General features: G+C 45.4%; 11 protein-coding genes across 19 annotated transcripts; 5 read left to right on the top strand and 6 right to left on the bottom strand.

The window, feature by feature from the left end:
* Positions 1–665: 665 nt before the first annotated feature.
* On the bottom strand, positions 666–14,406 carry LOC307233178 (phosphatidylinositol 3-kinase regulatory subunit alpha-like). 2 transcript variants are annotated; one of them, XR_013844257.1, is made up of 16 exons: positions 14,091–14,406; positions 11,305–11,434; positions 10,455–10,547; positions 10,223–10,297; positions 8,381–8,497; positions 6,959–7,142; positions 6,740–6,822; positions 5,418–5,520; positions 5,149–5,247; positions 4,857–5,037; positions 4,535–4,660; positions 4,164–4,306; positions 3,488–3,739; positions 3,043–3,213; positions 1,152–2,894; positions 666–915 (listed from the first exon to the last, which is right to left on the bottom strand). XR_013844257.1 is itself a non-coding variant. In XM_080004407.1 (15 exons), exons 1-15 carry the CDS (start codon positions 14,280–14,282, stop codon positions 2,705–2,707), a joined length of 2,139 nt encoding a protein of 712 aa, XP_079860533.1. In that variant the 5' UTR covers positions 14,283–14,406; the 3' UTR covers positions 666–2,704. The 2 variants fall into 2 exon arrangements, 1 of the variants encoding a protein (XP_079860533.1); XM_080004407.1 differs by having other exon boundaries at positions 666–2,894.
* A 14,029-nt stretch (positions 14,407–28,435) lies between these two features.
* Positions 28,436–36,098, bottom strand: shld3 (shieldin complex subunit 3). 3 transcript variants are annotated; one of them, XM_080004422.1, is made up of 9 exons: positions 35,847–36,098; positions 35,280–35,339; positions 34,808–34,924; positions 33,944–34,151; positions 33,054–33,158; positions 32,264–32,489; positions 31,613–32,001; positions 31,078–31,269; positions 28,436–30,287 (listed from the first exon to the last, which is right to left on the bottom strand). In XM_080004422.1, the coding sequence occupies exons 6-9, from the start codon at positions 32,451–32,453 to the stop codon at positions 30,084–30,086; spliced, it is 975 nt and encodes a 324-aa protein (XP_079860548.1). In that variant the 5' UTR covers positions 32,454–32,489; positions 33,054–33,158; positions 33,944–34,151; positions 34,808–34,924; positions 35,280–35,339; positions 35,847–36,098; the 3' UTR covers positions 28,436–30,083. The 3 variants fall into 3 exon arrangements, with proteins under 3 accessions (XP_079860548.1, XP_079860549.1, XP_079860550.1); XM_080004423.1 differs by lacking the exon at positions 34,808–34,924; XM_080004424.1 differs by lacking the exons at positions 34,808–34,924; positions 35,280–35,339; positions 35,847–36,098 and adding an exon at positions 34,237–34,301.
* Positions 36,099–37,956: 1,858 nt separating this feature from the next.
* On the bottom strand, positions 37,957–44,351 carry LOC307233187 (serine/threonine-protein phosphatase 2A catalytic subunit beta isoform-like). Its single transcript, XM_080004426.1, has 8 exons — positions 43,969–44,351; positions 42,874–42,912; positions 42,376–42,546; positions 41,844–42,017; positions 41,055–41,144; positions 39,004–39,165; positions 38,725–38,843; positions 37,957–38,583 (listed from the first exon to the last, which is right to left on the bottom strand). The coding sequence occupies exons 1-8, from the start codon at positions 44,068–44,070 to the stop codon at positions 38,511–38,513; spliced, it is 930 nt and encodes a 309-aa protein (XP_079860552.1). The 5' UTR covers positions 44,071–44,351; the 3' UTR covers positions 37,957–38,510.
* A 2,069-nt stretch (positions 44,352–46,420) lies between these two features.
* Positions 46,421–51,132, top strand: srp19 (signal recognition particle 19). The gene is made up of 5 exons (XM_080004438.1): positions 46,421–46,580; positions 46,743–46,819; positions 49,761–49,831; positions 50,025–50,133; positions 50,525–51,132. Exons 1-5 carry the CDS (start codon positions 46,543–46,545, stop codon positions 50,653–50,655), a joined length of 426 nt encoding a protein of 141 aa, XP_079860564.1. The 5' UTR covers positions 46,421–46,542; the 3' UTR covers positions 50,656–51,132.
* A 1,133-nt stretch (positions 51,133–52,265) lies between these two features.
* On the bottom strand, positions 52,266–62,555 carry LOC307233195 (uncharacterized protein). 2 transcript variants are annotated; one of them, XM_080004436.1, is made up of 3 exons: positions 62,364–62,555; positions 58,843–59,045; positions 52,266–52,852 (listed from the first exon to the last, which is right to left on the bottom strand). In XM_080004436.1, exons 2-3 carry the CDS (start codon positions 59,043–59,045, stop codon positions 52,627–52,629), a joined length of 429 nt encoding a protein of 142 aa, XP_079860562.1. In that variant the 5' UTR covers positions 62,364–62,555; the 3' UTR covers positions 52,266–52,626. The 2 variants fall into 2 exon arrangements, with proteins under 2 accessions (XP_079860562.1, XP_079860563.1); XM_080004437.1 differs by having other exon boundaries at positions 58,924–59,045.
* Positions 62,556–65,100: 2,545 nt separating this feature from the next.
* Positions 65,101–72,519, top strand: lrrc2 (leucine rich repeat containing 2). Of its 4 annotated transcripts, none has more exons than XR_013844258.1 (11): positions 65,101–65,232; positions 65,373–65,511; positions 66,195–66,355; positions 66,495–66,553; positions 66,652–66,808; positions 66,920–67,053; positions 67,459–67,604; positions 68,116–68,268; positions 68,444–68,610; positions 68,814–69,046; positions 71,104–72,519. XR_013844258.1 is itself a non-coding variant. In XM_080004419.1 (11 exons), the coding sequence occupies exons 2-10, from the start codon at positions 65,378–65,380 to the stop codon at positions 68,861–68,863; spliced, it is 1,161 nt and encodes a 386-aa protein (XP_079860545.1). In that variant the 5' UTR covers positions 65,101–65,232; positions 65,373–65,377; the 3' UTR covers positions 68,864–68,880; positions 68,953–69,506. The 4 variants fall into 4 exon arrangements, 3 of the variants coding, with proteins under 3 accessions (XP_079860545.1, XP_079860543.1, XP_079860544.1); XM_080004419.1 differs by lacking the exon at positions 71,104–72,519 and having other exon boundaries at positions 68,814–68,880; positions 68,953–69,506; XM_080004417.1 differs by lacking the exon at positions 71,104–72,519 and having other exon boundaries at positions 68,814–69,506.
* mfsd14bb (major facilitator superfamily domain containing 14Bb) lies at positions 69,786–87,885 on the bottom strand. Its single transcript, XM_080004416.1, has 12 exons — positions 87,656–87,885; positions 83,218–83,307; positions 82,371–82,433; positions 81,843–81,970; positions 81,066–81,180; positions 76,886–77,104; positions 75,970–76,083; positions 75,806–75,877; positions 75,455–75,567; positions 75,283–75,380; positions 74,664–74,803; positions 69,786–72,788 (listed from the first exon to the last, which is right to left on the bottom strand). The coding sequence occupies exons 1-12, from the start codon at positions 87,710–87,712 to the stop codon at positions 72,552–72,554; spliced, it is 1,446 nt and encodes a 481-aa protein (XP_079860542.1). The 5' UTR covers positions 87,713–87,885; the 3' UTR covers positions 69,786–72,551.
* Positions 87,886–89,321: 1,436 nt separating this feature from the next.
* Positions 89,322–103,005, top strand: spinb (spindlin b). Of its 2 annotated transcripts, XM_080004432.1 has the most exons (8): positions 89,322–89,502; positions 93,741–93,813; positions 94,184–94,528; positions 95,697–95,745; positions 96,585–96,679; positions 97,396–97,551; positions 98,414–98,647; positions 99,567–103,005. In XM_080004432.1, exons 3-8 carry the CDS (start codon positions 94,477–94,479, stop codon positions 99,764–99,766), a joined length of 786 nt encoding a protein of 261 aa, XP_079860558.1. In that variant the 5' UTR covers positions 89,322–89,502; positions 93,741–93,813; positions 94,184–94,476; the 3' UTR covers positions 99,767–103,005. The 2 variants fall into 2 exon arrangements, with proteins under 2 accessions (XP_079860558.1, XP_079860557.1); XM_080004431.1 differs by lacking the exon at positions 93,741–93,813 and having other exon boundaries at positions 89,451–89,502.
* Positions 103,006–108,110: 5,105 nt separating this feature from the next.
* On the top strand, positions 108,111–111,717 carry mak16 (MAK16 homolog). Its single transcript, XM_080004427.1, has 10 exons — positions 108,111–108,259; positions 108,719–108,768; positions 109,017–109,126; positions 109,656–109,720; positions 109,811–109,962; positions 110,043–110,097; positions 110,570–110,644; positions 110,725–110,826; positions 110,913–110,975; positions 111,326–111,717. The coding sequence occupies exons 1-10, from the start codon at positions 108,245–108,247 to the stop codon at positions 111,524–111,526; spliced, it is 888 nt and encodes a 295-aa protein (XP_079860553.1). The 5' UTR covers positions 108,111–108,244; the 3' UTR covers positions 111,527–111,717.
* An 80-nt stretch (positions 111,718–111,797) lies between these two features.
* Positions 111,798–121,354, bottom strand: LOC307233193 (ras-related protein Rab-14-like). Its single transcript, XM_080004434.1, has 8 exons — positions 121,166–121,354; positions 120,616–120,674; positions 119,814–119,867; positions 115,097–115,274; positions 114,753–114,819; positions 113,216–113,303; positions 113,102–113,132; positions 111,798–112,856 (listed from the first exon to the last, which is right to left on the bottom strand). The coding sequence occupies exons 2-8, from the start codon at positions 120,665–120,667 to the stop codon at positions 112,679–112,681; spliced, it is 648 nt and encodes a 215-aa protein (XP_079860560.1). The 5' UTR covers positions 120,668–120,674; positions 121,166–121,354; the 3' UTR covers positions 111,798–112,678.
* Positions 121,355–136,613: 15,259 nt separating this feature from the next.
* LOC307233192 (uncharacterized protein) lies at positions 136,614–139,010 on the top strand. The gene is made up of 2 exons (XM_080004433.1): positions 136,614–136,668; positions 136,920–139,010. Exon 2 carries the CDS (start codon positions 136,941–136,943, stop codon positions 137,706–137,708), a length of 768 nt encoding a protein of 255 aa, XP_079860559.1. The 5' UTR covers positions 136,614–136,668; positions 136,920–136,940; the 3' UTR covers positions 137,709–139,010.
* Positions 139,011–142,495: the final 3,485 nt, after the last annotated feature.

Raw genomic sequence — 142,495 nt, 5'->3', positions numbered from 1 at the left:
TTATATACACTATACTGTATATACTATATACACTATACATAGGATATATACTATATTTATTATATATACTATATATACCAGCCACGCCCCCTTACCGTGAAATAACACTATATATACTATGTACACTATATATACTCTAAATACTATATATAATATATACACTATATATACTATATACACTATATATACAATATATACTATATTTATTATATACACTATACTGTATATACTATATACACTATACATAGGATATATACTATATTTATTATATATACTATATATAGCAGCCACGCCCCCTTACCGTGAAATAACACTGGTCGTCGCTTAACGACCTGGTCGTAGTAACAGAACTCGGTTATGTGAAGTACCTGTATATACATCTATATTGATATATATACAGTCAGTCAGTCAGTCAGTCAGGTAGGCGGTCGGTCAGGCAGGCAGGCAGTCGGTCAGGCAGGCAGGCGGTCGGTCGGTCGGTCAGGCAGGCAGTCAGTCAGGCAGTCGGTCGGTCGGTCAGGCAGTCGGTCAGGCAGGCAGGCGGTCGGTCGGTCAGGCAGGCAGGCAGGCAGTCAGTCAGGCAGGCAGGCAGTCAGTCAGGCAGGCAAGCGGTCGGTCCTTGATGGGAGTCAGAGGTCGACACGGGGCTGGAAGAATCTGCTTTATTATCATTGTTTAAATCTCCTTGGTTTTACAGCGTGAATGAAAAGCCACACACACACACACACACACACACACACACACACACACACACACACACACACACACACACACACACACACACACACACACACACACACACACACACACACACACACAGGATTTCTGATACAGAAAATGTTTGAATGGAATGGAAACGTGAGGCAGTAGCTGCATCGCGGCGCCGCCCGGTGGCCGCAGGGAGAAAAACAACATCTGCAAACAAACAATATTATATCACTGAGATCAGTCGCTGCTGCGTATGTTTCTGTTGTCATTATTAAAAAAAATCAAACCTGGGAATTATCCAGAAATATTTTAGGAACGTAACTGATAAATAGTTTAAAGAAATGTTTTAAAGAATAAAAACGTCATCATTCAAGGAGCTCAAACTAAATTCTACTCAGGAATTGATTTTATTAGTTTGTTGTTTTAAGTAAAAGAAGAACGACCTGGATCCAGACGTCGTCCAGGAAGTGGAAATGAAGGAGAAAAGCTCCGTCACAGCGAGAGGAGGAGGGTGCAGTAACACCAGCGTCTCCACCTCTTTCAATATTCTAGTTCAGTATCTAATATAAAGCTGTTTTCTCCGACACTTGCTGTGGAATTAAGAAATCACATCCTGATTCACACTCGTCGCTCAAACGATGAAATGTGACGTCGTTGTCGTCGTCCAGCGAGTAGGGCGCTAGCTTTCGTTTCCACGGCAACCGGGGGATCCGCCCCGTGCAAGGGATCCGAACCAGAAGAATAAAAATGTTTTAAAAAACACGAGCGGAGCTCCGAGGGCGGAGCACCGGGGGCGGAGCGGATGTTTCCGTGTTGTTCGTGGAGTCGGGGCGCCGGGCGACTCCTCCGCTCTGTGGAAGAAGCCTCAGAGGAAGCAGAACGGGAGGAACAGGAAGTGGTGCCTCGTGGCTCCGTCTCTGTTAAAACGTCCACCGCTGGTTGTGAGAGCCACGCCCACCTGGCGCCCAAATTTGGGAAAAATACAGGAAACTGACTCCGACAAACAGGAGTTTCAGACTTTGGAGCCATGTTGTGGAAGGTCGGTTGTCATGGCGATCGAACTGGGGGGGGGGGGGGGGGTCACAGTGTCGGAATGGAACGTCTCTCTCTCGTCCATCATCATCACCGTCATCCTCACCAACATCATCATCATCACCATCATCATCATCATCATCACCGTCATCCTCACCATCATCACCATCATCATCACCATCGTCGTCGTCATCCTGAGAGAAAGGGTGGTGCTGGTGGTGCTGAGCTCTGCTGCGTGGGTCACTGAACGATACCAGAAGCAGAAACTGATTCCAACTCAGTTCTTCACCCAAAAAACTTTTGTTTCCACGACGCGTCACGTGAAGGAAACATTCAGTTTAGACGCCACCGTCCTGCATCCAAAGCACCTCTAACCCGACATTTTGAAAGGGTTCAAACAACTGAAATATGATTTCAATAACTGTACAAAACTGTACAACAAAGTATTTGGGCGGTGTCATTTTGAACACACCTGTTTAATACAAACTGATACTTTAATAATATCAACTGATACTTTAATAATATCAACTGATACTTTAATAATATCAACTGATACTTTAATAAACGGTTGTTTGAGCCGATCACATGTCGTGTTCAACCACAAACTCTGTGAGAAAAATCCTACAGTATTAATACTCTAGGATGGTACAGTATCCTAGAGTATTAATTTATTTAACTAGATCTGGTAAAAAAATAAACAAAAAGGATGCAGTGCAGGTACGGTGCGACTGGAGAAGCTTCCGTTCAACATAGAATTGATACCTTAAAGGTATTGATTACCAATACCCAGCCCTATTGATTATGGATTATCTGAGATGGTCCAGTGGCTTCTTGGAAGGTTCTGGGTCAAGGACGAAGTGACGTGGCAGGGTGGTGGGGGTGGTGGGGGTGGTGCCGGCGGTGGGGGTGGTGCCGGTGGTGGGGGTGGGGGTGGTGGCGGTGGTGACGGTGGTGGTGGTGGGGGTCACCGCCTCTGGGGGGCGTAGACGGGGAAGGCCAGCGTGACGTTGAGCGAGTCGTTGTGCTGCACCAGCGACGTGTGCTGGTAGTGCAGCACCAGCTCCTTCAGCGACGCGTACAGGTTGTACGGCTCCGCAAAACCAAAACCGCTCTGAGTCTTATTGATGACACAGTGCTTCACCTCCCCCTCCACCCTGAGGAGAGACAGACAGGAAGACAGTCAAACACAAGTACCGCCAGACAGGGGCTCGGACAGACAGTCAAACAGACGGACGGACGGTCGGACAGACAGACAAGGCAGACGGCCGGAGGGACTAGAGGGTCAGACAGACAGGCGCTTACACCACGGAGCAGGCATAGCAGCCTGTCTTGCTGCTGTCCCGGATCAGGAAGGTCCCGTCTCTCTTCCCGCGCAGCAGAGCCTCGGCCTGGAGACGGTTCAGGTTCCCCAGACGCCACAGACGCTCGTCCTGGTGCGGGAGCTCCTCCTCGTCCTCCGCCACGCTGTACTCACTGCACACACACACACACACACACACACACACACACACACACACAGGCACCACCCACACACAGTTACACAACCAGCACCACACACACACACACACACACACACACACACACACACACACACAGTTACACAACCAGCACCACACACACACACACACACACACACACACACACACACACACACACACACACACACACACACACACACACACACAACCAGCACCCAACACACAGACACACAGACGGACAGACAGACAGACAGACAGGTTGAACTCACTCCTCCGTGGTGTCGTTCTTCAGGCCCAGCCACTCGTTGAGTTTTCGCTGTCTCACCCCCTTCTGCGTCAGCCACATCAGGTACTGGTCTCGTGTTTTGCGCAGCTGGATCAGGTCGGGTTTGATGCTGTTCATCTTCTTGTCGATCTCTCTGTAATCCGCCGCCTGCTGCTTCAGATCCACCTCCAGGTGCCGCTTGCTGTCCACGATCTCACTGATGCGAGACTTGAGCTTGTCGTAGTTTCCCATGATCCTTTGGGGCGGACACCATTTGTTTTGAGACTCAGGATTTGTGCTGCCGCCTTGTCTGCGGCGTCAGGGAGTTCAACTCCGTTTCGAAGTTAAAATTTGGCGTTTTGCACAAATCGCCTCGAGTCTCAGGTCCCACGGGAGCTTTAGCTTCCAGAACCTCAGAAATGTGAACTCGACTCATTTTGACAAGAAAATAAATATCGAGATCAATAAAAACAGAAATGTCAATGAGATGAAGACTGAGCTGAGTGTTTCACAGCAAACGACATCAAATACATTTTAAACTGTGTTGGGACGCAGCCAACGCTACATTGATCATAATAATAAACAGACTGAATACCAATTCAACCTTTTCTCCAGCGATATGGATTGAGGAGAGAAGACAGCTGTCTGTGTAAACAACAGGCGTCGTCATGGCGACCCACCTCTGGATCTCCTTGTCGTTGCCCTCGCGGCGGAACCTCTCGATGTACTCCTTACTGAAACGCTCCTGAGTCTGACACTGCTCCTCAAAGATCTTTATGGTCTCATTGAACGCCTCGATGGCCGTCCTCTTCATCTGGATCTCCTGTGAGAGGAAGAGGAGGAGGGGGAGGAGTTAGTGAAAAAGCAGAATGTTCAAATCTGTGTGCAGCATCTGGAGGGAAACTGTGTGTGTGTGTGTGTGTGTGTGTGTGTGTGTGTGTGTGTGTGTGTGTGTGTGTGTGTGTGTGTGTGTGTGTGTGTGTGTGTGTGTGTGTGTGTGTGTGTGTGTGTGTGTGTGTGTGTGTGTGTGTGTGTGTGTGTGTGTGTACACCTGTGAGGTTCTGGTGTACTCCTCGTACAGTCGGTCGTACTCGCGGTTCTTCTCCTGGTACTGGAGATGGTACTCGTGGAGCTTCTTCCCCACAGCCTCGATGCTGTCCTCCTTCACCACCTGGTCCTGGAGCACAACAACATCATCAACAACATCATCATCTAGAACAACAACATCAACAACATCATCATCAGCAACATCAACAACATCAACATCAAGATCAACAAGATTAACATCATCAACAACAAGATCAATATCAACAACAACAACATCAACAACATCAACATCTAGGTCATTAAGCTGCAGGTGCTTGGACACTGACCTGCTGGTGCTTGGACACAGGGTACAGCAGTTTGACGTCCAGCTTGGGGTTGTACTGTGCCAGCGACTCGTGGCGGTAGTGGTTGATGAGCTCCACCACCGAACTGAAGGTGAGCGGGTCAGAGAAGCCGTACTTCCCATCCCGGTGGAAGATCTTTATCAGCTTGTTGTTGCCGCCTTTCCTAAGGGGGAACAAGCAGGCATCGTCATAGCAACGTCAAACAGAAAATACAAATCCCTGTTTGTCACGAGCCAAAGGATAAGGGTTGGGTGGTGCCCGCGTCATGTTGTACCTCAGCGTTAAGGTGTAGTCTCCGTGCATCTTGGTGGAGGCGTCTCGGACCAGAAATGTACCGTCTGCTGTGTCTCTTAACTTCTCATTAACCTCCTCCCTGTGACACACACACACACACACACACACGTTTACAACTAACACAGCGCCCCTTGTGGCCATCAGTGGCTCTGTACAACGCTCTGAGACGGAGGGAAAGGAAGTGAAACTGAAGGAGACTGTCTGGAGAGAAATGCAGTAAATATGTGTGTGTGTGTATGTCTGTGTTACCTAGATATGTCTCCCCAGTACCACTCAGAGTCATGCAGCGCTGTGCTGTTGTTGAAGCTGCTGGGAACTGGAGGAGATGGTTTGACTGGTTTAGGAGGCAGAGCTGAGAGAGAGAGAGAAAAGAAACCAGGACAGAAATAAGCCAAGAGCCTCTAATAATTGGTATTGAAAAAAAGAGCCTTTCAATCTTTCAATCTTTCAATCTTTCAATTGTGGAAACATCGACAAAGCAGCGACAGACGAGCAAAGAGAATCCAGCCAAACAAAAAATACAATCAACTTAAAAACCAGCCAAGCCACCGCCTTCATTTTTGGAAAAAGCAGAATGTTCAACTGTAGAGGCTGAGTCCAGCAAATTCCTGTCAGCAAACAAACAAACAAACAAACAAACAAACAAACAAACAAACAAAAAGAAGGAGACAAGGAGGCTCCTTCAGTTAACATCATTTTGTGATGGAAAAGCTGCAAATTTGCCGCAGCATCTTCTATTTTGCAAAGTTACCACGACTTTCATGAAGGAAAGTGCAAACCCACAGACCTTAAAAAGGCTGCTCAGCCAGGAGGCGGCGCTGGGCAGCATCAACTTGTTATGGGATGCCAAGAAAAAGCTCTGAGCACACGGAGCTTCACGGTCGGAAATTTAAAAAATACTAAAATATTGCGAGTTGTTTGTGTAATATTCAGGATGTGTATGATGACAGGACGTGTCGTCCTTCATTGCTTTTCACCAATTCACAAACTTTTGCAGCCAAACAATAATAAATAAACATCAGATGTTGTCAACGGCAACAAGTCCATCGTCCTGTTGCATCCTGTCGCCCCCCCCGCCTCGCCATGTCCTGTCCTTTGACCCCCCCCCCCCCACCCCACAGGGCTGCAGGTCAGAGACAGGTCGCCGTGGTAACGGAGACAGGTCGCCGTGGTAACGGAGACAGGTGATGTGCAGCTCTCTCTGTTAAAGTCCATCTGCTCTGCACATCACAGCGTCCTCTTCTTCCTTCTTCACATTCTGATCCATCCAGGTACTCCCCCCTCCCCCACCTCCTCCACCTCCTCCTCCTCCTCATCCCCTCCACCTCCTCCACCCCCCTTCCTCCACCTCCTTCTCCTCCCCCACCCCCTCCTCCTCCTCCCTCCTCCATCCACCCCCCCCCCCACTTTCAACCAATAACGTTCAGGGAGTGATGTCACTCAGACTACCCCACCCCCCAAATGCTGCATCTTCAACACTGAAGAACGATGATGTCATCAGCTGGACGACTGAATGAGTGACTAAAAGAAGACAGACAGAGTGATGGACAGACAGGTGCTAGGCGTCTCACCCGGTGCTGCCTGGTTCATGTTGAGTTCGCTGGTGATCAGAACTTCTAGCACCTGCACCAGGGAATCTGGAGCGAGCTCAGACCTACACACACACACACAGACACACACACACACACACACACACACACACACACACACACACACACTTAATTCAGAATCAAACAGAATGTATTTTCTCGCTGCTGTGTTTGTTGTTGTTTCCACCGTCTTGTACTCACACAGTCCTGGTCTTGAACAGCAGGGGGCAGAAGCCCTCAGCCAGGCCGCGGGGGCTGAGCTGGATGCTGAGCCGGGCCAGGTGGCGCACCAGGCTGAGGAAGGTGAGGCCGAACTGGGCGGGAACCCCGGGAGAAGCGGAGATCCCCCGCAGGACCTGGGCGCAGTCCTCCGCCTCCCGCACCTCTGCACATTCAAAACATTCAACTGACATGAGTGACGTCGAAGCCACAATCACAATGTTAATAGAAATCCCCATTCCTGTGTTTTGTGGCGCTCTTTCTTCAGAAGATTCTGTTTCTCTGTTTGTTGTCTTTGTTTAATATTAATTTTTCTTTACAGTACATATCCATTCTGAATATTTGAACGGTTTCAATCCTCATTTTTCGCACTATGTATATACCGCTACCAGCTGCACTTCCTCACTCGCTTCTCTCTCCAACAGTCACACCCCGCCGCAGCGCCCACATAGCCCCGCCTCCTCACTCGCTGTACGCCAGGGCTACGTGTCAGGCTTTCATCACAAAGTGCAGGTTTGTGGCGCAGCAAAGTTTTTTCCCGGCTCCGTAACTTGTTCTCCAGCTCCATTCACATGGAATTATTTTTTATTTTTATTTATTTAAATATTGAAATACATTTCAAATGTTTATTAAATGTATTATATTACGATAATCAGGAACGGGGGCAGCAAAGCGTTTAAAAGCATTTATATTGAAATTATAAGAAAGAATATACCGTGATATATATCGTTACCGTCCGTGCTTCAAATTATACATGATACAAACCTTCGGCCATGCCGCCAGCGACGTGGCTGTTTGCCGTTGTACTTATTTAGTGTATAATGCTACGTGTCCACTGGAGGGCAGTGTCATTGTAGTGAACCACAATGTTCACAAAACACAAGATTTTGTTTTTTTCCCCAAACTTTATTTGAAAACGATTGAACTCCAAAATATGGATCTGCAAATAGAAATCTGCATTCGAACCTCATCCGCTAGTCACGCTTCTATCAGATACATTTCCTTTTCTGTTTGGGCCCCACCCACCTCCCGACAGGAAGTTTGACAATTCAACCAATTATTGGGTTTTACGCAACGCAGATTTGGGAGGTGTGGGCGTCGGCTCCTCTACCAGCTATGGTTACCCATAACCCCCTTCGCTGTGTGGCTCTGGAGACCTTTACTGGCTTTACCGTCAACAGAGCCTGCAAGAAGATCGACTACCCACAATGCACCTCAATGTCCTCCGACGCTCTCCTACCTTTCCAACCAGGCCATCAATCATTCAAAACATCCCATAATGTGATATGGCTTCGTAGTAATTACAACATGGACTTTGAAACAGCAGTTGATTGTTCAGTTTGTACTATTTCATCCTGGTAGACTGTTCTGGCAGCAGGTGAAATGCATTGTGGGTGGACTCACCGCGCACTGCCGTCGTCATGTCAACCTGCAGCGCCACGGGGACCACGGGCCCCGGGAGGTCCTGCAGGAAGCGGACCACGCCCTCACACAGCGAGGGGGCGTCCAGCTGGTCCAGGTCTGCAGGACAAGACACGTCACACACATACAGAGTGACACACACACACACACACACACACACACACACACACACACACACACACACACACACACACACACACACACAGTGACACACACACACAGTGACACACACACACACATAGTGACACACACACACACACACAGACAAACACACAGACACGCACACACACACACACACACATACTGACACACACACAAACACACATATACAGTGACACACACAAACACACACACACACATACATACTGACACACACACACGGACAAACACACATATACAGTGACACACACACATACACAGGGACACACACATACTGACACACACATATATACAGTGACACGCACACACACACAGTGACACACACACAGACACACACACACACACACATACAGACGCACACACACACATATACACAGTGACACACACACACACACATGCGCGCGCACACACACAGTGACACACACACACACATATATACAGTGACACGCACACACACACAGTGACACACACACACACACACACACACACACAGACGCACACACACACACACAAATACAGACGCACACACACACACACACACACACACATATATACAGTGACGCGCACACACACACACAGTGACACACACACACACACACAGACACACACACACAGACACACACACATATATACAGTGACACACACACACACACACACACACACATACACACACACACACACACACACACACACACACACACACACAGACACACACATACACACACACACACACATATACAGTGACACACACACACAGACACACACACATATATACAGTGACACACACACACACACACACACACACACATACACACACACACACACACACACACACACACACACACACATACACACACACACAGACACACACATACACACACACACACATATACAGTGACACACACACACACACACACACACAGACACACACATATATACAGTGAAACACACACGCGCGCGCACGCACACACAGTGAGACACACACACACACACATACAGTGACACACACACACACACAGACACACACATATATACAGTGACACACACACACACACACACACACAGACACACACATATATACAGTGACACACACACGCGCGCGCGAGCACACACAGTGAGACACACACACACACACACACATATACAGTGACACACACACACACACAGACACACACATATATACAGTGACACACACGCGCGCGCACACACAGTGAGACACACACACACACACATATATACAGTGACACACACACACACACACACACACACATATATACAGTGACACACACACAGACACACACACACACACACACACACACACACACACACACACACACATATATACAGTGACACACACACACACACACACACACACATATATACAGTGACACACACACACACACACACACACACACACACATATATACAGTGACACACACACACACACACACACACACATATATACAGTGACACACACACAGACACACACACACACACACACACACACACACACACACACACACACACATATATACAGTGACACACACACACACAGACACACACACACACACACACACACACACACACACACACACATATATACAGTGACACACACACACACACACACACACACATATATACAGTGACACACACACAGACACTCACCGGCCTCAGAAAGTTGCCTGGTGTCCAGAACTCCTCCACTGAAGCTGCGGTACACACTGCTGCTGTCCACAGCAGCTACACACACACACACACACACACACACACACACACACACACACACACACACAGTTTAAAGTTTGATCCAAAACATCTCTTCCTCCTGTTTCCTAAATGTTATTATACTTTAGTTTTTTTGGCACGGGAACTGAACCCTCAACCCTGGGGCGCTCACCTCGGGCCTCCACCGCCTCCATCAGGCGGCTGAGCAGCGGAGGAGCCGTCTCCGGAGGAACAAACATCTCTGGAAGCTCTGCCAACACACAGCCTGGAACACAAGCACATCATTCATCTCATAACAATATATTCATATGTCTCACGATCATGGTTTTAAAATTCCTAGAAATTAACCTTGAAATGTTTCCATGTTTCTGTCCAGTGAATTATTATCAAGATGTGATTCCTCCGATTGGTAAATGCCCCATAATATGCATGACATATGGAGCTTCGTCGAATCAAAATGGCGTCCTATCGGCTCCAAGCAGCAGGGAAACCCGATTGGCCGAGAGCGGCGTCCCCACGCACGGCGACGGTTACCGTGGCTGTTATAAGAATTGTATATGTCTATGTTTTGCTGTACTTTTCACATGGAGTTTTGTACAAGGTATGTGTACTTTGCTTTTCTTATCAAAGCTAAATAGAGTTGATGTCTTCATGTAAGACATGAACTCGTCACTTTCTGTGCCTTAATGTGAAGAGAAAGGCAACATGTCTCCACCATCAGATAAGAGAACCTCAACAGATGATCTGTCTCAACCACACTGTCCCATCAGCAAAACTGTCTCATCAGCAGGACCCCTGCGGAGACGTCAGCGTCGCCGCTCCTAGAAAACTGTATAAAAAACCCAGATCTCACCTCCTCTGTGGCGCTCTGTTGTGCTGCGACACTCAAACTGCTCCTCTTGTACCAGATCAAATACTTTATTAACTGTATTTGACTCCGATTTCCTCTGTAACGATTAGTCCGTCCACGAACAAAGTTTATAACAATTGAACTTTGAGAGTGGCAACGCCGCTCCGCTTACCCTCGGACTCGGAGTCGGCTCGGCTGGACGCGGCGGATGACGGGCGCGGAGGGCGGGGCTTAGGGGTGGGCGGGGCAATCCTCTTCCTGCCGACAAACTCCACGTAGGTGCCCGGGAAGTCGCCCTTCTCCTGGTGGTCAGAGCCAGGACACAGATCAATACATCCACTGGTTGATTGATTGATTGGTTTTGTCGTTTGAATTAATAACGATGAGAAAATATGACACAAAGTTTCTCACGACAGGTTGTGAAACATTAAAAACTGATGAAGCTCCAGACTCTCAATGAGACGTTTGGATTTCAGATTTGAAATACTTGATCACGATTATAATCAATATATTCCACACAACGCAACAGTCATTACTTTTGTTTATTGATAAATAATTCAGTTCTGAAGCAAACACAGCCTCTGAACAAGATGAAGAACATTCTCCATTATTATTCATATTCTCAAACTAATATGAACATATGACTTTCTGCTGCTGAACAACACGCTCAACAACAAATATCAAAATACAATCTTACAAGTGCAGGATTCAAAATGGAGAGTAATGAATGACTCATACGTTAAACATGCGTTAAAGTCTGTTCAAAATATGATGGTTAATTATTGACATAAAAAATAAATAAAGAGTAAAATAAAACATCATCATTTTGAGAATAAATTTCCTTTGTTGATTCTTATATTTAATTAATGTCTTTAATTTGTTTTCTCATCGTATGAGTCCATCACGAGGGACATACAGCGACACCTAAGAAGAAGAAGGAGGAGGAGCAGGGGCAGGAGGAGGAGCAGCAGTGGGAGGAGGAAGAGGAGGAGGAGCAGTGGGGGAGGAGGAAGAGGAGGAGCAGCAGGGGGAGGAGGAAGAGGAGGAGGAGCAGTGGGAGGAGGAAGAGGAGGAGGAGCAGTGGGGGAGGAGGAAGAGGAGGAGCAGCAGGGGGAGGAGGAAGAGGAGGAGGAGCAGCAGGAGGAGGAGGAGGAGGAGCAGGGGGAGGAGGAAGAGGAGGAGCAGCAGGGGGAGGAGGAAGAGGAGGAGGAGCAGCAGGGGGAGGAGGAAGAGGTGGAGGAGCAGCAGGGGGAGGAGGAAGAGGAGGAGGAGCAGCAGGGGGAGGAGGAAGAGGTGGAGGAGCAGCAGGGGGAGGAGGAAGAGGAGGAGAAGCAGTGGGAGGAGGAAGAGGAGGAGGAGCAGCAGGGGGAGGAGGAAGAGGTGGAGGAGCAGCAGGGGGAGGAGGAAGAGGAGGAGGAGCAGCAGGGGGAGGAGGAAGAGGTGGAGGAGCAGCAGGGGGAGGAGGAAGAGGAGGAGAAGCAGTGGGAGGAGGAAGAGGAGGAGGAGCAGCAGGGGGAGGAGGAAGAGGAGGAGGAGCAGTGGGGGAGGAGGAAGAGGAGGAGCAGCAGGGGGAGGAGGAAGAGGAGGAGGAGCAGTGGGAGGAGGAAGAGGAGGAGGAGCAGTGGGGGAGGAGGAAGAGGAGGAGCAGCAGGGGGAGGAGGAAGAGGAGGAGGAGCAGCAGGAGGAGGAGGAGGAGGAGCAGGGGGAGGAGGAAGAGGAGGAGCAGCAGGGGGAGGAGGAAGAGGAGGAGGAGCAGCAGGGGGAGGAGGAAGAGGTGGAGGAGCAGCAGGGGGAGGAGGAAGAGGAGGAGGAGCAGCAGGGGGAGGAGGAAGAGGTGTAGGAGCAGCAGGGGGAGGAGGAGAAGCAGCAGGGGGAGGAGGAAGAGGAGGAGGAGCAGCAAGAGAAGGAGGAAGAGGAGGAGGAGCAGCGGGGGAGGAGCAGGAGGAGCAGGACTTTATTGACAGCCTCCATCAGAAGACACTGGACAGGAAGGAGGCAGCAACACGCTGCCTCACGGTTGCACCACGTCTATAAAAACTGTTTCCAGACGTCAGCCAGTCTCCAGGTTGCTATGGAAACGGATGCTTGTGTTTGTTCCACACAGGTTATTAAAACACAGTTTTAAAGGAGTATTTCTCAGTTTCCATCTTTTCTGACTTGATACACCACAACTACTACTACTACTAGAGTACTTTTCACATTGCTAACGTCAGTGAACCCTGACGGGGGTTTGGGGCAGAGCGGTAAGTTTCACTTAGAAACACGTCGTCATCATTTAGTTGAAGCAACTGATGCAAACAACGCTTGTTAAAGGAACAATCAAATATCCATCAATGACCAGGTGTCTGCAGGTATTCACAGACAAATGGCCTAAGCATCATAGTTATTTTGACAAATAGAAATATGAATTAATCGATCAATCAAAATGTTTATGTTGAAATGAAGGCGTCGTGAATTAAAGTGTTAGAGCATTTAAAGGACTTTTAAGACCTAATATTGGTAAAACTGAAATCAAGGGCAAATGCAGAGAACTCATCCTCCCAGATGCATGAATGAAGTCGTACAGACACTGATGGATCTAGAAGCAGAAGCACATCTACGTGATGATACGTGATACAACATAGATATTAGATATTAAATCGATTTTAAATGATGGATATTAGGATACGATAACATGATGTGATATTATGTGATATGATGATGAAATGACCATGTGATGTATCTTGATTTGATTGTATATTATATTATATTTTGGTATGACGATATTATGAAATTTTGTGATATAATATTATTGTATGTTATATTATGATATATTATAATATTATATTCTGAGATGATATTATGATATGATGTAACAGTGTGATATTATGTGATATTATGGTACGATATTATGTGATATAATGTGAAATTATGATACAATTTTATAATGTTATCTGTTGCTGTGGTTGCCGTGGTTACCTGCGTGGTCTCGTTGAAGCCCGGCAGCCAGCCGATCTCAGCGGGCCGCTCCTCGGCTCCTGCCGGGCAGCACAGTGCCTGCAGCGCCGCCCTGCTGACCAGGAGGACGTCGCCCACGTGCAGGTCGATGTCCTCCTCGCGCTCCTTGGTGTAGTCGTACAATGCACGATACTGGAAGCCGTCAGAACCCATCCTGGTCCCGGTCCAGGTCCCGGTCCCGGTCCCGGTTCAGTTCTTAAGTAAGTGTGCTGTCTGGGTGAGGGTGTGGAAGGTTCTATGTGGTGGCGTGAGGGCTGGTCTCTCCCGTCTCCATGCTGCTTCCTGTCATCCCTCCAGGCCGGGGGGGAGGGGGGGGTGAGGCCTGAGGGGGAGCATCTGGGGGGAGGAGGGGACCTGGTGGGGGGGGCAGATCACAATCTAATCAATATGTGATCAATGGGGAGAGATAACGCCGTTCGTGGCAAGACACAGAGCTGTCACAATTATTTGAGCAGATCGTGATATTTCGGTCAAATAATCAGATTCATGCACAAAACCTAATTTCCCCAGAGAGTTGAATATTAAAGTTTAGAGAAAATGTTTTTCCAAACAGAGCGTCTGGGTGGAGGAAAATGAACAAAGGTCAAAGGTTGGATTGTCCAATATTCAATGGATGTGCATTAGTACACGATCATAGCAGCATGACATGAACATACAATTCAAATAGTGTTCATCAAAATTATTCACATGACAATTCATTTTAAATACAATCATTTGGTTTTTGAAACATTTCTAAAAGTAACTGTTATTGTTATTAACAGATATAAATAGTTTTAACCAGTATAAACAGATAACTAGTATAGACCAGTATAAACGGATATAACTAGTATAAACCAATACAAACAGAATAACTAGTACAAACCGATATAACTAGTATAGACCAGTATAAACGTATAATTAGTATTAACAGACATAACGAGTATAAACCAGTATAAACAGAATAACTAGTATAAACCAGTATAAACAGATAACTAGTATAGACCAGTATAAACTGATATAACTAGTATAAACAAAATACAAACAGAATAACTCGTACAAACCGATATAACTAGTATAGACCAGTATAAACGGATAACTAGTATAAACAGATATAACGAGTATAAACCAGTATAAACAGAATAACTAGTATAAACCAGTATAAACAGATAACAAGTATAAACAAATATAACTAGTATAAACCAGTAGCAACAGAATAACTAGTATAAACCAGTATAAACAGATATTACTAGTTTAAACAGATAACTAGTATAAACAGATATAATTAGTACAAACAAGTATAAAAAGATAACAAGTATAAGAAGATATAACTAGTATAAACCGGTATAAACAGAATAACTAGTACAAACCGATATAACTAGTATAGACCAGTATAAATGGATATAACTAGTATAAACCAATATAAACAGAATAACTAGTACAAACCGATATAACTAGTATAGACCAGTATAAATGGATATAACTAGTAAAAACCAATATAAAGAGAATAACTAGTACAAACCAATATAACTAGTATAGACCAGTATAAATGGATATAACTAGTATAAACCAATATAAACAGAATAACTAGTACAAACCAATATAACTAGTATAGACCAGTATAAATGGATATAACTAGTATAAACCGGTATAAACAGAATAACTAGTACAAACCGATATAACTAGTATAGACCAGTATAAATGGATATAACTAGTATAAACCGGTATAAACAGAATAACTAGTACAAACCGATATAACTAGTATAGACCAGTATAAATGGATATAACTAGTATAAACCAATATAAACAGAATAACTAGTACAAACCGATATAACTAGTATAGACCAGTATAAATGGATATAACTAGTAAAAACCAATATAAAGAGAATAACTAGTACAAACCAATATAACTAGTATAGACCAGTATAAATGGATATAACTAGTATAAACCAATATAAACAGAATAACTAGTACAAACCAATATAACTAGTATAGACCAGTATAAACAGATAACGATTATAAACAGATATAACTAGTATAAACCAGTATAAACAGATAACTAGCATAAACAGATATAACTAGTATAAACCAGTACAAACAGATAACTAGTATAAACAGATATAACTAGTATAAACCAGTATAAACAGATATAATTAGAATAGACCAGTATAAATGGATATAACTAGTATAAACCATTATAAACAGAATAACTAGTACAACCGATATAACTAGTATAGACTAGTACAAACTGATATAACTAGTATAAACTAGTATAAACAGATAAATAGTATAAAGAGATATAACTAGTATAAAACAGTATGAACAGAATAACTAGTATAAACAGATATAACTAGTATAAACCAGTATTAACAGATATAACTAGTACAAACCAGTATAAACAGATAACTAGTATAAACAGATATAACTAGTATAAACCAGTATAAACAGATATAACTAGAATAGACCAGTATAAACTGATGTAACTAGTATAAACCAATATAAACAGAATAACAAGTACAACTGATATAACTAGTATAGACCAGTACAAACTGATATAATTAGTATAAACCAATATAAACAGATATAACTAGTACAAACCAGTATAAGCAGATAACTAGTATAAACAGATATAACTAGTATAAACCAGTATAAACAGATATAACTAGAATAGACCAGTATAAACTGATGTAACTAGTATAATCCAATATAAACCGAATAACAAGTACAACCGATATAACTAGTATAAACCAGTATAAACAGAATAACTAGTATAAACAGATATAACTAGTATTAACCAGTATAAACAGATATAACTAGTATGAACCAGTATTAATAGATATAACTAGTATAAACCAGTATAAACAGATAACTAATATAAATGGATATAACTAGTATAAACCAGTATTAGCAGATATGACTAGTATAAACCAGTATAAATAGAATAGCTAGTATAAACAGATATAACTAGTACAAACCAGTATAAACAGTGAGAAAAACCAGTATAAACCAGTATAAACAGATATAACTAGTATAACCAGGATAAACAGATATATTGAGTATAAACAGAGAATAACCAGAAAAAATGGATAGTTACCACTGTGTTAGTACTGTGCAGTACTAGTCAGTACCTTATAACATGTTATTCATATTTTACACTGTTATATCACACAGTATTTCACAGCTGATATATATATATATATATATATATATATATATATATATATATATATATATATATATATATATATATATATATATAACATTTCTACATATTATTATATATGTTATTATATATTTCTAATAATATATCTAATAACTATATATAGGTTAGCCCCTAACCCCGATGAATCAGGCCGATATTTGCGCATTTTGAGATAATCGGCATCGGCCGATAAACAAAAAGTAGTATTTGAAAGTGTTTCAATACTCATTGTCTGTACTATGGATATTTCAGTAGCAGCTGCTTCCTGTCTCTTCTCTCTGACAGCGAGTCACCGCCGCTGCAGCGCCCACAGCCTCCTCCTTCCTTGCTTGTGCTGCTCCTCGTGAAAGACGTGAAAGAAGTTCCTCTTAAATAAATGTTCATTTATCTTTGTGTCTCGTTCGTTGTTATTATGGAATTGTTGTATTTTATCAGACGCAAAAAATCAACGTGATACCGTTGAAACGGTGTTTAAAGTCATCATCATCATCATCATCATCTTCTTAAAGTGCTTCTCTGCACTTGGTGCCGTGTGAACGGAGGCTTCTCGTCCTGGAAACGTTGTTTGAAGCATCAACGGAACAAGGAACATTAATATTAATGCTAATGTTAATATTAATATTAATATTAACATTAGCATTAATATTAATATTAATGCTAATATTAACATTAATATTAACATTAATATTAATATTAATGTTAATATTAATATTAACATTAATATTAATATTAACAATATTAATACTTCTAAAGCACGTCCAACAAGGCTGCTTTTATTGTCACTATTATCATTATTATCATCGATGATGATGATGATGGTGATGATGATGATGATGACGTTGGTGATGATGATGATGGTGATAATGATGGTGATGATGGTGATGGTGATGATGGTGGTGATGATGACGATGGTGATGATGATGGTGGTGATGATGGTGATGGTGATGATGGTGGTGATGATGACGATGGTGATGATGATGGTGGTGATGATGGTGATGATAATGATGATGATGGTGGTGATGGTGATGATGATGATGATGGTGATGATGATGACGTTGGTGATGATGATGACGAATGTTGATGATGGTGATAATGATGGTGATGATGGTGATGGTGATGATGGTGGTGATGATGACGATGGTGATGATGATGGTGGTGATGATGGTGATGATAATGATGATGATGGTGGTGATGGTGATGGTGATGATGGTGGTGATGATGACGATGGTGATGATGATGGTGATAGAGATGGTGATGATGGTGATGGTGATGATGGTGGTGATGATGACGATGGTGATGATGATGGTGGTGATGATGGTGATGATGATGATGATGTTGGTGATGGTGATGATGATGGTGGTGATGATGGTGATGATGATGATGGTGATGATGATGGTGGTGATGATGGTGAGGATGATGATGGTGGTGATGGTGATGATGACGAATGTTGATGATGATGGTGGTGATGGTGATGATGACGAATGTTGATGATGATGATGGTGATAGAGATGGTGATGATGGTGATGGTGATGATGGTGATGATGATGGTGGGGATGATGGTGATGATGATGATGATGGTGGTGATGGTGATGATGATGATGGTGATGATGATGACGTTGGTGATGATGATGACGTTGGTGATGATGATGACGAATGTTGATGATGATGATGGAGATGGTGATGATGGTGATGATGGTGATAGAGATGGTGATGGTGGTGATGATGGTGATGATGATGATGATGATGATGGGGATGATGGTGATGGTGATGATGGTTATTGACTCTTCTCACGTGACTCTTTCAACTCATCTCATTTTAATAAAATTATTTAAATCTTCATCCGCGCGGGCGAGCACAGGAGCGCGCGCGCGTGTAACGGCCCCAGGAAACGGAAGCCCCCCCCCCCCCCAGCGCGTGCGGGTCTCACCTCGACGTTGGGGATTGAAACCCTCGACCTGCGGACGCGCGGATCGATCGGGGCTCGGTGCGGGCTCCCCTGGCCGCGGATCGGCCGCGGATCGGCTCCGGTTCGGTCGCTGTTCGGCGGCGGCGGCGTCGTCTCGCGCTGAGCGGCTTCCAGGATCACACGGGGCTGCGGGGCTGCGGGTTGCCAGGTCCCGCTCGGCTCTTCCAGCGGGAAGGAGCGTCAAAAGCGGCTGCACACGTCACAGTTTGAACAGAGATTATCTGAAATCACTTTCCTGCTCCACTTTAATATTATTATATTATTATTATTATATTCTGATTATTGTGTATATTATTATGTATATTATGTATATTATTATGTATATTATTATGTATATTATTATTATTATGTTTCATTCATCATGTTATGTCGTATTTTATACCATCCTGCTGATTTTACTATAGTATTATACCTCTACAGCAATGCACCAACCAAGACAAATTCCTTATATATGAAAATGTAATTGGCCGAATAAATATATTATGATTCTGGATCATATTATATAATGTGATATTATATTATATTATATTATATTATATTATATTATATTCGGAATCGGAACCAGAATCGTTTTATTCGGTTAGGCACATCAACAAAGCAGCGTGTTTTAAAGTTTCCACATTAAGCATGAAAACCGAAATGCTGGCAACCCTGCGTGGGCAGGCAGGCTTGGCCGTGACGTAACATCCGGTAACCTAGTTTTTTAATTCACTGGAGGAGAGAGAATGATTTGTTTATTTGTTTGTTTTTTATCTACTTTCATTCATGTCGACTTCATGTATTTTTATTGAGAGTATTATTATTTTTATTTTTATTATTATTATTATTATTATTATTATTATTATTATTATTATTATTGTCTTCATGTTGATATGATTTAACCATTTACTTAATAATTTCATAACTGTCTAAATGTCTTTACTTCATAATATGTACTTATGTAATATAATTATTATTATGCTTTGGCAATGTAAGAATTCCTGTCATGACAAAACAATTAGAATTGAGGGAGAGAGACAGGAAGAGAGAGACAGAACATATATACATAGACAAGAAAAATAAAATGTATGAAAAATAATTAACAATTGTAAGAATAAGTATAAATAAATAGATAATAAAATCAAATGTATGAAAGGGATAAACTGGAGAACTAAAGAAAAACAAATAAATAAATACATGTATAATTATTTAATGATGATAATCAGAAGTGCAGCTGTAGCACATCGTCTTGTGCGGAACATAGGACCTGTCCAATCCCCCGGGTGGACTTGAAGGCCTCCACCTGCTGGTGAAGGTGTAAAAGGCAAATTCCACCCAAAGGCGAGCTTCCAGGAGGCCGGTCAGCATGAGAACCGGATCCAGAGAGACCTGCTCCTGGATCTGGCTCTTCCTAGTCTTCCATATTGACAGTTTGGCAACGCCAAACAAAAAATGAATCACAACGTGGACCTGCTTTCTGTTTGCTGCGTTCCTGGGGCCCAAAATAAAAAACTGCCGTGAAAAAAACAAACCTAGCCCCTGACACCATCCCTGCAGAAACTGAACATCTCTGCTAGCCTAGCACACTGCAAGAAAAGTAACTCTGCAGTCCAACCATCCTGGCAGAACGGACAGCCCTCCCCTCTACCTGGATCCAGGTGCGCCACGTGCCTGTTAGTGGCTATTATGCCATGCACCACCCTCCACTTAAGCGTTTATCGATGGAGGGTTGTATGTGGTACACCAGCTGCCCCTGGGGGAAGAGTCCGGGCCAAAGGAGTCGTTCCACCTGGAGGCCCTCACCCCTCTGAGAGAGCGCAGGTGTAGCACCTTGGTGCAGGTGTGGGAAGCTGCTCTCTTCCCCACTGTCTCCAAGCCCAGCTGTGGAGTTGTGAAGGACAGAAGTTGCCCCCTCTTCTCTGTCCACCCCTCCACAGCAGGCGAGACCGGCAAAGAGGGGAAGATGTACTCATATTCATCACCCCAGCGGTCAGATATGGTACAGTCCTCAACCACCACTCACATTGGTCTGGTCAGGGCCGCTCGCACCACCTTCACCACCTCCACCAGTCTCCTCAACACCCTCACAGAGCGGATCCCCGTTAGCCCTCCCAACCTCCTCGTCGGTGTTCTGAGGAGGTGAACCAGTTTGACCCCCCCCCCGGCCTCCCGCAGGCCGGCGTTGAAGAACAGTTGCTCCTCCAAGATGCCCATTCCTGGTGTAGGGCCGGCCTCGCTCTGGGCCTTGAACACAGATTTGAAGATTGGTGTCAACCCGGTCATGTCCATTTCTTGATGCCAGAGGAGGAACAGGGGTTTGCTGTAGTCCAGCCAACCGGCCCTCCTCAGCAGTAGCCTGGCGGTGTCCAGCCAGCTCAATCCTGGGGTGTATAGGAGCCTTTGTGCCGCCTGGAGCTGGAAGGCTGCGACCAGGACCTCAATGTCTATGAGGCCCTTTCCTCCCTCCTGCACTGGAAGGTACAGTACACAAGCCCGTAGCCAATGCTGCCCGACCAGAAAAAATGGACGGTGGTGCTCTGGATCCGCTCTATCAGGCCTCTTGTTCGATTTAGGACCCTCAGCTTATGCCACATGGTCGAGGCCACCATATTGTTGGCCACTAGAACTTTCCCCCTGTAGGACAGCTGGGGCAGCACCCATTTCCACCTGGAGAGTCGGGTTGTCACCTTCTCCAGCAGACCCTCCTAGTTCTTCTCCTGAAACTGCTCTGAGCCTAGATGTACGTCAGCACTTTCATCACTGCCATCCCCACCTGAGGGGGCTGCCCCTTCCCTCCATTTCCCCACCTGCAGGACCCCACTCTTCTCCCAGTTTACTTCTGCAGAAGAGGGGACATTTCCCTAGCTCTCGATGAAGGCGTTGGTGTCGTCGGCATAGGCTGAGACTGTGATGGCCCGCTTCTGTGGAAGTCCTGGTGGTGAGAGCCCCGTTAGTCTGTCCCTGATCCTGCACAGTAGGGGTTCTATGGCCAGGCAGTGGAGCTGGCCTGACATGGGGCAGCCCTGTCTCATCAGCCTCCCTACCGGTGTGGGATGGCTCAGAGGCTCTACCAGTGAAATAAAACCCTCAGTATATAAAATAAATAGCGGTGATCAACCCGATCGAAAGCCTTATCCTGATCCGGTAAAAGTGAACCCAGAGTGAGATCATATAAATTACATGTTTCAAAAATGTCCCTTATTAAAAATAAATAGTCCATGATGCTCCTGTCAGGGATGCCTGACAGGAGCATGACTTGCAGGCCCTGACTCGCTCCCCGGTGTCCTGGGAGACGCACAGACAGACAGACAGAGAGACAGACAGACAGCAAGGGTGTAATGTAAGTTCCTCAAATATCATGTGATTTTCATGTTAGTAGCATTGACATCACACAGCGCTGAAGGATAGACAGACAGACAGACAGACAGAATGTTAACTAGATAGAACGACAGACAGACAGACAGACAGACAGACAGACAGACAGACAGACAGAATGTTAACTAGATAGAACGACAGACAGACACACAGACAGACAGACAGAATGTTAACTAGAGAGCAAGACAGATAGAACTATAACTAGACAAAATGATAACTCAGAAGAAGAAAACAGAAGTGAAGAGTGAGAACAATTCATTTCATGTTTTGTATTTCTGATCAAACTATCATCACACACAGAAGACAATAATCAATAATCAATAACAGCATTAAAAGCCCTTTGCTGCTGAAATCATTTTGTATTTTTATTACATTAGGGCAGCATATTGTCAGTCACATAAGAGACAAAAAAAGGAGAACTCAGTTAATTTATTCACACACACACACTACACTGTGACGTGATTTTACTTTCAATATGACAGGGAGTGACGGTTAAATACTGACCATCAAGAAAATATATATGTATATATATATATATATATATATATATATATATATATATATATATATATATATATATATATATACACACATATATATGTATTTTTTCTATAATTCATTGTAAAAAAAAGTCACTGAACCCGTAGTGTCTGCACATAACAGGCTGCAGTGCATTATGGGTAATTCCCAATCTCAGACCAGGAGTTCGTCCAGAGTCGAGCCCCGTTCCCACATGGAATGTGTCACGTCGCTGCATCATAAACATCCTGTAAAGTCACGATGACATCATTCCCATATTGTTGTGTATGGAGTCTGTTCCCACATGGATGACTGTTACCATGCATGACGTAGTCCTCCACCAGAGGTGTCTGATATCACGTGAGACTAGACAACACAACACTTTTTACACCAGCACTTCACTCCCGTGGCCCCGTCCCACGGACTCCTCCCTTCGCTGACGGAGCGGGGACAGAGCCACCGTCCCCGGACGCCATCACCCCCACCCCATGTTATTAAATGAGTGTGATCCTCTTCAACCTGTCCTCCACCCTCTGCCTCCGGAGAAGGAACCTTCTCCACCCGTTCTGTCCCTCCCTGTCCGCTCACTTCACCCCCCACTGTGAAGGACACGCCTACTGTCTGAGCAGCATTTTTCAGAAGAAGAAGAATAAAATGTAAGAACATAAACACCTGTCTCCGTAGCGACCGGACGTCTTTCAGTTTCTTGTCTTTGCAGCCGAGCTCCACGGTTCTGATGGACTCGCTTTTTTTTTTCTCCCCGAAAAATAAATCATTTTTGAAATATTTCTACAAAGTCAATATTTGTAAAAACCCACTATTTGTGCTTTATCTGGATTCAGCTCCACCCTCCTTTCTTTACAGAAATGTTACTGCTCCATTCCCACTCACCTCATTCACAGCCCTTCAGGCCCTGCGCCGGAAATGATACGAGGTGGAGAGACAGGAGAGCCCACACGACGCCGATACAGAACATTACCAGGACATTTACGGCTTTCAGTGCAAGTGGGAAAGAGGCTGAAGAGGAAGATGGAGGAGTTTGTTGGAGGATCATTGGATTGACTTGAAAAACTTTAATTTGTGCTTCTGCGTTCCTCAGTTTCAAGTAGAGGTCACCTGTGGCACTGATTCCATCTGGCACCTTCTGTTCACACCTGTGTAGCGTTATATATACACACAGTTACTCCTCACACCTGTGTAGGGTTATATATACACAGATACTCCTCACACCTGTGTAGGGTTATATATACACAGTTACTCCTCACACCTGTGTAGGGTTATATATACACAGGTACTCCTCACACCTGTGTAGCGTAATATATACACAGGTACTCCTCACACCTGTGTAGCGTTATATATACACAGGTACTCCTCACACCTGTGTAGCATTATATATACACAGGTACTCCTCACACCTGTGTAGCGTTATATATACAGGTAATCCTAACTTAATGACCTGTTTAACGAAGGACTTATGACCAGCTCTCTGACCAGTCTGTATTGTACAATACTGCAGCGTCTCAACGTCAAGCATCTCATCGCGCATCACCCTTTATATACTGTCTACTATATACACTATATACACTGTATACAGTATATGATGTATGCTATATACACTGTATATACTATATATACTATATACACTATATATACTATATACACTATATATACTATATACACTACATACACTGTATATACTATATACACACTACATACACTATATATATACTATATACACCAGGGGTGCCCACACTTTTTCTGCTTGCGAGCTACTTTTAAAATGACCAGGTCAAAACGATCTGCCTGCCTTAAGAAATGCTAAATACATTTATTTATTTATATACTGAGTATACTTTATATATACAGTATATGTTGGTGTACCTTGCATCACTGCATGAACCCTTAGTGCACAATACAATAAAATACATTCATGGTCACTACCTCACTCTGATGACTTGCACTGGATGGAGTCGTCAGGGTTACATCGTCCGGACAGTAGCTGCTGGTAGCCTCAAGCAGCTTCCAGAGCATCATCAGTCATGTGGTCATCAGTCATGTGGTCATGCATCATGTGATCATGCGTCATGTGATCATACATCATGTGATCATGCGTCATGGTGGAATGCTACTTGGACTTGATAATGTAGGAACAGGCTGATTGGTATAAACAAGTAGAGCTGGATGATGCAGTACACGTCCTCATGTTTGCTACTTTCCTCCGTGAGTAAGTTCTAAAAGTGTCCTTGAGCCCTGGACCTGAGCTGAAGGTCAAGCCTGTGGTGTCAACACCTCATCCTCCACCGCAGAGCAGTTCAGGTGGAGCAGTGTTGGAGTGAATCAACCTCAACATCTTCCCTGAATGGGCAGCACATCGATGCAGCAGAGTCTTGGAAGCGTCTGTCAGCGTCAGACACAGTTTTCAGTCTGCTCTGTGACGCTGTCACGTTGTGCACACACCTTCCCCTCTAACTGTACCTCTTCAGAACTGAAGAGCTTTGATTGAAGACCACATTTCCCGTTTACTTTTAAAGTCCCGAAACAACGAGTCAGCCGCCTCAACGAAGGCCTCTTCTACCAGCTCTCATCTTGGAAGGACTTCTTACGCCCAACGATGGCGTGACTCACCCGGAACGATGCGTCGGCGGCTGCCTTTGCTTCAGGATTCAGCTGAGTGAAAAACGACTGCTGTCCATTCACTGCGGTTTCAGTTTCTCAGCTCGCTCTTCGGGGGGAAATCAGTGTCGTATTTTTTATGAACAGTTTGAAAGGGCCTTTCCACATTTCCCTTTTTCGGAATAGCAGCGGTAGATTGACGGATCAGACAAACGCACTTTGAGTGTGACATGGTGAAAAAAAGTCCTCCTCCCATTCCGCATGGAAGTGCTTTTGGTTTCTGACTTGGTGCGGCTCCCCCACTCTTTTTTCATATCCCTTCTTCAGTAGATATAAATCAGAAGGCTAACAAGCTCACTAAGTTCGCTAAAGTGTTGCAGTAGCTCAGGTGTTTTCTACGTGGTGACCCGTGTGTTGGAAGAGAGGAGATCTAAGTCGTTGTGATTGTAACCCAATGAACGACCTTTTAAGCATCATCAGACCGGCCGCCCTGTACGTCATCAAGTGGCAAATGTCCAAATGGAGGATAGATGATGAGGCTAACATCTAAAAAGAATTCTTTGATTGGCACGCAATCCACCCGCACTACCTCCGCGATTGACCTCGTGGGCGTGGCTGCTATATATAGTGTATAATATATACTATATATAGCAGCCACGCCCACGAGGCCCCCTTACCGTGCAATAAGACTGGTCATCGCTTATCGACCAATTAGCTTAACGACCTGGTCGTAGGAACAGAACTCGGTCGTTAAGTGAGTAGTACCTGTATGTACTTTAGAAATTAAAATGCACTCACTTAATACAGGTATAAATTTATGTAGCGTTATATTGTTTATTAACTATTAAATGATCGTATTAAATGACTTTTAAAAACGGGCACCACTTCCAATTTAGGAAGAAAGGAAATAAACCAAATTTACTATAAATGATCAGTCTCATGAGGATTGGAGTTCATTTTTGATACATTGACCTCTGTCTTGAATTTTTACAGAAAACAACTTTCTTTATTTAAATTTATTTTGTCATATTTAAATGATCAAAAGAGTGAAATAATAGTAAAATATATGATAAACAAAATAATGATAAAATAAATGATAAATAAATGAATACAGGATTTCAAAATGGTGACAAAACTTTAACTCAGGGATAATAGTGAGGTAGGTTGTTGTGTATATTTAATCAAAATAATGAAAGCAAGACACGTTAAGTAGGGCTGGGTATTTAAAAAAAAAAAATCGTACCAGAAGCATTTAAGTGATATCGATACCAATATAGTACTTCATTCCATACCTTTTTTTTCTACTACACCCACCATGCGAATGGAAACATTCAGTTGTGTAAATTGCCACCACTCCTGCCCATCCAAATGATTTTTACACTAATACATTTTGAAAGTGTTCAAATGATTGAAATATTAATTCAATATCTGTACAAAACTGTACAACAAAGTATTTGGGCGGTGTCATTTTAAACAAACAGCCTGTACAGGAGGAATGAATACAGCGAGGAAAGCCTTTCACTGTTCATATGGAACCTGACTGTTGTTTTAATAGACTTGAAAAATTGTACTGTTGTCGCTGCTGCTGCAGTAGTGAGCCAATCACATGCCGCATTAAATCAAAAACCCTTGCGGTGATTGGCTCACTACTGCAGCAGCTACAAGCCACCCAACCACACATTGCATTAAATAGAAAAACGCTTGCAGCGCTTGTCTGCGAGCGAAACCATAGTCTTTTTTTTTCTCGATCTGGTACAAAAAGGATTGAATGCAGGCATTGTTTGGCTGGAGAAGTTTTCATACTACTTATATGTATTATATTTGGTTATTTTGGTCGATATTTTGGTCGTGGGGATGGTATCTCAGGAGGTAGAGCTGGTCGTCTAGTCATCTAAAGGTTGCTGGTTGGATCCCAGGCTCCTCCTGCTAGCATGCTGTAGTGTCCTTGAGCAAGACACTTAACCCCTAATTGCTCCTGATGGCTGCGTCCGTCGGTGTTTGAATAATTGTAAGTGGCTTTGGATAAAAGCGTCTGATCAATGACTAAATGTAATGTAATGTAATGATATCTTAAAATGTATTGAGTACCAATACCAGCCTTAACGCCAAGGGCAGTTAACTTCTCTGAAAGGGAAATTTATTATACGTCAACTCGTATAATGGAGCAGGTTAGAAGCCTTTATCTTACTGGTCACCAAGTTAGAGGCAGAGAGTTTCATCTGGTTTCCCCAAAGTGTGAAGGGCAAGGTTGTGTCAAGTCACAGAATTACCGGTTCATCTACCTGTGGTTTGGGCTACGGCGTGTGCGAGTCCTGCTGCCGGGGTGGTTAACCGAGCCAACCACGTTCTGACTGTGGCCTGCCGCGAGGTGCGGTAATTTCACTTTGAAGGGGCCGGATCGGCCGGCAAGCAGCTGACTCTGTTCTCTGCCTGGGAACAGCTCCCGGGTTCTTCTGAGGTTCTTCTGAGGTTGTGGCTGAATGTCTAATCAAATTAATCTTGTTGCACTCACTTTAATCACTTAGGCCTGTCTTTCATGGATCGGTTGAAAACAAGAAGGAAATAACAAAACATTGCCAAAAAAAAACAACCCCACAGTTTAGGAAAGAAAGAACACAATTATTCAGTTAAATGGCTGAAGCAGACTTTATAATAAAATTTAATTGCATGCGCAGACTTTGGCAAAAACAAAAATGACATCAAAACTTAAAATAAGAGTTACTGAGCTCAGGTGAGGTCCAGCCTGATGACACAATGGACATCGTGCTCTTTTGAACCCTGGCCAGAGGTGGGGTTTTGGCGTGTTCTCTTTTAAACTGGATGCTAATTCTTTAACTAGTGAATGTCATTTACTTTAAGCATAAGCCCCATAACTTCATACATTACGAGGCTCAAACCAATTAATGGTTTAAACAGTCTTGTGATAATATTCAAGACACACAAACATAAAATAAAACAATGATTCAAACATCCGTCATCCTTCAAAACCATTCTACCAGGAACACTAATTTGTGACTAATGAACTGTTAAGACGATTTCTAATTACTAACAAACATAATTTCTAACCTTACTAATGGCGAGTTATCTGAAGACTTGAAGTTAAATCAATGAATCAATATTCTACTGTGATTGAAGGTTTTTCTTTTTACAATTCAATAGTTAAATAAAGATATGTTATTCATATCAATTCATCTAATTTCATCATAACACGTAGGTGTGGCCGACAGGAAAGAGCAGTTTATATGTTGTATCCAATGTCGTGTTGGTCATACTATAGAATGATTTATTGCTTGCGTTTGTCGCAATATGGGTCTTAAAAAAATAATATAAAAATAAAAGTCGCAATTCGATTACTACTAGATGGCAGTGTGGCCATATGAAAGTTAATACATTTAAATGGTATTATTCTAACTTTGTCATTTTGCATCATACAGTGATGGGAGTTAGATCATTTTTGATAGAAACATCTGCAGAAATAATGTTACTTCAATTATTGACTGATTTGACATTGTTTCATTTTATTTCAGACTTCTTAACATGAGAAGATCCTGGTGGGGTTTTTCCTCAAAACTGTGTCCTGCGGACCAGATCCTCAGCGGGTTTGAAGGAAAGGATGTCGGTGGACGTGTGAGATATACGTTAATGGCAACCGTACAAGGGGCATACCAGCTCAGTCTCTGAAATAACAAACAGGGTAATTTGGTTATCATCACCTTTGTTGAGTCCTCCTGGGGTGAAGGTCCAAGTCTTTGTCTGGTGAGTCCCAATTGACACCTGTACCATTTGGCGATGAAGACAAGAGCTTTTACCCCCCAGGGGATCTCTCTGTAAGGGGGATTACAGAGGAGACAGTCTGGCTGTATCCAAATGTCTGTGGATATCTCATTGAATGCACCCAGGAACCAAATAGGGTAGTACTTGCTACACTTGTCATTAGAATACTTCTCCACATGCAAATCCATTATGCCTGTTGTTGTGGCTTCTTCTTCTTTCGCACTTTAATATGATGCTGCTTGCGCGCAAGTGAGTATGTACTTCCACTTACAAAGAGGATGTCAGTTGAGTAGGCGGTCCTTCAATACGGCCCAGACCACCTCCGAATGTGGTCTGAGCCGAGTGGATCTCAATGTGTCCTCAATGCATCTTGGGTGAGTTCACACCAGTACTTAGAGCTGTCCACTTGTGATCTGATCACCCAAGTCGCATTTTAATGGCAGGTGTATACAGGACCTAGGAAATATGGATTTTATAAAGTAATAATTTCCAATGACCAATGTTTTTTCCAGTGTTGCTCCTGTTGGGGTCAGGCCCCATCCTGTGGGGGTCAGAGGCTCAGGATGCTCCCCAGCCTCCCCACCGTCAGGCTGATCTCACCGTGGAGCTGCAGCTTTTCCTTCAGGTTCCTCCCGACGTGCTCAGCGTAGAGCAGGTCGCAGAACACCCAGATCTGCTGCTGCTCCCTGTGCACTGTGGCGTTGCACGTGGGCAGCGCACCACGCCCACCAACGTGCCGCAGCTCTCGCCAGACCTAGCGGTGAGAGACAAAAGGATTCAGTGTAAAGGGAAACAATTAGCAAGTGGAATAAATCTAACCAGTACTTCTCCCTCCACAGCTCAGAATTTTCATGGATTTGGTTTCATAACATCAGAAATGTTGATGCAAAAGGACTCATTCGACTCAAGGAAATATACTCAGCGTGCACTTTATTAAGTTCACCTGTACAATCCAATGTGATCCAATACACCAGCTCTGCCATAAATGTTGCTTTATGACGCCTATAATGTTCAGAGTTTTGTAGGCTGTCATAGAAGAGGTGTTAATTCAATGATATGTTTTAGCACGGAGGTCATGGGTGGTGGTGGTGGTGGTGGTGTTGTACTGAGCTGCATTATATTTAGAGGTATTTCTTATATTCTGTCCCCCTCATGTATGTCAATAGGGAGGATAAAAATAGCTACAGCAGAGCTGGTGTTTTGGATAACATTGGATTGTACAGGTGTACCTAATAAAGTGCACACTGAGTGTATCTCCTTTTGTCTGAATTATTAGAGTCCTTCTGCGTCAACATTTGTGATGATTACAGATGAATAAAATCGAACAAAATATTCATGTTGAAAATAAGACTTGGCTAAGAAAGTAAAACTGCACTCCAGGATTTGGAGCCAACCATGTCGATTTACTAATCAGCATCAACCCAGGACGTCCCACAGATGGATCAGCACAGGGCTAGAGGGAAAACATGCAAACCGGAATTCTACTTTCTGAACCTGGACTTCTCAAGCTCTTTCAGAATAAAAGCGGCTTCCTGTCTAGCAACCTGCTCCAAGCCGCCCGGCAACACCCAGTTGCTCTGTCCCATCACCCAGCGAGCTCTCTGATGGAGGTGGAGCCGGTGCCTCCAGACCAGCTTCTGGAGAAGCCTGGACAGAGACGGAGGACGCTGCAGCCTGACGCCATGCTGGACCAAGACACTCCACGACCTCCTGACCTCCCTGGGGGGCGGTGCCACCTGGAGGAGCAAGATGGAGCACGGTGCAGTGAAATGGTAAAATAACTCTGAAGGCTGCAAAACTGAGTAGGAAGGAAAAAACAGTAACAATCTAAATCAGAATTAAAATAGGTCCATTTATTTATTTATTATTATTATAAGACAGACATAAACTATGTATATAACACAATATAACACTTCAGTTCAGCAAAGAAATTGGGAGTGAAAAAAGCAGAAACTGTATGGGAACCAGAACAAATTCAAGGTATGGCGTTGAAAATGTTGCAGTGATGCACGGTCCTGGTCGTTACTCATTTGATGGTGATTTGTGTTAATACTGAGGATCCTGAACCATCGGCCTCACCTCCCCTTCTGCTTCCTGCTCCACGTTGTCATGGTGACGTTGCTGGGGTGGATTTTCGGGCGACAGCCAGGGAGCGTCTGCTCGAGCGTTTGGTTTTTCCGGGTGAAGGTCGCTGGAAGGTTCCGCCGAGCGGGGGACATGTTTGGGTTCCTGAGGTCTAGTCCTTTCTGTTTGCGTGTGAGGACGACCATCTTTAACATCCCGGGATCCAACTCCCACCGGCCTGCGCTGGGTCCCCTCTGCTCTGCTGGGGTTCCGAGGAGGTTCTGCAGGTTCTTCACATCCTGCGTTAGACGTCCATCGCTGGAGGACGGGGGTGGAGGTTTTGCCGTCTCTGTGTGCAGAGGCCTGCAGAGCGTGGCTTTCCTCCTGGAGCCGGTGATGGACAGCTGTGATGCCACAACAACAGCGTTATTCAAAGAGTTTGGATATGTTCTGAAGAAAGACAGCACAGTTCACTGCGATGAAGCTCCACTGCATGGTTAGACATTTTGAACAGACAAGACACTGTAAGATGATACAACACACACTGTGTTAAATGGTGAAGCTCCACCTGAGCTCCTCCACCACCACAGATCTCCATCCTCCATAATCCGATGACGGTCTCATGGAGACGGTACACCGGTACACCCCCTGTAACAGCCCCCTTACCTGGGCTGAGCATCGGGGCTGGTCTGGAGGGTCGGATGGGGAGCCAGCGGTCCCTGGAGGAGGGGAACCAGGGGCTGAAGGCTGGTGGAACCCGGGTGGGGAAGGTCTCCAGGACCCGCTCCGTCTGCCTCAGCAGAGCTCTGAGCTGCCCAGTGGGCGGCGGCTGGTGATGGAGAACCACCCTGTCCATGGAGAGCTGCTCAGAGTCTGCTCCGCAGGACGAGACCTGACGGAGTAAAGAAAGGATGAAGATCAGCAAATGGAGGCTTTTGACTTTGTTGGGTGATTCTCACAAAATGTTGGTTTCAAATATTCTAAACATGAAATCTTTAACCTAATAACCTCAATCTACCAGCGAATATTTTTGATATTTCATTGAAAGCAGACATGTTTCAAAATGATGTGGCAAACCTGAAAGAAAATAACGAATAGATTCTGCACATGCATTTAAAATCAAGCTACTATTTTTCCATCATATTAAATAAACACCTGTTGTGGTAATGATACACTGATTTCAAAAATGAGGTTGATGATTTCAGTATTGATAATACTGAAAGTACCGGGTTAGGGCAAGACTGAGGTACGGTTACAAACATAAAATTTAACTGTCGAAAATAAATGAGATAATATTGGCACAATCAGGGATTCAAGTTTAATTTAATTTTGCAGTTCAGATGTGTAGAATTTGCGCACAGCTAAAATATCAACAAATATCAACAAATATCAAGGTAGCTGTGGTAGGAGCAGGATAATCTACTGGTAGAAAACCAGTAAACAGCAGCTGATCTACCTGCTGTTCCGTTCTCTTGGGGCGGCTGCGTCGTCTTGAATATTTCCAATAACTTCTTCATATTTCAACAATGACAAACGCTGGTTCACAGCCAAAGTCAGGCGGCTGAGGTTGGAGAAGGAAGAGGTGTTCAGGAGTGGGGACAGAGACAGCTTTAAAGAGGCTGGGTAGAGGTGGAGCGAGGCAGTGAAAGAAGCTCAACAACTGGACCTGAAACCATCTTCACACCTAAGTTGGTGTGTATATGCAGGTGTTTTTAAACGCAGGTAAACCTGCTAAAATTGGCGGTTGACTCCATTCCCATTGCCAGTAGACGAGTAGACCTTTCTTTTTTTTTTTTTATCTGGTGTGCCATGAAAAGGGGCGTGTCATGCTGCCAGTGTGATTGGGAAAAAAAGCATCATGGAGTATCCACGCCCGCACCGGCAGCGCCCGAGCACGGGAGGAGCACGATTCGATTTTTTCAGATTTCAAACTGTAATTGTGACACGCCTGCTGCAGAGTCACTTGTCCCGAGAATTAATGCAGATTGTAACCTTTCCCACTAAAGACAAAAGCCAGATGTACGCAGGTGTAAAAAAGAGGTCTGAGAAGCTACGACGACTCTGCTGGTGCCTGGAAGGAGCTCACGCAGCTCAAACTGCAAACCAAGAGCCCGGTCCACGAACCACGCCCACCAGCCCTGACACCACGCCCCGCAACAGCTTCCACCTGCTCCACCTCCCCCACCACAGCGGGGAACTGGGCCTCTCAACAACTGCGCCGCCCCCCACCACCATGACGACTCTCACCATTCTTCAAAAGACACAAACCTTATCGTTCTATTTGAAATGTATGTTTCTTGCTACTGCACCGACACAAAGACAAACTCCTTGTACGTGTCCACTTACTTGGCGATAAAGGTGATTCTGATTTGCTTCTTGAATATGTTGAAGTGGATCATCTTCCTCGATTGATGATGGCATGTCTCCTTTTACCTGTTTCTTTCTTCTGTAATACCTTTTTGAGTTTTCCCGCCATTGTTTTTTCTTCTTTTCATGTTGCTTCTTTGTCAGATCTTGAGTTTTGATTTGACCATTTTGCTTTCGTTTTTGATATCTAGAAATGGAAAGGAGGCATGACATGAAATGTGTCTCAAAACATGGGAAGAATCTCAATGTTATCCTGTACAGGTACTACTCACTCAACTACCGAGTTCTGTTCCAACGACCAGGTCGTTAAGCTAATTAGTCCATAAACGAGGACCAGTGTTATTTCATGGTAAGGGGGCGTGGCTGCTATATATAGTATACACTGTATAGTGTATATAGTATATATGGTGTATATAGTATGTGTGTGTATATATATATATATAATATATATATATATATATATATATATATATATATATATATATATATACACACACACACACATACATATACACACACACACACACACACACACACACAGTAGTATATATGGTGTATATAGTAGATATATAGTGTTTATAGTGTATGTAGTGTATAAAGGGTGATGAGATGCTTGGTATTGTACACAGCGCACAATACAGACTGGTGGTCGTCTGAAACGCTCTTTAAACAGGTTGTTAAGGGAGGAGTTCCTGTATTATGGACTGCATGGCCTACAGAATGTGTGTATGACTTCCTACAAACACCGTATGAGGGCATAGGTTTCCTATAGACCATATATATATATATATATATATATATATATATATATATATGAATGAGTCCTGCTGTAACCTCTCCAACCTCTCTCTCTCCTTCCTTCTGTATTCTTCCAGCAGTTCTGGGTTGGTGTAAACTTTTTCTCTGAATTTTGACAATCTAGCCTTCGCTAAAGCTTTCTCTCTGTCACTTGCTGACTGCCTGCAATGAAACAGGACAAAAAGCAAAATATCAACAGTTAGTAAATAATATTTAAATAAATAATTCATTATGTATATTTATAAATATAGTCTGTATGATTAAATTCTTATTAGTGAAACAGAAGTTTTCTCTAACACACCTGGTCTTAAATTGAGGCAAAACAAATGAGCAGATTTGTACTCAATGAACATAATTACACATGAATTAAGTATAGTTTCATAATAAATATTAAATCAAACACGTTTCTAAATGTGGAAAACTACCTGTATCGGTAATGATGATCAATAGTGTGGTGTACGCAGTCTGATAAAATAAAGTTTAACTCTTAACTGGAAAAATACTGAGACCTTCTTACCCGGGTGCCATCTTGAAGGTAGAACAGCCATTTATTTTTCTCAGAATATTCCACTTTAGTCTGTTTAAATACAACATAATAACATAAACACAAACACAAACATAATAACATACATTCAGACAGGGCAGGGCACGATGCGCGAATGAGGACTTCAGCAGAAAATGAAATCAAATACAAAATAATTCATTACTATGATGAAATTACACTTTGTGCAAGGTAGAGAGCACTACTATCTTTATTAGGATATTTTAGTTTTATAAATCAATTGCATGTTTTATATTTAAAATTATTACACTAGGATATATTTTAGTAGCTGCACGTTACTCTTGTCTTACTCCACCAGTTAAATTATTTGACAGTTGAAGTAAACAACAAGACTGAAGCAGGTAATTCCCACCTCTCCCGTGGGACTTGAACGCAGCATTATACACGAACCAAATGCTAACGGTAGCTAGCCGAGTGGGAAATAACCGCACGTTTGCGCGCTAATGCTCATAATCCACCTTGACAATTTATTAACCGAGTAAATGTGTGAGGTGAATGATCGGCGTCTACAATAACACAAACCTTTACACGGGGATTTATTCCAAAATGAGCCCGTCACTCAGGAGAGACATGCTAACGAGCTAGCGAGCTAACGTGGGTTGGCGCGGCTCTGGGGCCGTTCGGCGAAGTCCCGTGAAATCTCGCGATGCTTAGAGCGAGGGCGAAGGGGCTCGATCCTCACAAGCTGCTCGTTTGGTGTCGATCCCCTTGAAAACGATAATATTGTTTTTGATCATATTATTATGGATGATAAAACGATGAGATCGAACCCAGAACGTGGGCGGCTGCGTCACTTCCAAACGCGTTCCTCGGCTGTCACGTGACCGCGCAAGCCTACGTGACGTAAGAAGCGAGCGCACGGTCCGCGCAGGCGCACTGCCGCACACTTCCGCGTCCTCCAGCGTGGGAATGAAAAGGTAAACAAATAAAATGGCGACGTCCTCGTGTTTTGGTTTCTGAGCTGACGTGCGCGTCGTGTTCTGGTCAGTTGATAAGCAAATCTTTCACAAAATGTATCATATTTATGTTGTCATTATTATTATGATTATTTAATCATAGTATTTCTGAAAACACTGGACTATTTGTACAGCACAAACATTTTGATTGAATTGTACTCATTTACTTTTGTGATAAATGTGTTATTAATGGTTCTCATGTGTCATATGATTTGCTATTAAGTGTAATGTTTTGTTTTTCTTTCGAAAGATGAACATGCTTTACTGAAAATCACATTAGGAAATGATAGGTTGGTAATGATAATTGGTATGGGGAAGTAAACAATGTAGTTTTCAGTATATGTTATAATATAGTTTTACTACATCAGTCCTACAGATTTACGAAGTCTATACCTGCAATAGTTATCCAAATTGTCTGGCTTCTTAATTTGTCATTTAGGAATAGAAAAGTAATTTTACATAATAAAAGTCAAGCTCACCAGAACAAGTTCATATTAAATACATAAAACTAATAAAACTGATTCTGATATTGATGTTGTTAAAAAAACAAAACTATAAGTTTTATTTAATTTAGATTTATGAACTCTGATAAAATTGCCAAATATGTCCAATACATGACAACATCAAACCCTCTTTCACATTTCTTGGTATTGACTGCCCCGGTTAAAGTTCCAGGTCCAGCCTGGCGGCCATTCTCCAGTTGAAAGAGTCTGGTGCTCGAAACCGTCAAACCCACCGACACAAATGAATGACAATTATATTGGGGGCAGTCCCCACACACTGTGTTTCAAGTTTGAACCGCGGACCATATCTGTAAGGAGGCATTAGTAAAGGGGTTTTTTTCTGAAGGAAGGAGCCAGAGCAACAGAGTGAAGGGGCCTGAAGTGATGGAGCAGAGCGCTTTGTGACATCATCACATATGGTGTAAAAACGTTTGTGCAGAGTATGACTCTGAAGGAGCTTCACATAGGACACAGTGCGCGCTGTGCTCTAAACTCCATTGGTTGTTCTGTGCAGATCTGTGGCACAGCTCAAAAGTCTGTTTACAGAAGTGTGCTCTTTCCCACACAATCAGCAGTTAAGAAAGCGCTCCAAGTTTGTATTGGGTCGAGATGAGACAGCACAAAGTATGCTGTGTACCATGGGAACTCGGAAAACTAATTTGTCGGTGGGAAGTGATGCTGTTTCAAATGATTGCAAGAAAGGCAACACATTTGAAGTTAACGGAGTTCCCAGGTCATGTTGTAGTGGTAGTAGTACCTTAGTTATGTCTTGACGTTCTGGACTATTATCCGTCAACATTGCACATACTGTAAGACTTTATATTGAACATGTGCACATTCCTGCACACTGCACAGCTTTATTTTACATATTCTTATATTTTACTCATTGTTTTACATTTCATGGATGCATCGAGTACCAAGACATTCGTTGTACGTGTAAACTTAGTTGGCAAAGATGATTCTGATCGTTTCCGTTTTTTGGCTTTCACATTTGTGCAATTGCTGCGACGCACCCCGTGCATTGCTGCCTGCAGCTTTATTTAATAAATGAATACAGTCTGCTTATTTACATAAATCATAAGGCAGTCCATATTATTTATCAAACCGTTTCCATGATCAGTCAGTACAAAGCATTTCTCGCACATTCCCTGAGAGAGCACGCAGAGTCGGGTGGTTCGTCAACAGTTCGTGTTTATTCCTTTGTCTTTATTCAAATTACAGTAATATACTTGCTGAGATGACCAGCGGCTGCCCTGACAGCTGTACTACTTTAAGCAATCATTTTTTAAAGGATTTTTTTTGAAGATTTTTTTCTTTTATCATCTTGCAATGGTAAAGCACATGGAGATGTGTGTGGGGTGTCAGGTCGGTAGGGTTATATTTCTGGTCTAAAAACAAAAAATAAAATGAAAAAAAAAAAAAAAAAAAGATAAACCTTGCGTCGTAAATGTTAAGGACTAGAATATGGCACGTTTGGTCCACGGTGAATTTCAACATTTTCTAACATGTAAAACAAAATGAGACTGGTTTTATCAGCTGATTGTGAGTGACGTGGTTTGTCAGAAGCACAGCGTTATGACAGCGAGGGGGGGGGGGGCTTAGCTCCGCCCACACACCATCCATTCAGCCAATCACAGGGCTCTATTCACTCCCTGGTGAAGTTTACTTTAGTTTTTTATCTATAGGGGCGGAGCTTTGTGGATGATGACAGGGATGGCTTTGGACATTCACAGGAAGTAGTCAGGAGTGCGTCTGGTCACATGGGGCTCTCCACGGCGAGGGGCGGGGTCAAACTGCAGGCTGGGGGGGGATAAGTTACAATAAGCGCTCAATGGGATGCAGATTACCATGGCAACCGCTGGTTTCCACCAATCGGAGGCCCGGTTCACCATTCCCAAAACTTGTATTTAAAGCTCCGGTTTGTGAGTGGTTTCTACTTACAAAGAGTATTTGAGGGTGTCGTCCAGTTCCATGATGGCCGCCTGGTTTCCACAGCGATAGCAGTAGTTGGGAGCACTGAAGATGGTCACCACGTTCTTATCGTGGCCCCAGTTGTAACCCTGCGGGGGGTGAGGTCGTGTCACTGAACGGCATCAACTCAGGTCTGATCTGAGATCAGTTCAGGCCGATTCTCTGGTCTGGATTTCAATCACATGCGTTACACGTACGACACATTTCAAATTCAACATGTGCAGCGGCTGCGAGCCAGACGGGCCGTACCTCCATGACCAGCTGGTGGGCTCGAGACACCAGGGTGAGGCCGTTGGCGTGGTTGAAGGTCTCGGAGATGTCCTGGCCGAAGGTGTAGCCGGCTCCGCGGGGGGAGATGCCCCAGCCTCCACGGTCGTCAGGGTCCGACCAGAGCAGGTCGCACATGGGACCCTGCGCACGCACAGTGACGTTGACAAGTTGGATTTAATAAATAACTATGAATAAAAATAACTACTGATCATGTGACAACACCGTGGACTCATCTCAACCAGGGAACAGAACTTCAACGTTTGATATCAACAGAAAAACAGATCATTGACCTGATGATGTGGATGACATTGACTTTAGTTCAGCATCAGAGGAAAAGACATTTTAACAGCTCCACTACATATCACTGTGTCCAGAGAGAGAAGTCTTGGGGAAACTTTGGTCTATTTTCATGACTTCATGAAGCGCGTGGCAACAAAAAGCAGAAAAATATGAAAAATTATGTTTAAAAACAAAATAATTCACGACCCAATCCATGCACACAGTTTGTGTAAATGACTGGAAAAAGGTTTAGGTATTTAATTTTAATGACAAACATGGTCTTCAACATTCAAATGAACAATGTGATGAATATTCATATTTAACAAGTTTGCTGTAATGTTTGGAATCTGAGCAGCACATTCCACATGAAGAAGCAGGGTTTATGAATCTAACTGATTATCGCAGAACTATCAAACCATTCCTGTTTGGCAGCTCAGTGTCGTAAAACTCGGTCACGTGTCCAAAAACAATTTATTTTACTGGACAAATTTGAACCTCGGATTGTAGCAGTGGTCGACCGATATGACTTTAATAATGACAGACATTTAGATAACAGGGCGGCCCACGACCAGTATATAATGCGGAGTTGTTTCGTTTTTTTTTTTGCATCTGATAAAATACAACTTAATAACAAATGAGACAAGATTGCTGAAGTTAAATAAACATTTATTTAACACGAATGTTATTGTCTCCATTGTCTCTGCAGTGCACTTATTTAAAATAAAATAATGTATTAACTAAATAAATATCTACAAGTAATCAAAGAACTAAGCTTTATAAAAAACAACTTATGAATGAAAAATAAATTAAACGATAAAAATGAATAAATATATATAAACAGCGTCTGGTTTCCCCGTTCCAGAAGTGCAGGATTTATTATTTACAAGTTTAGTATTTACACAAAAACATCCAGTTTCGTCCCCACTGTCAGCACAGCGGGGCCAGAGTTTTTGTTTTGTTATTTAAACCGTGAAGGGGCATCAAGCAGTGGGTTTGTGACCAGAACGCATCAGAACGCCCACGACGCTGCGCTCCGTTCCCTTATTGACTCAAGACCAGAAGGAACCGTGGTGTGTTTAAAATGCGTTTCATACAAGTTATGAAACACACAAATATATAGATCTATAATAGATAATAAAAGACAGTGAAAACTCCACAGGAATGCACACACGGTGCAGCGCTGCTTGGACGAGAAAAATCTAACTCCACCCAAATTCTGAGTTAGGTTTACGTTTTGCCTCCATTGTGAAGTATTTCCAAAGTGCCCTCCTGCTGTTTCCTCTGACACCACAACAAATGAACGAGACAGTGGTGAGAGGAGGCTGTGGGCGCTGCAGCGGCTGTGACTCGCTGTCAGAGAGAAGAGAGAGACAGGAAGCAGCTGCTACTGAAATATCCATAGTACAGCAAATGAAACTCAAATATTCAGTGCCCCTGCTAACGATATAGGTACCAGATGTGCTCAGCCTGGCAGATCGGCTCGTGTGGGTGATCCGAGGGAAACAAATCCTGCAGCGCAATGAACACGAGGACCGACACGGCTATGTTTTGTAACACACGCACGTCAGTGAACCATCAACCCGACTTTACACTGTTATTTTTTAATTGTATATAGTGTTGCTTCAAATTCACTTTCAAGTCCCAGAACTGAAATTCTGATTCTTGTTCATGTAGACGACAAGTCGAGCTGGAGACAAAGAGCCTGGGGGTGAGCAGCTGACACCAGCTGACTGCTGTACAGTATGTCCTACCTCGTGTGGAACCTCCTGCAGACGATCCAGAGCTCGTATGTGATCCAGAGTGTCGATGGACGGAGACAAACCTCCATGAAGACAGAAGATCTGGAGATAGAGACAGGAAGTTAAGGCGGAGCTACAAGTGTCTCTCTGTCCGTCTCTTCAATTCAATACACTTATCAGGATGTCGGTTTACTCAATATTTGGTGTTTCTAAAGTGCTAGCAGCTGAAAACATGCAGGTTTTTCCACCCCCCTTGAAGTTCTGCAGTTTGGTGTGGAGGTTATCAAATGTTTCATAGAGAGATGAACATTAAAAGGCGGGGGCATACTTAAAAAGTACAACTTTTTGACCAAAAAGACGTGTTCAGAACAAGAGAGGAAAATGACGACACTGTAATTTGGGTTCTGTGTTTTGGGTGCAAGCCCCCAAGGTGAACTTTGTCTTTACTCGCTCTAAGCACCCCCCCTCCCCCACGGGACAGACTTCAACCTCCTTTTTGTTTTAATGTTTCTCATCTTTACATAAACCAAGTCACTCCCTTTCACTGCCGCCAGCTTTTTTGTTTTCTTTTCTATTCCCGGTAACTCGCGCTGGAAGTAGGTGCCATAGAACGCACTGTGCGCCCCCTAGTGGCAAAGCATGATATATAAAGAAGTAAACAGTTGTTGAGCATTCTGACACCGTGTTCTGGGACATGTTCTCTGGTAGTTCTTATATCTTTTAAAATATGCTCCCACCTTTAAAATTCACCTGCTGGAGACCCCCCTCCCTCACCGCCCCCTCCTTCCTCTCCCTCCCTACCTGTCCGTCTACGAGGGCGGTGAGCGGCAGGTAGTCGAACAGGTCTGTGAAGTACTTCCACACGTTGGCGTTCCCGTACTTCCTGAGACACTCGTCATAGAATCCATAGACCTGCGTGATCTGTCGCGATTCGTGGTTCCCTCGCAAGATGGTGATTCTCTCCTGGAAACGCACCTGAAAACACCAACGAAGCGTCACAAAAACACAACCACCTCCCCACAGTCAAACTGCAGTACAAGAAAACATCAAACCATGTGACAAGTGGCACAAACACAACTTCAGAATTATTCTCAGCGCTGCGCACGGGGTTGCCGCTGGAAGGATCTCACTGTTTCATCTCCATACAACGGATCATGATTCAATATCGATTACATTTGATATTGATGAGACCCCGATATGATTAGCGTATTTAAACATTTTACACATCAGAATTACTTCCATCTGACATGGATTATAAAAATATCTCTGTAGAAAATTCAGTCTGATACAGAAATGTAATATGATAATTCCTTAGTGAGAAGCGGCAGGTTACCTTTAGTGTGACGAGCAGCGTGACCGTCTCCACAGAGTAGTAGCCTCTGTCAACGTAGTCACCCATGAACAGGTAGTTGGTGTCGGGCGACTTCCCCCCGATCTTGAACAGCTCCATCAGGTCGTGGAACTGACCGTGCACGTCGCCACACACCGTCACAGGGCATCGCACCTGAGACGCAAACAGACGCACGTTACAACCGCTGCACGCACCAGCCCGAGTGCCACAGGGACCGTTTTCAGACCGGTACCACATTCCATAAAAATAACGACATTTTCACAAATACTGACATGTCATAATAAATGTAACAGTCAATTACTTTTGAAGACCCTGTGTTTATTATTTTTCAGTAACTGACTAACTGTGATGTAGGAATACCCAAATAAGCTCATTATTAGTGGCATATTTGTTCCCAGTGCCAACCAACAACATCCTATGCTGTATTTAGGTCACCCCTGTTGACCCCACCCCATTGCAGTGCATTATGGGACGTCTCACCTCCTGAACGTTCGACTCCTTGGTGAGAATCTCCTTAGCCTGGGGAACACACGTACAAAAGGGTTAAGCAGGTCGAGATAAAGCTTATTTACAGGCAATAATCGCTGGGATGCATCAAAGTGGAAAGACACTGTGTGATTTCATATTTACATCCTCCATCTTTTCCAAACGCTGTTTCGTTTTATTAAGTGAGTTGTATCTGCCCTGTGTTTCAACCCAGTTCCATCGGTCAGATTATTATTAACTTCCATCTAATATTTTCTGAATTCAGATCAATAACTATGAGCATCTGGTGCCCCACACGCCACACCTATTGATAATATCGATGATCAGTGCTGTCATGTGCTCAGTTTGACGATACAATCGTGCTGTAAGCTCCACTACCAGGGGAGCTGGACATGGACCATAGCGCTTTGTGTTCTGTCGGTGCTGCATCCAGGAGGAGCAGGACACAGGTCCAAGTTCAGGGATCTGCTCATCAACAGCTGAGACAACACGACGAGGAGAGGGCCGAGGCTTCACGTCCCACCGCCCGCCCTGTCCGAGCCACAGCACCGGGCGGGACGTGTTCGAGCCTCGGGTTCAAACTCTAACGTGTGGAGTTCAGCTGATTAAAAGCTATTTCACGGTGGTTGTCCCCGAAGCCGCCGAACCGGTTTGTCGTTGGGCAACGCGGGGTCGTGGTTGATCGATATCGGCAGACCCATTTCGATTCGGTTGAACTGATCCGATCGGAACCTGGTTGTGATCACTGATCATTACAAACCCTATTAACACAAACGCAGAAAAGCGGGCCCGTCTATTTCCTGGATAATACCGACTGGTTGCAAACGAAAACAGAAAACCGCCAAATGCGACACCTCCCAAAGCTCTTAAAGTGTTCTTTTTCGTTATATCGACTTTATTCACATAATTTGAGGCGTACTTCTGGTCGAAAACAACACCAAGTTACCGGCACATATTCGCTGAATCTGGGGCAGCGGCCTCCTCGTCGCCGCTCCCAGGAATTAGTCACGGCCCATTTCGCAATCTAGGCCGCGACATAATTCATCCAAATGATAAAAACATGACGCGCACACGGGACCGGGGTCTCACCTTCTCACACAGCGTCCGGACCTGGTTCTCCGTCAGCTGCTTGCACTCGTTAAGCTGCTCGATCCACTGGTCCAGCTCTTTAGTGAAACACTTGTCGTCCATGGCGGCGGTCGCCTGCTAAGCTAAGCTAAACTGAGCTAGCTGGTTAGCCTCTTTTCCGTTAGCCTTAGCTCGCCGTATTGTTAGCCCCGCGAAAACCGCGTCCCAATTCTACGATAAGACGGATATTTAAATGGCGACTTGTTACCCTTCTATCATCATAAATACTTATTCGACGGCGGCTGGTGTTTGAAACGCGTGCTGGGTTACATTGGGGGTTCGGCGGATCGAAAGTCCCCGATGCGGCAGAACGTCCGGCGGGATGAGGCAGCGTCACAAGGCTAGCCCGGTGCTAAAGGAGCTAGCCACCATAACATACGGGGACTTTTTGAGCGGTCGGTGGGCCGGGTGGTGCGCCCCCAGTGGAGGGAGAGGGAACGGCCCGAAGCACAGCCCGCTGTTCATACATAGAATTAGAAGAAAAGATGTCGAAATGAAAACTCACTCTGTGGTTTAATTTGTGTTCAGGTGTCTTTTTAATTTATCAAATATCATATTCGTATATATATATATACATATCTCCTTTATTTAACCAGGTAAAAAGTCTCATTGAGATTAAAATCTTTTTCCAGAGTGACGCGGCCCAAGGGAGCGGCATAAACATTGTTACAGCAATAAACACAGATAATACAAACAGACAAATACATCTAGTGAACACAACATCCAGTTCAAATGCAATACAAGGTCAAGGACGAGAATCCAGGTATGATGCATAAACAGGTACACATTTTCTAAAGTGATTTCAGTGAAAATTGAGGAGCAATCACATTGACCAACAATATTATTTAAACAATCCTTTAAAATTGATTGGAATTCTTCCGCAGTGATGAGTTGAGACAATTTCAGGCCATTCTGTACACTATTCCAGGAAGAAGCGGCAGCAAATCTTTAAAAGCATTTTTTGCCTAATTCAGTTCTGACTCTGAATATGGTGCGAGCGCACGCCATATTCATTTAGGTTTTTACACATGTATGTGCATACAGTACACAGAGTACAGTGGTGCACCACGCTACCACAGACAGTAATAAAAGGTGAAGCACAGTGATAGTGACATCTGTAGGCACCGGTCAAGTTAACGAGCCGTAATCTAATAAAGGGGGGGAAAAAAGTTGCCAAAATCAAGTGTTTCCTGGCCTGGAGGGAGGAACAGGATTTATTCCTAAAAAAGAATCCTAATTTATGTTTCAGCATGGAAACAAGATTTTCAATGTGAAAATCAAAATGACAACTTCTTCTTCATCAATAATAATATGTAAATACTTGTATTTTGTAACCATTTCAATTTCAAGCTCCTGAGCAGTTGAGATCTTCAGCAGATTAGACGTTAACTCTTTTCCATTTGAAAATAGCATGCGTTTGGATACGTCTGCATTTAACACCAACTGAAGCAAAATGGGACCGAACAACATGAGAGGCAGACTGCAGGAATTCAAAGGTTTGTGCTGAAGGGAGGAGCAGCAGATAACTGTCATCTGCATACGAATGGAACGCAGCGTTTGATAAATGATCACAAAGATTATTCATGTACATGGAGAACAGCAGTGGTCCTCGTATGGAGCCCTGGGGCATGCCCGCTGATAGAGAGAGGAAGAACTTTAGGACTCCACATAAACACCCATAGAAACGTGACGTATCTTAACGTAGCGTAACGTAACTTTTATTCTTTAACTTCACAAAAACTTTACAACGACCCTGTTGATAAAATCACAAAACGATAAAATCACACAACCTGAATGAGCCGTTTGCATGCACTATTTTGTCTCTGCGTCAAAAAGTAATTGATAGACAATTTTGGCCAACATGTCAAAAAAACAACAACAGCAAAACGATGATGGGTCTGCAACCACAGCAAAACGATGGTGGTCTGCAAGGGCCACAGCAGGGACCCCTGGTGGTCTGCAGGGGCCACAGCAGGGACCCCTGGTGGTCTGCAGGGGCCACAGCAGGGACCCCTGGTGGTCTGCAGGGGCCACAGCAGGGACCCCTGGTGGTCTGCAGGGGCCACAGCAGGGTCGCCACATTTTAAAATCCTGTCCTTTAACAGATGGAGAGCAGCCCGGAGACATTTAATTCAATTATAAAAAATGGGAGGAGTGGGGCGGGGACTGTTTTTTATTAAGGGTTGATTCATTTCAAACACCAGGGCAAGAGAAATAAGATAAGATAAGATAAACCTTTATTAGTCCCACAATAACTTAAATCGTGCAAAATAATAGTATAATAACATAAATGATAGAAAATATCAAATTAATAAATTTAAAAAGAATAAATCTGCACTCCTCCATGGGGGGGGGGCTTTCAGACCCCAAGAGCCACTTCCGGTCCGGTATGACGTCACAGTCACGTGGTAACTGTACTTCAGCTGCAGCCCCGACGCTGCGCTGAGAACCAGACACCGGGCACCGAGCACCGAGCACCGAGCACCGTCCACCGTCGTCCCGTCCCCACAACGAGCAGGGAGGACCCCGGAGAAGATGGCACATCTGAGCCAGAACCCCGCGGACAAGGAGAGGTTTGTGGGGAGCCGCGTGTTAGCACCGAGGCTAATGAAACGTTGCAAAGTGTAGGGGGAGGGCTAATGCTAACAAGAAGGAGACGTGTCACTGACCGGGTCCGGTCTTCCCGTCCGGGGTGAGTTTAATCCCCGCAATGTGTCGCCTCGTTCCGGCTGTAGGTTCCTGTGCCTGTACCCGATCTACATCAACAGTAAGAAGAGTCTGGCGGAGGGGAGGAGGATCCCCGCTGGGAAGGGAAGGTGCGTTTATCTCCAGCTCCAGGAAATAAAACATGTACACGATGGCTATCAACGTAGTTCCACACAGCGTGGGGGTCAGTGGGGGTCTGAATAATAATAATAATAATAATAATAATAATAATAATAATAATAATAAGAAGAAGAAGAAGGTACAGTTCCTGTCGTCACCAGAAGTCGCCGAAAGTGTGTCCTCCAACCCCCCCCCCCCCCCCCCCCTCTTGGCAGATCAGATCACAATGTGGTGCTTCTCACCCCCACCTCCACACCCATTGTTCAGCAGCAACCTGGGACCACAAGGACTGTGAGGAGGTCGCAGGAAGCAGATGAGACTCTTCAGGGCGTTTTGAGGCCCCAGACGGGGACGTACTGTGCGAGTCGCACGGTGATGACATCAGCTCCACGACCGACTGTATCACAGAGCACATCCACTTCTGTCCCCGCCGCGACTCCGCCATGTTTCCACAGTAACAAGCCCTGGCTCAGCAGCCGCCTGAAGGAGCCGCTGCACAGGGAGAGGAGCCTTCAGGGACGGGGAGTCACTGAGGAGTGTGCAGAAGGAGCTGGAAGTGAGACTGAGGCAGAGCACGGAGGCAAACAGGCAGAAGCTGCAGAGCAAGCTCCAGCAAAACAAGGTGCGGGACGTGTGGTCAGGAATGACCTGCCTCTTCACCAGCTGCCTCTTCACCTTGCCTGTCGTCAGGTGAAGAGGCAGCTGGAGAGACCGCACAAGAACAAGGCTGCGGATCTGGATGGTATCAGCCCCAGGATCCTCAAGGTTTGCACGGAGCAGCTTTGTGGGATTCTACAGCACACTTTAACCTCAGCCTGAGCCAGGGGAAGGTTCCAGTGCTGTGGAAAACATCCTGCCTTGTTCCGGTGCCTAAGATGTCCTCTCCACCTGCCCTCAATGACAACAGAGCGGTGACCTTAACATCATACATGGTGAAAGTCCTGGAGAGACTGATATTGGCCTGTCTCACACCTCAGGTGAGCACCTCTCTGGACCCACTGCAGTTTACCTCCCGCCCCAAGGTTGGAGTTGAAGACGCCATCATCGACCTGCTTCAGCGAGCCCACGCTCACCTGAACAAAGCAGGCAGCGCTGTGAGGGTCATGATTTTCATTTTTCCAGTTTTTTCAAAACAATCCGGCCTGCACTGCCGCTGCGAGTAGAGCTCCAAGAGATGAAGGTGGAGGCCTCCACCACCTCCTGGATGATCGACGACCTGACGGACAGACCACCGTTTGTGCGGCTGAGGGAACGTGTGTCTGAGCTGGTGCTTAACAACACAGGAGCACCGCAGGGGACTGTACCCTCACCTTTCCTCTTCACCCTGTGTACCCCAGACTTCTAATACAACTCAGAGTCCTGTCATCTGCAGACATTTTGGGATGACTCTGCAGGTGTGGGATGTATCGCTGGTGGACGGTAGACTGAGCACAGGGAACTGGTGGAGCACTTTGTGGCATGATGTGGAAACAACCACCACCTCTTAAATGCGACCAAGACGAAGGAGATGGGTGTGGATTTCAGGAGGACCGGGACGAAGCCGAACACTGTTTCCATCCCGGGAGAGAGGTGGAGGTGGGGGAGGGTGACAGGTACCTTGGCGTTCACCTGGACAACAGACTGGACTGGAAATGCAGCACTGAGGCTTCTACAGGAAGGGACAGAGCAGACTGTACGTCTTGAGGAAGCTCAGCTCCTTCAGTGTGTGCAGCAGCATGTTGCAGATCTTCTACCAGTCTGTTGTGGCTCCTGCAGTTTTCTTTGCCGTCGTCTGTTGATGCAGCAGCTTTAGAGCCAGAGACTCCAAGAAACTGAACAAAGTCATGAAGAAGGGTGTGCGGGGGGCCGCTCTGGGGCCCCTAGAGCTGCGTGTGGAGAGAAGGATGTTGCACAAGCTGCTCAGCGTCATGACAACACTGCACAGCCCCTACACAACCTGCTGCTCAGTGTCATGACAACACTGCACAGCCCCTACACAACCTGCTGCTCAGTGTCATGACAACACTGCACAGCCCCTACACAACCTGCTGCTCAGCGCCATGACAACACTGCACAGCCCCTACACAACCTGCTGCTCAGCGCCATGACAACACTGCAAAGCCCCTACACAACCTGCTGCTCAATGTCATGACAACACTGCACAGCCCCTACACAACCTGCTGCTCAGCGCCATGACAACACTGCACAGCCCCTACACAACCTGCTGCTCAGCGCCATGACAACACTGCACAGCCCCTACACAACCTGCTGCTCAGCGTCATGACAACACTGCACAGCCCCTACACAACCTGCTGCTCAGCGCCATGACAACACTGCACAGCCCCTACACAACCTGCTGCTCAGCGTCATGACAACACTGCACAGCCCCTACACAACCTGCTGCTCAGCGTCATGACAACACTGCACAGCCCCTACACAACCTGCTGCTCAGCGTCATGACAACACTGCACAGCCCCTACACAACCTGCTGCTCAGCGTCATGACAACACTGCACAGCCCCTACACAACCTGCTGCTCACACAACACAGTGCGTTCAGCCAGAGGCTCCTTCCTGCAGCGCAGCAGCAGCTACGATGACTCCGCCCTGTTCCAGGAGAGGAAACTCCTCCTCTGATGCCCAAGCACAAGACACATGTTTACTTTACATTTAACTCCCACTTTTAAGCTTTACCTTTCACTCAGTTAGATTCTATTTTATTTTATTTATTTTGATACGGTACAGTAGTTATTTTATATGTATATACACATTATGTTGTGTGTGTGTGTGTGTGTGTGTGTGTGTGTGTGTGTGTGTGTATATTTAGATTAAAAATGTGTGTTTTTGTACATTATGTGTGTTTTGTCATGTATATCATTGCTGCTGCAACTCTGGAATTTCGCTTTGTGTTTAATAAAGTATCTTCATTTTATGACTTATGTTTTCCAGGCGGTGGAGAACCCCTCGTGTTCTGAGATCAGAGACGTGTTGACGGCTGCTGGGATGAACGTCTACGTGGAGGTAGAACACACAGCTGGTTCCAAGATGTCTGACTACACCTGGACTGTTGTCATGGTCCATCAGATGGGATTTTAGTGTGTGTGTGTGTGTGTGTGTGTGTGTGTGTGTGTGTGTGTGTGTGTGTGTGTGTGTGTGTGTGTGTGTGTGTGTGTGTGTGTGTGTGTGTGTGTGTGTGTGTGTGTGTGTGTGTCAGAACAAGGTGCACCCCAGGGAGTGGAACAGAGACGTACAGTTCAGAGGTCGCGTCAGGGTTCAGCTCAAGCAGGAAGACGGAAGCTTGTGCTTGGAGAAGTTCACCTCCCGTGAGTCATGACGAACAACAAACAAGACGCAGGTCCAGTCCCCACAATGTGAAATAAAGAAGAAAAAAAAAATGCATTTTTGCAAATTGCTGTTTTCGCTGGAGGTGTATTTTCCATATAGAGCAGCGGGTTAAGATGTGTGACGCATGTAGAAGCCACTTTAAGCACTAGAGCATCTCCATTCAGACCAAAGAGAACGAGGCCACTCTGAACCTGAAGGAGGCTTCTGTCTGTCTGTCTGTCTGTCTGTCTGTCTGTCTGTCTGTCTGTCTGTCTGTGTGTGTGTGTGTGTGTGTGTGTGTGTGTGTGTGTGTGTGTGTGTGTGTGTGTGTGTGTGTGTGTGTGTGTGTGTGTGTGTGTGTGTGTGTGTGTGTGTGTGTGTGTGTGTCAGGTAAAGACGTGATGTTCTACGTGGCGGAGATGATCCCCAAGCTGAAGACTCGCACGCAGAAGGGCGGAGGAGGGGACTCCAGCTCGCAGCAGGGAGAAGGAGGGAAGAAAAGCAAGAAGAAGAAGAAATAGTTTTGGCCATGTTGGGGACACACACACACACACACACACACACACACACACACACACACACACACACACACACACACACACACACACACACACACACACAGGGCTGTAAAGGTATTTCAGTTTTATTCAAAACATCTGAAACATGGGATCCGTTTCTTGAGTAGTAGTTTCTCCTGAGTAGAAAAAAAACAAATATATATATATATATATATATATATATATATATATATATATAATTTTTTTAATTTTATTTTTTTTCCCACTAAGTTCTATTTGGTGCTCAGCCTTTTGGTACAGTACATAGAACTATGTTAAATTTCCACACCTTGTGAAGAACCTCTCAGTGGAGACTTTTTAGTTGAAGTCTTCTTGGACAAATTGGACGTTTCTGAAATGTCTATTTCTACTTGATGTTGTTCTGACCCTGAGTTACAAAACAGAAATAAAAGAGGTGTCAGGCCGTGAGCTTTGTGTCTACCTGCTGGTCCTACCGCTGCTGTTTGTGATATTTAAAGTTTGCGTCAGTTACGTTTTCCATTCCCTCCACCACAAACAGACCATCATGTTTGGAGGTTTTAAAGCTGTCCTGGGTGACCCTCCTCTGGCTGCCGCTAGGTGGCGCTGTTCAGTTAAATCTTACTGACAAGCTTTTTAAGTGGTACGGTCCTCAACACTCTGGTTGCTGTTACACCTGCTGAGACCCATTAACTGCTGCAGAGGGGAAGGTCACGTTGTAGCTCCATAGTAAGGAAGGTCTTCTCATACAGAGGGCGCAGCAGCAGCAGCAGCATGGAGAATGACATATGGGTGGAGATGTTAATGCCACAGGGTGTGGACAGGAGAGCACGATGGAGCAAGATGAGGTGGAAAAATGTGAAACAGGAGGCGACCAGAGACCACGGCCAAGCCCGAACCCCACAGGGTGGTGGGCCCTCAGGAGGAAGAGGAATACATGGATGTGGTTCGAGACATGATTGGTGGCCAGAATTTCCCGTTCCCACAGGAGACCAAATGCTCCACAGGGAGGCGCGTCCCAGCGAGGGGCCCCGCTCGTCCTTACCCCTGTGGACCCTCAGCTGCCTCCATGTTACAGCTCTCTGCATCAGAGGGAGCTGAGCCCACCCTGCTTCAGCAAACCCACGCCAGACTTGGGATTCAGCTCAACGCAAGCTCTGCCTCCAAATCAAGAGGGGCCTTGAATTTGTTTTGTTGCTGTATTAGGTTTTTTTTATTTTTAATCAGATTGATCATTTATCATTTGTTAAAAAAAAAAAGTATTTACGTCTGAATTAATGGCTCTGAATGTCTATAATGTCTGTTTCCTCTACATTGTTCTTTACATCCAGTAGATGGAGCGTTGAGGCTTGAACCAGTGATCAGGACCTGGTCATGTTTCAAAGTCTGGATCCGGATCGGGGTGATCCTAGATCCTACATCCTAGATGGGGCTGGGTCTCCACAGCGGCAGAAAACTCCTTTCGAGGGATTTAGTGGATAATTAAAGAATGTAAAATCTTTGTGACGAGGCAGAATCACACGCTGGTTTGAAGCTTTAGGTTCTATTGACTTTGTGGATGTTCAGACCAATCACAGACACAGTCGTGAGCTTTTCTATTATTTCTTTATTCTTAGCAGATTTTTCTTAATTATTCCCAGAGTTGCACCAGTATCAGATGTACGGTGCATCCAGATGAAGTGACATGTTTACAGCTGGGCTGAATGTAAGGCTGCCATCCTGGCACCTGAACACCTGGACCCAAGGTAAAGGAGCCGCAACAAACAAACATCTGTCACATGGACGCTCATCTATGTTGAAACTGGATCCAGAGACTGATCAGGGACCAGTTTAGCAGCGAATATTCAAGGAATAAACAACCCAACATGTTAAACTAACGGCTGGGGGGGCAATGCTCTTCTGAGTAGGACGGTGAAGCGAAGGGAAGCTGCTCCTGGATCGGTGTGGATCGTGTCCTCATTCCTGGCTGTACTCCGCCCCTTCGCTCTGCTCCGCCCCGTCGCTCTCCTCCGCCCCGTCGCTCTGCTCCGCCCCGTCGCTCTGCTCCGCCCCGTCACTCTGCTCCGCCCCGCCGCTCGGCTCGGCCGCTGTGGGCTGCTTGGCCTTGCGGACGTAGTTGTCATTGATGTTCTTCAGGTGTTTGTTTCGGTTCTCTAGCCGGACGACCCATTCTTCTCTCAGCCTGACGACATGAGAGGTTCTGTTACTGTTCTGATTCTAGTGGGATGCAAAGGGTTAAGAAGTGTTGTTTTTTTAATGTGCTGGCAGCATCACAACGCCCGGGGAGCAGTCAGGGGTTAAGTGTCTTGCTCAAGGGCACTACGGCACGCCCCCAGGAGGGTCGCCTCGTAGTGGGAAGGTTCCGATGACTAGATGACCCACTCCACCCACTGAGCCGCTCACCCTCCACCTCTTGCACATTTTATTATTACTGTATGCAAATTGTGCCGCGCCACTCCTCCCAGAGTTCCTGAGCCACATACACAACAAATCGAGCGGTTTGATCCCAACAGGTTTGGTCTAACGTTGTAGAGGGATTCAGGGAGCGCTTCACTAAATATTCCAATTTTTGACAAGAGTTACAATGAGGAAAGAAATACAATGGGGCAAAGAAATCAACATGTAAACATTTGAGTGGAGTTCACCACAAAGCCTCATACATACACACATGTACACACATACATCAGTCAGGCAGACAGACAGGAAGACAGACAGATCAGTGACAGCTGGTTCTTAACGCTCATATCAACTTCACTTTTACAACCTTTTATTAATCCATCAATCAACTGCAGCCTATCAGTTTCAGCACGGTGTGTGTGTGTGTGTGTGTGTGTGTGTGTGTGTGTGTGTGTGTGTGTGTGTGTGTGTAACCGCTCCCGTAATGTGATAGGTTTTATCCTTTATATTTGTAGTTTGTACCTTGTTTGTGAGTGTGTACCTCTACTAATACTGCAGTACTCATACTGTAGAACGTCAGATGTCAACTTTATCAGCAACATTCAGAGCAGGTTATCAGAGGCCCAGTCGCCATGGCAACGCTGTGCTGCCATGTGAAGCTTGTGAATGTTTGGAGCTAAGCAGACTCGGCGCTGCACCGTGAGCTCGCTGCTTTCCACTCACACATTTCTCTTGTTGTTGTTGTTTCCGAGTCACGGTTCTTCTACTTGTGTACACATTTTTACTGATCTGTCCACCTGTCACGTGCACGTTGGGGCGTGCACGTGTGAATCTTTGTTGGAAGACAAAAGGAGACAGAGAATGTGTGAGTGTAAATACGGTGCGTGTGTCTCCAGTGTGTTTAAACTAGATGCTGTGAATTCCAGGGCTACTTTTAGGTGTGTGTGTGTGTGTGTGTGTGTGAGAGAGAGTGTGCCAGAGGGATTATTCCATTTGGTTGGTCAGCAGTAATGACGCCACTGATAATCTCACTGACCATACCAGAGCGCGCGCACACACACACACACACACACACACACACACACAGATCTGGTTGTACACAGTAATTAGAGCTTTGATTGCTTGGAGCTGATCAAAGCTGCAAACTTTCCACGGCGTCCTGCAGGAAGGTAAAACAGGAAGGAAATGAAATATGAACGTTTTATTTCTCAAAGGACACGACACACTCTCTCAACACCGCTCCACTGGGATGGAGACACAGTGGATCATGAACAGGTTTAATCAGGTTTTTAGCTTCAGGTGCTTGATGACTTTCCCTCAGATAAAGCCTGAAAATGAGAGAGACCACACGACACCGACGCACCCAACAAAACAACCGCGTCAGCGTCAGCGTCCACGCCCACGACAACGACCACGTCCACGTCCACGACCACGACAATGTCCAAGACCACGACAACGTCCACGACCACGACAACGTCCACGACCACGACTACGTCCACGACCACGACCACGTCCACGACCACGACTACGACAACGACTATGACTACGACCACGTCCACAACAACGTAAACGTCCACGACCACGTCCACGACCATGTCCATGACAGCAACTACGACCACGTCCACGACAACGAATACGACCACGTCCACGACAACGACTACAACCACGACAACGTCCACGACCACGTCAACGACTACGACCACGACCACGACAACGACTACGACCACATCCACGAAAACGACTACGACCACGACAACATCCACGTCCACGACCACGTCCATGACAACGACTATGACCACGATCACGACAACGTCCACGTCCACTACCACGTCCACGACAACGACTACAACCACGACAACGACCACGACCACGTCCACGACCACGTCCACGACTACGACCACGACCACGACCACAACCATGTCCACGACAACGACTACGGCCACGTCCATGACAACGACCACGACAACGTCCACTACCACATCCACGAAAACGACTACGACCACGACAACATCCACATCCACGACCACACCCATGACAACGACTACGACCACGACAACGTCCACGTCCACTACCACGACAACGACTACAACCACGACAACGACCACGACCACGTCAGCGACAACGACTACAACCACGACAACGACCACGACCACGTCCATGACAACGACCACGACAACGTCCACTACCACATCCACGAAAACGACTACGACCACGACAACATCCACATCCACGACCACGACCACACCCATGACAACGACTACGACCACGACAACGTCCACGTCCACTACCACGACAACGACTACAACCACGACCACGACCACGACCACGACTACAACCACGACAACGACCACGACCACGTCCACGACAACGACTACGACCACGTCCACGTCTATGACCATGTCCACGACAATGACTACGACAACGCCACGACCATGACAACGTCAACGTCCGCGACAACGACCACGACCACGACAACGACCACGTCCACGTCCACGACAATGTCCACGACCCCGTCCATGACAACGACTACGACCACGACAACGACCACGTCCACGACCACGTCCACGACAACGACTACGACTACGAACACGACCACGACAATGTCCATGACCACGTCCACGACAACGACTATGACCACGACCACAACCATGACAACGTCCACATCCATGCCTACGACGACGTCCATGACAACGACTACGACCACGACCATGTCCACGTCCACGACCACAACAACGACCGTGACCACGACAACGTCCATGTCCACGACCACCTCCACGTCCATGTCCAGAACCACATCCACGACCACGACAACGGCCACGACCATGACAACAACAATGACTACAACCACGACCACGACCACGACAACGTCCACGTCTACGACCACGTCCACGACCACGTCCACGACAACGACCACGACCACGTACACGTCCATGTCCAGGTCCACGACAACGTCCACGTCCACGACCACTTCCACGTCCACGTCCACATCCACGACAACATCCACGTCCATGTCCACGTCAACGACTACGACCACAACCAGACACGACTCAAAACCACAAATCTGGCAAATCCCTGGAGCTCAACGGAGTAAAGCAACATGGAGGACGATGCAGCCACTGCCAGGTGGACTGAGGTGTGTGGGACACGACACGTCACAAAAACACTCCCTAGATGAGTGTTGTCGCCACAAATCAACAAGATGACGTTCCTTCCTGAGCTGCGCGTCCCCTGAGGGGTCACAGTGTCAAGGCCGCCGTTCCGTCTCGGCCCCCCCCTTCAGAATATCCTTAATATTGAACATGTTTCATATTTGCGATTTGGTGGATTTGGGATTTCCGGTCTGGATGGACTCTGAGCAGATGGGGCGAAGTAAAAACCACTGGAAACATCCTTCACAGCAGGGGGACGTGACACACCAGAAGCATCCAAACACTGTCGAGAGGGTGAATCCGACCCAAAATGGGCTCCATCATCTTGTGGTGTTTACACCACCTTAAAAACCAAAGACAGACGCACACATTTAAAGACGTGTTTTCCATCCCATCAGAGGACACGCCATAGGAGCAGGTCAAAGGTCAAACGGAGCGGACATCCTCAACACAAGAGATTCCCTGAAGATCCTGAAGATCTTTCTGGCAAACAGACAGAGAGACAGACAGGCAGACGCACAGACAGGTGGACAGAGAGACAGGCAGACAGACAGAGAGAGAGACCGACAGGCGGACAGACAGGCAGATGAACATCCAAGACGAAGCCCAGTTGATACGAAAGGACCTCAGACGTGAATGGTGAGGAAAGCTCTGGTCTTAATAAGGGAGCTGCCCCCGCAGGGACCCCGACCCCAGGTTGAGAACCCTCCTCCATCCGTCCTCACACCCGCTGGTCATGTGACCGCACCAGACGGCAGCCGGCATCTGAGATGATAATCCTAGCACGATGACAGACACACAGACACAGACAGAGAGACAGACAGGCCAACAAACAGAGAGACAGACAGAGAGACAGGTGGACAGGCGGACAGACAGAGAGACAGAGACAGTTGGACAGGCGGACAAACAGAGGGGCAGACAGGCAGACAGAGAGACAGACAGACAGAGAGACAGACAGGCAGGCAGGCAAAGAGACAGACAGACAGGTGACCAGGCCAACAAACAGAGGGGCAGACAGGCAGACAGAGAGACAGACAGACGGAGAGACAGACAGGCAGGCAGGCAAAGAGACAGACAGAGAGACAGTTGGACAGGCGGACAACCCGAGACAGAGAGACAGACAGGCAGACAGAGAGGTGGACAGGCCGACAAACAGAGGGGCAGACAGGTGGACAGAGAGACAGACAGGCGGACAGACAGAGAGAGACAGGCATACAAACAGAGACAGACAGGCAGATGGAGAGACAGACAGGCAGACAGACAGAGAAACAGACAGACAGGCGGACAGGCCGATAAACAGGAGGGCAGACAGGCGGACAGGCGGACAGGCAGACAGACAGAGAGACAGACAAGCAGCCAGGCAGCCAGACAGGCGGACAGACAGACAGAGAGAGACAGGCATACAAACAGAGACAGACAGGCAGATGGAGAGACAGACAGGCGGGCGCACAAGATTAATGTTTTCAACTGTTTTCCTTTTGCATGATAACAATAATAATAATAACAATAACAATAATGACAATAATAATACTACTACTACCAATACTACTACTACTACTACTAATAATAATAAAAACAATAATGACAATAATAATAATACTACTAATACAACTACTAATAATAATAACAACAATAATGACAATAATAATAATACTACTACTACAACTACTACTAATAATAATAACAATAATGACAATAATACTACTACTACTACCAGTACTACTACTACTACTAATAATAATAACAATAATGACAATAATGACAATACTACTACTACTACTACTACTACTACTACTACTACTAATAATAATAATAATAAGGTACAGTTCCTGTCGTCACCAGAAGTCGCAGAAAGTACCAGAACATGGGCGTGTGCATGTGTCCTGAAGCGTCCCTGCAGTGTGCTAATGAGTGGTTCTGTTTTTAGGACCCCGACGTGCTGGAGCGTCATGTTTACGATGGAACATGTGACATGGATTAGCATCGCTACAAGGTTAGCGTCGTTAACAAACACTGAAGGGAATAAAGATCGGAGCACGGTGTCACGCTGAGCTTCATCCGGTGGCACGCACGCGTTACATTAATAACACAGCACTTTATTCCAATGTGGACGTTAGAGCGGCTCAAACCGGCTTTACACTCAACGCGAAAACGCATCTGACGGTGGGACGCTGCCCCTAGTGGCCGTCGGATGAAGTGTGTGGAGATTTTCGATTGGGCATCGAGCTGCTCCCCTGTCGCATCAAGCAGCTGAAATGAATCCATTGTATTGTTGGTGAATGTGGCAGCTTCACATGTTCTACATACATCCAGTACCTAAACCTCATAACAGAATAAACTACGGCCTTTCTGTTCCCTAGAGCAAGGCACTAACACTGCAGGCTGTGAGTTATATTCCCCAGAGCAAGGCACTAACACTGCAGGCTGTGGGTTCTACTCCCTCGCGTAAGGTACTAGAACTGCAGGTTATGGGCTCTATTCCCTAGAGCAAGGCACTTACACTGCAGGCTGTGGGCTGTATGACTGAGAGTAAGGCACTAGCACTGTAGGTTATGGGTTCTATACCCCAGAGCAAGGCACTTACACTACAGGCTGTGGACTCTACTGCCTAGAGCAAGGCACTAACTCTGCAGGGCAGGCTGTGGGTTCTATTCCCGAGAGCAAGTCACTAGCCCGGCAGGTTGTGGGTGGCACTCCCTGCCCTGACCTGTGGAGGGCGCTCCTGGACCTCCTGGCGCTCTCCCTGTCGCAGTGCTGGGCGCTGTCACAGATCCTCTTCTCCCAGAGCGCTGCGATGCAGCGCCGGTCGTGGATAAGCGCCACATTCATCTGCAGGGAGCACACAGCACTAAGGGCTGGTTTTACTGGTTAGACTGGTTCTGCTGTTTTGACCGGTTCTACTGGTTGGACTGGTGAGACTGGTTCTACTGGTTAGACTTGCTCTACTGGTCCTACTGGTTCTATAAGTTCTATTAGTTCTACTGGTTCTACTGGTTTTACTGGTTATTGTGGTGGACCAAGGGGCGTGGGGCTGCAGAGAAGCAGCATGGCTTCGCTGATTGGTTCAATCCGAGGCGGGGAACTTTTCAATATTTGTCTGTCTTGCAGAGGGGAATCGGCGCACCTCCTGGTGTTGTGGTTAATTAGTAACCCCGCGTGAAAAAAAAATGATTATATGTTATACTCAAGGTATACGTATCAAAAAAAAAAAGTAAAAATGTGTGCTATAAACCAAAAAAGGGAAGTAATTAAATAACAAAAAATAACTCAAGTCTTCTACAAAAATGTATAATTTTTACAAAAAAACAGGCCCAAATACTGCTGAGACAAAGAGAAAGAGCATACACTTATATATGGCATAAGAATTCTAAGGACCTTGGAAGTAACCTTCTCCAAAAAAATGTAAAAACCCTGGTAAGAGGGCTGTGATTGTTTCACCCCCACAAAGGCTGTGATTGGTTATTTTGAAGACCACCCTGAAAAAAAGAGAAAAACCCTGGTAACAGGGCTGAAACCGGTTTCTGGCGCTGAACTGGGCAGAGCATGTAATGGGAGGAGAGAATTTTGTGGGTTTACAAGGAAGTCAAAGGGATCAGTTTGTAAGTTAGACTTTGGAGTCCCTCTCAATGTTTATTGCTCAGACACTCAGATACATAATAAACTTTTTCACATCAGACTTTGTCCGGTTCCAGTGTTTTTCCTTCCAAATTTTTGAGGCCAGAATAGATAGAAACATCGTCCAGAGATCCAGACTTTTCACTGGCCCAGGTCTGGACCTTTTTTAGCCACGATACTGGGCCCAAACATATAAATGATTAGTATTTATCCTTTTGGCCAGCGAACCTTTCTGTTAAATAGTTACAATAAAAACTCTCGCCATGTCGGCAACCCACAGCCAGAAAGACTCCATCCTCCTCCCTAAACCCTACCAGTGGGCAGAGACACTTGTGGCACTTGTGGGAACAAGTGCCACCTTAACTGTGACACAAGAGGGGCAGGGCGCCAAGTGAACGGCGCCCGGAGCCGATCCATTGGTTACGGAAGCGCCTCGTGGATCTGGAGGAGGAGTGGGACTTCCTCTGCTGTCACCAGCGTGAGCTCCTTGGAGGATGACACCACTAACCACTGGCCACTGGCCCACCACCACCAACCAGGAGCCGGCAAGAGAAACCGGTCTGCGTACGGCCCCAGGTCCGGCGTGGGCTTCACACAGTCCCTAGCCCGTCCCGAGGGCTAGGGACTGTGTGAAGCCCCCAAGAATGCCCCCAAGACATTCTCCTACATTCTCCTCTCCCGGAGGAGAATGTCTTGGGGGCCGCTGCGTCCAACCCCACTGGGTCCTGGTGAGTGGGCTGTTCGCAACGATGATCCAGCAACACCTGGTTCGACCCGGGCCTTTGGTGGAAGCGTCATGGGGGAAAAATTGTTGCGTGCATGGGGATGTTCACACGTATCCGATGGTCTGGCTCGAAATTATTTACAAGGGGAAACAGCTTAGGGTACAGGCTGCAGTTAGTTCCCGCCTGTCGCATTTCCTGATTTTGGGTACGGATCTGCCAGTGTTTGACGCTTTTATGAGACAGGCTGGGGGAGTGCGTTTACGGTCGGTAGGGAGATGTGAGTGTTGCGTGGCACACGATGACACTGAGGGGTCGGCGACAGACGGGTGCAAGGGCGACGGAATCCCAAGTGGGATCTTTCTTGACCCTTGACCCTCCCTATGGATGATTTTCCGTTGGAGCAGTCACGGGACGATACCCTATGAAGTGGGCACAGGCGATGTTTCAGGTCGTGTTCCGGGTCGGGATTCCGATGGAAATCCTGACTGACCGGGGTACTACCTTCATGTCACATACACTTCGGGAAAATTACAAGTTTCTGGGTGTCCGCTAAATTGGGACCAGCGTTTACCATTCCCAGACCGACGGCCTGGTGGAGCGCTTTAATAAAACGCTGGGGGATGTTCTCCCTTTCAGCCCCTTTTTCGGCAGGAGACCCAGGGTGTGCTAGACCTAATGAAAGAAAACTGGGAGCAGTCGCAGGCCAATGCCCTAGGTGGGACCTTTGAGGGGGAAATTAAAATCAGTGGCGTATTGATACACCCAAGTCCTAGCACCAGTAAGAGCGAGATACAGTAAGTTATGGACCTGAGAGTAAAGTTACACGCACTGATTCAGCCGACTCGGGGGAGCCGGGCAGCTGCGGGAAGGAAGCCATGCTGCCATCTGCAGCTGCGGCTTAACCACGCCCTTGGTCCGCCACAGTTAGATTGGTTAGACTGATTCTACTGGTACTATTTGTTGGACTGGTTCTACTGGTTAGACTGGCTAGACTCGCTAGACTCCCTAGACTGGTCCTACAGGTTCTACAGACACCCTGTTGATGGTTTTACTACAGTAAAAGCAGAAAAGCACTGGCTCTTACACTTAACAGAGTAAAAGTATGTGTCATCTACATAACAGAGGCGATAATAATACTTCATAAAGTACTTCTGCAGATCCTGATTATCATTGACAATATATATTACTGATCAGCAGTTTGATCATATAAGTTAAATTTGTACTTTATTAACAGATTCAGTTCCTGAAAACCGAATATAATGAAGTACAGATACTTGGAAAATGTATTTTGTTATTTCACAGCATAATCATTATTATAGTGTGGTTTTTTTTATTATTATTGTTGTTATTAAGTAAAGTAACTAAGTTTTTGTACTCAGTTACTTTCTACAACAGTTTTACTGACCGCAACAAAATATTAAAGAAACATTCTGCTCTCATGTTCAACCAAATGTGATTAAATATGAATAAATATGATTAAATATGACTAAATATGACTAAATATGACTATATTATTTACCATCTATATCTATATTTATCAGCAGAACATGGAACCTCACAACACAAACAGCACCGTATCAGTGAGAACAGTAATAATAATCACAACAATAATAAAATAATCAGAAATACTAATAATAATGACAATGCATTTATCTATTTCCAAACAGAACTGTAGTTGTAACTGCAAAGTGTTTACATTCAACTCTTATGATGTCATCAATATAACATGTCATAGCAGAAATAACAAATATTAATGTAACCAAAATATATAAAACATGAAATATTAAAGATTTCAGTCTGAACGAACCTTCAGCAGATCAGAAGAACCAACACCGTCAAGCTCTGACACAACCTGTCTGTCTGCCCGTCTCACCTCCCCACAGCCTGTCGCTTGCAGCTCACAGCCCGTCTCACCTCCTCACAGCCTATCTCATCTCCTCACAGCCTGTCTGTCTGCCTGTCTCACCTCTTCACAGCCTGTCTCATCTCCTCACAGCCTGTCTGCCTGTCTCACCTCTTCACAGCCTGTCTCACCTTCTAGCGGCTTGTCTCACCTCCCCACTACCTGTCTCTCTGCACACTGGATCAGAGCCCTCATCACGTCACAGCAAGTTATGTGGCAGTTTCCTCCTTCTCTCCTCCTCACATCATCGTCCTTTGATAAAAAAAGAACCAGTATCTTCTTCATTACAATACTACTCACTCAACCACACACACCCTTCAGCAGAATGTGTCAGAAATACACACACACACACACACACACACACATAGCTGTGAAATGTACATGACATCATTACAAGTAGGTGTGAGTTGCTTGGGTCAAATGGCCGGTGTGTGTGTGTGTGTGTGCTTTTGTGTGTATACACACACACACACACACACACATGCACACACACGCACATACATACACACACACACACACACACACACACACACACACACACACACACACACATACCTGACACACTGACCTCTGACCTTTGGAGAAGGGGAAGGTGTTTTTCAAACTTCTCCTGACGAACGTTTGAGTTTTGACTGAAACGCTCTAAATATTATATTACGATCAGTGATGAAATAAAAACTACACAGTGGTGATGGAGAGGATCTGAGGACAGAGCGCCCTCTGGTGGAGGACAGCCCTCCAGCAAGTTTTCAAAGTTCCCAGGTTTTCCAGATGGAATATCTGAAAATAATGTATCACTAGTCTGAACTAAAAAGGAGATGATGTGTGACATGAAGCGTTAGCGAACTTCACCACACGATCAGCAGAAGCTGTTTTCTCTCCAACATCGCACTTAAATGGCTTAAATAAAAATGGTGGATTGATATAAAAGTGTTTTTTATCTATTTATTAATTACATGGAGGCAGCAGATGGAGGTTTGGACACGGTGGTCTCGCGTGACGTGACCGGTCTATGATAGTTGCGGCTCCAGGTTGTTACTTGTATAAATTCTTATATATAATTACAGACACAAAATAATTTAGTTTAATATATTTTATTGCAGATAAATCAGTGCATCCGGTGTGGCTCACTTCCATAACGTGGTTTTCCAGTTATGTTTTGTGTTTATGCGTTTCTGATTTCTGATTTCTGTTAAAGCATTTGTATTTTCTGTTAATGTTGTTGTGTTTTCTGTTAATGCATTTGTGTTTTCTGTTGATACGTTTGTGTTTTCTGTTAATGCAGTTTGTGTTTTGTTAATGCTGTTGTCTTTTCTGTTAATGCGGTTTGTGTTTTTCTGTTAATGCTTTTGCGTGTTTTGTGTGAATGCAGTTGTGTTTTCTGTTAATGTGGTTGTGTTTTTGGTTAATGCTATTATGTTTTCTGTTAATGTGTTTGTGTTTTCTGTTAATGCAGTTGTTTTCTGTTAATGCAGTTCTGTTTTCTGTTAATACATTTGTGTTTACTGTTAATGTAATTATTTTCTGTTAATGCAGTTGTGTTTTATTTTAATGCGGCTGTGTTTTCGTAATTTGTTTGTGTTTTGTCTATTTTCATGTATTTTCTTAAGTTGCAGTGAGTTGAACTCTCAGGGCCACCGTACTTTTAGCCAGAAAAATGCCATGGAGAAGAAAAATGGACAGGATGGACCCCTATTAACTTGATAAGAAGCTGTGCAGTTCTAAAAGCCACTTCTGTTCCACCAGTACAGAAAGTCTCTGCGTCCACATCCCATTTTAGGACTATGGACAGAGCTGTGCTGCAGTGTCCTCTTGTGGACCAAAGGTTCAATTACTGAGCAGAAGTCAATTCTCAGTAACAGTTATAATGTCTTATTTCTCTTTAAAATTACTTTAAAATGAAGGAAAGTAATTCAAAACATCAAAAATGTTTATGTGTTATGGCCCCTGCCAAGCCCCAACCAACTGTAGTGATGCGGGTGTGGTTAAGAGATACTGTGTTTTCCATGTGTCCATTATGGTACCAGAGGAACACGGGTGTGGCCATCAGACGGATTCACAACACTTGGGCCTGGTGCTCCCATACAGATAAAAGGCCAACTTCCAGCATAGTTCCGGCTCTTTCTTTCTCCTGGACTCACCCCAGCATCTGCAGGATTTTGCTTTTGTTGAACTTAAGATTCAATTTCTCTTTGCAACACCACTGCTCGTGCACATTTATAACACTGATGTTACTGACACACTCCATATTTGTAAATGTTCCTTCAGTTGTTTACTTTATTACAATAAATCATTCATTGCGTCCATACCCGTATTTCAGGCATTTGTCATGGCCTAGGAGCCGTGTTATGAAGGGTCAGCATTTGCATTTTAGAAGTTGGTCTTTGCTCCCTGTGACAATGGCAAAAAGATGCATTTAAACTGTTCTGCCTGCAGCCAGCAGAGCACCTCAGTGACGTACCTGAGCCACTGCACTGTCATGTGACGCACTGTCATGTGACACACACACACACACACACACACACACACACACACACACACACACACACACACACACACACACACACACACACACACACACACACACACACACACACACACACACACGGTCACATCTCTGATTAAAAATAGTTTGTTGTGTCAGACAGACACATACACAGGAACATGAGTCAGAGCATTTAAACAGGCTCCTGAACGATTGAGGGACAGAAGGAGGACGACAGGAGGACGACAGGAGGACGACAGCAGGACGTGTGGGGTTTCAGCTGGACAGGTAGAGTAGGATCCTGAACAGACCAAAGGAGCCGATCCTAGATCCCCGATGTGATGTGAGGGATTAGAAGCCGTGATGTTTCAGGTGTTTCAGCTGTACTGACACTGCATGGAGCTGTGCTCACCTCCCTCCCCCTGCAGTGAAGATGCGTTTGGGGAGGAGCTCTATCCCCGTCTACGATGTGTCCGTGGTGCGTGATCTGTGGGAGGTTCGAGTCAAGAAGCACAAACAGAGACAGCGCAATGAGAAGGAGCGGCAGCAGAGGAGCGCACTGGCCAAGTAGGTCAATCCAGTTCACCCAGTAGGATAAACCAGTAGGGTAAACAAGTACACCAGTAGGATAAACCAGCAGGATCAGAGTAAAATATACCAGTAGGGTAAAGCATCATTGTGGTGTGGAGATGGCGTGGTTTGAGCAGCCACACCTGTCCTGGGTGTAGGTGATTGGATCCAGGATCAGGGTGGCTGTACACCTGTTGCTGGTTGCTTGGTCTGAGGAGCAACAGGTAAAAGCTCCACCCCCACACACACTCAGGAGAGGAGCCTTGTCATGACACATGTTCTATCTGCTCCTGGCTTGTTGCCTCCAGCCCACTACTACAAGAAACTGTGTCCGTCAAGCCCCCGTCCTCTGTCTCTGTGACGGAGGTCCCTGAGCACATCACTTGGATTGGCTGGTGGTGCACGACAGCTATATGGTATTTTGGGATGTGAGCAGTCATCATCTATTTATATCTCCTGTTGCATCATGGGAAGTCAGTGGAATTCATGGAAAATGTCCAGGTGTCGCTTTGAGGACCAGTGTCACCTGGACGGTCACATGACCCAGCAGACAGCAGCTGATTGGCTGTTTAGAGCTGAGATATGTCATCATGACAACCAAATGACATCATCAGTTATTCTTCAAGACATTCTTGATCAATGAGGAATAATGAATAATCCCCCCCCCCCCACCCCTTCAGGATCAACATGCAGTGGCAGTATCGTATCCAGTGTAGAAATCTGAAAATCAGCGAAGTTGAATGTCTGCATCACTACCTGGAGAGATGTGCCCTGCAGCACCTGCAGCGCCCGCAGGAGGATGCAGGTGCTGCAGGTGCTGCAGGTGCTGCAGGTGCTGCAGGTGCTGGTAACACAATAAACACTGGACTATTTTAAATTCAGCCATTTATTTCTATCCAACAATAAATCCAGCAACTGCACATCACAACAAAGCCTTTAATAAGTCTGTCTGTCCCCCTGCCTGTCTGTCTGTGTGTCAGTAGCAGACAGTGAGACAGACAGCAGGTTGGTCTACAGACTGGATGGAGAGCAGTGGAGGGTAAGTTCAGCATCATTGAACTCTCTAACCCAGTGTAACATGAAGCCAGTCACTAGGGCTGACCCTCCCTCTGCACCCCCACCCGTCCCCACCCCCAGGAGCTCCCCTCTGAGCTGCAGTGGATGTCCTATCTCAGGGAATGGCACATCAGCTCCACCAGAATCCACAGCCTCCCAGATTACCTCCACCTGTTCAGCCAGCTGACGGTGCTCCGCCTCCCCAGGAACTCCATTACCGAGCTGCCGCCGGAGATCGGTCGGTCCACCTCCTCCACCCAGCTCCACCTGCATAGACCTGCTGTTACCCTCCAGATAAAAAAAGTAATGCCGGCCTCCACCCCTCCCTCCCCGCACCCCTCCCTCCCAGGTCAGCTGGTCAGACTGAAGGAGCTCAACGTCAACTACAACTGTCTGCCCAGAGTTCCCCCAGAACTCGGGGACTGTGAGAACCTGGAGAGACTGGAACTCACTGGCAACTACCTCTCCAAGCTTCCCTTTGAGGTGAGGAGAGAGAGAGCGAGAGACAGACAGATCGTCAGAGAGAGGGAGACAGACAGATAGTCAGAGAGAGGGAGACAGACAGATAGAGAGAGAGGGAGACAGACAGATCGTCAGAGAGAGGGAGAGGGAGGGAGACAACACAAGGCTTATCTGGTTTGTTGTTGAAGTCTGATGGAGTAGTGATGCTGCGTTCAAGTCCCATGGGCAGCATGGGAAATTACCGTTCATGTCAGCTAAACTATTTTGTTTGGACCCTGATTTAAAAGAAAATCAAAAACCAAAGAAAGCAAAGTTTGAACAAACAAACAAAACAAACACGAATGTTACCTTTGAAAACAGCAGTGGCTGTAATTTAAACTTCATGTTCAACTGTCTGGTTGGTGCTGGGATGTTGTCTGCATCCAGATGAGCGCTCTGAAGGCGCTGCTCCACCTTGACGTCTCTCAGAACACGTTTGCCTCCATCCCCATCTGTGCCCTGAGGATGTACAACCTGCGGCTGCTGGACCTGAGCAGCAACCGCCTGACGGACCTACCTGAGGACATGGACAGGTAGACCCCGCCCATACTGGTGTCAGATACTGATCTGATTTCAGGCTGGAATAGATGCTCATACATATGATGGCATTGATGATTCTGTCTATTTTATATATTCAACTCTTCAATATATTTATTTGACTTATTTTTTACCTAAACTTCTTATTTTATTTTTTATTATTTCATTCATATTTTCTCAGACTGAAGCTTTTTGTAATGATATTTTCTGAAGAAACACTGCCATTATCATGACAAATTCCTACTGTATGTAAATGCACCTGGCGAAGTAAAGTCTTATTCAAGTCAGAGCAGATTTTGGGCTTTTTAACATGTTACAGGTGAGATGTCTGTGGGTGACAGCATGACGTGTTCTGTTGAGCTCAAACTGACTCCACATCACAACAATTCAGTCACCTCCCTGGATCAGAAAGTTTATCTACAACTTAATGGAACTGGGTGGGTGGAGGCTGCACATAACGTCTCTAAACCCCAGCGTGTGCGTGTACGTGTACGTGTGCCTGTGCAGGCTGCAGCAGCTCCACTCCCTCTTCCTCCATAAGAACAGCATCTCCTACCTTCCTCACTGTCTCACCAAGATCAGCAGCCTCAGCATCGTTGTTGTCAACGGCGACGAGTTGACCTGCGTCCCAACACGACTCTGCGACAACGCTGACATCAAGTAAGAGCTCCCAGGGTTCAGGTGGTACTGGGAAGTTCAAGTACAACCTGTAGCATTACAAGTTGTACTGGGAAGTTCAAGTACAACCTGTAGTACTACAGGTTGTACTTGAACAGGTTGTACTGGGAGGTTCCAGTACAACCTGTAGTACGCTGGTGTTGGATTCTCTCTGCAGGTTCATCAGACTCTATGACAACGCAGCGAGCAAAGTGAGGAAGAAGGAGGAGAAGGAGGAAGAGGGGAAGGAGGGGTGGAGGAGGAGGAGGGAGCTGGAGGAGAAGAGGAAGGACAGCAAAGAGAAGGAGTTCATGGAGGCGTACATCGACTCTCTGAAGGACCGAGGTGAGGGAACGGGGCAGTACTACCACAGTACTACTACAGTAATACCACAATACTACACAGTACTACCCCAGTACTACCACAGTTCACACAAACACAGATGGTACAAGGACAGCAGGCCCTCTAACGGTGCTTGCAGGATCGTACCACAGTACTAACATGTGATGGCGGGACATGGCCTGACCTTTGACCCTCGACCTCCTCAGACACCACTCCCTATGCCACCACCAAGGTCTCCATCTCCTGTCTGCTGTGAAGATGAGCACGATGAAGGTTTGAGACCCAGCATCCACCAGAAACATGACCGCTGCATGACCACGTCCATGGCTCCACCACGTTCCACAGATCCAGGAGGTTCCACCCAGGAGGTTCCACCCAGGAGGTTCCACCCAGGAGGTTCCACCCAGGAGGTTCCATCCAGGAGGTTCCACAGATCCAGGTCAGACGTTTTCCACACGTCTAAACAACGTAAAGACAAGAGAACGCTGCAGTTGACGTTAGTCCTCAAGACATGTACATTCTGATGATGGCAGCTGTTGGTCTCCACGGAAACATGGTAGAGACAGGAATGAGTGAATAGAAAAATTGTTGATTTAATACGCTGCTAGAAAATGCTTGACAGACGACGGAACATGACAAATGAAGACAACTGTGATGAAAGAGAAATATCAAAGAAGAGCAAGTAGAATGAAAAGCAACATGTCAGCGAGATGCTTCTCCTTTACTGCGCTGGCTCCGTTTAGTAGAAGACGACCAAAGAGTGTGTGTGTGTGTGTGTGTGACAGCTCACCAACATATTCCTTCTGAAGCAGAGGAGTGTCCATAATTATTCTCTAAAAGTTAATGTGCAAGTTATGCTTTTTGAGTATTTTTTATGAATAAACATTGAAATAAAACGCTGTTTTGGGTTGAAACCCATTGCGTAGTGTAGTGGTCACACACTGAGCCCTCAAAGGTTTGAGGCACCAACTGGACAGTTCCTGGAGAGACTGTGAGAAGTGAGCGACGTTGAATATTCGAACCCACCCGGAGCCTTAAAATTCACCTGGAGCCTTGTGGGTAATGTATCCTTTCTGATTCCTTCATCCAAGTAAATGAGACTTGAAAAGCAACGATCACCTCCAGATGAAACAACAACAATTTGTAAACAAGACAAAGAAACCAACGAAACCAACGTCTCCATCAAATCCAATACGCTTCTCTTTATTAATATATTGTAGATATTATTCAAAAAGAGGATAAAATTATGATAAGATAAAATGAAGCAATTACAAATGCACGACACAGACTTCATTCACTGTCCATTTAAAAAAGACAACAGTTGTGAGCGTAGAGAGTTAGAGGCACACGTTTTGTTGAGATGAATAAAGTGCAGCAATCAGCGACTTACTGCATCGGAACAACGCAGATCTTTTGGAAATCAGCCTTTCATCTTTTAATACGCCGCTAATTTGTCCTCTCGTAAGTGATTAATAGAGGCTAAATAAAACGAGCCAGGACCTGAACTAGCCACCTAGACATCTATTTATAGCGCCGCGTTACAAAACCAAAGATTCAAAAGGTTAAATCCAGAGTTTAACAGCGCGAGACACCAGAGTCAGCACAGGCTTGGCCGTCGACCATGTTGGCTCCACAGACCGGCGGCTGTGGCACCGCCGTCGGCCATGTTGGCTCCACAGACCGGCGGCCGTGGCACCGCCGTCGGCCATGTTGGCTCCACAGACCGGCGGCCGTGGCACCGCCGTCGGCCATGTTGGCTCCACAGACCGGCGGCCGTGGCACCGCCGTCGGCCATGTTGGCTGCACAGTCCTGCTGATCTTCAGACTGCGTGGCCACTCGGGCCAGAAAGTCGATATGAAACGTAGCAGATAAATCGTTATGAAATCTCCATTTATTGTGTTACAAACTTTTGTATTTTAAGCTAAAGTTATGAAAAGATTTGAAATTTCTCACAATATGAAGTATGAAATGGGGCGGGGAACTTTTAGTCTGACATCATTGAATGCTGAATTGTTTGTTTGGTGCTTTCAGGTGGGATTCTGAGTTAATGGGCAGATATGACGATGTTCACTAATATTAATATTCCCGTGATAAATATGACTTGTACCATATGGCCACAGCCGTGAAGCTACGGCACAAACTGAATTACGGCATAAAAGTTCTTACTGTAAAAGTCATTTTCTATTTGTAGCTCGAGATTTATAATTTAAAAGCAGCTTGTGACCTTAATGACTAGTAACTCTGTATTCTCTGTACTTGAAACTCAGTTTTACCAATATAAAAAATAAAAGAGGAATATTTCAGATACGGTCAAGAAGGGATCTGAAACAGACCGATTTCAGTAACGACTCAAAACCCAAAAACGATATAAAAGGTGGTGCATTGTGACGGAGCGCTGAGTGGGAACCATTTTGACTGGAAAGGATAGAAAACTATGAGGTAACCATTTGTTCAGGGTGGAGTCCCTCTGAGAATCTTCCCATGATGCTTTGCAGGAAAAGTCTACAGATTGAAGCTGAACGCTGAGGAGCTCCTGGTGCATTGTGGGAAACCTGACTGAGCTCCAGTGGGAAGCTTGTTCACCAGGAACACATCGAGGGCTCAGCGCAGACGTGGAGATCTGAGCCATTACCCACAATGCTTCAGTCCGGTACGCTGCTCAAGCGTCAAAACAGTCGATTTGGTTTGGAAATGGGAGGGAAGTGAACAAGGACTTGAACTAATAACCAGCGTTGAGGGGGTAATTTGGAATGTTTTCAGCTCGACCTTTGACCTTCACGCTCAGGTATGACCGTCATACAAGGCAGAAGAAAAAAAACAAAACTGAAAAACGGAGACATGGCACCGGTGGCGCTGAGCTGTCATCACACTCAAAGTGTCTTTCCAGGAAGTGGATGTTCTGGGAGCGCCGGGCGCCTCCTCCTGGTCCGGCGGCAGAAATAAACCCTTAATACTGCCTCTAATAAAACATCTTAAACCACCCTAAAAAAAAAAAGAACGCGTAAAGCTGTGGAGGCGGCGTCGCACCAAGGCCGCGCTGAACTCAACATTTCAAGTATTTGGAGAAACAACGACTTAAAGAAGAGGAGAGACGGAGACATCCTCTGCCCGAGGAGATCTAGAGCGCTGCCAACCACCCCAAACGGCCTCCGTCTACATTTCCACCCACTCAAAATATGGTCATGATGATGTCACTGCACACAAGCTGTCGGCCACGTCGGCCGCTGCACGGCTGTTGCTAAGGTTACCGAGTCCAAACCCGTGCTCTGGCCGGGGCATAGATTAGATGAAAGAGGAGACGTTATGAGCTCAACTCTGAGATGTCAGAGTGAGTTACTCCATCAGGAGCCAGCGCTGCCACCTGGAGGAGGGGAGGGGTCAGAGCATCCACCCTGTTAGCAGGAAGGAGTCAGAGCATCCACCCTGTTAGCGGGAAGGGGTCAGAGCTTCCACCCTGTTAGCGGGAAGGGGTCAGAGCTTCCACCCTGTTAGCGGGAAGGGGTCAGAGCATCCACCCTGTTAGCGGGAAGGGGTCAGAGCATCCACCCTGTTAGCGGGAAGGGGTCAGAGCATCCACCCTGTTAGCGGGAGGCGCTGTGAGGTCCCTGTTAGGAATCAGAAATCGGGTGGATGTCGTTGGGTGTAAGTTCTCTTGGGACAGAGAAGCATGGAAAGCTGCATCTCAGCGTAGCAGCTCCACTGATGGTGCGAGGCTGGAAATCCAAATCAAAGCTCCGCCTCCTCCCGCTCGTCATGGACGTGGCTTTTCTGTCCGTTGGATATTTTGGTGAAAACAAAACATGTTTATGGAACATTCTGGAAACAAAGGTTTGGCTAAAGGTTCGTTTCGCCTAAAGGGGAGAGAGAGAGAGGGGCGGTCCTACGGGAGGCGGGGGGTGGGGCTAGGCCGGTCCCGGGGCTGTGATTGGAAGGCGGGTGCCGGTCACATGCTGCTGTCCTGGAGGAGCGGCTCGATGTCCTCCGTGTCGCTGGTGGGCGGGGCCAGCGGGCTGCCGTTCTGGGCGTGTCCAGAGGGGGTGCCACAGCTCGACTTGAGCACGGAACACGCCTTGCCGGCGTCGTCCAATCGGTGATGATCCGGGATGAAGATGGCGACGAGCAGAGCCAATAGCACAGCACAGGCTCCAAACAGGAAGGGAGGGCCCGGAATAACAGACTTCTACAGAGAGAGAGGATGGAGAAAAACACACTGTGTGGAGGGAGGAGTGAAGTATATAGATGTTACTACGTCTGGAGTAGAGTGAAGTATATAGATGTTACTACGTCTGGAGTAGAGTGAAGTATATAGATGTTACTACGTCTGGAGTAGAGTGAAGTACAGTGGGGCAAATAAGTATTTAGTCAGCCACCAATTGTGCAAGTTCTCCCACTTAAAAAGATGAGAGAGGCCTGTTATTTTCATCATAGGTTCACTTCGACTATGAGAGACAGAATGGTGGGAAAGAATGCAGGAAATCACATTGTAGGATTTTTAATGAATTCATTGGTAAATTCCTCTGTAAAATAAGTATTTGGTCACCTACAAACAAGCAAGATTTCTGGCTTTCACAGAACTGTAACTTTTTCTTTAAGAGGCTCCTCTGTCCTCCACTCGTTACCTGTATTAATGGCACCTGTTTGAAGTCGTTATCAGTATAAAAGACACCTGTCCACAACCTCAAACAGTCACACTCCAAACTCCACTATGGCCAAGACCAAAGAGCTGTCAAAGGACACCAGAAACAAAACTGTAGACCTGCACCAGGCTGGGAAGACTGAATCTGCAATCTGCAATCTGGTAAGCAGCTTGTTGTGAAGAATCAACTGTGGGAGCAATTATTAGAAAATGGAAGACATACAAGACCACTGATAATCTCCCTCGATCTGGGGCTCCACGCAAGATCTCACCCCGTGGGGTCAAAATGATCATAAGAACGGTGAACAAACATCCCAGAACCACACGGGGGGACCTAGTGAATGACCTGCAGAGAGCTGGGACCAAGGTAACAAAGGCTACCATCAGTAACACACTACGCCGCCAGGGACTCATCCTGCAGTGCCAGACGTGTCCCCCTGCTTAAGCCACTACATGTCCAGGCCTGTCTGAAGTTTGCTAGAGAGCATTTGGATGATCCAGAAGAGGATTGGGAGAATGTCATATGGTCAGAAACCAAAATAGAACTTTTTGGTAAAAACTCAACTTGTCGTGTTTGGAGGAGAAAGAAAGCTGAGTTGCATCCAAAGAACACCATACCTACTGTGAAGCATGGGGGTGGAAACATCATGCTTTGGGGCTGTTTTTCTGCAAAGGGACCAGGACGACTGATCCGTGTAAAGGAAAGAATGAATGGGGCCATGTATCGTGAGATTTTGAGTGAAAACCTCCTTCCATCAGCAAGGGCATTGAAGATGAAACGTGGCTGGGTCTTTCAGCATGACAATGATCCCAAACACACCGCCCGGGCAACGAAGGAGTGGCTTCGTAAGAAGCATTTCAAGGTCCTGGAGTGGCCTAGCCAGTCTCCAGATCTCCACCCCATAGAAAATCTTTGGAGGGAGTTGAAAGTCTGTGTTGCCCAGCGACAGCCCCAAAACATCACTGCTCTAGAGGAGATCTGCATGGAGGAATGGGCCAAAATACCAGCAACAGTGTGTGAAAACCTTGTGAAGATTTACAGAAAACGTTTGACCTCTGTCATTTCAAACAAAGGGTATATAACAAAGTATTGAGATGAACTTTTGTTATTGACCAAATACTTATTTTCCACCATAATTTGCAAATAAAGTCTTTAAAAATCAGACAATGTGATTTTCTGATTTTTTTTTCTCATTTTGTCTCTCATAGTTGAGGTGAACCTATGATGAAAATAACAGGCCTCTCTCATCTTTTTAAGTGGGAGAACATGCACAATTGGTGGCTGACTAAATACTTTTTTTTCCCAATGTATATAGATGTTACTACGTCTGGAGTAGAGTGAAGTATATAGATGTTACTACGTCTGGAGTAGTGAAGTATATCGATGTTACTACGCAGGGAGTGTAGCACAGTGTGTACCTCGGGGCGGCCCCCCCTCCCCCCTATGGGCTCTATGTCGTTCAGTTCCACGTTGAACAAGAAGAAGATGAAGCCGTAGAGCGCAGGACCCAGACCGTTACACAGCCCCCGGATCCCCGTCACCATGCCCTGCACCACACCTACACACACACACACACACACACACACACACACACACACACACACACACACACACACACACACACACACACACACACACACACACACACACACACACACACACACACACACACACACAGTCTTATGTAATAACTTTTATGCATAAATACACAAAATGCAGTCATGGAGCCACAGCCTCTACCAGCAAATATAAACATTGCAACAAACTGAATCCCATTTACACACCATCTGAAACTATGAAACTGAAACCAGAACCCTAAAAGGGTTTATCAATGGTCCAATGGTAGGTAGGCAGGCAGGCAAGCAGGCAGGCAGGCAGGCAGGCAGGCAGGCAAGCAGGCAGGCAGGCAAGCAGGCAGGCAGGCGGGCAGGCAAGCAGGCAGACAAGCAGACAGGCAGGCAGGCAGACAGGCAGGCAGGCAAGCAGGCAGACAGGCAGGCAGGCAGGTGGGCAGGCAGACAGATGGGTGCAGTTCACCTTGTTGGTCAGGCGAGGCGCTCCGGGACACCAGAGCAGAGACAGCTGGGAAAGTAATGGAGGACAGGGCTGCTACCGTCCCTGCCGCCCACATCATCCTAGAAACAACCAGATAACACACTGTTATACACATGACAGACAGATAGGCAGGGAGACGGGCAGGGAGACTCACCATGGTTCTGACCCGAAGCCGTACCAGGCCAGTTGCAGCAGCTGGAAGCCCAGGCCGAGCAGAACGGTGTTCTTATTCCCTACAGTCCTCATCAGAACACTTAGAAACACCGTCTGAAACACAGAAAAGGAAACAGTCCTAAAGCAGGACTAAACTACATCCCTGTGTCTCTAAAGCAGGACTAATCTACATCCCAGTGTCTTTAAACCAGGACTAAACTACATCCCAGTGTCTTTAAAGCAGGACTAAACCACGCCCAGCGTCTGTCTGTCTGAACCACCTCTCAACCAGGACTAAACTCATGAATTAGTCACTAACTGTAGTTGCAGCAGATGGTGCAGTGTTTTCTACCTGAGCCATGATGGACAGGATCCCCACCATGGCGATGAAGGCAGCGATGGCAGCCGGAGAAAACTCAATCACCTGGAACACAACAGTACAAACACAAATGCTGTGTCAGTGCTGAGTGAGACAGGAAGGGGTGGGGCCAGACGGAGTGACTGACTCAAGGTTACCTGTCTCAGGTAAAGGAAGAAGCTGGAATATTGTCCTGCTTCCGGAAGGTAGGACAGGAAGACGGTCACACAGATCAGCAGCACGGTGCTGTCCTTCCCCACGCGCCGCAGAGACTGCACACACACAATTAAGTACATTTGATAACGGTGAGGGGAGCAAGCTAAAGATGCTAACAGTTAGCAAGTAATACACACTTCTGCCACAAGAGGTCATGTGCTCACTACTGGTTCACTTCTATTCAGGCCAGCGTTTCCCAATCCAGTCAGTTGTTTCTATCCTGACTGTTCCCTTCGTCTGTCTGTCCTCACGTCTGTCTCTCCTCACGTCTGTCTCTCCTCACGTCTGTCTCTCCTCACTGTCCGTTAGCTCTAGTAGAGTTGAGTTAAGTTTGACTAGCTTGAGGATAAGGAGGGCGTGATAAAGGGGAGGGTGTGATGAAGAGGAGGGCGTGATGAAGAGGAGAGTGTGATGAAGAGGAGGGCGTGATGAAGAGGAGGGCGTGATTAAGAGGAGGGCATGATGAAGAGGAGAGTGTGATGAAGAGGAGAGTGTGATGAAGGGGAGGGCGTGATGAAGAGGAGGGTGTGATGAAGAGGAGGGTGTGATGAAGAGGAGGGTGTGATGAAAGGGAGGGCGTGATGAAGGGGAGGGTGTGATGAAGGGGATGGCGTGATGAAGGGGATGGCGTGATGAAGAGGAGGGTGTGATGAAGAGGAGGGTGTGATAAAGGGGAGGGTGTGATGAAGAGGAGAGTGTGATGAAGAGGAGAGTGTGATGAAGGGGATGGCGTGATGAAGAGGAGGGTGTGATGAAGAGGAGGGTGTGATGAAGGGGAGGGTGTGATGAAGGGGAGGGTGTGATGAAGGGGAGGGTGTGATGAAGAGGAGGGTGTGATGAAGAGGAGGGTGAGCTCACGGCAAAGGGGTCGGCCTGCTCCCAGGAGATGGGGAAGCCCCAGGAGGTCAGACGCATCTTGTCGGGCAGAGACTCTGGAACCACGAAGAACACGAAGGCGATGTCGACCACAGCAATCACCGTGGCAACCAGGACCACCAGGCTGTCCCCGTACTGGGCGGACAGGTACGCACCGATGGCCGGACTGGTGACCAGGCTGGCAGCAAAGGTGGCCGACACCTGGGAAACGAAGGCAGGCTTTAGACTTCTTGTATCATACGGTTAGAGTAAAACTTCAAGCTGGTTCTCAACGTGGGGTCCGGGCATCCCCAGGGGTCCTTCTAGAGGTTCCGTGGGGTCCTCAACCGTGATTCTCAACCTTTTCCACATCAAGGACTCTTACGTTTGATCACCATTAGGCTACAGATCCTGTTTGATCAGATTCAGTCTCTGGATCCGATTTGAGATCAATGTTTTTATTGTTAGATCTGATTCAGAGTCTCTAGGATCTACTAGCATCCAAACAGTCATTACTGGACGTTCTCAACGGTGCGGACGTCTTAGAAATGAAATAACAGTGAAGTTTAACTGGAAACCACTTTGAGATGCTTTGAGCTTTGTGACGTGCTGCATTATCCTGCTGGAAGTAGCATCACAAGATGCTGCCCTGTGCTCATTATGGGATGGACATGTTCAGCAGCAATACTCAGGTACGATGTGGCCTTTATACCATGCTCAGCTGGTACTAAGGGCCCAAAGTGTGGCAACAAAATATCCCCCGCACCATTACACCACCACCACCACCACCACCACCAGCAGCAGCAGCACCAGCAGCCTGAACCCTTGACAGCAGGCAGGATGGAGCCATGCTTTCATGTTGTTTACACCACATTCTGCTCCGACCATGTGACGGTGGCAGCTGAAATGGAGACTCATCAGACCAGGCAACGTGTTTACAATCTTCTATTCCTCCATTGTTGGTGCCTGAGTTTCCTGTTGTGAGCTGCTGGGTTTGAACTTCAGCAAGTCATCCTCACCGTGTCTACATGCCTCCATGCAACGAGCTGCTGCCATGTGATTGGCTCATTAGCTATTTGTGTTAACAAGCAATTGAATAGGTGTACCAAATAAAGTGGCCAGTGAGTGTATTGTGTATATATAGTAAATATAGTATATATAGTGTATATAGAGGGTGGTGAGATGCTTGGTATTGTACACAGTGTACAATACAGACTGGTCAGAGAGCTGGTCCTAAGTTCGAACGGTGGTTAAACAGGTTGTTAAGTGAGAAATACCTGCATATAATGTATTAAAATATGTGTAGGTGCTGAATTGAACAGTCTTGGATTGGTAATGCCTGGAGCAAGAAGGTGCAGGCGGGTGACGTCAGGGTGAAGGCGACGTTATTGTGTTGAGAGGATTCCCGACGTCAACAGCCTGCACCTCCTCGCTCCGGGAATTACCCGTTCAATCCGGTGCCTGCATATGTATTTACATTAGGGATGCAACAGTACAGTGAGGTCACGGTTCAGTATGTATCACGCTTTTGGGGCCACGGTAACGGTACGGTTTCAGTATCTTTATATTTAAGAAAGAAATTATAATAATTAAATAATCCCCTACTTTGTACTGCTCTCGTTAGTGGTGACCACAGCAGATCATCTGCCTCCAACACCTTGTGTTCTGCATCTTCCTCCCTGACACCACCCGCCTGCATGTCCTCCGTCAGCACCTCCATCAAGCTTCTCTTTGGCTTTGTCTTTTCCTCTTGCCTGGCAGCTCCACCCTCAGCCTCCTGCTCCCAATGGAACTCTCATCTCTCCTCCACACGTGTCCAAACCATCTCAATCTGGCCTCTCTCACTGTCCAACCTGAGCTGTCCCTCTAATGTCCTCATTCCTAATCCTGTCCATCCTTGTCCCTCCCAATGAAAACCTCCACATCCTCAACTCTGCCACCTCCACTTCATCCACCTGCCTTTTTGTCAGTGCCACCGCCTCTAAACCGTACAACATGGCTGCTCTCACTACCGTCCTGTACACCTTCCCCTTCACTCTGGCGGGAACCCTTCTGTCACAAATCACTCCAGACACTCTTCTCCACCCGCTCCACCCTGTCTGTACTCTCTTCTTCACCTCTCTCCCGCATTCTCTGCCGCTTTGGACGGTCGACCCCAAGCACTTGAACTCATCCGCCTTCTCCACCTCCACTCCTTGCATTCTCAGCTTTTCTCCGCCCTCCCTCCCATTCAGTCACATGTATTGTGTCTTACTCCTGCTGACTTTCCAGGCTCTCCTCCACCTGCTCCCTACTCTCGCTACAGATCACAATGTCATCCATGAACATCATAGTCCACAGAGACTCCTGCCTGATTTCATCTGTTACCCTGTCCATCACCACTGCAACAAGAAAGGGCTCAGAGCTGATCCTTGATGCAGTCCCACCTCCACTTTGATGCCTTGGTCACGCCTACTACACACCTTACTACTGTCTGACTGCCCTCATACATATCCTGTACCACTCTTACCTACTTCTCTGCCGCCCCCGTCTTCCTCATCCAATACCACACTTCCTCTCTCAGCACCCTATCATATGCTTTCTCTAAATCCACAAAGACGCAGTGGAACTACCTCTGGCCTTCCCTGTACTTTTCCATCAGTGTTCTTAAAGCAAACATTGCATCTGTCGTACTCTTTCCTGGCATGAAACCATACTTCTGCTCGCTGATCCCCACCTCTCCTCTTAACCGTCCTCCACTAGTCTTTACCGTAGCTTCATGCTGTGGCTGATCAACTTTATTCCCCTGTAGTTACTACAGCTCTGTACGTCTCCCTTATTCTTGAAGATGGTACCAGTACACTTCTTCCCCACTCCTCCGGCATCCTCTCCCTTTGCAGGATGGTGTTAAACAGTCTCGTTAGGAACTCCACTGCCATTTCACCTAAACATTTCCATGCTTCAAATAATAATAAAATAATAATTAAATAAGAAGTAAAAAGGTATAAAAACTGTTTTTATAATAGCCTTCCACTAATAACTAGTGTAACACTCTGTGTGTATGGGGGGGTGGGGGGGTTAAATTTCATTGGTGGGTTGTTTTAACTGGCATAAGTTCATCTGATTGGAGGGGAGGTTTCCAGGATGGTGGGTAATTGGCCTAGTTGTCTCAGAGTGTCTGAAGAGAATTTCTTAATGAAAGGGGACACGGCCATCCCAGGGGGTTATTTTCCGTCTGGACACCTTGACTGATTGATTGCACTCTTTACTAAAACATTTCTATGTAGTTATATGTCTTGTTTGTATTGAAAAGGCTGTGTAGCCGTGCACAGTTGAAAAAAATAAAATAAGTAGACCTCTCGCTCAAAAATAGAGAAATGTTGCGCAGCTCCGCGTCCATGCCATGCGGGGTCCGCGCAGCAAAGCACAAACAGTGACGTCACCGCTGATCGGATCGCCGTCTCTCTCTGTCCTCTACTATTGTGAAAAACTTGCCAACTAATAAAAATCAGTAGTTGTGAAACCCTTACAAGTACCAAGTCTACATGGTACCAAGTCTACAGGGTTGAGGTTCAGTACCAGGTCTACATGGTGGAGGTTCAGTACCAGGTCTACATGGTACCATGTCTACAGGCTGGAGCAACTGGAGGTTCTCAAAACCCCTGAGGTGTCGGTGCCAAAACTTACAGTTGCCAAAACCAGTTCCAACCTACAGTTACTGTCCATCCGCTGAACCTGCTATGTTCCCTTCCAAGTGTGCAGTGGAACCCCTTCCATTATTGTACCACTTACCAGGTCTACAGGGGACCAGGTTTACATGGTGGAGGTTCAGTACCAGGTCTATAGTGTGGAGATTCAGCATCAGGTCTATATGGTGGAGGTTCAGTACCAGGTCTTTAGTGTGGAGGTTCAGTATTAGGTCTACGTGGTGGAGGTTCAATACCAGGTCTACAGGGTACCAGGTCTACATGGTGAAGGTTGAGTACCAGGTCTATAGTGTGGAGGTTCTGTATCAGGTCTACATGGCGGAGGCTCTGTACCAGGTCTACAGGGTGGAGGTTCGGTACCAGGTGTACAGAGTGGAGGTTCAGTATCAGGTCTACAGGGCACCAGGTTTATAGGGTGGAGGTTAAGTAACAGGTCTACAGAGTGGAGGTTTAATAACTCTACAGGGTGCCAGGTATACTAGGTGGATGTACAGTACCAGGCCGTAGGCGGTGCTCCTCTCCTGCTCATCTGTGATGTCAGCAACGTATGCAAAGATGACGGAGAAAGTGACGGCGAAGATCCCAGAGACGGAGATCATGGCGAAGTACCACCTGCAGACAGACTCATGGTAAAACACCTCAATATTCAGGGAAATACTCTGTAGAAGAAGTAGTACTGTAATAGAAATACTTTTTAGAAACACACAGGACAGCTGAAGTATCCAAAAGCCCAGCTTCCATGTTATATGAATTCATTTGCAGTTTGTTTGTTCTAATCCTGATCAATTTCCATTTGAGTGAATACAGGGATACAGAACATTATACTGATTCAGGGTTGAAGAATTCACTGTAATTTGAGGTGCAGACTTTAAAATAGAACTTCTCTGAGCAGAGTATTGTACTATGAATGAAGCTTGCGCTGTGTGTGTCACATGGGCAGCAGGTGATCTGCCCAGCACGTCTAATCCAACTGCTTACGAGTGAGCACGTGCACCAAACTGCAGTTCAGCAAGTGGCCACTAGTGGCTTGTCCAGAAAACCGCAGACTGAACGGAAGTCAATGGAAAAAGGAACCTTTTGCTGGAAACACAAATTGAAGATTTTTATTCTTTAATGAGGTTTATGCGTATGGGCATATTTCAGGGCGTGGTCTGGTTTCGGTCGGCTCGACCCCCAGCACACCAAGACTCAAATATATAATGTTCTGCTTGTTTCCTGCCAAGATGGCGGCGAGCTCAAACCCAAACAGGAGGCTACAAACCGCCCACACTGACCAGGGGCTGATCCTCATCAGAGGGATGGGTGCGCAGGTGAAGAACACTGTCATCAGGAGGAAGGACTTCCTGCCCCAGGCATCGGAGAGTGCACCAATCAGAGGAGCCGAAAGGAATGACAGGAGACCCTTTAAACATGTAGAGAACATGTTAAGGTCAAAAATCTTTATACATATTTACTAGTGCTACTGGTGCTGTGGAGCATTTGCTTGGATTATACTCTATTACATTACATTATACTAGGTTATGATAGAGTAAATGATACTTTATAAGATTACTACAAACAAGATTACATTACACTATATAATACTAGATTATGTTAAAATGTGTTATATTACACTGGATCACATTGCATCATACTAGTTCATACTAAATTTGGTTATACTAGATTCGGTTGCGGATAAGACTTATGAGCAGCGTCGTACGATGACTGTGAAGAGGTTTCCTTTGAGGACGCTTTCCTCAATTCAAACTGATCAGTAAGCACACAGCCACAGGTTTAGTGTCACAAAGTGTGACCTGTCTCACCTTCACCCCCTGGACCAGACCGTTCATCAGGAACGTGTGCTGGGGGAACGTCTCGTGGAGGACCTAAAGGGGAACAGGGGAGTGATCACCATCACAAAAAAATATCATTTCTGTTGATTCACTGTCAAACCCAAACACTAGGGTCAGCTATGTTGCCATCCAGAATAGACATCAAGGGAGAAATAGGTTTGAAATTAAACAATTTCAAAAAAGTCATTTTGAGGCAGTGACCTCGTCAGTGATCAGAATCAAAATCGTCTTTATCATCAAGTAAGTTTACACCTACAAGAAATTTCTCTGTGTTCGGTGCGTACAGGAAACATAAATGTAAAATAGAACAATAATGAACCATGTGACCATTGCACCCCAATAAATAATCCCATGAGTGTGACCCTGAGGCTGTAGGGTCAGTCACACCACATTTCATGCTGAGGATCTGTTCAGAGTTCAGCTATGATTGGCTCTCATCTTTTTGACCAAAAGATGGAAACTCACAAATAGATTTGAAACTTAAACGTTCAATAAACACCCAATTAAACTCCTTCTCATAGTTCAGACCTCATATGGTGAGAAACATAACCTGATCTTATCTTCGTGGGGGCACCAAAGATCATTTGGGTTGACAGCGGAGTTGATCAACCCAACAGATGGATTGAGGCCCCCATCTAATCTAACCCATCTAATCGAATCTATTTATTGCAACTTTTCGAACATGTAATAACTGTGACGACTCTATTTATATTCATGGTTATCATGCACTCTTCTCCTTCCTCTCTGCCCAGTCACTCATCATTTGCATCAAGTCGTCCACATGTAAACAGCTTCCTGTAGCGTCACTGCTTCCTACCGTGAGCATGGGTGTGGTCAGCAGGCCCCAGGCAAAGAACTCCAGGAAGATCACCACCACGGCATGAGTGACTTTGGCTTTGCCTTTGCCCTGACACACAGAGACAAGCGTTTAGACAAAACACCCCGCCAGATCTTTAAACAAACCCTCAGTTCTATTTTGGGCCCACCAACACCAAAAAGATAAATGACTTGTGTACCACAATTTCAACTTTATCGCCACAGAAGATTTTCTTCATCTCAAGCATAATAGCAAGCATAATGGATTCAAGATTCAAGAGGTTTATTCGTCACATACATATACATACTTTCATACATGTACATACTTTCATACATATATGCAGTGGTTAGGGTTAGGAATGAAATGTCAATGCAACGGTGATTACACACAATATGTTCTAGACTGAACACAGTAGCTTCCTAATTTCTACTTGACTAACTAACTGATTCCTAAAACGTAATGCAGTAAATAAGTCAAATAATATAGAATAAAATGAAATAAGAACTCAAAGGTAATGCAGAGTGGGGGTACAAAATAGAAATAAAGGGAATAGACTTATGCATATGGGATAGGCTATTATTTATATACAGATATGTGTATTAAAGTGGTATGTGAATAAAGTGAGGTAGTGTGTGTAGAGATATACAGTACAGTACACAAAAGTATGGTGCAGCAATACAGTATAACCAAACAGAACAGCAATACAGCACAGTATGCAGTAACCCAGAACAGTGATACAGTATGCAGTACAGTATGCTACATACAGTACAGTAAGGTAGTGGAGCCTATGTGTGTGACTCAGTGAGGACCCCTGGTGAGTTCAGCATTGACAATAATAATAATAATAATAATAATAATAATAATAATAGGTGTATACATAACACATCACTTGGTCTATACATTCTATACAGTACATTGGTCTATACTGTATGTAAACGTAAAGATGTTATTGTTGTTATTGTTATTCAGCCCTGGAGTTGTAACGCTAGTCTAAATTAATTTTAATTTACCACAAGTTCCTCTGAATAGCAGCATCAGTTCAGAGGTTTAGATGCCGACTGTCGGGTCTCATGATGATATAAAGACTCCAAATAAAATAAACGACGAAATGAGTGTTCAATTTCAAACTTCGAAATCACAATATTGGGCCAGTCAAGAACCTCCGGTAAACAAATGCAGTGTGCACCGGGGGGTGTCGCCTGTGGCTCGCCCGGCTCCAAACCAACTTTCATCAAGTTTGGTTTCGGAGTTGGGAGAGCGGCGGTCGGCTCCGGAGGGTCCACACACTGCACCCTCCCGCCTGGCACTAGGGCTGTAGGAACCAATCTCTTCTTCCTCTTCGTGCTGCTCCCGTTAGAGGTGGCCACAGCAGATCATCTGCCTCCAACACCTTCTGTTCTGTACATCTTCCTCCCTGACACCACCCGCCTGCATGTCCCCCCTCAGCACCTCCATAAAGCTTCTCTTTGGCTTCCTCTTTTCCTCTCGCCTGGCAGCTCCACCCTCAGCCTCCTTCTCCCAATGTAACTCTCATCTCTCCTCCACACATGTCCAAACCATCTCAATCTGGCCTCTCTCACTGTCCAACCTGAGCTGTCCCTCTAATGTCCTCATTCTTAATCCTGTCCATCCTTGTCCCTCCCAATGAAAACCTCCACATCCTCAACTCTGCCACCTCCACTGCATCTACCTGCCTTTGAGTCAGTGCCACCGCCTCTAAACCTTACATATCACAAAAAAATAACAATGAAGTTCCACCAGAATAAGTTGATCCAGTTTGCTGTACAGGGAACACACAGAGAAATATTCCCGGTAACGGTGCCAAGTCCACGTCAACGCGGAGCAGTCTGCAGCAGAGCAGCAGCAGGAAACGGAGTAAAGTAAATACATAGTTTTTATTTGCTTTGTTTGGAGAAAAAAAAAAATCACTCTGATCAGAGCTGCAGAGCTGCAGGTAGTCATTTGCTTTTTACTACCAGTGTTCCTCTGGCAAAAAATAACCCTATTGTGCTTATTTTTGTGAATAACTTAAAAGTAGTGAGATAAGTAACTTATTGTTTATTATTCTCAAGTCTAGTTATGCTAAAGCTCATAACTGTTTAGGTGTGTTGTTTTAAATATGTTCATATTTGTTATTATTTATAATTTTTAATATTCAAATAAAAGTTACTTATTGAGAAACAAGTGTTTTTTCTTCACAAATCAAGACTCGACAATGGCATAGCCATCAAAAGACATATGTTTAAATCGAAAATGGCATCAAATCGTGACCTTAAAATCCAAAGTCAAATCGAATGGTGGATTTGGAGAACCGTGACACCCCTAACTGACCACCAGCCTACAGTTTCAATACATGTGTGTTTGTCAGTAGACTGTAAATGAGAGTTGAATGAGTGTATGAAGATGATTACCCGATCCACTTATCAACCGCTTTTATCTACTGAAAAAAAACATGTGACAGTTAAACTTCTTTGTGTGAACAGTAATATTACATATTCCAAAAATTTGGGGTATTTTTACTTTAATGGTTAATACTATTGATGGTTTAGATGCAGCTGCGTGCTGGTCATGTTATGGTTTTGTTGCTGAGTTGACTGACTGAACCAGCTGTTACTGGGAATCATGCTGCATTCATGTCATGTGGGAATAAGTTTGAATGACTTGCTGTTTGACCTCAGCTGACCCCCGTTTCACCATACGTTCACACCAGAAGTGAAATGCGGCAAACAGAGCGGCTGGACGTCATTCACTTCTAATGGGAGGCCGCGACAAGGAGCGAAAGGGGGGCCACGTGACGCGATCTCAGAGTCTGGTGACGGGAGAAAGTTCAGGGAAGTTCAACCTTATGGTAATTAGCTGTGACACGCGGCAGCGATAATGCATTTCCGCTGGTCCGTCCACTGATAAACCCTCAACAACCCCTTGACTTTGATGGTTCCTACAAATGTTCCTAAAATGGAGGAAAAGCTCATTGTCGCAGTAGTCGGTTTTTTCTGCACATTCGCTACACCATTCATTTTACAGAGATATCATTTAAAAAAATGATGGGAGATTTGGGATGAGTTGGGATTCATATGACGTGACACACTGAATTAAAAATATGAATGTCCAAGTTGTTTCTCTGTTGAAGTTAAGTTCTCGTGGAGCCTGTCCCTGTACTTCCATATAATTAATAAAAAGCATTTTCCATGTACAGTACGATGTCATGTAGCACAGATCACATGGTCAGAACACGTGAATATTTTAAGAAAAGTAAATCTGACAGCTATATAAAAAAATCCACTTAATATAATTTAGACTACTGTATGTGCATTTACACACTCACATCCACAAAGGACACAAAGAGAAAGGAGAAAAGAGAGGAGCAGGAGTGATGCAGGGGCAGCAGGTCACCACTTGATTTGCAGGGTAATGTTTTGTATATAAATACATTTAATGTTTTATTTTATAAAGAAATATAAAAATAACTGTGTGACTTAAGAATAAATGTTTTTGCAAACAGGTGCGGCTATGTGCACATCCACGCTATGGCAACTACTAGCGATGAGTTGAACAGGAAACGCCTACAAGCGGCAGAATCGCTTGTGGTGTAAAGCCGACAGCAACGGCTCTTTGGCGACTGAGCAACCACAGGCGATCAACTCTGTTCCGGTGTGAGGGTACGGCTCCACAGGCGGAGCGTTGACGTGGGCAGATTTTCACTTACATTCTAATAGAGGACATCAAAGAGAGGTAAAGGTGGGAAATGTAACATTTGAATAAAGACATGAAGTCATTTAAATGATGAAATAAGTGATGCATCGTGGGGATGCCAGTTAACAAGTTATAGATTTGTTTTTCTGTGTGCATATCACAGGTTACATTGTTAGGTTTCATCTTGTTATTCCAATATGTTTTGCCATGTCTGAAGGCAATTTGGGGATCTAGCAAAACTCCCGAGGTCACCAGGAGTATTTACATCTTGAACGCTGTGGTGAGCTGCTCTTGTTCAATACTATTTATATTATACTGTCAGAAGCTTTTTGTTTTTTCACCCTGGTAAACACAGCATATGTACAGATTATGCTGTATACATTTTTTTTTAAACAGTTATTTCGTTTTTATACAAACCTATTTTTTGACAAAATGCCAATTGTTGATACACATGTTAAATCGTGTATTAATAATTCTTAGATTTATCGTTAATTAATCTTTAGGTTTATTGTACACTGTCGTTTTTCTTAATCCTCAAACTATCTATTTCCCAACTCTCCCATAGGACTTGAACGCAGCACCAGCCAGCCGCGCTGCGTGTTTTCAGCTGTTGACTGAACTGAAAGACGAGTCCCGGTGAAAATGTCCCACAAACGCACAACAACTCAGATAATGGACATTGTACAAACACAGCAGCTGTCAACGGCGCTCCGCGTCGCTCCACGGAGCCCGGCAGCGGACTCACAGCGCCCCGGAGCGGCATGCTGCCGGCGGCCTTCCCCGCTGCCTTCTCCCGGTTCATCTCACATCCTGCCGCGACGATGTTCACACGAAGCCCATGCTGTGCGTCCGCCCGGTGCTGCTGCGGTTCTTCCAGGGTGTCCGGTGTGCGGAGTGTGTCCTACGTCCCGGTGTTGTTTGGACAGATATCACGGACGTACGGGCGGGTTGTTTCTGAAACCGCTGCGGGACAAAGTGTCAGGAAGCTCGGCCTGCGATCCAGTGACGCAAGACTGAGCAACGATCTGTTCGTAGCGAACGACTCTTTGAAATGACTCGGGCGTCGGGAGTCACTCCGGCACACGGTAACTCACATCGAATGCGACTGATTTGAGACTGAAACACTGTCGTGATTTCCATGTCGCATTTATCCGCCAATATAATTGAGTTTAAAGATAATTCGGCTAAAAGGGATTCCGCCTGAATATAGAATAGAAACAGAATTCAATGACTCCTTGAGAATCCCGTTGACAGGTCGGACAAACAGACGCTTCCTGTGGTTCGTCGCTCACCGGAAGTCTCCGTCAACCGAGCCAGACAAAGACGAACGACTCCTTTTACCGACTCACTCGTCAAGAACCGAATCTGAAAGAAAGCGTCGAACTTTTCACCGCTCGCTGCGACTCGGCGCATTCCTCCGCTCGAATTTGTGACGTCGCGACGGGGGGGGGCGTGTTGTGATATACAGGGCAGTCTGGGCGGGCGGCGCTCCGGTTTTACTGGCTTGTTTTTCCGCGGACGACACAGACACCGCCCGATTCAGTTGCCCCGGCTTGTTGAAACGAGCAGGAATCTGGACCCTCCGCCCCGCCGTTGGAACGCGCTGACGGCGGCGCCCTGGGAGCGTCCGTCCCGCTCGTTGAAGATCCTGCTTTATGCGTCACATACATCGTACTATATGAAAGGAAAACTTCAAAGTAGATAGAGTAGTACAAAATGAAATAATATCATCTAAATCAGAAAAAGCGCCACAACAAGCAAAGCAAGAGATACAAACATATATATAATTATTGGAATACATCGGTAAAAATATCGGTCCCTTAAATCATACTTATTACACTTTTTACACATTGCCATAATAAATACGCCGCTGCTAGTTGTTATTATACTTTACCATAAGCACATGCCTTTTATGTGTACTCTATTTTGCATCCCATTAGAAATAACTACAGTGCATATTTCTTGGGCTGTGCATTATTTATTTATTATTTATTTCATATGTCTTCGGGGCATTAATAACTTACTATATTATCTTATTAAAATAATAATCGTGTGTAGGGGACCATGTGGTAAACGGAGGGGTACCATCGCACTGTGCGGTGGGAGGGTTATTGATGTTTTCGGAGGTTTATTCGTCTTTATGTAACAGTTTCACTCTTAAATAAGTTTATTAATGAGAAACAGATCGAATTCTGGATCAGCCCCCGTCGGTTCCCTCAGCTGGTAATGAAAACAGCGCCACCTACCGTGTCGCGGCGTGTACTACAATGCAGCGAATGTTGACATTAATTGACCAGCGCACGAGCAGCAAAAAAAACCGTCAATACATCGGAATCGCTGATTCGAAAACAGAGAATTGAGCTGTTTGCGGGGTTTCACGGACTCTTCTTTGTGGCCGCGAAGACAAAGGAAAAAACAGGTCCAAAAGCAGAGCTCAGTTTTTAGCAGGAACCTCCCGCGCCACAGGCCGCCGCCCAGCTGCACGGGGCCACTATTTGGCAGCGGGGGAGAGGCGGGACTCGGTGGGTCGTCGCGAGCAGAGTGGATCCGTTCCCGGCTGGTGGGAACGCGGCGGTTCCGATGGCTTCCTAGGTAAGATACCAGGCCCCGAGCCCCATCCCACCCTCGCTTTGCACGACATTCATCTGCCTTTTGCAGCCGCCGCCGCGTCGAGCCGCTCCTCCGCGGGCCGTTGGGGGAACCGGACCTTCCTGCTCCTTTGTTCGCTTGCGCCTTTTCGCACCGATGCGGGTTTTTCTACAAAAAAAACAAAACACAACACAACTGGCGCAACATGGCGACTGGTGTCACCGAGCTGCCCCGCTGCTCTAATTCAACCTCGTTGAACTGGTAACCGTCGGATTGGTGACTGGTTTGTATGGATGACTGATGCACATGTGCGTATGCGACAGTAAACAAATAGTTCCTCCCCCTTCGCCCTTCTCTATACAGGCCGTAAACAACAACAACAACAACAACAACAACAACACGGCTTTATGTGCTAACAGCCAAGGTGTGTGTGTGTGTGTGTGTGTGTGTGTGTGTGTGTGTGTGTGTGTGTGTGTGTGTGTATATGTGTGTGCGCACACACATACTGGTAGTGGTACTAGTCCCATTGACCTAAATGTGTCAGTCAGCCTCCTGAGCCTGGGCTTGGGCCTGGGCATCGGGGTGTGATGACCACGTTGTCCGTCATTGATGAGGTCACCGCCCTTTGAAACGGTTTGCTTTGAACCCTGGTTGGGACTGATTTGGGTCTCGACGGTGAATCCACAGGAACGCTCATAGATGTGATGGTCAGTTGGGACTGTAGGTGGGATGATGGGGTTTCTGACTCGAGTCTCCTCCTCCCCCAGCGGTGGAGGTGGAGGAGGAACGGTTGGAGGAAGAGTCCGCGCCACAGCAGACTGACCACAACTGACGGCTGTAAGCGTAGCCAGACGTCCTCTGTAACGTCTTCCTAAAAGAAGACAGAAGACGCCATGTTTGTTTTCAGTTCACATCCTGTTCTGATTCACACTCGCTGAGAAACACTCTTACGTGGGGGGGGGGGTTCGAATGCTTTGCTCAAAGGCAACATGGTCGATTTGTTGCGAGATTAATTTGGGGCCTCTTGGCTCCAGGGCTGTGTCTCTACCCACAATGCTGTTCTGCAGCATCGAGTACCAGCAGAAAGTTCTGGCAGGGTTGAGGCCTCCATTGGGGACCAGGCCTGTGTGTCGTGTTGCCGTGGAGACGGGAGGTCGTCTCGATTTGAATCTCTCTTCTGCTGTGTTAGGATTGGAACTGGTTTAGTTTAATGGAACCAGTTCCCTTGTGGTGTAAATACTGGAACCTTCTACCAGCATCTGGTGGTCAGCACCGGTTCTGTTCTGCTGTCTGTCTGGATGCCCCGGTGCCAGATACCGGTCTGATTCCATTCTGTACGCACCCACACTGGTGCTGGAAAGGGTCTAGTACCAGGCTAAAAGGCTGTTGTAATATTTATTTAAGATATTGAAGTGTGTGGTGATGTCAACCCAAACTGATCAGATCATAGTGGTGGTGCTGCAGTTTCAGTTGGTGTCCGCTCCATGGAGGTGGTGCTAGTGGACTCAGACCTGCAGGTCAGAGGTTAGCAGCAGAACAGCGCCACAGTGCTGGCGGAGGAAAAACAAATGCTGTGAAGTGTCTTGATGAAATGCGCTGAATCCAATTGTTCCAGATTTATTTCCTCTGTAAAGTCACCGCGTCGCCTGCTGGCTGGCTAGCCTAAATCTGAAATAATGGAGATTTTAATTCATTATTATACATGAGAATTAAACCACCTCACTGGTCTCTTCCAGGGTGGTTGAATTGTGGAAGATGAATTAATGTGTTGCCAGTTTGTTTTAGCAAGAATCAGTGATTCTTCCCCAACTCATTTAACACAAATATTGTGTAATTAATTATATAATATAATTGCAATAATATAATTGATGGATAATTATAAGAAGAGCAACTTATTGCCAAACAGCAGAATACACAGCATTGTTTGAATTTGAGACAGTTCCCAAATGAGACTTTTACAAAATACTTTCAAACATACATTTTGAAAAACCTTTGTGGTCAATTAAAAGTTGCATGACATTAATCTGTATCCAAAATCCATATTCAGCGATATTAGATTTGTTTGCAGACAGAACAACCTGGCAGAGGTCATGAAGGTGTAAATAAAGTGATTTCCATATCCATACATCGCCGTGGTTGTAACATCTTCCCCCGTTTAACACCTGGTTGTTTCTCACTCTGCGTCCTGAACCCGACGCTCCGTTAGTGCTGAACGCTGCTCTGAGTGAGGTCACATGTCCCAACCCAACATGTGACGTGGTGTCCAGTCACGCTGCCAAACTAGGGCTGAACATCAAACTGTATCGAGTCCGATCCAGTGACCACATGTTCTCTAGAACAGTGGTTCCCAAACTGGGGTTGGTGGCGGTTCCAAAGAAGATTTGGAACCGCTGGGTCAGAGAAGGCAAAGAATTGATGAAATAACACCTCAGACCAGACAGAAGCAGCCGAAACTAGTAGTGGAGCATCCTGTGGATTTAGGAGAAAGAGCTGGTTCCTATAGAGTGTGAGTGTAACTGACAGAGCAGAGCATCTGAAGCTGATAAGGGGTAAATCAGATGAAAGTGCATTAATGTGCTTTTCAATGTTTTTCTGGGGATTTACCCAAATGCTTGTCAGAACCTCCTTCAGTGCACTGGCTCGGGTCCGCTGTCAGGCGATTAATAGCTTTGATCGATGCAGCACTTTGAGCGAAACAGCAGAAGAACAGAGGCTTCATCTCATCTTTGCATTTGACTGTTTAAAACCTGAAGCAGCCGCGTCACCTCATTTATCTGAAACATCAGAATATCAGACACTATCTACTCACAGTATGATCCATAATCACAAAATCAATACTTCAAACTTTGCCAGAAACAAACGTGTGAACCTCCTGGGGAAAAAAAAATTAATAATAATAATAATAATAATGATGATGATGATGATTATGACAACAACATCTGTTACTGTTGCAGTCATTACATTTCACTGCATATATGTATGAAAGTATGTATATGTATGTGACAAATAAAAAATCTTGAATCTTGAATCTTGAATCTTGTTGTCGGCATGTATAAGAATCCATAAAGATATAAAACCCATTTGATAAAAGCTGGCACATTTATTCCTTTCCTGGTTGCCTGGTAACCGGCCGCTAAGTCGAGCTGTTATGGTTATTACATCATCACCTGATCCGTTATTACCAGTTTAGTTTCCATCCAAGTTTAAGGGGAATTTTAAACCCATGTTGGAAACGTTGCAACAAATGTAATGTGAATTAGATGAGTTTCCACCAGTTTTGTTGAAGACATTTTTATTTTGGGAATTTTATGTTTATATTTTCAATGTCAATAGATACGTTTTCAGCAAGAGGTGAAGGAGACGCATGCAGAGGCATCAAATAGAGAAAAGACAATCAATTGTTCACTTCAATAGTAGTTTCGTGCTGGTTTACTTTGATGCTGGCGTAGTTTCTTGCTGTTGTAGTTTCTTGCTGGTGTAGTTTCTTGCTGGTGTAGTTTAATAGCATTTTTCTTTTTAAATCGCTGTGTAGTTTCTTGATGGTGTAGTTTCATGCTGCTGTAGCTTCATGCTGATGTAGTTACTTGCTGGTGTAGTTACTTGCCGGTGTAGTTTAATGGCGGTGTAGTTTCTTGCTGGTGTAGTTTAATGCTGCTGTAGTTTCTTGACGCTGTAGCTTTATGCTGTTGTAGCTTTATGCTGTTGTAGCTTCATGCCGCGGTAGTTTCTTGCCGTTGTAGCTTCATGCTGCTGTAGTTTCTTGCTGCTGTAGCTTAATGCTCTTGTAGCTTCATGCCGCTGTAGTTTCTTGCTGCTGTAGCTTAATGCTGTTGTAGCTTCATGCCGCTGTAGTTTCTTTCCGCTGTAGCTTCATGCTGCTGTAGTTTCTTGCCGCTTTAGCTTCATGCTGCTGTAGTTTCTTGCTGCTGTAGCTTAATGCTGCTGTAGTTTCTTGCTGCTGTAGTTTCCTGCTGCTGTAGTTCCTTGCTGGTGTAGCTTCATGCTGCTGTAGTTTCTTGCCGCTGTAGTTTCTTGCCGCTGTAGTTTCTTGCTGCTGTAGCTTAATGCTGCTGTAGTTTCTTGCTGCTGTAGTTTCCTGCTGCTGTAGTTCCTTGCTGGTGTAGCTTCATGCTGCTGTAGTTTCTTGCCGCTGTAGTTTCTTGCTGGTGTAGTTTCTTGCTGCTGTAGCTTCATGCTGCTGTAGTTTGCGTGTCTGCTCATTTCTTTTGTGCCAACAAAAGGACACTCGGTAGATTTGGAGCAGTAGCGGGTGGGAAGACATGGACTGCATGGGGTCATCCTGCAGAGTTGGAGGTAATCTATTATAAGTTATAACTATAAATTAAGACCTAAATAGTGAAGTGCAATGAAAATAGCTGATATTCCTCTATTTTGATATCCATGCATATTATACGTTTCTATATGTACCCCCCTCCCCTGTTTCCTGCGCTCTCATTGGCTGTAGCTCATCATGGAACTCTCGGCATTTTTAACAGTTCACACACACACACAGGTCGCCATCTTCAAAAAACTGTCTGAGAGTGGAACGTCAGGCTACAAGGGTGGAGTCTGAAGTGGGCATTTCTAAAACACCTTTGTTTAGGAGCAGCAGGATTTCATTGTGTTTAAAAGTGTTCATTAATATATCAAAATTTTTAAACTTGATTCTCCCTCTGCGTCTCAGACGGAGCGTCCAGCTCGTGGTCCCGTTCCGTCCCCCTGGCCGTGACGCTGACCCAGGCCTCCAGGTGATAGCCTGTGCGGGGACCCGTCTACGTCCTGGTCCCCCTCCCGGCTCCGCTGTCACAGATCCAGTCTGTGCGGGGACCCGTCTATGTCCTGGTCCCCCTCCCGGCTCCGCTGTCACAGAGCCAGCCTGCGCGGGGACCCGTCTACGTCTTGGCCCCGCCCACTCCGCTGCTAGAGAGCCGGTGTTCCTCCTGGAGCGGCAGCCTCGCGGCCCCTCCGGGTGGATGAATGAAGACCCCATTCAAGACCCCAGCGGCCCCGCGGCCCAGAGCGGAGGGGGGTGAGTCACGCACAGAATGTACATTTACCCCACCCCACTGCAGGACCTGCTTTAGTATTGCAGTACTAACTGTACGAACTTCATTCCCACATTGTCTTGTATGGAGTCCGTTCCCAGGTAGATGATTGTTACAGATACAGTACCTAATGGGTTGAGTCAGTACGTTATGTCCAGTGTAGAGGCCATCGTTTGGACAATCTGGGCGGGGACAGAGCCCCGTCCCTGGACGCAATAACCCTAACCCCATGTTATTAAATCAGTGTGATCATTTTCAACCTGTCTGACTCTCTCTCGAGAAGCGTTGTGTCCCGTGTCCCAGCACCGCACCCCCCACTGTGAAAGACAGGCCTGGTGTCTGAGCGGCATTTTTAAGAAGAAGAAGAATAAAATGTCAGAACATGAAGACCTGTCTCCGTAGAGACAGGACGTCTTTCAGTTTCTCGGCTTTGCAGCCGAGCTTCACGGTTCTGATCGCTTTTTTTGTTTAGTTTTTTTTCCTTCCGGAAGAAACAAATAACTTTTGAAATATTTGTACGAAATAAAAATCCGCAAAAACCCAACATTTGTGCTTTTTTGGTATTCAGAATCGGCTCCACCCAAACTTAACATCCTTGTCCTGGCAGTGTTGCTGCTTCCATCCCCACATACTTCCATTCACAGTCCTTCCGGCATTTTCCCGGGAGTGATACAAGGTTGAGAGTCAGGAGATTTATGAAACCACTTTTACGGAACCTCAACACGTCCTGCTCCCACATGACGCCGACACAGAACATTGCCAGTTGATTTACGGCTTTCATTCCATGTGGGAAAGGGGCTTAAGTAGTACTTATACTAGTTTACCTAGTACTTGTCTATTTCAGCATCCTCCCTGCAGCTTTGTGCTGATTCAGCCTGTAAGTGGTGCTACCGAGCCACACGGACGGAGTGTGATGCTCAGTTCACGTCCCTTTAAAGAACCTTGATGTGTGAGCATGTTTCAGTTCCAGTACAAAACCTTTTCCAGAGGAACCAGCGCTGCAAAGTAACAGAGTACATTTACTCACATACTGTACTTGGTACATTTTTGACTCCACTACATTTTACAATGAAGGTCTTCCGTATTACTGCAGTCCGCCCGGACGTTGTTTCCCTGTTGTTTATTCCGTTTATTTCCATGAAACGGTTTCAGGGCATTCTGGCGTCTCTGGGAACATGATGAAGAAAAAGAATTCACACAAGTGAGTTTTACTGCAACGTATTCCCCCTTCTCTCCCTCCACCTCTATTCCGTCCATCCTCACCTCACTCCATCATATCGGGTGTAGATGAGATAGAAATATATAGTGTGATATGTAATTTAGCATGAAATATAAAGATATTTAATCTAGGAGTATTTTACCCAAACGTCTCATCTGTTACAATGGTTCTCTCTCTCCCTCCCCACCTCCATCTCTCTCTCTCCCTCCCCACCTCCATCTCTCTCTCTCCCTCCCCACCTCCATCTCTCCCTCCATCCCTGCCTCCATCTCTCCCTCCCTCCCCGCCTCCACCCCCTCCCCCCTGCCTCCATCTCTCCCTCCCTCTCCCTCCCCCCTGCCTCCATCTCTCCCTCCCCCCCCCTGCCTCCATCTCTCCCTCTCCCTCCCCCCTGCCTCCATCTCTCCCCCCCCCCCCGCCTCCATCTCTCCCTCCCTCTCCCTCCCCCCTGCCTCCATCTCTCCCCCCCCCCCGCCTCCATCTCTCCCTCCCTCTCCCTCCCCCCTGCCTCCATCTCTCCCTCCCTCTCCCTCCCCCCTGCCTCCATCTCTCCCTCCCTCTCCCTCCCCCCTGCCTCCATCTCTCCCTCCCCCCCCCCCCTGCCTCCATCTCTCCCTCCCTCTCCCTCCCCCCTGCCTCCATCTCTCCCTCCCCCCCCCCCGCCTCCATCTCTCCCTCCCTCTCCCTCCCCCCTGCCTCCATCTCTCCCTCCCTCTCCCTCCCCCCCGCCTCCATCTCTCCCTCCCTCTCCCTCCCCCCCGCCTCCATCTCTCCCTCCCTCTCCCTCCCCCCTGCCTCCATTTCTCCCTCCCTCTCTCCAGAAAGCAGAGGACCAGTGTTGGTCCCAGTAAAACTCTCTCTCAGCCCAGAAGGAACATCGTGGGCTGCAGGATCCAACACACCTGGAAGGATGGAAGTAAGACAAACACCAAGACACGGATCAAACATCAATTCCCTTTTTAAGGCTGTTTATGTTTCAGAACTAATGTCCAATGGTTGGAAAGTTAGAATAAAATGTTTCTAGATGTTATTGTTTCATATCGCGCTCCTTTAAACATCATGTTTCCTCTGAGCCGCCCTCTGCTCTCCCCCTCATGTCCTGTCCGGGCTTCCGTACTTCCCGTGTCCACATCCACACATTGAGATTAATAAAACTTATTTGGGAACAAATACAATACAAACATTTTTAATGTGACAGAATGTTTAAAAGCGTATCTTTCTGCCACATTGATCATGAAACTTTGGACTTGGTGATTTGGTTAATAATTCAAAATTTGAAAAGTAAATAAGATCATGAAATAAACTTGAATAAATAAATACTTAATTATGATCATTATTAACTAATTGAAAATAGGATTTCAGTCGTAAAATAATCTTTGTTATATTCTGAAAACATAAAAGTAAAATTTAGTAATGTAGTAGTACAAAATAGTACAATTGTATTAACAGTATATTATGAAGATGTAGCGGGTTGGATGTGGCCCCTGGGCCTGTGGCCCCCGGTATGACAGCGGACAAAGTCCGGACACACTGATTGTGTGTGTGTGTGTGTGTGTGTGTGTGTGTGTGTGTGTGTGTGTGTGTGTGTGTGTGTGTGTGTGTGTGTGTGTGTGTGTGTGTGTGTGTGTGTAGCCAAGTCGTCCCAGTGGAAGGGCACTGTGCTGGACCAGGTCCCCGTCAACCCGTCGCTCTACCTGATCAAGTACGACGGCTCCGACTGCATCTACGGCCTGGAGCTGCACAGTGACGAGCGTGTGGTTGGACTGGAGGTGCTGCCCGACCGCGTGGGTGAGGGACACACACACTGCACACACCACGTGGGTGAGGGACACACACACTGCACACACCACGTGGGTGAGGGACACACACACTGCACACACCACGTGGGTGAGGGACACACACACTGCACACACCACGTGGGTGAGGGACACACACACACACACTGCAGAGGTCAGGGACAAAACATCTACAAAATAAAAGGACATGTCCAAAGAATTGTACCTAGGCTCCCACACAGCAACTAAGACATAAATGGTGAAAATTATGGCGATAAGTACAATAAACCTCAAATTAAATTTGAGCCATAAACAGTAAATATCACAATACCTCACATAAAAATATGACAATATTTTTATGTGAGTAGGATAGTAGGATAGGATAGTAGGATAGGACAACAAATATATATATTTGCATAGTATTCCATTCTATTGTTATAATGTCAATGCTCTGTTTGGAAGTTGTGCAAATAAAAGAGCACTTTATTTTTATGTGAGATGGAATTTTACTTTTTAAACACAATAATTAATGTTTATTGTATTTCACTTATTTACTTTTTGAAAAAAAGAATGTATACAATGCTGCAAGTTCAGTATAACAGTGTATTCACTAAAGATTGATTTTAAATATTTAATTTGTGTATTAGACTCAATTTGTACTGTGAAATATTTTTGTAATGCACGTCAGGCGGTGAAACGGAAATATCAAAATGTGGATGAATCCATCTGGTATTGTGTGGATTGTGAGCCCCTGCAGACACGGGCGCTGACAGCTTTAAAGGGAGGGGGCTGAACGCTGTGGAAACAACAAAGGAAACTCTGACCACACACTGTGTTAAAATGAACCTCAAACTCATTTCAACCTCACGTTGCAGCCCCGGCGCGGGTCAGCGACGCCCTGCTGGCCGACACCATGATCGGCAAGGCGGTGGAGCACATGTTTGAGACGGAGGAGGGGCCCAAGGAGGAGTGGCGGGGCATGGTGCTGGCACGGGCGCCCATCATGACCGCCTGGTTCTACATCACCTACGAGAAGGACCCGGTGCTCTACATGTACCAGCTGCTGGACGACTACAAGGAGGGAGACCTGAGGATCATGCCCGACTCCAGTCAGTGCCACGCAATCAAGTCTCATCTTATTTTAATCTCATCTTATTTTAATATCTTATTTTATTTTAGTATCTTATTTTAATATCTTATTTTAATCTCATTTTATTTTAATATCTTATTTTGATCTCATCTTATTTTAATATCTTTTCTTATTTGAATATCTTATTTTAATCTAATCTTATTTTAATATCTTATTTTAATCTCATCTTATTTTAATATCTTATTTTAATCTCATTTTATTTTAATATCTGATCTTATTTTAATTTCATTTTATTTTAATATCTTATTTTAATCTCATTTTATTTTAATATCTTATTTTAATCTCATTTTATTTTAATATCTTATTTTAATATCTTATTTTAATCTCATCTTATTTTAATATCTTATTTTAATCTCATCTTATTTTAATATCTTATTTTAATATCTTATTTGAATCTCATCTTATTTTAATATCTTATCTTATTTTAATATCTTATTTTAATATCTTATTTTAATCTCAGTTTATTTTAATATCTCATCTTATTTTAATATCTTATTTTAATCTCATTTTATTTTAATATCTTATTTTAATCTCATTTTATTTTAATATATTTTCTTATTTTAATATCTTATTTTAATCTAATCTTATTTTAATCTCATTTTATTTTAATCTCATTTTATTTTAATATCTTATTTTAATATCTTATTAAATCTGATCTTAATTTCTGTTTCAATATGGAGAACTATGCAGATTGCACGACGATCCAGAGTTCCTGTTGAATCACCTGATTCCCTCCCTCCCTCTTCTGTCCCTCTCCACCATCTCTCCACCTCCCTTCTCTGTCCTTCTCCACCATCTCTCCACCTCTCTCTACTTCCCTCTCTATCGTCCTCCCCCCCACCCTATTCCTCTCCCCCCTCTCTCCCTCTCCTCCCCAGACGACAGTGGTCCAGCGGAGCGGGAGCCGGGGGAGGTGGTGGACTCCCTTGTGGGGAAGCAGGTGGAGTACGCCAAGGAGGACGGGGGGAAGCGCAGTGGGATGGTGATCCACCAGGTGGAGGCCAAGCCCTCCGTCTACTTCATCAAGTTCGACGACGACTTCCACATCTACGTCTACGACCTGGTCAAGACCTCCTAGAAACCCCCAAACCCTGCCCCCCAACACCCCCACCCGACACCCCCATTGCCCCCACCTGCCCAGACAGATGCTCCCTTTTGACACAATTCCCAACTGCACCCACCCAAAACTGAAAATCTTAAGAGTCCGACTCCAGAACCCGAGGGACCGAAGCGGCATCCTGGGTCCACGTCCAGGGTCCTGGGGTGGACTGGGTCCACGTCCAGGGTCCTGGGGTGGACTGGGTCCACTTCCAGGGTCCTGGGGTGGACTGGGGGCACCTGGTCCTCCACCCCAGACGACCCAGGACCCAGAGGAGTCCAGTCCACCGCCCCCTCTCCCGTGTGTTTCCTGAGACATTGTCCGTTCATATCATCAGTCTGGAGGCTTCTGATCCAGGATCCGGCCTCTAGCGCCACCTAGCGGACCCTTCAGACTGCACTAAACAGGAAGTTGACGGGAAGTTGACAGGAAGTCCGCTGGAAGGTTTCCACAGACCGATGGAGTGTTGGGTTGCCAATAAGGAAGGATGGAGCCGTCACAGATAAAACCTTTTTTTAATCGTTTCTTCATTTTTAAATGGTCTGTTGTGACTCATCCTGACTCACTGTAGCTCTGTACGTTTGTCTCACTTCTATAGATTCCTGTACATGGACAAATGTTGCTGAATATAAATCTAAAGCCGATGAACTGACCACCAGCCAGGGCTGGATGCCAACTGAATGGGTGTCAATGGAAGATGCTAAAGCTAACGGCTAACACCACCGTATGCAGAATAATAACGTGACGGTCATTTCCGATAGTGCCGAGGCGCCGTGTGACGGTGTCTGCTCCAGGTCAGCACAGCGCCCCCTGCTGGGCGGCGTGTCTCACAGCGCTGCCTTGCGTCAATGTGTCTTGGTGGCTGCGCCTTCAGCCGTAGCGTCGCCAGGAGGCGGACCAGCCGAGCCCCTCCGACTGGGAGGCACTTCCTGTCTCCACGTGCTGCCGCAGGAAGGCCACGCCCCCCCGGCCCACCCTGAAGAGGGTGGAGCCGGACGGCCGGGCGTGTTTGATTTGCAGGACGGCTCTGTTTCGGATAAAACAATATTTTGTTATTTTTATTTTTGCTGTTCCCATCTCCCAGTATTCCTCTGTTTGATTTATCTCTGTACTTTCTTGCACATACTGTCATCATACTTTGTTTTGTGTTTTTTTACATGTTTTGTTAATATTGTGTCCTGGGTGTTACTGGTGTGTGTGTGTGTGTGTGTGTGTGTGTGTGTGTGTGTGTGTGTGTGTGTGTGTGTGTGTGTGTGTGTGTGTGTGTGTGTGTGTGTGTGTGGCCAAGCGGTTCTCCTATTCACCACTGGGTGGCGCTACATCCCGCTGCTCCGTCATTCTTCAGGTGGATCCTTCACAGCAGCTCAGGCTCCATCAGTTGCTCGGCAGCTGCTGATTCACCAAATTGCCTCGTCCACGTCCCACGGTCCTTCAGTGTTTGGTTCACATCGCAGCGCCCCCTGCAGGGCGCGGCCTCCAGTTAAACTGGGATGAACTGGATCAGAAGGAATAAACCTTTTCGAGAACTGTGGAGTCTCCGGGGTCAAGTGTTCGCTGGCTCCAGAAGCGAAACCCTCCGAGCCGGTCGGCGCCTTGTTCAACGGCGGGGGACGAGGAACACATTCACCAGTTTGATGAACACAACTCTCCTAGAGCCACTTACTGATTCCGGTTGTTTATTTTCTGGTTTTTGTTCCGCTGGAGATGAGGCTTCAGACTGAGCGGTTTCCATGGTAACGTAGGAAACATCGGCTGGTGGAGGATGTTGGGAAGCGACCCAGAACCTTCCACTCTGAAAGCACAACCAGGGACCGCTCCTGCAGAAAGGTCTGGACGTCACGTCGAAAGGCCGTTACCTCCTGCTGCTCCTCTTCCTCCTCCTGCTCCTCTTCATTCTCCTCTTGCTGCTCCTCCTGTTCCTCTTCCTCCACCTGCTGCTGCTCCTCCTCCTCCACTCCGTGTCCATCAGAGGGAATAAAGACCCACAATGCACCTGGTTCAGACTTTTGCGATGCCTCCTGTGACCCTGCAGGACCCCACCAAGCTTTCATACTTTACAAACACTGTCGTGTGTGTGTGTGTGTGTGTGTGTGTGTGTGTGTGTGTGTGTGTGTGTGTGTGTGTGTGTGTGTGTGTGTGTGTGTGTGTGTGTGTGTGTGTGTGTGTGTGTGTGTGTGTGTGTGTGAGAGAGTGTGTGTGTGTGAGCAGTGTTGTGTTGCATGCCTCTATAGTGTAAATCGATGTGAGTTGCATGTCGACGTGTTTCCTTTGCTCGGTGTCCGTCGTGGCTTTGGGTGCGTTTTGGTTCATTTTAGATTTCTTTCTTTTGTACCGTGCGTCTGAGGAAGGTATTCTTTGGGGTTATTGAAGAAATATCAAATCCACCCTGAAACAGAAATGACGTACATAATTCCCTGGTTTTTGGATATTTTGGTGCGACGCGTGGAACGTCCCTCTGTGCCAACCAGATGCCAGTGTTGTACAGTGAACAGCTTCTCTATTTACTAAAATAAACCATTTCTCTGTTTGTTTTTTTCAAAGAGGAGTCTGTGATTTAATTATGTTACAAACACGTCATCAAAATGTACTTAATGTTGGCGTGGCTGATGAAATGTGCATTTAACCTGATCAGCAGCTGGTTTCATCTCACGGGGACTGATTTGTTCCATCATTAGTTTGTTTGCTACACTTTGTATTTGTGTCTTTACTTCAGACGGTGTACCTGCATTAATGCATTAGATTTCCTAAATGTGGAGAATATGAAATCATAATTTACAACATCTCTAGTAGATCAGCTCTTATATCATCAAAGAATGGAAAAGAATCAAGAATTAAAGGAAGTCTAATCAAACTTTCCAGCATGGTTATAGGGTTTATTTTATAGTCAATAAATTAAATTCACAGGCCAAAGAGTAACATCTTCTGATTTCAAGATTCAAGATTCTTAATTTGTCACATACATATATGGGGATGGTGGCTCAGGCGGTAGAGCTGGTGGTCTAGTGATCTAAAGGTTGCTGGTTGGATCCCAGGCTCCTCCTGCTAGCATGCTGTAGTGTCCTTGAGCAAGACAATTAACCCCTAATTGCTCCTGATGGCTGCGTCCGTCGGTGTTTGAACAATTGTAAGTCGCTTTGGATAAAAGCGTCTGCTAAATGACTAAATGTAAATGTAAATGTAATATACATACTTTCATACATATATGCAGTGAAATGTAATGCAACGCACCAGGTGATAGCACACTGTCCTAGAAAAAATAAAAATAAAAAATTTCTTTCTATAGGCCGGCTAACTGACTCCTAAAACGTAATACAGTAAGTTGAATACTTATAGAATAAAATAAAAATATATAGAATAAAATACAATAAAAATAAAAAGAAATAAAATGGAATAGATAGAGGGAATATGCTTATGTATATACAGATATGTGCATTAAAGTGGCATGTGAATGTGAATGTGAATAGAGTGAGGTAGTGTTTGGGATAATACAGCACAGTATACAACAGTACGGCGCAGCAATACGGCATCACGAACAACCCTGAACAGTGATACAGTATGCGGTACAGTATGCTACATACAGTACAGTAGGTAGTGGAGCCTAGTGCATGGCTCAGTTAGGACCCCTGGTGAGGTCAGCGTTGACAGTTCTAATGGCGTGAGGGAAGAAACTCCATCTCAGTCTCTCTGTTCTCGCTGTGTGACTGCGGAGGTGCTTGCCTGACCGCAGCAGCTGAAACAGTCCGTTGTAATTATAGAACCAGAATCGCGATTGTGGTGCTTCCCCTTGCGGCTGCCTGCGCGAGCACCTTGTGTCGATTACGCACATTTTGGTATTTTTTAGTATTTATAGAGCTTATTGTGCGTAATCACCGGGTGTCATGACATTTCACTGCATATATGTATGACCGTATGTATATATATGTGACAAATAATCTCTTGAACTTGAACTTGAACTTGTTGGGGTGATGAGGATCCTTCATGATGCTGCAGCTCTGCTACGACACCTCCTGGTGTATAACTCCTGCAGGGAGGGGAGGGTAGTTCCAGTGGTACGTTCAGCTGAAGGCACCACCCTCTGCAGGGCCCGCCTGTCCTGGGCAGTACAGTTCCCAAACCAGGCAGTGATGTTGCCTGTCAGGATGCTCTCCACTGCTCCACAGTAGAAGGACTTGAGGATCCTCACCGAGACCCTGTGTATCCTCAGCTGCCTGAGGTGGTAAAGACGCTGCCTGGCCTTCCTCACCAGAGTGTCTGTGTGTAAAGTCCATGTTAAGTCCTCTGTGATGTGGACTCCCAGGTACTTGAAGCTGCTCACCCTGTCGACAGAAGTGCCATTAGTCACTAAGGGCGCGTGCGTCCTCGATTGTGATTTCAATGACGTGACCTTTAGAAAACACAGTTCCATGTTCACAACAGGTCAAACCAATGTGCTTGGAACTGGGATTATTATTATTATTATTATTATTATTATTATTATTATTATTATTATTTTCTCAGCGACTCTATAACATGGAGACCAGTACAGTGACAAAGTCAAAGCTGTTCAGTTCAAATGAGGTTTGCTGTTCAGAACACAAGCAAACCTCCTGATAAATGATGTTTTCATCAGTCATTCATGAAAAAACAACAAAACAAGCAGGATTGCAATGTTGAAATGACATAACATGAAATGAATCTACAAGTAGAGAAAGTTAAATCATTAAAATAACAATGGAATAAAAGTAAAGAACTGAGTAAGGGGCTGAATAAATAATGTGCAGATATTAACAGTAAACAAACCTTTTTATACATTTCTTCAGTAGAGGAAATTAATTTAGTAGTGCATCCCACAATGCAGAGCGTCATTATTGTATATAATTTGTTGTTATGGTGACTTTATTCTTATTCTTCTTCTTATTATTATTATTATTATTAATAATGAATGAAGCGCTCCTTGTCCATGTCCACTCGACAGTTCCGGCGGCGGCCGCTGGGGGCGCGGCAGCCGCGGTGATGACCCGTCCCACAATGCACCGCTCCCCGTCGTGTCACGGTCCCGGCGGCTCCGGCGCCTTTCTCCGCCTCGAGGCTTCGGAAACGCGTCGCTCGGGGCCGCGGGGCGTGAACCGCCGCCGCGTGTGCGGTGCGAGCGAGAACGACCGGAACCGCGAGCGCGGCACCGGCACCGACGCCGGCACCGGACGGAGCCTAAGCCCCACGAGACCCCGCCCCCTTCGATCCTTCTGGTTCAGAGACATGATGAAAGGTGACGTCACAGCGCATCTGTGACAGGCTCCGCCCCCTTGTTACGACACGAGCCTCAAACCTTCTGATCCCCAGATGGACGCGCTGCGTTCACGGAGCCTCGGTCGTTTCGAGCCGTGTGCGGTGCGGCGGCGTCGTCCGAGGCTGCGTCACAAATGAAATGCGTAATAGTTTAGATGCTGACACGTCACTGCCTCAACGTCGACGTTCGTCTTCAATTCCGCTGTGACGGAGCGAGGACCAGGCTCCAGCGCCGGAGGGAGACAGCGTGTTCCCACGTCACAGGATGTATGGAAGGGATTCCACCCTTTTATTGCGGGTCGTTGTTATGACGTCAACACCAGACGCTTGTGGGAGGGGCTGCGGACAATGACAAACCACAAGAGCTGCTCCTCCCCAGCCGAGTGTGGACGCCTCCCGCGGCCAACTGAACTCCTTTCATGACGCTCTGAGTCTGGCAGCAGCACCGCTAGCTCACCAGCTAACTGGAGTCACACCGCTGGGCATGAGCGCCCACTCTCAGTGTCTGAGCATGACGTCAGGAGGGCTCTGAGGCGGGTGAACACCAGGAAAGCTGCGGGCCCAGACGGCATATCTGGACGAGTACTGAAGACCTGTGCTAACCAGCTAGCTCCGGTGTTCACCACAATATTCAACATCTCCCTGGCTGAATCAGTGGTCCCATCCTGTTTCAAGAGGTCCACCGTCGTTCCTGTCCCGAAGATCGCCTCTCCAACCTGCCTGAATGACTACCGTCCGGTGGCCCTCACCTCGGTGGTCATGAAGTGTTTCGAGAGGCTGATTAAGGATTACATCTGCGCCTCCCTCCCCCGCACCTTGGACCCGTTGCAGTTTGCGTACCGGCAGAACAGATTCACGGATGACGCGGTCTCCCAGGTACTGCACACCACGCTCACGCACCTGGATGGCCAGAAGGGGGCCTATGTGAGATGCCGTTCATCGACTATAGTTCAGCTTTCAACACCATAGTTCCCACCAGACTGGCTGTCAAGCTGATGGAGCTAGGATTGAATGCTCCGCTGTGCACTTGGATCCTGGACTTCCTCACAGGCCGGCCCCAGGTGGTCAAGGTGGGGAAGTACATGTCAAGCTCCCTCACCCTGAATACAGGATCCCCCCCAGGGCTGCGTCCTCAGCCCCCTACTGTACTCCCTGTACACACATGACTGTGAGGCCAGGTCCAGCTCCAACACCATCATCAAGTTTGCTGACGACACCGTGGTCGTGGCCTGATCACCGACTGCGATGAGAAGATCTACCGCGAGGAGGTGGCTGACCTGTCACTCTGGTGCTGGGACAACAGCCTCCACCTGAACGTCAGCAAAACTAAGGAGCTGATTGTGGACTTTAGGAGGGAATTACAACCTCGCCATTGATGACTAATGGGACTTCTGTGGACAGGGTGAGCAGCTTCAGATATCTGGGAGTCCACATCACAGAGGACTTAACATGGACTTTACACACAGACACTCTGGTGAGAAAGGCGAGGCAGCGTCTCTACCACCTCAGGCAGCTGAGGAAATTCCAGGTCTCGGTGAGGATCCTCAAGTCCTTTTACTGTGGAGCGGTGGAGAGCATCCTGACAGGCACCATCACTGCCTGCTTTGGGAACTGTACTGCTCAGGACAGATGGGCCCTGCAGAGGGTGGTGCGTTCAGCTGAACGTACCACTGGAACTACCCTCCCCCCCTTGCAGGACTTATACACCAGGAGGTGTAGTAGCAGAGCTACAGGGTCATGAAGGATCCTCACCACCCCAACAACGGACTGTTTCAGCTGCTGTGGTGGAGCAAGAGCCTCCACAGCCACACAGCGACAACAGAGACTGAGACGGAGTTTCTACATCAAGACATAAGAACTGTCAACGCTGAACTCACCAGGGGTCCTCACAAAAAGCACTGAGTCACTCACACTGCCTTACTGTACTGTATGTAGCGTACTGTACTGCATACTGTACTGCATACTGTACTACATACTGTACCGCATACTGTGTCACTGTTCAGGTTGTTCGTGATGCCGTATTGCTGTGCCGTACTGTATATACTGTGCTGTATTATCCCAAACACTACCTCACTTTATTCACATGCCACTTTAATGCACATATCTGTATATACATAATTGCCTATTCAATATACATAAGCACATTCCCTCTATCTATTCCATTTTATTTCATTTTATTTTATTGTATTTTATTTTATTCTATAGTATTCGACTTACTGTATTACGTTTTAGTAATCAGTTAGTTAGTCAAGTAGAAGTTCTTAGGTAGCTACTTCAGCCTAGGACATATTGTAAGTACGTACATGTATGAAAGTACGTACATGTATGAAAGTATGTACATGTATGAAGGTACGTACATGTATGAAAGTACGTACATATATGAAAGTATACATGTATGAAGGTACGTACATGTATGAAAGTACGTACATGTATGAACGTACGTACATGTATGAAAGTACGTACATATATGAAAGTATACATGTATGAAAGTACGTACATGTATGAAAGTACGTACATGTATGAAGGTACGTACATGTATGAAGGTACGTACATGTTTGAAAGTACGTACATGTATGAAAGTACGTATATGTATGAAAGTACGTACATGTATGAAGGTACGTACATGTATGAAAGTACGTATATGTATGAAAGTATGTACATGTATGAAGGTACGTACATGTATGAAGGTACGTACATGTATGAAAGTACATGTACATGTATGAAAGTACATGTACATGTATGAAGGTATGTACATGTATGAAAGTACATGTACATGTATGAAGGTACGTACATGTATGAAAGTACGTACATATATGAAAGTATACATGTATGAAAGTATGTACATGTATGAAGGTACATGTACATGTACTTTCATACAAGTACATGTACATGTACATGTATGTGACGAATACAACTTGGCTCTTGACACTGAAAACATTCGAAATGTTTCCTAAAATTCAGGGGGAAAAAAACAAAACAACAAAACTTTATCGACAAACTCCCGTCGTACAGAGCAGCGACCCAAGTCTCGCGAGACGGGAAACAAAGATGGCGACTGCCTGACGTCCATGCGGTGCGGCGAGAGGAGCAGTAGCTGAGCGCAGCGTCTGTTCAAACAATATCATCACGTTTATAAGATTAAAGTTCCACTAAACACGGGCGGGTCCTTCGGGGACATCACAGGAATCCAACATGCAGCACGACGACGTAAGTCTCTGGTGTCTCTAAGGTTTGAGGTGCAAACAAACCCTGCTAAGCTAGGAGCTAGGAGCTAGGAGCTAGGAGCTAGGAGCTAGGAGCTAACCACGTAGTGTTTCATTTAGATTGAACTTTATTCATATTCATTAATTGTTTGTTATTGGTTGTGAATGTATCCTGGAACGGTGAATAAAACGGTTTCTTGCCGAAGTTTTGCTGCATTTTATGGCGGACATTTAAGTCCTGTAAATACGTGCTTCAGGATGGATGATATGTCGACGTCACATCGATGTCCTGATACGTAGTAAACACCTGATGTAGTGAATGACGTCTCTACAGTCAAGTCGTTTTCTGAACCTCACAGAGGGTTGTGTCTCACCCCCGGGGCTTGTGTCTCACCCCCCGGGGGTTGTGTCTCACCACCCGGGGCTTGTGTCTCACCCCCCGGGGGTTGTGTTGTGTCCTCAGATGATCTGGGACATCATTGGAAACAAAGCGTTCTGCTCCTTCAAAGTCAAGTGAGTCCAGCTCCTCCCACTAGTTCCTGTCTTTGTCGTTTCTCCAGTTAAACAGAAGATTTGATGTGATGATAATAATTATATTATTAATCATAATAATAATGATTAGAATGACTTCTAGAAAATCTCTTTCTACGCAGATGTTATGTCTTGGTCTTCAACATGTGAACTCAGTACCCACTGTTCATACTAATGAGTCTGTCTGTCTGTCTGTCTCTCTCTGTCTGTCTCTCTCTGTCTGTCTTCAGGACAAAGAGCCAGAACTTCTGCCGTAATGAGTACAATGTGACGGGTCTGTGCACGCGGCAAGCCTGTCCGCTCGCGAACAGCCAGTACGCCACCATCAAGGAGGAGAAAGGTGATGACGAGCTCTTGTTGCTGTGATGTTTTACAGAAGTGAATTCTGGGAGCTCTGCCCTCAGCTTGACCCGTCACCAAAACGACTTTTGTTGAAGACCAAGACATAAATCATATTATTTTAATTTTAAGACCGTTTTGACCACTGATATAATAATATAATATCATAATAATTCAAGTACACCCTTTCAAACAGCAATGAACATTTAATTCTTAAGAATATTCAGACATTGTCAGGTGAAAAAATGGAAATATCCTAAATAAATAAAATCAAACCATATATTAACCCAAACAATAAATAAAATGGACTCCTAGGCTCTGTTGACGTCAATTGAACTTAAGCTCTCTTGTGGCCATATCTCGCACCTGCATTTCTAAATAGAAAACACAAAAATAAATATGACCAATGCAATGCCGAAGCAGCGTTGTCAATTTTAATGCTGTTCATCGGTTTATTTTGGGTGGTGGTGGTGGTGGGTCGTGCGACGTGATTGGCCGCCGCTCCGTGTTTTAACGTCTGATCTCCGCAGGTCAGTGCTTCCTCTACATGAAGGTGATAGAGAGGGCGGCGTTCCCCGGCAGGATGTGGGAGAAGGTGGGTGGCGACACCAAGCTCTGCCCGCAGCCAAAGCTCCGCCCGCAGGGGACGACGGCGTCTGACGGGTGGTGTTGGTGTGTTTTGCAGGTGAAGCTGAGCAGGAACTACGAGAAGGCGCTGGAACAGATCGACGAGCAGCTCATCTACTGGCCGCGCTTCATCAGACACAAGTGCAAACAGAGATTCACCAAAATCACACAGTACCTGATCCGCATCCGCAAGCTGACGCTCAAGAGGCGGTACGTACCTGTCTCACCGCCCGGCCCGTCTCACCCCCCATCCCCAGTCATGTGACCTGGAGTGTTGTTTCCTCTCACAGGAGGAAGTTGGTTCCGCTGAGCAGGAAGGTGGAGAGAAGAGAAACCAGGAAGGAGGTGACCTGTCTGTCCGTCCCTCTGACTGTCTGTCTGTGTGGTGCACCTGTCTTGGGCGTGTCCAGACGCCTGGGCCACCGTGTGGTTTTACTACGGAGCCGTTCGCTCTTATACAGCTTTAACGTTTTCATTTTTAATGAATAAAAAAACAGTTGTTGTATGAAAGTGTCATTACCTTCAAACAGGTGTTTGAGAAGTGATTTTGTTTCTTTATGGCATTTAGATTTCATAGTAATAATAATTATTATAATAATAATAATTATTATAATAATAGTAGTACATTGTGACATCATCATAAATCTATGTGTGACCTGCATCAGTTTGTAGTGAAGTAGAATCAGTGACGTTTTGGTCCCGGAGCGATTGGTTCATGGAACATGGACCTTTACCTTCCTTTAACCTGACCTCCTTTGACCTTTAACCTGCCGTGCTCTTCACTGGCTCTGAGGTGCTTGTGTTGTGGTGCTTTTAGGAGAAAGCTCTGATCGCAGCTCAGCTGGACAACGCCATCGAGAAGGAGCTTCTGGAGCGTCTCAAACAGGGAATGGTCGGTGACACACAAACGTCTCATATGAGTGTCAGCGTTTGAAGTATGATGTGTTTAATGTGGAGTGAATCCTCCTCCAGTACGGAGACATCTACAACTTCCCAGTTCATGCCTTTGACAAAGCAGTGGAGCAGCAGGAGGACGACACCGAGGAAGAGGAGGAGGAGGAAGAGGACGACGAGGTGAAGAAATATCAACCACACCAGTAGAAATACAAACTACTTATACTGTTATTATAGTGTGTGTGTGTGTGTGTGTGTGTGTGTAGGATGTGGGGAAGAAGGAGTTTGTTGCAGAAGATGACGTTGAGAGCGACCTCAGTGACTTTGAGGTAAACTCAGCAGGATTCATGGTTCACATTTTAATATTTTATACTTTTTAATATTTAATACTTTCTGATGAGACATTTTTATGTTTGTTCTGTAGATGAAATAAACTTGTGCATGTAGCACTGATATCAGAAAATTAATTGAAATGTAATGTTTGTAATTTTATGCATTATTGTTACAAGATAACCTGGTGATAGTAGTACTAGTAGTAACAGTGGTGGTGGTGTAGTACTAGTAGTAACAGTGGTGGTGGTGGTGTAGTACTAGTAGTGGTGTATTATGAAGCGCAGAACACCCTGTTGGTTCTGTACTTGAAACTGGGATCTTGATGAATCGTCGTCTCCTCCGTCAGGACATGAACAAACTGAAGACGAGCAGCGACGAAGAGGAGGAGGAGGAAGAGGAGGAGGAAGAGATGGAGACGGAGACCAGGGGCTCCACAGCCAAAGGGAAGGGCCCCGGCCCCGCCCTGGGGCCCCGGAAGAAGAGGGCATATGTGGAGATGGAGTACGAAGAGGAGATGCAGCCGACGTCCAAGAGCAAAAGCATGTAGAGGGGCCGAGGCCCCTGGGGGCCCCACACAGACTGCACCAAACTTCCTCTGGCGGCCACGTTGGCAAGGGCATCATGTGACCGGGACCGCCCAATCACAACGCACGAGGCGGCGGCTGAGACAGAACAGTTTAAATATGTACAAAACTAATTTTAGAGCCGAGGGAAGAGTTTGAACGTTTTTGTCAGAAATAAAAGAGGATTTTACTACAACCACGTGTGTCACCTTTCAGATCCCAAAAGTAACCTCCAGACGCCGTTTGGTCAGTATATTTATATTTACTTTATTTACAAATCAGACCATGGATCCAGTGGTAGTATGTGAAAAGGTTGGGCTGGTTACAGAATATAAACATTAAGACACAAAGTAAAATGTACACAACGTTAGAATATTCACACGGAGAGGGACGGAGCGCAGAGGGGGCGGGGCCGTACATGTTCTAGCACTCTGATTGGTCAAGATTCTGATTTCAGGGAGACTTAGGGGGGGATGTGACGTCACTGTCCGTTGCCAGTGTACTATCCGGTACACACTCGGTACACACTCGGTACACACTCGGTACACACTCGGTACACTGGTTTAATTTGACTTTTCTACTAAACATTAATATTTCACCAGGAGAAAGTGATTATTGATTATATTGGTAACGGATCAAACCATTTGGGTCCGTCTCACTTGCTCGGCCCTTCCTACGTAGGAAGCGACCTAGGCCATCCCATAATAATCCCATACTGCCGTGCGGTTCCACAGCTAAACATTGAGTCCAGATGAATGTCACCGTGGCAACCAGTCACATGACCTTCAGACCGGACAGGAAGTGTCCTTGCTCATGAGACGGAGCCAAACGTACACGAGGACCCGAAAGAGCAGTGGATGCACTTTGTGGTCAAGTTTCAGTAAAAAAAAAAAACAGCTACGTGATGTCATGGCTTGGTGTGACATCACAACAAATCAATTCTTCATCCTAGTCATCTTCCTGGGCGGGGGGGGGGGGGGTGTGGGGGGGGTGGTGGTGATGCCACGTCTCTACTGATTGGTCAATAAATCGATCAGGATTTCCAACAATCAATAACTTAAATCAATTAAGATATTTAAAAGGCGAACGGGCCGAGTTAAGTACAGTGTGTGTGTGTGTGTGTGTGTGTGTGTGGCTCAGCAGCTGCAGCCCTCCTTGGGCGGCCCTGTGTCGGAGTTGAGGCGTCCTCCCTGGGGGGCCGAGGGTTTATGTTGGACCCCCGACTCGGCGGCGTTGAGGTCCAGGCTGCCGTCCTGAATGTTCTGGTAGATTCTCTTCGCTGCTTCCAGGAAGGCCTCCTCCACGTTCTCACCCCTGAGAGGGTCAGGGGGAGAGAGAGACAGAGAAAGAAAGACACCGACAGGGAGAGGAAGAGAGAGATCGGGGAGAAAAGAGACGGGGGAAAGAGAGAGACAGATAGAGGGAAAGAGCCACCGACAGGGAGAGAAAAAGAGAGAGACAGGGAGGGGAAGAGAGACAGGGAGGTAAATAGATTGTAACTCACCAGATGCAGAATCTGGGCTTTTATTTTGAAGCTGTGTGTGTGTGTGTGTGCGTACGTCTTGGCGCTGGCCTCCAGGAACAGTAGTCCTAAAACAAACAGAACAACGTCAACATGTTGCCATGGCAACGGGGCGGCGATGAGCGAGCGGTTGCCGCGGCGACGGACTCACCGTTCTCCTCCGCAAACTGTTTGGCTTCTTCGTACGTGACGTCGCGCTGAGCCTCCAGGTCGGCCTTGTTCCCGATCAGGATGATCACCTGCGCACACACACACACACACACACACACACACACACACACACACACACACACACACACACACACACACACACACACACACACACACACACACACACACACACACAGAGGTGGTGGTGGCTGACATAGCGCCCCCTGGTGGTGGAGCTACAGACGCTGCAGATTTGAACGTTTCAGTGAATCCTCCTCAGGTTCCTTTCCTCAAACTGTCTCACCTTCAAATCCACACCTGGGCTCCTGTCCTTCTTTCAATCGTGTTCATTTTTAAGACAAATGGTGACATGAGTGTCGTGCTCACACTGTTCAGTGCCACCAATCACAGCCCATAATATCAAATAATATCAATGAACACTTGATTGATTAAGTACCTGCAGAAAATAACATCCTGACAAGTACAGTGACATAAATAAACTGCAAACGAGGGAATGTAATAAACCCTGTTTATACATTGTTTATACACCATGCTTGTATATAATTTATATACGATGCTTATACACGATGCTTATATATGATGCTAATATATGTTTACTGTATACGATGCTTATATATGATATTTATATATTTTTTATAGATGATGCTTATACACAATGTTTATATATGATGCTTGTATGTTTATATACGATGCTTATATATGATGTTCAAATTACCAAAAAGTCTTCAGTGTCCTACAGCAGGTCAGTGTTGTGGCAGACTGTCATCTCCGTCACCACCACCCTCATGGTGAACATAGGTTACACTCTCCAATGAGACATTTGAGACAACTGGTGTAGATCAAATGGATTGAATTGTTTCATATCTTTGTGTCACAATTTTCCTCAAATCTCTATCCAACTGCCATCAAAATGTCTTTGTGTATTATGTTAAAGGAAAACTTTGTGAAACCAGCGGACTCTGTCTGAAGATGTGTTTGAACAAGTTCTGTTCAAGAGCCTGAGGAGTTGAGTGGAAGAGGACGCCAGGACGCTGACAACCAGCCCTGACCGGACTCTCCATCCACAGAGTATCAGGTGACTGCCTTAAAAGTGTTCAATAAATCAATCGTCTTCCTGGGATGTCATTCATACAAACATGAATTTCAACTTGTTGGTATATTTTTAGTAATCACAGGGAGGCTTTCCTTGTAGAAACTAAGTGGAAATCCAAAAAAAGTGTTTATCTTCTTAAAGGTCAACTCCATCCCAAAATGGTAAGTTTCATTTAGGAGGATTTAAATGTATATTTAATACAACAATTAACCACCCCAAACCACGGTAACCAGGTTGGTTACCACGGTAACCAGGCTAGTTTCCATGTTAAACAGGCGACCAGTCTAGCTCCAAGCATGTTGCCGTGGTAACCTCTTATATCGGAAGTTAGTCAGGCTAGCGGATGTTAGCCCTGCCCCCCAGGGGTGTGTGTGTGTGTGTGTGTGTGTGTGTCTGTGTGTGTGTGTGTGTGTGTGTGTCTTACTGTGTTTGGATTGGTCAGATTCCTGGCATCTGTCAACCAGCTACTGAGATGATTATAAGTACTCCTCCTGGAGAGAGAGAGAGACAGAGTATAATTATTAATAAACTGTCTGATAAACATTTATTATCTGTGTGATCGTGTCCTGAGGAAACGTAGACTCCACTGAAAGGTGACGTCCTGGTGATGTCATACACCATGAGGGCCCCCTGGTAGTACATGGAGGTGGGGGGTACCTGGTGATGTCATACACCATGAGGGTCCCTGGTAGTACATGGAGGTGGGGGGTACCTGGTGATGTCATACACCATGAGGGCCCCCTGGTAGTACATGGAGGTGGGGGGTACCTGGTGATGTCATACACCATGAGGGCCCCTGCGGCCCCCCGGTAGTACGAGCGGGTGACGGCGCGGAACCGCTCCTGTCCTGCCGTGTCCCAGATCTGCAGCTTCACCTTCTGCCCGTGGACCTCCATGATCCGTGTCCCAAACTCCACCCCGATGGTGTGGGGGCAGTCCGCCATGACTGCAGGAAGTGGGACGACAGGAAGTGATATTCAAGCACTTTCAATGAGCATAACCAAACCTCTCCAAAACGCTGTAAAGCATCAGATTCTACAGAAGAGATTGAAGGAAATGTTTGTATTTCATTGTCTCCTGGGGGACCTTCCAATACCTTCCAGTACTTTCCAGGTTTTATTCAAAGTTCAAGTATAATCCATTAAAAATATATCCTGTTTATACTTTGTACCAAAGCTGTGACCACACTGTTTCCCAAACATTGATTTATTTGCAAATGCTATATTTCAAATGTTTAAAATGTTAAAATACTAAAAATATTTAAAATGCTCAAATGTTTAAAATTTTAAAATATTTTAAATGTTAAAAATGTTTAAAATGTTAAAGTGTGATTTCACTGCGTCTCGTTTCTCGGTTCTGAAGGACTCTTCATGTTTAATGGAGACATTGGAGAGGTTCCTCGAAACAAAGAAAATAAAGCATTCTGTTTTTATTTGGGCTGTCAATCGATTAAAAAATTATGTAATTAATTACATGATCTGTAATAATTAAATCAAATGAATCCTAAATAATCACATAAAATAATAATTGCTGAGAAAAGCCCCCAAATGAAGATATTTAAATTTAAAAACAGTATTATTCCATTATTGTGGCAGACCAGTAAAGCATTGAATGGACATGACAAAAGATGGCTTTAGAAGCCACTATGTTGTTTTATTTCAATATCTCAAACCTATCTTTTCACAAATACATGTTTTATTAATTTAAGATGCAAATAAAAGGAAACATTTTTCTTTGGTGTTTATCTGCACTTTCTTAGGACGACCCTGCAACGAGGCAGAGTGATCACACAACAGAGTTTGTCAGAAACGTTCATAGTTGTAACAACTTTTTGGAGGAACCGTCCCTTTATGTGTCTGCACTGCAGGTACTAGAACCCAACCTAGTCACAACTACAACCCAACCTAGTCACAACTACAACCCATCCTAGTCACAACTACAACCCATCCTAGTCACAACTACAACCCTACCGAGTCACAACTACAACCCAGCCGAGTCACAACTACAACCCAGCCGAGTCACAACTACAACCCAGCCGGGTCACAACTACAACCCAGCCGGGTCACAACTACAACCCATCCTGGTCACAACTACAACCCATCCTGGTCACAACTACAACCCAACCTAGTCACAACTACAACCCATCCTGGTCACAACTACAACCCATCCTGGTCACAACTACAACCCATCCTGGTCACAACTACAACCCATCCTAGTCACAACTACAACCCATCCTAGTCACAACTACAACCCAACCTAGTCACAACTACAACCCATCCTGGTCACAACTACAACCCATCCTGGTCACAACTACAACCCATCCTGGTCACAACTTCAACCCATCCTGGTCACAACTTCAACCTATCCTGGTCACAACTTCAACCCATCCTGGTCACAACTACAACCCATCCTGGTCACAACTACAACCCATCCTAGTCACAACTACAACCCAACCTAGTCACAACTACAACCCATCCTGGTCACAACTACAACCGGGTCACAACTACAACCCAACCGGGTCACAACTACAACCCATCCTAGTCACAACTACAACCCATCCTGGTCACAACTACAACCCATCCTGGTCACAACTTCAACCCATCCTGGTCACAACTTCAACCCATTCTGGTCACAACTTCAACCCATCCTGGTCACAACTTCAACCCATCCTGGTCACAACTTCAACCCATCCTGGTCACAACTTCAACCCAGCCGAGTCACAACTACAACCCAGCCGAGTCACAACTACAACCCAGCCGAGTCACAACTACAACCCAGCCGAGTCACAACTACAACCCAGCCGAGTCACAACTACAACCCAACCTAGTCACAACTACAACCCATCCTGGTCACAACTACAACCCAAACTAGTCACAACTACAACCCATCCTAGTCACAACTACAACCCATCCTGGTCACAACTACAACCCATCCTAGTCACAACTACAACCCATCCTAGTCACAACTACAACCCATCCGAGTCACAACTACAACCCAGCCTGGTCACAACTACAACCCAGCCTGGTCACAACTACAACCCAGCCTGGTCACAACTACAACCCAGCCTGGTCACAACTACAACCCAGCCTGGTCACAACTACAACCCAAACTAGTCACAACTACAACCCATCCTGGTCACAACTACAACCCATCCTGGTCACAACTACAACCCATCCTAGTCACAACTACAACCCATCCGAGTCACAACTACAACCCAGCCTGGTCACAACTACAACCCAGCCTGGTCACAACTACAACCCAGCCTGGTCACAACTACAACCCAGCCTGGTCACAACTACAACCCAGCCTGGTCACAACTACAACCCATCCTGGTCACAACTACAACCCATCCTGGTCACAACTACAACCCATCCTGGTCACAACTACAACCCATCCTGGTCACAACTACAACCCATCCTGGTCACAACTACAACCCATCCTGGTCACAACTACAACCCATCCTGGTCACAACTACAACCCATCCTGGTCACAACTACAACCCATCCTGGTCACAACTACAACCCATCCTAGTCACAACTACAACCCATCCTAGTCACAACTACAACCCATCCTAGTCACAACTACAACCCAAACTAGTCACAACTACAACCCATCCTAGTCACAACTACAACCCATCCTAGTCACAACTACAACCCATCCTAGTCACAACTACAACCCATCCTGGTCACAACTACAACCCATCCTAGTCACAACTACAACCCATCCTAGTCACAACTACAACCCAACCTAGTCACAACTACAACCCATCCTAGTCACAACTACAACCCATCCTAGTCACAACTACAACCCAAACTAGTCACAACTACAACTCATCCTAGTCACAACTAGAGCCCAAACTAGTCACAACTAGAACCCATCCTGGTCACAACTACAACCCAACCTAGTCACAACTAGAACCCATCCTAGTCACAACTACAACCCAACCTAGTCACAACTAGAACCCATCCTAGTCACAACTACAACCCAACCTAGTCACAACTACAACCCAACCTAGTCACAACTACAACCCAACCTAGTCACAACTACAACCCAACCTAGTCACAACTACAACCCAACCAAGTCACAACTAGAACCCATCCTAGTCACAACTAGAACCCAAACTAGTCACAACTAGAACCCAAACTAGTCACAACTAGAACCCAAACTAGTCACAACTACAACCCAACCTAGTCACAACTACAACCCAACCTAGTCACAACTACAACCCATCCTAGTCAACACGGAGTTCTAACAACTAGAACCGGTTCTATTCTAACAACTCCGTGTTGAGGGACGGTTTAGCTGCTCCTCCAGGGCACAAGAGGAACCTTCAGTGACGTAGGAGTCAGTGCAGCACCGGCTACTAGCATATTTAAAAACCTGTGTAAATATGTCTTTATTTACACACAGTTAAGTTCCAAAACATTTCAACACTTTAACGCTTAAAAAAAAAAAGGAACAGCTTTTAAATGTTCTCTTGTAGATGTAATACGAGTGAAGAGATAGAAACTGGATTTATTATTTCTCGCCTCAAATAAGTTCAGAAGCTGATTTTTGTGGAGTGACAGTGAAATCAGTGAAAGTTTACGTAGAAGTGGAGCTGAAACCCCATTGGCTGACGTCACTTCATAGTTCCAGTGCCAACGCAACCAGAATAAAAAGACTTGAAGGTCTAGTTTTCAGGAACCCCCCCAGTCCCCGGTTCGCCGGTTCCCCGGTCCTGTGACTCTGTTCCATGATTCAGTTGGTCCTCTGAGCAGGACACGGCTTCCAACCCTCGTCTCCTATCTCTGCACGCATCAGACCAGCTCCCTTTTGCCGTTTTTGTCGGTTTAACCACCATGAACAGCACTTCCCCATCGGCATAAACAAGCTCCCATGCTGCTGCGCGCAGCCATGTTTGCGGTCTATCTTTCTTCGTTTTCTACGTCCTGCTTCACACGGTACTCTCTCTCTACTGCCACCTGTGGTTTCTGAGGATACTGCAATGGAGAACCTTCCCTTTATCGGGTCAGGGGGCAAAATGTATTAATTTAATTGCATTATTTTCTAGTGCGTTATTTACTCATAATTAATTAACAAAATAAACACATTAAATTGACAGCCCTGGTAATTTTTTCTAATAAATTAGATCAACAGTGTAATTGTCTCTTATGTTCATTTCATGCCACCGTCATTGCATAAGAGTAATAATACACATCCACCATAGGAAGAAAAACAGTAAATATTCGAAGATTTGGGGACACAATCAATTTGCTGGAACCAAACCATCAAAAATGTTCCATTTGTTGCATCAATTCTAACATTGGCCCCAAATTTCCATGAAATTTGGATGTAAACTTTTGATTGTGTAATGTAGTGATTTTACAAAATGTATTATTATTGATTCCACGTTCACAAACAATGCAGCAATACAATATTTAAAAAAAATAATAAAATAACAACACTGTACTATGCTCTAAAAAGGAGGATAAAGATTTCTTACATTTCTTTTCTGTGAACTGATGCAGGAGACAGGACTTCCCAACTCCCATGTCACCTGGAGAGAGAGACAGAGAGAGAGAGAGACACACACACACACACACACAGTTGACAATTTCCAGTTCCTAATGGACAGGGATGCACCTATTTATCGGTCGATATTCACCTTGTTGACGACCTATCGATAAATAAGAGGATATTCACCGATGGCAGCGGCCGATGTTTATCTAGTGTTTCCCACACACAGACTTTACTTGGGCGGGGTGCCAGGTATAGGAACGGCTGCCAAAGTAGTTTTGTATAACCCGTTTTAACCATCTGACAAAACGACCCCATCCATGATGGATGGTTTTACGTTAGGAGACGCAGACACGGCTCCAAGCAGGAAGTGATGCTGCATTCAGGGGAACTCGGAAAACTGTAATTTGTGTTGGTGGATGAATGACTATGACTATCATTCAAAGATAGTGTGTTGAAAGGCTGAAAGGCTTTAAAACCGTTCAGTTATTTTAGATAACAAATATTTCTTTGTTTCCCTGGCACAAAAGGGGGAATAAATATAATTAACAAAATAAATAAGCAAAAAACATTGGCATCCCCCAAATTGTTTTTTTTTTTTTTTTTTTTTTACATTGTATTGGCCCAGAACTATCCCGACATCCCTAATAATGGAATCAGGTGGAAACAGAAGAGCTGCAGCACTGGGATGGAAACACTGATCAAGATATCACTGTTATCTTGTAATATGTGAAATTATCTCATCTTCTCAGTCGCCATGACACCGAGGAAGAGGAGGAAGGCCTCACCGATAATGATGTACTTGAAGATGTAGGAGTAGTTGTAAGGTGCGGCTGTCATCTTGGCCCTAGAAACAAATCAAAACGAATAAAACAGAACCCCCTGAACAAGAACCCCCTGTAACCCCCTGGTTGACACGGTAACCCCCTGGTTAACACGGTAACCGGCTGGTTGACACGGTAACCGGCTGGTTGACACGGTAACCGGCTGGTTGACACGGTAACCGGCTGGTTGACACGCTAACTCGGACACGATCTGAGTAAATGCTGCGATTCCAACAAAAGGAAGCGGGCAGCTGCGGCCCGGCACCACAGCCCCAGCAGCTCGCTGGGTTACAGCTGTGGGTGTCAACACTTTACCGGAGACATTTTAAAGAATCATCTCAGTTTCTAACAGTTTGGAGCGGCTTGCCGGTTAGCAGCAGCATGCTAAAGTGGCCAGCAGCGTCCCGTTGACGCCTTAATAAGAGGCTAACCGTGCTAGCATGCCGCTTAGCACGGAACAGGTGGAACCCGGAGAACCAGGACAACCCGGAGAACCAGAACCCTGCTCCTCTACCTGTGGTCCGGCAGCTCGACGACAAACGGGTCAGACCGCAGCTGGGAGTGTTGGCTGTTAGCTGTTAGCTGTTAGCCTGTCCGTCACGAAGATCCACTTCCGCAAAGCGTTGTTGTTTTTTCTTTTCCAACTTTATTGATTCACCGACACGAGAACATCACAAAGCAGCGTCAGCGCGCGATCAACATAGAAGACGGACTGTGATTGGCCGCGAGACAGAATCGAGTCACGAGGAGGAATGGCGTTATTTCCATACGTTTTATTTCTTTATTGTTTCGTATCTTTTTTCAGATTTGCTCAGATTCTTAAGCATTTTTTGGGCAATTGTCTGTACACAGTTGTGGCGATGGGCGGGGCTTCGGGTCTGTTTTCCGGTTTGTGCTGAGACCACAGTGACACCTGGTGGTCAGCAGCAGGTGCAGCAGGCGGTTCTCATGCGCCAAATAAACAACTTTAACAAACCTTCATTCAAGATTCAAGAGGTTTATTCGTCACATACATACACATACGTTCATACATATATGCAGTGACACACCCGGAGTAACGCACCAGGAGATTATGCACAATAAACTCTAAAAATACTAAAAGTGCGTAAGCTCGTGCAGGCCACAATCCATGTTGTTCTTCTCATATTCCTGTTCAGTTATTAAAGTGCTGCATATAAACATGCATCCTATAAACATGCATCATATAAACATGCATCATATAAACATGCATCCTATAAACATGCATCCTATAAACATGCATCATATAAACATGCATCATATGAATGCATGTGTTTTAATCCACGCTGATATGCTTCAATAAAAGGTTTTAATTGCTTGTCTAATGAGTCCATGTTGAGTTATTTGCTTCAATAGAATAAAACAGTATGCTGTAGTAATAATAATATATAATAATAATAATGATAATAATAAATAAATAAATAAATAATAATATACTGAAGCTTCTACACAGTAGTACAGCCCTTCTACACCTTTTTATTACATTACATTGCATTTAGCAGACGCTTTTATCCAAAGCGACTTACAATTATTCAAACACCGACAGACGCAGCCATCAGGAGCAATTAGGGGTTAAGTGTCTTGCTCAAGGACACTACAGCATGCTAGCAGGAGGAGCCTGGGATCCAACCAGCAACCTTTAGATGACTACACGACCAGCTCTACCTGCTCTGAGCTACCGTCCCGCTAATAATTCATTTATTTATTTTTAATCTCTCCCAATGAAAACCTCCACATCCTCAACTCTGCCACCTCCACTTCATCCACCTGCCCTTTAGTCGGTGCCAACGCCTCTAAACCGTACAACATGGCTGCTCTCACTACCGTCCTGTACACCTTCCCCTTCACTCTGGCTGGAACCCTTCTGTCACACATCACTCCAGACACTCTTCTCCACCCGCTCCACCCTGCCTGTACTCTCTTCTCCACCTCCACTCCTTGCATTCTCAGCTTTCCCCGCCCTCCCTCCCATTCAGGCACATGTATTGTGTCTTACTCTGTCTACTCATCTATATCTATTCTTCTAATAAACCCAGCAGTTCTCTCATCTGGGTATAAAATACTTTCATGTCCGCTTTCATCGGAACGGGATAATGTGGAACTTAACTTAGCGAAATAAACAGATCCTGATTATATATATATATATATATATATATACACACTCAGTGTTAGTTTCTTCAACTTCCAGTAAGAAGATGAGGGGCGGTTCTGCTTTCTACAGAGAAACTGTTCATCTGTGCGGAGGCCTCGCTTCCTCTTATCTGCAACACTATTACAATTCAAAAGTGATGGCACTTGGAAATAAAGATTGAAAATTAAGGAAAGCAATGAAAAATAGCAGCTCACACAAAGCCACTCACTGGCTTATAATAATAATAATAATAATAATAATAATAATAATAATAATAATAAAAATAAAAATTATATATATATAATAAATATTGTTACAGGCATCAATACACAGGGTCCAGTGGATTGGTTTTAGGTAATTTTAACAGTTTTTGTTTTTGTAGTTATAATCATGTCATTCCACAAAACCAACTTTGATGACATTACGTACGAAGCATTCCCACTTCAACCAGATGTCAAATATTGATTTTAATTTCTAAAGTGACATCATTTGTTTTGTTTCAGTTCTAAATAATTGTTCTAAATTGCTGAGTTATCGTCTTAATATTGTTTGTTTGTTGTAAAGAGAAGTCATTTGTAAATTTGTACAACAAATGACAAAACAAGTCAGATAATTGTTTTTATTATACAGTTGTCCAAAACACTGAACAGAATAATAAGAGAAATATCACAGTATTTATAAAGATCACATGTCAAATATATATATATATATATATATATATATATATATATATATATATATATATAAATATTATTTAAATGGAAATCTTAGGAAAATGAAAGAAATGAGAAATATAAAAATATGAAACCGTCAAAGTAAACAGTGTTTATTAACATGGTGTTCTATGTCGTTTTTAAACTAAAGAAAGTGAATGTTTATCACAACAGCTTGATGTTTGTCCTGTTTCTGGTGCACAAAGGAAACCATCCCAACAAAGGTCAATAAAGAAATGATTGACCTTCATTTCCTTTTTTACCGTCTAGTGTAACTTGGTGATGTCGGGCACCACATTGTTGTTGGTGGATGTGACACAGAAGGAGCCTCCTGCCATAAAGTGTTGTTGGACGCTGCAAACATTTGTTCTCAAGTCGTCATGTTGTGTTGTAGCAGGTGACACTGCAGGACACACGTTGTCATGGTTACTGGAACATCCATGTTATGTTCCACTGCATCATGGTTAACTTCTACATTCCACTCATGTTTGTTATGCATTATCCTTGCGTTGGAAAGCGTCCCTCCTTGACAGGGCGTGGTCCTCATGGTGGTGGAGCCGTCCTGACTGCCCCCACACAAAGCTCACACGTGTTTCAGTCCAACGAGGGAATTTCTAACACTTCCTCCTCTGGAGTTTCATCTTTCATTCTCTGTGACTTCTACGTCTGATCTCAGTACAGTGATGGGGTTGTTGGTACTTGTCATCCACACAGTCGTCCTGACGGAGTCGTCAGCATCTTCATGCTTCATGCTTCACGGTGGCGCAGTGCATTGCACTGCTGCCTCACAGCAAGAAGGTCCTGGGTTTGATTCCCGCCTGGGGCGCTGTTGGCACCGTGCTCCGGTGGGTTATCTCCCAAACAGGAGCCTTTCTGTGTGGAGTTTGCATGTTCTCCCCGTGCTCACATGGGGTTTCCTCCACCTCACGTCAGTAAGGACCCCCACCCAAAACATGCACCCATCATGGTCTGACCAGCGATGGACACTTATCACCTGGTCCCCGGGCGCGTCCACGTACGCTGCCCACTGCTCCTGGCTGTGGCCCCGGAGGAAGGACAAGCCAGGATGGTTCAATGCAGAGGAACCATTTCACCAGCACCATCAAAGAATGTGTGTGTGTGTGTGTGTGCAAGCATGTGTTGTAGTGTGGTGTGTTGCGTGACGAATAAAGACTGTTTCTTCTTCTTTCTTCTCATGGTGTACGATCGTCCTTTGGTCACATGTTTGATTTGTTCTTTCCAAAGAGCTTCGTTCCATCGTCATGTCGCCCACGTAGCACTCCAGTAATTCCCTGTTTTCTCCACCCACACTACCTATTTTGACAACACCGTCTTCATGACTTTTACATGAATTTCTCCAACCTGATAATTAGAGCATTGACAGTTTTTCATTTTTTCACCACGAATAAGACTATAAAACAAGTTTAGCACAGTATTGAAAGCAATGTTCCACACCCAGGTTCCTGCGCTGGTGCTTGAAACAGGAAATCGCCTCCATGTCGTTGTGGTGCAGGCGCTGCAACTTCCTGTCAATGTGATTTGTAATCCTGAACCCGCAGCGTTACGTGAGGCGACACCGCCGTGGTTGCATTGGTGAACTTCCTGTGACCGGCGCTCCACCACAGCCTGGATGGCAGCCTGTGTGCACCAAGAAAACACTCCTAGAATGAACTCCAACACCACCGTGCTGCATTTCTTTTCAACTGATAAATGATGGGATGTCTGTCATGGTATGAAAGGCCTCGTGGTTCGCTGTGAAAGATCAGTCCTGAAAGCTGAGTGTCTTTTTGGATATTCTCCGTCACTTCCGTCACACGTATCATGTGCGATCCCACAAAACAATGACGATCTGAAATGTCTTCCGCAGGACGTTTCCGTCCTCGAATGTTGTGCAATAATTTAAGAAATGACTTTTCCGTGGACGTCGTCATTTGACTGAATGTGTCTTCCACCGTTTGTCTGGCATTAAAGGCACCTTCATGAAAATCTTAAGTGATGAGTCCTTTAACAGACGTGGCCCCACTCAAAGCCACGTGAGCCGGTCCCGGAACAGAGGAGCCTTTTGGTGCTTTCGCTTTGTACTTTGTGGACAGCGCCCGGCTCCTTCCAACGGGAACCGTGGTCTCGTGCCTCCGTGTCCTGCTCTGCCTCAATTCACGTTGCTTTTTCAGGTACGTTTTCTAAACGTGGTCTTTTCACCTCTTTTCACCTTTTTGTCTTTCCTGCCCTTTCATTGTCGAAATGGATGTTTATTTGTGAAGGAAGTGCTCCATTGTTAGTAAAACTCATTTAACAACAGTACCAAATACTCCATCTACAAGTTCTTCATTGACATCAATGTTTTTAAGAAACATCACTGGTGCTTTTAGACCTAGACGTGAGGATCTTTCAAGATGTGTGTTGAAGACTTGGACATGAAATCCTGTTTTTCTTTCCAAGCCACCGCTCCATGGAATCTTGAGCGTCGATAGACACAACATTCGAGCAAGTTTATTGTAGCGAGGGGGCTAGGTGGAACAAGCCAGGAGCAGATGGACACATGTCATGACAAGGCTCCTCTCCTGTGTGTGTGGGGGGGGTGGGGGTTTTACCTGTTGCTCGTTGATTACTCTTACAAGCAACAGGTTTACAGCCACACTGGTCCTGGGCCCAATTACCTGGACCCAGGACAGGTGTGGCTGCTCCAACCACACCACATCGCATTTTTTCATCATTTTTTCATCATCTTTTTCTATTTGTCGTATACGACTCAGTAGTTCTGCAAAGTTTGTCTTTTTGTCTAACATTGTCTGTTAGTTCCACAACGGCAAAATGATTTGTCCACAACTTCATAACTTTTGGCTCTGTGTACAGAGCTTTCCCTTTCACTGGAGACATTAGAGAGAAATCACCGATTGCAATTCTGGAGACTTTTCCAAAAAGAGAGAAGTCGTCAGTTTGTTCGATCCGTCGTAGTCTGCCATGTTCGTAGCTTGTGATCAACCATCGAGATTTCGTCAATAATTAAAACTTGGAGATTCCCTAACTTTCTCCTCCAAGTGGTTGATATTATGAGAGACTTGCATTTGTTCCAATTTAAAAGGTTTTGTGGATTGTTGCTGTGTTTTTGTTCCAAGTTGCTGCACCCGTTGGTGCTGTAAACACTACATGTATTTCCTCAGGGTTTTTGACGAGTTCAGACAATAAGCGATTCATTTCATAATATAGCGCTTGTATTATATGAGCTGTAGCCATGGCAGCAGCACCAGATATGAATACATGTCATTCTTTAAAGCACCACTGACGTACTTTATAGAACACAAGACATTGTTTAACATTAAGTTTACACGTCAAATGAAATGCATCTTGTTTGTTCATTCCATGTGGCTTCGGTTCCATCGTACAGCTTCCATCTTCATGTTGCTATAAATCTGTTTTCATGTTTATCTTCTGCGTTTTTTCTTTGTTTCGTCATGTGTTCGATTCCACTTCTGTCTGTGGACAAGCGCGTGCGTCTACCATTGTTCCGTTTCATACTACCTCCTTCTAATTCTCCTCTTGTGCCTTTTCAATCAGCTTCTTTTTCAAAAAGGCTTCTGCTGTAATCAACGACAGATGTAACAGTAGAATCAGTGGAATCATCGCTGTTAACTAATGTCGTGTTGTAGAATTCTTCATAAATGCTGGATTTGGACGTTTTAATGCACAATCTGAATAATGGGGTCGAAACGTCGTAATATACTTTGTTGGAATTTCTCAGAATGTTAAGTGCGAGAAAATCATGCAAATGGTAAAAGGCCAAAGTCTGTTCGTGTTCTTTCCTTAATTAATCCAACTGTATTTTCCAGTGGAATAAGGTTATGTGTTCCACTTTGGGATGGAGTCAGTTCTCACTATCAGCCGGACACGAATCAGCAAAAAGTTTGTTTTTTGGTCCAACCTGGAACCTGTCTGGAATGCGATGGTTGCTCTTTGGAGTGGAAGACTCGTACGGACTCTGTCGTCTCCAGCTGGAATCAACCACATTTTTGGAGATCCTTCTGTGGGTTTCATGTTTGTTAAGCCTTTCTGTTGAGAAAAACACAGGAGCCAGTTTTCTTCCTGCTGGTTTTGCATTGACATCGTTGTGTTTTAAAGCTTCTTGTTGTCGTAACACACACCTTCCTCTTTCTTCTTTTCAAATGGAATGTCAACGATAGAGAACATGCATCATCGACATCTTAAATATCCATGTTTGCATTCCAACACTCTAACAGATCTCTGTTGTACTCATTCTCCCAAATATCTGACATTTGTCCTTTTGGTACAACAGGTTTTTTCTTTGTCATTTTTTCCCAAAGCTTTGTTGAGATATTGACGTGGAATTAAATAAATCGTCAACCGTAACAAAATGACCTTTGGGATTTAGAATCAGTTCATCAATTCCTGTAACAATTTTCCTGCCCCTTTTTGGACATTTTATAAATGACTATGAAGGTCTTTAGTTCTCTCGATAGTACTTGCTGTTTCAGTGGCTGTTGGTCATTGTGTTGTTGATCCAGAGTCGTGCATGTCGTCATGTGAGTCTCGGGGGTTTTTGGATCAAATCTCCATATTGTTCCTTTCTTCTTGCGTGTTTTCCAGTGTGATGTGTTTCTCCTGCTGTGATGTCATTCATGTCTTTGTCTGAACCAGGTGATTCACATGTGAATTACATTCACATGTAATTCATCATCATTTGCCAGTAAAAGCTATAACTTCATTATCCTCATCTTTGTTTACTTTTGGAGAACAAACGATGAGTGTGAGGTGATCCGCACTGTTGAAATTTGATTCCGTAGAAATAATCAATTCTGTTACCAATCGGTTGTGCTGGTGACATCATGGATGATCAAACACTCTGCTGTAACTGGATACCTTTTCAACATTTCACATCTTTCAGAATAATTTAAGTCTTTCGCATGTTTTTTTTTTTTTTTGTCCTTCTTGTTTCAAAATACTTTGTAGAACTTCTTCCATCATAAATCAGCCGAAGAAAATGAACAAAACCATGTTGGGATATCTAGTTGTCTCACCAGAGCAAAAAGATCTTTCAGTACACTTCATGGATGTTGCTATTTCAAATCACTGTTGCATTTTCTTTGACGTGTCTGCTCTTCCTGTACAACAGAGGGGAACCCCAACAATTAAAAAACGTATCATTAACAAAAATACCATTGAAACCTTTAAGAGAATTAATTGTAAATGAGTTACCGCTGTTCAAGGCATCATCAACTGAGGATCCTGTGAACAACAACTCCAAAATACTAAATATCATTGATAAGATTGCACCTGTTAAAACCAAAAACATAGAAAAACAAAAAAACCCTTGGAGAAATGGAGCGGTTGCTAAGCAACCGCTTCATTTTTCAGGAGAGAGTGTCGCCAGGCAGAACGAAAATGGAGAAAGACAAAACTTCAGGTTCATCATGAAATTTACAAGGATCGACTCAATCGATAGAACATAGAAATGAAACAGGCCAGAGCGTCTTTCTTCTCTAAAATCATTCATGAAAATATCAACAATAGTAAAGTTCTCTTCTCCACTGTTGATCGACTTATTAATCCACCGTCTACAACCCGTCAGAGATGCTCTCCCCCGAAAAATGTGAGGAGTTCACTACATCCTTCAGTAACAAAATAATATCAATCAGACAGAATATTAGTGCCTCAACATCCAGAAATGCACCTTCCTCCAGTTCCCCAGTAACATGACTGCTGCCATGTCTCACTTCGTCCCCTTAGACATAAAAAGATTAGTCTAGATTAGACTACTGTAATGGCCTATTCACCGGCCTCCCAAAATCAGCTGTGCAGTTCATCCAAAATGCGGCTGCAGACGTTCTCACTGGGACAAAAAAGTTTGAACACATCACACCTGTTCTGACATCTCTACATTGGCTCCTCGTCAAAACTAGAATTGATTTTAAGATTCTGCTACTTGTCTATAAAGATATAAATGGCCTCTCACCTCAGTATATACAAGAAATTCTAATTATACACGAAGCAGAATGAACTCTCAGGTCCACAGGCAGTGGTCTTAAAACTAACCCTCGTACCAACTCTAAAGGAGGAGAAGCTGCTTCTGTATCTATGCCCCAAGGAAATGGAACGCCCTACCTGAGGGCCCGAGAGAGGCCCCCACACTGAATACTTTTAAAGCAGGTTAAAAACCTTGATATTCACTACAGTCTATGACTGACTTCTCTGTGTGTGTGTGTGTGTGTGTGTGTGTGTTGTGTGATTTGTGTGTTTGCTCTGTATGCTGTGAGATCTGTTTATTCTGCACTGACTGTTCTTATGATTGCACAGACATTTTCTGCTGCTGTTTCTGCTGTTTCTGTTGTTCTTTTTGTTGTGACTGCTATTGTTGCTGCTGCTTCTGCTGCTGTTGTTGTTGTTGCTGCTGTTGTTGTTGCTACTGCTGTTGTAGTTGTTTTTGTTTTTGTTTGTGTGTGTGTGTGTGTGTGTGTGTGTGTGTGTGTGTGTGTGTGTGTGTGTGTGTGTGTGTGTGTGTGTGTGTGTGTGTGTGTGTGTGTGTGTGTGTGCGTGTGTTGTGTGTGTGTTCTCTATGTTGTGAGATTATGGACTAGTGCTTCTGTTTATGTTAATGCTGTTGTTTCTGTTGTTGCTGTTTCTGTTGCTGTTTCTGTTGTTGATGCGGTTGCTGTTGCTGCTGTTGTTTTTGTTGCTGCTGTTGTTGTTGTTTCTGTTGTTTCTGTTGTTGCTGCTGATGTTGTTGTTTCTGTTGCTGTTGTTTCTGCTGTTGTTGTTGTTTCTGTTTTTCTGATATTACAGTGAGAGGATCATAAGAAGGGTGTGTTTTCAGAGAGAGAGAGTCAAAAGGATCTCCCTCCCGAGGTTTGAATGAAAACTTGACCCATAATTTATGGACGCTAACTATAGCACCGTGACTGGATTGAGATGAGAGGGTGCACACTGTTGAAATTTCCGTTTCTGGTGAGAGCTACCACTTCCGGTTCCGGTGACGTCTTTTTCTTTGATAAATCATGTTCTCAGCTGTTACTGAAGGCAACAGCCAATCACATGGCTCGTCTCAGAATGGGACACAACCTTTCTCTGTATATAGCCTGGGTTTTTCTTCTGTAAAACTAGACTGATCAGAACACTGCTTTGGAGCAGCTCTGAATCTTTCCCTTTATTTTTCAGAATAAATATCTTTAATACTCTCAGTTTGTTTTCCTGCAGCGGGCAGATTAACCTCACCAACCACGCAGGAGAAATTCTCCAACAGAACTTAAATCTGCAATTTCCATATTATCAATGCACATTTACTTATTATTGTTGTTTGTGGTTTTTGGATCTTCTTCCATTTTGGAAAGAGGATTATTCCTTTCATTGTTCAATTCTACATCCTTATACAACTTGTTATGTTGTATAAGGATATGCCAACGCAGACTTTCGGCTATTTTGGAACAATATCTGGAACAATATCAAAAACATACTTTGTGATTACTTTACATAACAATAATAATCAATACATTTTATTTTATAAACATCATTGTGGTGTGGAGGTGGTGTGGTTTGAGCAGCCACACCTGTCCTGGGTGTAGGTGATTGGATCCAGGATCAGGGTGGCTGTACACCTGTTGCTGGTTGCTTGGTCTGAGGAGCAACAGGTAAAAGCTCCACCCCCACACACACTCACGAGAGGAGCCTTGTCATGACACATGTTCTATCTGCTCCTGGCTTGTTGCCTCCAGCCCACTACTACAAGAAACTGTGTCCGTCAAGCCCCCGTCCTCTGTCTCTGTGACGGAGGTCCCTGAAAACGCCACTTGGGTGCCGTGTGGTGGCGAAACTGCCACAATAATAAATAAATTTTATTTTTAATTAGTACTTCACTGTATGTTTTCTGTATGACAATTGTTGAATTCAGTTTAATAGATCAGGTTACCCTACATTTATGGAACTTTAACACAAATTTGTCATTAGAATTATTATGATAGAACTTGTCAATACTTAACACTTCATATCTTTTCATTTCAATCTGCTACGTTTATCTGTAGGAAACTGTTTATACATGTTTCTTTAAAAACAAGTTGTTTATCTTTTATTTTAAACTACATTTTGCCATAACTTACCTTGTTGCATTGGAGTACATCCGGAGTATCAGTAATGGTAGATGTTGTGTCTCGTATATGTCAATTATGACGTAACAGTCGAATTTACGAAATTTAACTGTTGACTTTTTTCCTTGGATTAAAATTGGATTTGGATAAAACTTAAAACCACAGCATGTTTGTGACATAGCTGTTTAAATGACACCTCAACCGTGTTTGTAGCTTATGCCATTGTTTTAGCGTGATATGCATTGGACCGTGTGTGTGATATAGATGAAATTTCATTGTTTTTTCACTAATTTCTGCTCGGTTTGTGGATCGATTTGGATTTAACTTCAGTTACGAGATGTTTATGACATTTCGGTTCAAACTACGATTTGTGTGTGAGCGGGCGAGAGCTCGTAGGGTGTATTGATGCTTCTAGTGCAGCATACTAGAGAGATGTTGCTTGTAGAGATGCATGTGACTCCCCTCCCTTAGTTCCTGCCGCTGACCAACCCAGTCTTTGGTAAAGGAAACCGAGTGCATTAGTCTTCCGAGGTCAGTACATAGCATCTCCATCGCCAAGACTTCTGCAGTGCCTCCGCGTGGCCACACGCGGTAACTGGGTATCGCGAGGTCCCAGGCCAAACTGTATGAGATCTCGGAGCAGCAGTGGGCCCCATAGGCAAGGCGCGCAGGCCCACCGGTGTGTGGACAAGCCCTGGCGTCTGCCAACCACTGTCCCAGCTATAGGTTAAATAGCATGGGCAGATGGGGCTCATAGCCTTGGACGGCAACCCGTCTAGGAGAAGGACACTCTGAACTAAAACCGGGCCTGCAAGGAGTTGCGCCCCACAGTCCGCTATCAGCATAGTAAAGCCAACCATGGAGTACAAAGTCATCCCAAATCCTATACTTCCAGCGGCGGGAGTCCGCAGGAACATCACGGCGGACGGTGGTGCTGGTCCTCCTTCTGGAGGGCACCATGACGACAGGACCTCCAACCCTGGGAGTGTCCCAGGGAGGGTCCTGTCCGATCGCAGCACCCCGTCCTATGCACTCATGGGCTGTCGGAGACCATTCGTTATGGGAACCTTCAACGCATGCACAGCGAGAGAAGAAGCGAGGTTGATTGAGCTAGCACACTGTGCTGAGGAATGGGGAGTGGAGATCCTGGGGATCCAAGAACACAGAAGAGTGCACACTGATGACCAGATCGTGTACAGCAGAGTGGAGAGATGCCATTCATCTCTGCATCAGCGTGGCGAAACGAGGCCCAGGCCGCAACAGGCGGCGTCGGGTTAATGCTGAGTTCTCGAGCGCGAAAGGCTCCTCGTCGTGTTTACCACCACACAGACAGGATCCTGATCGCAGAGTTTTGGGGCAACCCAGTAACAACAGTCATAGTCGTGTACTCACCCACCAACGTGGCACCATCTGACGTGGTGGTGGAGTTCCAGTCGAGTCGAGTCCGAGACGTCCCAGCACACAACTTCCTGGCAATCCTTGGGGACTTCAACGCAAGGCTTGGACCAGAGGGCGCACTCTTCCCTTATCACGACTCTACCAACCGCAACGGCGCCTACCTCACTGCCTTCCTCATGGAAGGAAGGCGGCAAACACGATCTTCCGGATGAGAACAGGCAAGAGATGGACCTTCCGAGATCGAGCCACAGGTACGCTTCGACAGTTGGATTACATCCTAGTGAGGAAGAGGTGGAGGAACTCCATCATGAATGCAGAACCATACTCCACATTCAGTTCTGTGGGCTCAGACCACCGCATGGTCTCCATGTGGGTGAGACTGAGCCTCAGGGTCCCTAAACCAAGTCCTAAGATCTGGCGGGACTGGAAAGTGTTCTCAAACGACCCTGGCCTTCAAACCAGGTACACAGAGGAGGTGAGGAAGCCTTTCCAGCAGCTGGACAAAGGAGCGGAGTCCAGCAACGAATACACACGTTTCATTGCTGCGAACGAGGAGGCGACCAAAGTATGTGTGCCCATGATGGAGAGAGTCAGATCCTCCCGGCGATTGAAACACCCTGAGGTAGTAGCGGCGCGAGGGTATGTGGAGGAAGCCCGCCTCAACTATGAGCGGGTACCAACAGTGGAGAGACGTAGGGAGCTGAACGAAGACAAACAGCTTCTCTTCAACACCTACGACACCATCAAAGGGGAGGAGCTGATGGAGAAAGTGCAGAGAGTGAAGGCAGCGCAAGGTGGACAGAGATAAGGGGAGGCCTGGAGGGTAATCAATGAAATGACCGGGAGGAAGAGGACCAAGGAGGGACAGGTCGACGGACACAGCCCTGAGGAGAGGGTGACAAACTGGGCCAGGCACTTCCAGAGGCTGCTGGGAGAGACTGCGGAAGCAGTGGAGGAAGATGTGCCAACAGTCCTCCAAGACCTGGGAATTGATGATGGTCCCTTCACGGCTGGGGAGGTCGCCAGGGCAAAAACCACCGTGAAAGGGGGGAAAAGTGCCGGTCCAGATGATCTACCCCCAGAGGTCCTGAAGAAATGTGATCTCGACGACATCTTTCTAGATTTCTGCAACCTTGCTCTGCTGCACAATCGGCAGCCTGAGCATCATCCCAGTGCCCAAAGCTGGAGATCTCTCGAAACCGGACAACTACCGAGGCATTAATGTGTGTGTGTGTGTGTGTGTGTGTGTGTGTGTGTGTGTGTGTGTGTGTGTGTGTTAAACAGCTGATTTTCTTTCCCATTCCTGTGAAAAGAGTAAATGAATGTGTGTTTAAAGCAGGAAATAATGAATAATTCATATTCAGTCTTTATGACGTGTTCATTTGCTCAATAATGAACCTCTTAAATACAACAGAGATTGGTCATCTATTTGACTTCATTCACAAACATCAAATCTTTTGTGAAGTTATTTTCCTTCTCCTCCTTTCCTTTATTAATATGTAATAACTAGACGTAAAAATAATAATAATAATAATAAGGATACAAATAATAACTGCTTATTACATACAGTCATATTAGTTATAAAACTAGTCATACTAGTTATAGATAGTTAGGAGTCATCCTGTCCATCCCACCATCCCTCGGATGGTGGGATGGACAGAGATGGCGGATGGCGGAGACGCCGCCCCTCTCCGTTCTCTTATCTTGCCTCAACATGCACGGAACAAGGTCGTCTCCACAGTGGAGCCCTCCACAGTGGAGCCCCCTTGTGGCCAACGTGGTGCAACTCTCCGTTGTATCCTACAACAATACAACGTGACATGGATTCCAGTATCTCACGAGAGCCCCAAATATCTGTAAAAATCCAATCCCTTTTGTCTAGTGACACGTAGGAGCTGTCCACTAAGTCTGAAGGGAAAGCGTTGTCTAGGTTTTTAATATTTTGTTCACAAACAGACAATGACCGCGATGTAAAGTCGGCTCAATGTCCTGGTGTGAATAGAAGGTCCCAGACCGTTGGGATGAAGTTCCATCTCAAGTGTTAACAGTCTAATAAGAGTCATGAGTGACATATATAATATAAAGCGGTGTGGAGGCGGTGCAGTTGAAGCAGTAACACCTGTCTTGGGTCTAGGTAATCAGTCCCAGGATCAGGGTGGCTGTACACCTGTTGCTCATCAGAGCAATCAAGGAGCAACAGGTAAATCACCCCCCACACACACACACAGCCTGTCATGACGTGGGTCCGTTCCATCTGTCTACTGTGAGAGAAAAATGATTACGATCAACTATTTTGAATGAGGACAAAGGCCTCTACCTCCAGAGGGGGGTTTCAAAACATTTCAAGCCCCCAGAATTATGTAAAGATACATGTTTTTCTCCTACAATGTCAATTCTAACATGAAAGAATCAGATCACACTTGGCCTGTTTACCTTCTATAGAGATGAGGGACACTCAACAGGGGAACCTAGAAGTGCATTGTCATGCAACCTGCTTCTGCCAGGTCAAGTTTAAGGTACCTGTTATTTCTATTGTCTAGGGGGGGGCACCTAGGAAGACAGTTGGGGGGGCGCAGACTTTCTTGGAGACCTCTGACCCAAACCACACCCTGTTTTCCTGGATAAAGCCTCCTGTCTTTTTCTGTGATATCAGATTGATCCGAGCGCAGCTTTGGAGCAGTACTGAATCTTTCTCTTTATTCTGCAAAATAAATATCTTGAATATGCTCAGTTTTGTTTTCTTGTAGCGGCAGATTAACCTCACCCATCATTGCAGAAGAATTTCTTCCACACCACCCTCCACAATAAACTGGTGTTTACAGCATGCCTGAAACAGCACTGGTGGGTGTGGCCGCAGGTAATGAGCCTGTTCCTTGAAGCATGAGAAACGTTTCAGAAGAAGCTTCTGGGGCTTCACTTCCCCTTGGACCAAATGGGGAAGAGTATTGAAATATCAGAATTTTCTGAAATTTTATGGGTGGTGTCTTTAGGTGGTGTCCAATCCATCACCGACGAATCAAAAATGTAATTATCAATCAGTTTATTAGAAAAATACACTTTTTTTTACATTTTTATTTATCAATTGATTCATTCATCAATACTTTACCAAGATGTTTATTTATTTTTGTTATTGTTTAGAAGATGTTGCAAGATCAAAACTGCAAATCCGCTCAGGATGGCAGCTCTGTGTTCATCACAATAAGCTCAAGTTTTATACGGAAAGTGAAAACTATCAGTAAAACGTAATAATCAACAGAGCTACTGACACAGCAACAGTAAGGACCAATATCAGGTCACATGACTCGGACAGTGTTGGGAACAGCTGCCCAGAAACAAGGACCAACACCCTTCACCCAGGGGCCCGTGGAGGGACAACCCTGCCCCGTTTAATAGTCTGAACAACCAACAGTAAGCTCAGTGTAACGGTGTCACATAATTGACTTTTATGAGATAGGACAGGATGTGACACCATGAATTCAGTCACGTCCTGTTTGACCGGTTTCTACATTAGGTTTCATTTCTACCTCCGACGCGTGGGAGTGCTGATGTGTGCATGTGGAACAAGGAAGGAATCCGCCCCATTCGCGCGCTCCTCATAAGGCAGCTCGGGATCCGACCCGTCACTCCTTCACCACAGGACCCAACGCGTCCGAGCAGCGACCAACAGGTGAGGAAACAGCATCTGAGTTCCATGTTTTTCAGTGTGAAGCTTCAGGACGGCGCAGGGCTACTACACTCTATGTTGTTCTTGTATGTGATGTTCTCCAGTCATATCATATCAGCCAAAGATCTCAACAGAGTGGCTCAAAGTTCACTGTAGAACCGAGCGTCAGGGAGAGAAAGGTGTGAAACTCCACCACTTTGTAACTTCAACGTTGTGTTGTTCCTCTGTCCCGACTCTTCTTCTCCGACTTGTAGAACAGAGCGACTCCAAGCGCCATGGAGGAAGAACAGGAAGCGTGCTACTTCCTGCTCCTGCACAAGACCCTGAAAATCTTCGACGCCCAGGGTGGTTTTGCACCCACTGCACAGGATGATTTAAAAATCATCCATCTGAACGCCAGGAGCATCCGAAATAGCAAGGAGGGGATGTTGGATATAGAAAACAAAATGGATAAGATCAGAGAGCTGGTTGCAAAGGAACAACCTACCATTTTGGTGGTGACAGAGACGTGGCTGCAACACCAGGATCAAGCACCCCCTCTGGAGAGTTTTCGGCTGTACCGCTGTGACCGGGAGGGGAAGAGGGGGGGCGGGGTGGCCATCTACGTCAGGTCGTATCTGCAGGTTTACACCGTCATCCACCAATCCATTGCGGATAAGTTTGAGTTTCTGGCCCTAATGGTGGTTCTGCCGGACCAGCGAAAGGTGAACGTTGCCGGGGTCTACCGCCCCCCGCAGGCTGCCGCCGATGCTTTGGTGCAGATGCGTCAGTGTTTGGATGTGGTTCGCGAAAGAGAATGCGTCATCTTGGGGGATTTTAATCAGGACTGGAAAACAAGCCAGTCCTCTCGACTGAAGACGATCTGCACGGATCTGGAACTCACCCAACTGATCAGAGAACCCACCCGGCCAATATCCAACACCTTGATCGACCTGATCCTCACCAACCAACCAAAGATCTATGAAGCCCGGGTCCTATCAGAAGTAGGCAACATCAGCGATCACTACCCCATCATGTGCATCAGAAACCCAAACATGTACTAGGACCAGGACCAGGACAACCTGGATGACCAGGACCAGGACCAGGACAACCTGGACGACCAGGACCAGGACCAGGTACAGGACAATCAGGATGACCAGGACGACCTCGACCAAGACCACGACAAGCAGGACCAGGATGAGAGCTAGGACCACAACCAGAACGACCACGACCAGACCGGCTTTGCTTGAAACAGAATCCTAATGATACCTTCAACCTCTTAAAAGTCAGTTTTTATCCATGATCTGAATAATCAGTGTAAACGCAAAGTGATCGATGATGTGTAAACAAATGGTGAATAATCAGTGTGATGTGGGGATGGGATGGGTTGAGCAGCCACACCTGACCTGGATCCAGGTGATTGGGTCAGGGTGGCTGCATGCCTGTTGCTTGAAGGTTGGGCTTATGAGCAATGGGTTAAAACCCCCCACACTCAATCAGGAGAGGAGCCCTGTCATGACTTGTGTCATCTGCTCCTGGCTTGTTCCACCTAGCCTCCTCTCTACAATAACCTGCTCCTGGCTTGTTCCACCTAGCCTCCTCTCTACAATAAACTGGTGGCTACAACCCATCGTCATCTGTGCCTCTGTGCCAGTGGCCCTGGAAATGCCGCTTGGGTGGAGGCGTGGCAGGGGGAACTGCCACAATCAGCAACAGGCTCATTGGGATTTTTTTGTTGAGTTGCTTTTTAATAGACTCCTGTGGGTTGAATATTATATAGTATCTTTATTCTGACATGAATGTTCTGAAGCTTCCTGAGGTTTTAAACTGGGATTAAAGGCGACAAATAAAACAGATTACTGAGCCTTCAAACCAGTACCACCGCAGCCTGCTACTGGGAGCACTGGGGGCGTCCGGGGCGCCGGTACCTGCGCTCGCTGGCTGCAGACGGCCAGGGACTGTCTGAAGGTTCTGCTGCGCTGGCTCTGCTTGCCGTTGGACGCCAGGTTGCTCTCCGACCCGGCTCGGAGCTGCACCGCCTGCCGGCCCGCCAGCTCCAGCTTCTCCACCTTCCTGTCTGAGAAACACCAGACACAGATCAATTCTAATCAATAAAAACATCTGACCACACCGAATTGACATCAGAGCAGAACTTCAGACTTGTCGCTCACATATTTGAATCAATTCTCATTTAGATAAAATGATCCACTCTGCTTATTAAAAATAAAAATAATAAAAACAGCATTTTACATAAGCTTATATATTTTACGTATTGTTTTCCTATTGTTCTACTTTACATTAATGTTTCCTGTATGCACCGTACACCAAGACAAATACCTTGACAATAAAGACTATTCTGATTCTGATTCTGATTCTGATTATAACCTACGTACATAATGTATACATACTGTTTACATATATCCATGCACAATATTCTGCTTTGACATTTGAATTGTTGATACAGTGGTTTACTGGTTTGATTTTTTATTGTTTATTGCCAGAGAAAATCATATTTTTATTACGATACCAGTATGGGTTCATCTCATCATCTACAGGAAACTTGAGAACACCATCCAAGACCCTGTTATAGCTTTGGAAACTGAATTGGACCCAGTGTTGACTGGGACACTAAGCTGCCAGGTGAAGCAGGAAGGAGGAAACACAGTGACCTGGTTGTGAGTTTCAACATGTGTTGATCTGGTCCTTGTCCAACCAGGCAGCACCTTGAGCGTCCTCTGGAAACACACTTTGTATTTCACCAGACAGTGTCAGCAACGCAACAAGTGACTGACACTCACTGTGGCGGGGGAAGCCGGTGTTGCTATAGGCAACCGTTTCCCTGAGCGACGAGCCCTGCATCCCATCATGAGAGGTCTGGAGGGAGGGAAGGAGGGAGGAAGGAAGGAAGTGAAAGAAGAAGGAAGGAAGGGAGGGAGTGAAGGAGGTAGGAAGGAAGTGAAAGAAGAAGGAATGAAGGGAGGGAGGGAAGGAGGGAGGAAGGAAGGGAGAGAGGACTCTTGTCTGTCTGTCTAAAACTTGGAGGATATAAAACAGTAATAGCACTGTAGTATTACTCTAGTAGGACTGCAGTATCCATGTAGTAGTACTGTAGTATCAGTGCAGTATCCGCGTAGTACTCCTGCAGTACCTCTAAAACAGCCACCTGCGCCCCCTGCTGGCTGAGTGCGATGTGTTAGGAGTGCTGGCGGTCCGCTCCAGGTTTTACTTCACAGCCCGACAGGTGCACTGTGTACTGGGGCTCCGCCCCCTGCCCCGCCTCCTCTTCAGCAAACATCTGGAGAAGCCCCGCCTCCACCTGGCACAGCAGGCTCTGCCATTGGCAGTTCATCAGCACGTTGAGGAAGCCTGGCCAATGAGGAGAGTCAAGCTCACTGCTGGTACTACATACAGTACTACACACTACATAGTAAACATGCATACTACATACTACATACTATACACTACATACTACACATACATACTATACGTATATACTACACACTACATATAATACATACTACACATTACATACTATACCTACATATTACACACTACATACTATACATATATACTACACACTACATACAATACTTACTACACACTACATACTATACCTACATACTACACACTACATACTACACACTACATACTACACATTACATACTATACATACATACAATTTTCCCGGAACAATATCAACCCTACGTGCTGGACCCCTAATAACAATAATAATAACAATAATAATAACAATAATAATAATTCTGATAATAATAATAATTTACTCTCAACTCACTCAACTCTTTGGTCTTGTTGTTATTTCAGACATTTAAGATACAATAGAAAAGAAACCCAAGCCCCAACCATTAAAAATAAAATGAACAAAATGAAAGTAAAACATTCATTGAGACTGTTGAGCTGCAGCACCTTGTTGAATTGATCCAATAAGAACAAAGATGGTTCATGTAAAACCTCTTTTAATTCACTCATTCATTTTACAGTATAGATGTGGTTGATGTCATGAAGTGAATGGTTTAAGGAGCCAGTGAGTCACTGCAACAAAGCTGAAATGTAAAAGTAGAATGTCTCAGACAGAAGAAGAGCTTCACACTCGACTCTTTCCTCCTGAACCTTCTTCTTTTTTACATCCCTGCTTCCTGTTTCCTGCTGTGACAGCTTCAGAAAAGTGCCTCAATAACAAATCCAACTTTCAGTTCATAACATTAACACATTTATCAAGAGCATTAATGAAGACAATACAAATAGAACAAAAATCAATAATCATCACAGCTGAACTATGAATACTTAAAAAATATATCAAATATTATAACTAGACAGTTTTAAAAGCACTTTGCTCAATAAAATAATCTGTATGAATTATGTCCTGTGTACATTTCAGAAGGACAAAAATCCACCTCACAGCTACACTTTTAAAATTTCATATTTTGTATTTTTTAAATTGAGACATTTTGAACCATGAGCGTCCTCAGGGTGATATGGAGCTGGCCAAGCAGGGACACACATACAGAATGTTAAAAAATATATATTTATACAGGATATATACTGTATATACTGTATATACATATATATATATATATATATATATATATATATATATATATATATATATATACATACATACAGTATATTGAAATTAAACTACAACCTGTTGAAAAGAGTCAGATCAGTGCAGCTCTCAGTGGAGTCCATGTTGGAGTCAGACGAGGGAATGTGTGTGTGTAAAATGTGTGTGTGTGTGTGTGTGTGTGTGTAAAATGTGTGTGTGTGTGTGTGTGTGTGTGTGTGTGTGTGTCTGTAAAATGTGTGTGTGTGTGTGTGTGTAAAATTTGTATGTGTGTGTGTTTGTGTGTATGTGTGTGTGTTTGTGTGTAAAATGTGTGCGTGTGTGTGTGTGTGTGTGTAAAATGTGTGTGTGTGTGTGTGTGTGTGTGTGTAAAATGTGTGTGTGTGTGTGTGTGTGTGTGTGTGTAAAATGTGTGTGTAAAATGTGTGTGTGTGTGTGTGTGTGTGTAAAATGTGTGTGTGTGTGTGTAAAATGTGTGTGTGTGTGTGTAAAATGTGTGTGTAAAATGTGTGTGTGTGTGTGTGTGTGTGTGTGTGTGTGTGTAAAATGTGTGTGTGTGTGTGTGTGTGTGTGTGTGTGTGTGTGTAAAATGTGTGTGCGTGTGTGTGTGTGTGTGTGTAAAATGTGTGTGTGTGTGTGTGTGTGTAAAATGTGTGTGTGTGTGTGTGTGTGTGTGTGTGTGTGTGTGTGTTAAACAGCTGATTTTCTTTCCCATTCCTGTGAAAAGAGTAAATGAATGTGTGTTTAAAGCAGGAAATAATGAATAATTCATATTCAGTCTTTATGACGTGTTCATTTGCTCAATAATGAACCTCTTAAATACAACAGAGATTGGTCATCTATTTGACTTCATTCACAAACATCAAATCTTTTGTGAAGTTATTTTCCTTCTCCTCCTTTCCTTTATTAATATGTAATAACTAGACGTAAAAATAATAATAATAATAATAAGGATACAAATAATAACTGCTTATTACATACAGTCATATTAGTTATAAAACTAGTCATACTAGTTATAGATAGTTAGGAGTCATCCTGTCCATCCCACCATCCCTCACATGACACTGTGGTGCGGTTCTGTTTTGCAGAATTCATTATTATTATTATGGTCTGACTTGTTGCTCTTCAGGTGGACCCTGCGGTACCGTGAGGTGGGGTGGGTCCCGTCTCACCTTCCTCCCGACGAAGACTCTCCCCTGGTGGACGAGCAGCGACGACGGGGCTCGCTGCAGCGACGACTTGGCCGACGCCGAGCGACGAAGCAGCGGG

Source organism: Zeus faber (assembly GCF_960531495.2).
Source record: "Zeus faber genome assembly, chromosome: 7".
NCBI classification, from domain to species: domain Eukaryota; kingdom Metazoa; phylum Chordata; class Actinopteri; order Zeiformes; family Zeidae; genus Zeus; species Zeus faber.
This window is presented reverse-complemented; position numbering and strand designations above follow the sequence as displayed.

Bases quoted from the DNA above. Each gene is read 5' to 3' on its own strand.
- LOC307233178 (XM_080004407.1), bottom strand. From the start codon at position 14,282: ATGGGTTCTGACGGCTTCCAGTATCGTGCATTGTACGACTACACCAAG. The intron at 5,038-5,148 runs GTACAACATGAC...GTTCCCCCTTAG, and splicing joins GACTACACCTTAACGCTGAG to GAAAGGCGGCAACAACAAGC. The intron at 4,661-4,856 runs GTCAGTGTCCAA...GTTGTGCTCCAG, and splicing joins CTGTGTCCAAGCACCAGCAG to GACCAGGTGGTGAAGGAGGA.
- shld3 (XM_080004422.1), bottom strand. From the start codon at position 32,453: ATGGACAGGGTGGTTCTCCATCACCAGCCGCCGCCCACTGGGCAGCTC. The intron at 31,270-31,612 runs GTGAGGCCGATG...TTGCTCCTCCAG, and splicing joins AGCAGGAAGCAGAAGGGGAG to GTGGCACCGCCCCCCAGGGA. The intron at 30,288-31,077 runs GTTGCTAGACAG...TCTCACCGCTAG, and splicing joins TGCCGGGCGGCTTGGAGCAG to GTCTGGCGAGAGCTGCGGCA.
- mfsd14bb (XM_080004416.1), bottom strand. From the start codon at position 87,712: ATGAACCGGGAGAAGGCAGCGGGGAAGGCCGCCGGCAGCATGCCGCTC. The intron at 74,804-75,282 runs GTGAACTGCACC...GTGTGTGTGTAG, and splicing joins CGCCTCGCCTGACCAACAAG to GTGTGGTGCAGGGCATGGTG. The intron at 72,789-74,663 runs GTACACACTGTG...CTCTCTCTGTAG, and splicing joins GGAGGGGGGGCCGCCCCGAG to AAGTCTGTTATTCCGGGCCC.
- LOC307233192 (XM_080004433.1), top strand. From the start codon at position 136,941: ATGGAGGAAGAACAGGAAGCGTGCTACTTCCTGCTCCTGCACAAGACC.
- mak16 (XM_080004427.1), top strand. The intron at 110,098-110,569 runs GTGACCTGTCTG...TGGTGCTTTTAG, and splicing joins GAAGAGAAACCAGGAAGGAG to GAGAAAGCTCTGATCGCAGC. The intron at 110,827-110,912 runs GTGAAGAAATAT...GTGTGTGTGTAG, and splicing joins AGGAGGAAGAGGACGACGAG to GATGTGGGGAAGAAGGAGTT.
- spinb (XM_080004432.1), top strand. From the start codon at position 94,477: ATGAAGACCCCATTCAAGACCCCAGCGGCCCCGCGGCCCAGAGCGGAG. The intron at 96,680-97,395 runs GTAAGACAAACA...GTGTGTGTGTAG, and splicing joins ACACACCTGGAAGGATGGAA to CCAAGTCGTCCCAGTGGAAG. The intron at 97,552-98,413 runs GTGAGGGACACA...CTCACGTTGCAG, and splicing joins GGTGCTGCCCGACCGCGTGG to CCCCGGCGCGGGTCAGCGAC.
- LOC307233195 (XM_080004436.1), bottom strand. From the start codon at position 59,045: ATGAATGTGGCGCTTATCCACGACCGGCGCTGCATCGCAGCGCTCTGG. The intron at 52,853-58,842 runs GTTAGTGCCTTG...TCATGTCGTCAG, and splicing joins CCCACAGCCTGCCCTGCAGA to GCTGAGAGAAGAATGGGTCG.
- srp19 (XM_080004438.1), top strand. From the start codon at position 46,543: ATGGCACATCTGAGCCAGAACCCCGCGGACAAGGAGAG. The intron at 49,832-50,024 runs GTAGAACACACA...TGTGTGTGTCAG, and splicing joins GGATGAACGTCTACGTGGAG to AACAAGGTGCACCCCAGGGA. The intron at 50,134-50,524 runs GTGAGTCATGAC...TGTGTGTGTCAG, and splicing joins CTTGGAGAAGTTCACCTCCC to GTAAAGACGTGATGTTCTAC.
- LOC307233187 (XM_080004426.1), bottom strand. From the start codon at position 44,070: ATGGACGACAAGTGTTTCACTAAAGAGCTGGACCAGTGGATCGAGCAG. The intron at 42,913-43,968 runs GTGAGACCCCGG...TGTGTTCCCCAG, and splicing joins TCCGGACGCTGTGTGAGAAG to GCTAAGGAGATTCTCACCAA. The intron at 42,018-42,375 runs GTAACCTGCCGC...TGGTGTTTTCAG, and splicing joins CGCTGCTCGTCACACTAAAG to GTGCGTTTCCAGGAGAGAAT.
- LOC307233193 (XM_080004434.1), bottom strand. From the start codon at position 120,667: ATGACAGCCGCACCTTACAACTACTCCTACATCTTCAAGTACATCATT. The intron at 119,868-120,615 runs GTGAGGCCTTCC...CTCTCTCTCCAG, and splicing joins CTTCAAGTACATCATTATCG to GTGACATGGGAGTTGGGAAG. The intron at 112,857-113,101 runs GTACGCACACAC...TGACCCTCTCAG, and splicing joins CTGGAGGCCAGCGCCAAGAC to GGGTGAGAACGTGGAGGAGG.
- lrrc2 (XM_080004419.1), top strand. From the start codon at position 65,378: ATGCGTTTGGGGAGGAGCTCTATCCCCGTCTACGATGTGTCCGTGGTG. The intron at 67,054-67,458 runs GTGAGGAGAGAG...GTCTGCATCCAG, and splicing joins TCTCCAAGCTTCCCTTTGAG to ATGAGCGCTCTGAAGGCGCT. The intron at 67,605-68,115 runs GTAGACCCCGCC...GTGCCTGTGCAG, and splicing joins CTACCTGAGGACATGGACAG to GCTGCAGCAGCTCCACTCCC.